Source organism: Drosophila persimilis, unplaced genomic scaffold (genome assembly GCF_003286085.1).
Source record: "Drosophila persimilis strain 14011-0111.01,24,50 unplaced genomic scaffold, DperRS2 tig00000431-arrow-pilon, whole genome shotgun sequence".
Taxonomy (NCBI): Eukaryota; Metazoa; Arthropoda; class Insecta; order Diptera; family Drosophilidae; genus Drosophila; species Drosophila persimilis.
Window position 1 is genome coordinate 1917021 of NW_020825312.1, and position 138800 is coordinate 2055820.

General features: G+C 42.4%; 20 protein-coding genes across 22 annotated transcripts; 11 read left to right on the forward strand and 9 right to left on the reverse strand.

The window, feature by feature from the left end:
* Positions 1-7315: 7315 nt before the first annotated feature.
* On the forward strand, positions 7316-12728 carry LOC6596067. Its single transcript, XM_026989743.1, is given in 6 exon segments — positions 7316-7341; positions 9599-9959; positions 10559-10684; positions 11031-11072; positions 11074-11220; positions 11756-12728. Coding segments are annotated over 5 exon segments (1527 nt in total). The 5' UTR covers positions 7316-7341; positions 9599-9662; the 3' UTR covers positions 12671-12728.
* A 1915-nt stretch (positions 12729-14643) lies between these two features.
* On the forward strand, positions 14644-15786 carry LOC6596066 (zinc finger protein 706). The gene is made up of 3 exons (XM_002021187.2): positions 14644-14727; positions 15147-15296; positions 15364-15786. The coding sequence occupies exons 2-3, from the start codon at positions 15153-15155 to the stop codon at positions 15451-15453; spliced, it is 234 nt and encodes a 77-aa protein (XP_002021223.1). The 5' UTR covers positions 14644-14727; positions 15147-15152; the 3' UTR covers positions 15454-15786.
* A 49-nt stretch (positions 15787-15835) lies between these two features.
* Positions 15836-17512, reverse strand: LOC6596065 (uncharacterized protein C15orf41 homolog). Its single transcript, XM_002021186.2, has 3 exons — positions 17239-17512; positions 16686-17174; positions 15836-16615 (listed from the first exon to the last, which is right to left on the reverse strand). Exons 1-3 carry the CDS (start codon positions 17472-17474, stop codon positions 16348-16350), a joined length of 993 nt encoding a protein of 330 aa, XP_002021222.1. The 5' UTR covers positions 17475-17512; the 3' UTR covers positions 15836-16347.
* A 1106-nt stretch (positions 17513-18618) lies between these two features.
* Positions 18619-21875, reverse strand: LOC6596064 (kelch-like protein diablo). Of its 2 annotated transcripts, XM_002021185.2 has the most exons (7): positions 21759-21875; positions 21043-21579; positions 20679-20972; positions 19926-20617; positions 19666-19855; positions 19396-19583; positions 18619-19229 (listed from the first exon to the last, which is right to left on the reverse strand). In XM_002021185.2, exons 2-7 carry the CDS (start codon positions 21520-21522, stop codon positions 19205-19207), a joined length of 1869 nt encoding a protein of 622 aa, XP_002021221.2. In that variant the 5' UTR covers positions 21523-21579; positions 21759-21875; the 3' UTR covers positions 18619-19204. The 2 variants fall into 2 exon arrangements, with proteins under 2 accessions (XP_002021221.2, XP_026845509.1); XM_026989708.1 differs by having other exon boundaries at positions 18619-19583; positions 21759-21874.
* Positions 21876-22770: 895 nt separating this feature from the next.
* LOC6596062 lies at positions 22771-30350 on the forward strand. The gene is made up of 6 exons (XM_026989400.1): positions 22771-23661; positions 24594-24866; positions 24951-25429; positions 25521-25739; positions 25795-26544; positions 26607-30350. The coding sequence occupies exons 1-6, from the start codon at positions 23526-23528 to the stop codon at positions 27201-27203; spliced, it is 2454 nt and encodes an 817-aa protein (XP_026845201.1). The 5' UTR covers positions 22771-23525; the 3' UTR covers positions 27204-30350.
* On the reverse strand, positions 29991-31921 carry LOC6596061 (zinc finger protein 354C). Its single transcript, XM_026989604.1, has 3 exons — positions 31785-31921; positions 30785-31718; positions 29991-30037 (listed from the first exon to the last, which is right to left on the reverse strand). Exons 1-3 carry the CDS (start codon positions 31908-31910, stop codon positions 29991-29993), a joined length of 1107 nt encoding a protein of 368 aa, XP_026845405.1. The 5' UTR covers positions 31911-31921.
* Positions 31922-32715: 794 nt separating this feature from the next.
* LOC6596060 (calcium channel flower) lies at positions 32716-38214 on the forward strand. 2 transcript variants are annotated; one of them, XM_026989796.1, is made up of 5 exons: positions 32716-32797; positions 33022-33145; positions 34931-35138; positions 35223-35330; positions 35582-36227. In XM_026989796.1, exons 1-5 carry the CDS (start codon positions 32795-32797, stop codon positions 35718-35720), a joined length of 582 nt encoding a protein of 193 aa, XP_026845597.1. In that variant the 5' UTR covers positions 32716-32794; the 3' UTR covers positions 35721-36227. The 2 variants fall into 2 exon arrangements, with proteins under 2 accessions (XP_026845597.1, XP_026845596.1); XM_026989795.1 differs by lacking the exon at positions 35582-36227 and adding an exon at positions 37850-38214 and having other exon boundaries at positions 32717-32797.
* Positions 38215-38867: 653 nt separating this feature from the next.
* On the reverse strand, positions 38868-39278 carry LOC6596059 (protein BFR2). Its single transcript, XM_002021180.2, has 2 exons — positions 39239-39278; positions 38868-39172 (listed from the first exon to the last, which is right to left on the reverse strand). Exons 1-2 carry the CDS (start codon positions 39270-39272, stop codon positions 38868-38870), a joined length of 339 nt encoding a protein of 112 aa, XP_002021216.1. The 5' UTR covers positions 39273-39278.
* Positions 39279-41592: 2314 nt separating this feature from the next.
* Positions 41593-42288, forward strand: LOC6596058 (ATP-binding cassette sub-family A member 3). Its single transcript, XM_026989605.1, has one exon. It carries the CDS (start codon positions 41593-41595, stop codon positions 42286-42288), a length of 696 nt encoding a protein of 231 aa, XP_026845406.1.
* Positions 42289-44484: 2196 nt separating this feature from the next.
* On the forward strand, positions 44485-45516 carry LOC113566001 (ATP-binding cassette sub-family A member 17-like). The gene is made up of 3 exons (XM_026989607.1): positions 44485-45107; positions 45186-45272; positions 45342-45516. The coding sequence occupies exons 1-3, from the start codon at positions 44524-44526 to the stop codon at positions 45514-45516; spliced, it is 846 nt and encodes a 281-aa protein (XP_026845408.1). The 5' UTR covers positions 44485-44523.
* A 1240-nt stretch (positions 45517-46756) lies between these two features.
* LOC6596057 (huntingtin-interacting protein 1) lies at positions 46757-52518 on the forward strand. Its single transcript, XM_026989922.1, has 9 exons — positions 46757-46903; positions 47697-48115; positions 48175-48905; positions 49655-49764; positions 49831-50364; positions 50432-50791; positions 50854-51289; positions 51351-51755; positions 51815-52518. The coding sequence occupies exons 1-9, from the start codon at positions 46868-46870 to the stop codon at positions 52300-52302; spliced, it is 3519 nt and encodes a 1172-aa protein (XP_026845723.1). The 5' UTR covers positions 46757-46867; the 3' UTR covers positions 52303-52518.
* Positions 52519-52593: 75 nt separating this feature from the next.
* Positions 52594-66087, reverse strand: LOC6596056 (vacuolar protein sorting-associated protein 13D). Its single transcript, XM_026989923.1, is given in 19 exon segments — positions 52594-53000; positions 53081-54193; positions 54252-54749; positions 54807-55121; positions 55191-56054; positions 56119-56322; positions 56383-59748; positions 59810-59954; positions 60024-60276; positions 60424-61219; positions 61287-61617; positions 61684-61812; positions 61881-62708; positions 62786-62863; positions 62925-63649; positions 63740-63937; positions 63999-65039; positions 65108-65898; positions 65965-66087. Coding segments are annotated over 19 exon segments (11823 nt in total). The 5' UTR covers positions 66062-66087; the 3' UTR covers positions 52594-52949.
* A 427-nt stretch (positions 66088-66514) lies between these two features.
* On the forward strand, positions 66515-68632 carry LOC6596055 (hsp70 nucleotide exchange factor fes1). Its single transcript, XM_002021176.2, has 5 exons — positions 66515-66553; positions 66614-66691; positions 67147-67693; positions 67751-67959; positions 68035-68632. The coding sequence occupies exons 1-5, from the start codon at positions 66515-66517 to the stop codon at positions 68086-68088; spliced, it is 927 nt and encodes a 308-aa protein (XP_002021212.1). The 3' UTR covers positions 68089-68632.
* Positions 68633-69547: 915 nt separating this feature from the next.
* Positions 69548-72135, reverse strand: LOC6595973 (ankyrin repeat domain-containing protein 11). The gene is made up of 4 exons (XM_002021175.2): positions 72130-72135; positions 71870-72003; positions 69819-71452; positions 69548-69747 (listed from the first exon to the last, which is right to left on the reverse strand). The coding sequence occupies exons 2-4, from the start codon at positions 72000-72002 to the stop codon at positions 69574-69576; spliced, it is 1941 nt and encodes a 646-aa protein (XP_002021211.1). The 5' UTR covers position 72003; positions 72130-72135; the 3' UTR covers positions 69548-69573.
* Positions 72136-73031: 896 nt separating this feature from the next.
* On the forward strand, positions 73032-75966 carry LOC6595972 (kinesin light chain). The gene is made up of 6 exons (XM_002021174.2): positions 73032-73037; positions 73955-74581; positions 74649-74769; positions 74842-75321; positions 75403-75708; positions 75785-75966. Exons 2-6 carry the CDS (start codon positions 73980-73982, stop codon positions 75800-75802), a joined length of 1527 nt encoding a protein of 508 aa, XP_002021210.1. The 5' UTR covers positions 73032-73037; positions 73955-73979; the 3' UTR covers positions 75803-75966.
* Positions 75967-76521: 555 nt separating this feature from the next.
* Positions 76522-77742, forward strand: LOC6595971 (probable small nuclear ribonucleoprotein Sm D1). The gene is made up of 2 exons (XM_026989554.1): positions 76522-76540; positions 77241-77742. The coding sequence occupies exons 1-2, from the start codon at positions 76527-76529 to the stop codon at positions 77602-77604; spliced, it is 378 nt and encodes a 125-aa protein (XP_026845355.1). The 5' UTR covers positions 76522-76526; the 3' UTR covers positions 77605-77742.
* Positions 77743-77950: 208 nt separating this feature from the next.
* LOC6595970 lies at positions 77951-79194 on the reverse strand. The gene is made up of 4 exons (XM_026989553.1): positions 79103-79194; positions 78652-78848; positions 78289-78583; positions 77951-78228 (listed from the first exon to the last, which is right to left on the reverse strand). Exons 1-4 carry the CDS (start codon positions 79161-79163, stop codon positions 78041-78043), a joined length of 741 nt encoding a protein of 246 aa, XP_026845354.1. The 5' UTR covers positions 79164-79194; the 3' UTR covers positions 77951-78040.
* A 982-nt stretch (positions 79195-80176) lies between these two features.
* On the reverse strand, positions 80177-86718 carry LOC6595969 (tyrosine-protein phosphatase 69D). The gene is made up of 11 exons (XM_026989608.1): positions 86533-86718; positions 85376-85478; positions 83455-85286; positions 83128-83385; positions 82816-83059; positions 81814-82702; positions 81596-81742; positions 81139-81249; positions 80898-81077; positions 80612-80821; positions 80177-80254 (listed from the first exon to the last, which is right to left on the reverse strand). The coding sequence occupies exons 1-11, from the start codon at positions 86627-86629 to the stop codon at positions 80177-80179; spliced, it is 4149 nt and encodes a 1382-aa protein (XP_026845409.1). The 5' UTR covers positions 86630-86718.
* Positions 86719-87303: 585 nt separating this feature from the next.
* Positions 87304-90569, forward strand: LOC6595968 (protein ABHD18). The gene is made up of 7 exons (XM_002021170.2): positions 87304-87415; positions 88358-88625; positions 88686-88798; positions 89305-89443; positions 89512-89601; positions 89665-90380; positions 90448-90569. The coding sequence occupies exons 1-7, from the start codon at positions 87324-87326 to the stop codon at positions 90566-90568; spliced, it is 1539 nt and encodes a 512-aa protein (XP_002021206.1). The 5' UTR covers positions 87304-87323; the 3' UTR covers position 90569.
* Positions 90570-109002: 18433 nt separating this feature from the next.
* Positions 109003-126612, reverse strand: LOC6595967 (homeobox protein caupolican). Its single transcript, XM_002021169.2, has 5 exons — positions 125905-126612; positions 122168-122662; positions 114585-114691; positions 111880-112178; positions 109003-111776 (listed from the first exon to the last, which is right to left on the reverse strand). Exons 1-5 carry the CDS (start codon positions 125944-125946, stop codon positions 110800-110802), a joined length of 1920 nt encoding a protein of 639 aa, XP_002021205.1. The 5' UTR covers positions 125947-126612; the 3' UTR covers positions 109003-110799.
* Positions 126613-138800: the final 12188 nt, after the last annotated feature.

Sequence of the window (138800 nt, forward strand, 5' to 3'; positions counted from 1 at the left end):
ATTTAAACCTTGTGATAAACAAACACAAAAAGCAAACGAAAAACTAAAAAACTAAAAACTAAACAAAAGAAAACCTTTGCATACGAAATTTTATTGAAATTAATTGAGAGCAGGTTAATGAGGGCCACCGTTACCAATTGTTTAAACAATGTTACTTATAGATAACACAACAACATGCGTATACACCAAATGCTTTTTGCAAATATATAAATTTATAACTTTAGGGATTTGTAGATTTTTTGGAAACTTTTCTTTGCATCGTTTTGCAAGTTCTGCGCAATTTTCTCTCATTTATAAAAAAAGAAAAAAAAACCAAACATAAAGAAACTAAGCTAAAATTAAAGGAAGAAGAAGAACCCAAAGACAAGGACAATCTTTTTGCAATTTATAAAAACCAAAAACGTAATCTGAACAAATGAGAACGCAACTGAAATATGGGAAAACCCGTTGATATGAAAATGCAAATGAAAAGGAAAAGGAAAAATGCTGAAGAATTCGGAGCCTTTTTTGTATGCTTAGCTGCTTATAAGAGCCACAAATAGAACAGAACAAAAATAGAAGGTATATAAATAATAAATTCCAATTCATGGCGTCCAAAAAGAGAACAATTTTTGTTGCAAAAAGTATTGAGTCAGATAGGAATGCGATAGGAATGGGTATGGGAATGGAAATGGGAAATTGCTGAATGTGTGGCCAATGTAAGAAATGTACAAATACAATACGATTGAGATAGATCCCTAAAAAAAAACAATAGGTATGTATATTCGATTCGTTTTGGACTACCAAATCCGAACACCAGTAGCCACCGCTTTGGGGGAAAGTAAAGGAAAGGAAAGGTGCCTTCTTTAAAAGAACTAGAACAATTTTTTGATTACTTATGTAGAGGGTTAGATGGTTTCCAGCGAAACACTGTTTGAGTTATTATGAATAGAGAGCGAGAGTGCCCCATAAGATCCTTCTATATGGATATGTATATGTATATGTGCGCCCCATTAAGAGATTTCAGTTCGGGATTGTCTTCTGTTCGAAACTCCTCACAAGCTAAACTGCTGATAAAAACGAACAAAAACGAAGTAGAAGCTAAACCAAAGACCAGTAAAACGATAAACGTTATACATACCATACATACCATACATACATACATCTAAATGGCGAAGATCTACCACTAACCACTAACAAGAAGCATTAATAAAACTAGCAGAAAATTCAAATAAAAAATAAAATAGTTGTGTAAGCAAATTATAATCTAGATTTCAGCAGAAGTCCAGAATAACAGAATAGCAGAATAGCAGATTCAACTCAAAACCACTTTTTAAATTCTCAATATCGAAAAGCTTTATAATTTGTAATGCTAAGAAAATACTGTAAATATAAATAACATAAACGAATACACTAGTTTAATAATTTTATCGAATAAAATAATTTTCATTATGAATAATATATTTGCTATTTATAGGCAGAATTTGTTATAAAAGAAAATATACAAAACAAAACAAACAAAAACAATGGAAGGATGAAAGGATGAAATTGTCAAAGAGTAGAGAGCATTAGAGCAGTTTAAGTTCTCAAATTTATTTCACATACAAGTAGATTTCTTAAAGATCAATTACAAAAAAACCGAAACCGAAATGAAACCATGCAATGCAACAGGCAACGGGCAACATGCAAACATAAATTAATAATAATAATAATAGCAACTTTTTTTATAATGCACAAACCTTGAGCATAGGCATAATAAGATCTACAAATTTATTAACATTGCATCGACAAAACGAACATCCTGTAAATACACCAGAAACATACATAAACCAAATGCAAAACGATATGATATGATAGTTATAAACGACAGAATATTTGAAAAGAAATAATGGAAAAAGCAACCGAAACCGAAATAAAGCAGCTTCGCATTAATAAAGATCGTCTCGTCTCAACCAGAAAAAACCAGAACAAAAACAACAACAAAATTATTCAATACACTTGAGCCAAAATTGTCTTTAATTTGAATACAATACTGAGGGATGGGAGGGGTAAGTCAGAGATCGGAAGCTCGAAACCTTTCCACTAGTAAAACTTCTTGGGAATCCTAGATATGAAATCACAAAACAGCACACCAGATCGGAAAACGATAGCAATAGTACCTGTAATTTGTCCAAGTAAGTATCCCCCAACAGTTAAACATCTGTGGGCCTTTCTATCGCTGATATACCCCTATATCGACAGCAAAGGAAACGAAAAAGGCGCGCTCTGTTTTCAGGTCAATGCACACGAGTCACAGGCGCATGCGCAGAGGCAGTGCCAGTGCCAGTTGCCGTTAAGACAGACAACCCCTAAAATGAGAAGCAACCTGCCCATTGTATGACAACTGAATGACTGGGACTGCAAATGCAACTGGGACTGCGACTGGGGCTACGAGCTCTCGCAGAGCTGGTGTTTCGAACAGCATGCTGGCCCTACGATGCACAGAAACAGGTTCCCGCCTTGGGCTCAAACTCGGAACTGGCCAACGAGGACAAGTGTTTTGACCCGCGCAACAGCTTCCTTCCGCCCCGATCCGAGTACAACTGTCTCTGTCTCCGACTGTGGTTCAGCGACTCGCTTCGTTGATTCCTGCACCTGCAGCAGGGGGAGCAGCAGCAGCAGCAGCAGCAGCCGGCAATGATGGCACGCGGTAAAATGCTGTAGCCAGGGGTCTGGCCGAGTTCTACCTGCTTTTGAGTTGGCCAACAGGCTAGGCTGGCTGAATGCAGCAGTGCCCTCTGCCTCTGTCGTTTGCCACTTGTAATTATTTACGACTAAGTGGCCCAAAAGGTAATAATCTCCCCCTTAAACAGAGAGAATTAAAACAATTCTCTCAATTTCTTGGGAGGGAACAAAATACGTTACAATTATCCGACGGGTGGAAAAGGGAAAACATATGGATTGATCTTCGGTAATATTTATGTCAGGGTCATTCAGTCCCAGAGAGCACCAAAGGAACACAGTCCGAAAACAGCTGATGGTCTATCGCCTATAACATGTGATAGATCCTTGAGCCGATGAACTACAAATGACGGAAGTAAAGGTCGAAGGGCCAATGCAAATGGCAGAAGAATAGACTTAAGATCTGTCATTTAAAGTAATAGAAATACAAATTTCATCGATTAGCTACACAAAGTGTTTTAAAGTCTTTTATGAAACAGCACCCATTTGCCACATTCAACACTCACCCTGTATGAGACAACCTGTAATCTCGGTTCAACAATCAACAATAAAACTCAATCATTGCTTGAGCACTGAACTCGACCACAACTGAACGTGGGCACGTGGGTTTTACGCCCCTGTCATTACGGAATTTCCATATACTCGTTCTATATGAGTACGCGACACATGCAACGCCCCAGTCCCCCAGCTCCCAGGCCCTTCGCGACGTGGCGCCAGGAGTTGCATGCAGGAGGGACATCGAATTATAGTGGGTGTATGGGTATATGGGAGGTGTGGAAAGACTGGACTGGGACAAGGAACTTGCCAAATTAGGGCCTTTGAAGCCTTCAGAGGCGTGGCAATTAGTCTTTCTCCATGCACACATATGTGCGAGCATTAATTGCTGCGATGGCCGAAAAGAAATCCAAATAAAAATTAATAATAACCAACAGCAATTGTTTGTCAGAGTTCCCACACTTGCAGGACGCGTCATAGTAATAATAATCCCCCCGGAGAGTGCTGGTGCTAGCGCTGGTGCCATTATAAGGATATTACGAGCATTATGTTTGTTTATTACGGGGGAGACGGCGCCGCGTACCGCGTACCGTGAAAGCGCTGAACCGCAACGAGAGACGGAGGACGCAGGACAGAGGACTTAGCCTTAGCCACCCCTAGTCGGAGCAGAAAAAAAAGTACAGCCTAACCCGCTCCGGACTCGAAATCAATCATTTACATAATCGCCATTCGCTTTTGGCCCACAACGCTTTTCCACAGAAATGGACAAGTTGCGTGTTTTTAATTGTTGATTTTTCCCCCGCATTTTGGTAGATTGGCTATAACGCGGAGAGGGGGTGGGGGGGTTTTTTGTACATCTAATATATATGTATACATATGTATATGAAACCGTTTCTAGATGCAATTCATGGAGCATTACGAATCACACCTGTAATGACTGGCAAAGAATGGGAATTTCTCATATTACACAGAGATAAGCAGGTGCCAGCCATCCAACTTGGGTGGAGGGGGAGTCACTTCTCCCCAAAGGATCGATCCATCAATGTATAGTACATGCAATCGATTACTAATGAGCCTGAACATTATTGAATTGCCCATTCTAGCAAATGCAAACACAAGTGCTACGGATATTAACAGAGAAATATATTCCTAACCATTAAATATAAACCTACCATCCAAATGTCAGAGTCCATCAATCTACGTTTGAATATTGAATCCGAAATGGGAGTGGGCCACAAAAAAGTTGCCTGAAAGGTCAAACATCTGATGGAATATGGAATCTGATACCTAGAACGTTTCCGAAAAAGAATATATGGGCATTTCCATGATGTCGAACGGGACAATCGTACACATTGCAGGTGGCAAAAAGGTCAAAATACGACGGATTTTCAAAATTTCTTTTCCATTATAAAGAACCTCTTGATAAGCCCTATATTTGATGCTAATGATGACTGCTCCCGAGCAGTCGCACGGGACAAGAATTTAAGTTGTTTTCGCGGCGATCAATTCGAACTCAGATTTAAGCGAAAATTGAGGCAATATATTGATGCGAATTTCTGATACATGGTTACAATTTTAAACATCTACATTTATACCCAATACTTAGCCAGTATGGCTCTCCTCCGGCAGACGGCGCAGACATTGAACGACACGACAAAGAGTGCGAGAGAGACACAAAATCAGTTTGAACGTGTCGTCGTGTGCTGCGTAGCGACACTTGTGGCTATAAAAATAATCCGATCTGAGATTCGGCAATCTGATAAATATGGTCATTCTCTATAATTGTGCGCTTTTAATTTTCTCGTATCTTCAATACTGTTGTTGCCACAGATTTTCATCCTTTGTGGGAGCGGAAGAGGGTGGGGCGAAATCTTGAAATAAACTTGTCAAGGTTCAATATCACAGGAGTGTGGATACAAAATTTGGTTGCTCTAGCTCTTATAGTCTTTGAGCACTAGACGCTCATAGGAACGGACAGACGGACAGGACTCAATCGACTCGGCTATTGATGCTGATCAAGAATATACTTTATGGGGTCGGAAACGATTCCGTCCGGATGTTACACACATCCATTTTCACCACAAATCTAATATATCCCTATACTCATTTTGAGTATCGGGTATAACAATTTTTCTGGGATTCTTTTTTGATAGACTTTGTTGAAAAACTTGTATCAAGAATTATCTTTCATTTAGGACAAAAAATAGTAAAAGAAAACATGACTATAAAAATTTTAAAAAAATACCAAAAATAACGTCATCTTTTACTTATTTTAATAGCTTTTCAGATACAAATGAATGAAATTAATTGATGGAATTACTAGCTTTTAATTATTTAGTCTAGGTGGACGTTTCCAAGAAAATGCCCATATGTAGATTCTGAAGATGTATACATTCTAGAATCCAATAAATTTCAAAGTGTAGTTAGTAGTTAGTATATATGTACATGGACTATCAAATAAAACCCTTTCACATTCTCATATAAGTATGCATGTAGTATAATCAAAGAATACATTCAGCTGAAAGCCATTAGCACTATTCCTTTGATTCCTTCCATGTACAGAACTATATAAACCTATGTAGGCTGTTTCTCCCACTTTCCACCTTCCACCTCCCACCTCTCTCGTCTCTCTCTCTTTCTCCTCTAACCTTAGCCAAGTGAAATTTGTGCCCACCCGAAAAAGAGAATAAAAAGTACAACCAAAAAAGCACTACAACAAAATCGAATCGAAAAGCAAATGCTAACCATTAACAATAAAATACAAAAGCCAAATGTATGGCGGCTCCTGGGGGGCGGGTGTGGGTTGTGTGTTGTGTGTGTTAGCCAGGAGCCGGAGTCCTCCAAAGGGAGGACGAAAAAACAAGGCAGAAATTCGTTTTTTATGTACCGCGAGGTTTTTATAGTTAGCTAGCTGTTGGTTGTTGTTGCTGGTGGCACCTTATCAACAATCTCGTTTTACCAAATAACGCAAAGTGCGCGTCATGGCATTGGTGTGGTGTGGTGTGGTGTGGTGTGGTGCGGTGTGGTGTGGTGCGGTGTTGGTGTAGCGTTGTTGGGTTGGTATTCGTATTGGCATTGGTATTGTGTACGTATACGTATACGTATGTATTGTCGAGCAGCACACGCTATAGTTCGCTTATGAAATAACTGAAACTGCAGCCACAATCGAGGGAGTGGTCGAGAGAAGGTCTAGCGCGGGGCTAGGGCTAGTGGAAATTGGTAGTACAGCATTTTTTATACATTTTTTTGGTGGTTGCGTTGCCTGCTGGTTGGCCAAAGACAGGCAGGCAGGCTGGCTGGCAGGCCGGCAGGCAGGAGGAGGATGATGATGATGACGACAGCAGCGGCAGCAGCAGCAAGACCAATCGGCCTGCTACCACAGGGGAGCACAGGGGCAAGGGTACCTACCCTCTAGTTCCTCGCTCGCTCTCTCTCTCTCTCTCCCTCTCTCTCCCTCTCCCTCACTCTCACTTCCTCTCTGTCTTGGCCAGGTGTGTGCTTGTGTCCATCATGTTGGTATGCGTGGTGGCTCGACGTTTCTTGGAGTTGGTTATTTCGTTTTTTTGGTTTAAAGTTTGGTGTGGTAGCAAATAAAATTTTAGTTAGTCACATGCCGTCGTCAAGGATACGCCGTTCAGTTCAGTTATTTGTTGTGCAACGTTCTTCTCCCTGGCAACCAACCGAGCAAGGACCTGCAGTACGTACCCCTGTGTGTGTGTGTGTGCGTCTCTTTTTTGTGTCTGTGTGTGTGTGTGTGGAAAATTTGAATTCGAGCAAAGCGCTTCCAGTGCTGCAGACAAGGACAGCACCATTAGCACCTGTCTAGATCTAGAACAATTTTGTTCTCTATATATGTACGAGGCAGCGCTGCTAGTCGCTGCTAGCCGCTGGCTGCTAGCTGCTAGCTGCTAACTGTTAGCGGCTTCGACGTCGACGTCGCCATCGCCAGCCTGGGCTCACCTTACATAGCCGCAAAATTCAAATTTGAACTTCAGTCAAGTGTCAAAGCTCAAAGGATTAACATGTCCTTGCGGCTGCAGCATGAGAACTGGTAGCCACAAGCCAGTAGTGCAGAGAAATTATTCATCCATCCTGTGGCCAAAAGGGAACACAGACACATCATTCGAAACGAAAGATCCTCCAGAGGTAAGCCCATAGATGATGGTCTTCGTTTAGGCTTAGGAAAAGTGTTTAGCTTAGTTTAGCTTAGTTTGAGACAACGACTACGGCGATCGTTATTGCTGGCATTGGCTCTTGGCACTGGGAGAATTCACAGTTGGTTTTCATATATTCTGTGGTTCTGCGGGTGCCAAAATCGAATGTTCGGCTCGAAACAGCAGCTGAAAAGTTTCAGCCTTAACAAATATGTATGTTCATATATACGTTTTTATTGTTTTTTTTTTGTGTTTGATCGCTGCTGGAGCAAATTGAATGGTCGCAAGGAAATTAACCTGCCATGACGATACACGACCAGATACATCAATATTTTTTTTAATGTTTTTTCTGTGTGTACAAAGTTTAAGTGTAAGTGTTAAAAATATATGTAGAATACATCGGTAAAAGAAGCAAATATGTCAAACTTTAGTCATAATTCTAAAAGACACAGATATAAATTATTTGTGTGTATAGAATATTTAGATAAATAAATGAAGGCTTGCATTCTCGTAAGATCCTCAAAAGTATTAGATCTCTATGAACTCAGTCAAACCAAATGTAAGTGCCATGAATGCCCTATTCACCAGAGATTCAACCTTCAAATAGGTGGCATGTTTTCTTTTCTTGATCAATTTCTTTGCTATCGAATCACAGCAATCTCAATATTACTCATACGCCCCATCAGCCCACCGACTAACGTCATTTTTCGCTCAGTTTCTGGTTCGAAAACCAATGCGCAATACCGAAAACCAAATTAATTTCTGCTTCACACGCAATGAATATAAGTATAAAACTTGGGTGGCTGGGGTTGGGGAATGGTATAACAATTATTTAAGGCTCGGTTGGCAGGGGGGTTCAGAATTGTGAAGCTCTTGAAAATGTAATATTCCGCAAGAGGGAAACTTGAGAGACATTGAACTTCTGGGGTCAAAGGTATTTTGAAAACTTGGCCAATAGCTTGGTCATAAATGTATAATGGGTTTGGGTTGGGGGAGTGGCACTCCTCCACAGAAACAATTAAGAGTGCACTATCCGTCCGGGAGTGGGGGGTGGGGGGGCCGGACAGACAGTAATTGGCCTCGCCAATGGGAAATTTACATACATTTGAACTTATCTTGATTGGAAATTACATTTTTAAGCGAATGTGTTGTGTGGCCAGGTGTCCCCTAGGTGTCCCACGTGTCCCAGGTGTCCGCTGTCCGGCGTAATCAAAGACAGCACAGCGCAGCACAGCACACTCACGGATCCGAATACTCGTAAAAATAGAATATCCCTTTGCAAATTGCCTTACTTATAATTCATTTGGCTAATAGCAGCCCAGAAAGGGGTACATGGTATGTGCCATGGCTCAGACACCAGAGTCCAGAGAGCAAATGAATATTTGAAGATGCGGAATGGTGAAGGATTTGTATCAGAAACTAATGATTCGATTCCATCCGATTCTACATATTTTCTAAAACATTTCCAAAGCTATTGCTGTACCACTTAATTAGAGGCCTACAATTTTCCACTCTCCGCAGACAATACATGTGTATGTGTATATAATTTGGGAGTACATAGGCTGTCTACTTGCCTGCATTTTCCGGCGGCATGGCATAAATTAGCATTCATTCATAAGTCACCGCAAATGCAATGCAAAAATGTTTTTCGGCTTCAGCTGAAATTTGCATACAAAGTGCAAGGCCCGAACAACGCCCTGGAACTATAATCGAAAGCACCAACAAATTACGGGGAGAGCCTCGTCAGGATAGGAGAAGGTGTACGGTACGGTACGGTACGGTACTGTACGGTACGACTTGGGTAGAGGGTGATGTGGCTAAATGCCGGCAGTACAGTCCTGAATAATGGCCTAGCGGCGCCAACTGGCGCTGGTAGGCAATTTTCTAGGAATCTAGATGGGTTTGGGTTTAGTGTGGGCAGGGTCTAGGTGCTGGGGGGGGATGTGCTGCAACTATAGATACACACACGCAGACAGACACATGTGGCACATATGTGGCAACAGAGTGGTAGAGGCTCGTGCATAATTTATTTAATCGCCAGCAACAAATCTAAATTGATCGTTAGACGTAGGCGAACACAGGAGCCAAACGACGACAACAACAACAGCAAAAATGTCTGACAAGGATATTGCATGTTTTCCACACTGCCACACCATACGATACAATATCATATACGTAAAATATATATATCCCCTCCATTATAGTACATACCTCTTACACTGTATCCTTGTATACTTGTATCCTTGCAGTGCCAATTAACGAGAGAGCGTTTTTTTTGAAAAGAAATACCTGGACGGCAACGAGCGAACAAACATGGCACCGCAGCAACAGAACTCGACATTCATCGATGATAATCTGGACAGCTGTCCATCGCTACTGAATCTCCCCGAAAGCCCCATACTGCCCACCAGGCGATGTCAAAATCAAGGCACCAACAACCATAAGCAGCACCATAATAAGCAGGTTGCATTCGAGGAACGTTTGGTGGACGCAGCACTGCCACTAGCACCACCAACATGCAAAAATAAACACAGCAAGGGAAGCGGAAACGGTGGCCCGGCCAGTCGACGCCATCGTTCCATTTCCCTCTATGGCGTTAATAGCACTGTGGTAAGTGCCTCCAACCACTTCTCTTCTCTCCTCGCTTCGCCTCGACTCACCTCACCTCACGCGTTTCCCCTGCATTTCGGCGGTGGCGGCAGCTTTTCCACTGAAATCAAACAAATCATCTAATTGGGTGGGCAGGCACTGGCACAGGCACTACCACTTGCACTCACTACCACTGGCACTGGCACAGGGCCAGGTGGGAGGAGTTGGTAGTAAGTGTTGGTTAGTCATATGCATGGACAGGGTGCCCATGCCCAGCACCGTCACCGGCACCGGCACCGGCACCTGGTACAGGTCTTCCGGGGAAATAGTGTTTGCCATTCAGTTAGAAAATTGCTATAATTCTTTGGTTGTGCAACCATTTTCATGTTCGAATCTTTACACTTTGGAAACAGAAGATACAAAACTTCTTCGAAGATACAGATTTCCATATCAATAAGATCAGTACTGTCTTTTTCCGAAAGTAGATTCCGATACCACTAAATAATGCCATCCATCATCTAAAATTCGACTGTAATTAAAATCAATACCGATGTTTGGGTCAACAAATGATTAACGCCTGTCTTCTTTCCCTCTCTTTCTGGGGCTTTACCAAACAACAGGAGCAAGGCCATAAGGAAATCCCCATTTGGATGGACGATGGCGAGCCGCGATACGTATCGGGTGTTACCAACAAAACCACATGCAATGACATAATCAAGGCCCTGATTGATGACGAGCTGAGCAACGTTGTTGGCACTGGGCAACACTGCAGCAGTGATGATGCCAAAGGTAAATCAATATTTATATGATATATATACATATATGTATGCAGTAGGGTATGGGATGGATCCACATTGTGACAGCTGTGAAAAAGCAAAATGTTGCAGTATAGGGACAGAGGGCAGAGAGTATCCTGATGTGACGTGACTGCAGGTTTCGTTCATTTCTATTTCACAATTTGCCTTTTTATTTATTTATGTATGTTCCTTTTTCATTTACAATTATTGTATTGTTTTTTTGTTCTTTCTCTTTTCTTACGTTTCTTTTTTTCCGTTGGGTTCCGTTTTGAAAAATACAAGATGGCGGCCAGAGGGCAACAGCTACTACAAAGGAAACGGCGGCGACGGCGGCGGCGGCGGCGGCAGCGACATCGACGGCAGCAGCATCGCGTGACTACAGCGATTACATTATAACGGAAAGTTGGGGCGGCATAGAGCGAAGCTACGACGGCAACATGGCCATTTTGCCCGTTTGGCGCGCTTGGAGCCGTGTACACAATGAGGTAATAAGAGGCAGGCAGCTCCCCACCCCTTCCCCCCTATTCTGCCTAAGCGCCCACCTGGCGTGCAAAAACTGAGCCCAAAAAAGTCTACAGTGATTGCATAATAAGCGTTTTTTCTCTCTTCGGTCGCTCGGTCGTCCTGGCGCCACACGCAAGCCAGAAAGAAATGTGAAATTCATGTCGCCCCCGACCACCCCCTCCTACTCCCCCCTTCCCCTTTGGTCACACCACCCCAGAGCATACATATGTACATGTGTACATACATATGTCTGTTTGATTGTCTTCGTATTTGACTTATGCGCTCTGAGCCTTTTCTTTCGGTATTTCCCCATGACGCACCCAACGAAATCAATTTGCTTTTGCTATTGATTTTTGTATTAAGATTCATGTTTATATTTGGGGGGTAATTATGTTGTAAATTTTTTATGATCGAGCTCCCCCATTAGCACGGTACTAAGTCCTAATGGTTTCCTAATGGAGTAAAAAGATTATACAGTACACTACAATCTCGTCCTTTTCCCACTTCCTTTTACAGCTGCGCCTGTCGCTCAAGCATCGAGACAACTTCAGGGATCCCATGACGCTGCAGTTGATGCCACATGCTCCGCCAAGTGGCAGCTTTTCGATGATCAAGTGGCTAAAGAAACTCCTGCATCTGAGCAAAAGCAAAAAGAATATGCCAAAGCCCACAAATACTCCTCCCAAAGTGCCCAACAAGACAAAGGATAGATGTCTGCTCAACAAAAAAGGCAAAAGACAAGCGGCGGCCGATGAGCTGCTTCTGGCCATCATGCCGGATCAATTGTACAGTGCCACGGGAAACTATTCGAAGGGCAAGCTATATAAACTCGCCGAAAATCGGGTCGCCAAGCAGCGCCGTCGTCGACGACCGACTCTTCCCACAGCAACAGAAACAGCAGCCGCGGCAGCGAATCCTCCAAACGAATGCAATAATAATGTGAATTATAATTATATACGCAGGCGCAAGGATCGACCGTTGCGCAACAGTGTTCGAAATAAGTTGGCATCCCTGCACGCTGACATGAACGTTCGCTACGAAAGGGAGTACGCGCTGACACGTCAACTGTCCGAGAAGTGCCGGATGTATAGGATTCAGAACGAACGCTATAGGCGGCCGGAAATGGAGGTCTCCGTGGGACAGCTGCAGCAAAACATCGAAGCCTATGCCGAGGACATAATCAAAACGGAGCACGAGCTACTCGACCTGAAGAACGAAATGAGACACGACATATCCCTGATCAATAACCTTAAGCGGATGACTCTCGAGGAGACGGCAGACGAAAATTGCTGCGGTGTGGGCGTGGCAGCATCGAAAGAAGAACAACAAAAGAAAGGAGAAACGCCTCATGTTGCTAAAAAAGCAAACGAAATGCAATTTGTTGATAATATTTATGAGTTTTGCGACAATAATGCAAGCATGTTGGTTTAATTATACATTTACGGATGTACATACATATTTAGTTGGATCTTGTTAAGTTTTCTACCAAATAAAACCATATTATTTTACAACTATCATTTTTGAATACAATATTTGCATGGGAAAATTTAAATTTAATTTCAAAGTTCCAGTTCAAAGTTCAGTTTTCTTCGAGCGATATCTACCGTGGTGTGAGATTTCCGAGTGGGTCCTTTATATACTTTTGTAAATATTTTTTAGAGACCATATAAATAAAATACTAAGAAAAATGTAAGAGAAAATAAAAAAAACCAAAACAGTATAACGAGAGCAAAAGTTTGTGGCCGAACTACTTGAAGCTCTTTAAATAATTCTTGCACTACACTTTAATTTTTGCTTACTCGCACTTTCACTCACTTTTTGAACACATCGCCTTGCACTGACTGCCGCCTTGCTCTCCTTGCCGCCTGGCACCACTTGCCATCTTGATGACCATCCTGCACCCGCCGTTACTTTTGCTTTGCTGCCATGTATTACGCTCAAAAGTCCTTATTCCTAGCCCTCCCTTGATGATCATCTGAGGTGATCAAAGATAACGCGATCTCAGGTGATTTTAATGACCGCTTAATGGTCGCTTTGAAAGAAGGACTGGGAGATATTGCAAGCTGTGATAAAGCTGCAGCGTGGGCGGCTAAAAGCTCTGCTGAGAAATCGGCTTCGGTTATGCTCATATTTTCTCTTCCTATTGCAGATAAGAACGAATAAGAACGAGAGTGAGAGTAGGTGGCCAAGCGAAGGCGTTGTGTGTTTGTATGTGTGGGGCAGATCACGCCAAGAGAGCTATGATAAGAACTGCAGCAGCGTGGGCGGCTCAAAGAAGGTGGTGAGCGGTGAGCAGCAGAGATGCGTTGGCGAGTCAAAACTGTTCTTCCTCTCCCACAAAGAACGAGAGCGAAAAAGCAAAAAAAAATTGTGTATGTAGATTAAAATGTAATTAAATGTTTACCAATCGGGCTGAAATTTTGTGGGCTGGATTATATTTTAATGTAAAAAAAAAATGTAATCCGTTTAGAGCAATATATAGTATAGCTGCCATAGGAACCATTGGCCAAATATCGTATTTTTGAACTTTGAGCTCAAGTCGCCAACTCCAAACGTTGTCGAATCAGGCTGAAACTTTATATTTTATTGTTTTAGACGATGAGACCTTTGAAAATTAAACTTTTATAAATAAACGCAAGCCCAATGTACATACATACATATGTACATATGTATATGTATATGTATACAGAAAATGTATCATATTTTTATCATATGCGGATGAGACGTTTTGTCGAAGTAAGTCTCGGATTTGACTCGTATGCGATATCATTTGTGAGCATTTGCAAGCGTCAAACACCAAAGTTACAGCTCGCTTTTCCCCTCCACTAAAATATCACTCATAAATATATTTTTTTATCGATATGTATATTTATTAACATTCCATCCCTACTAGCTGCAACGACATGTTTGTTCAAACCCTATTTTATAAACAATCCAATAGAAAGGAGCACTTAAAATTAGCCAATCTTGTTGAAAAATAATTCGTCAATCGGATAAAATTATGCATTCAGGGCTGAGGGTCCTAGCTAGCTAATAATGTAAAACCAAATATCTTACCCCAGGATATGATTTCTGATCATGGACAGAGGACGATTAACCCATTGTTGACCAGTGGGTATACAATCAAGGAACATTATGAAACTTTAAGAATTTTAGCGCACTTCAGGTGAGATTCAGTAATTTTTTTAGATAAAGGATTAATCTACAAAAAGAATTAACAAGCAGTATTAGTTTCCGCGGTTTAACTCAAGTTGCACCCCTGTTTAAATTGAGGGGTGTTAAGTGGGTTAAGTTCGTTCAATCATCATGAACAAAACGTTAGCAGTGCTGCTCCCATCTCCAAAAAATTATTACTAAAATTTTTGCAGTCAAAAATTTTTGAGAATAAACGCGAAAACGTTTCGTCAAACTAACAAAACCTTAAACCAAAGTCTGCGCAATTACATTTCTAAACTAAAAAAGAACTAAACCCAAAACACAGCAATTAGGTAAGGAAGATGTCGCCAAAGAGAACGTGGTCGGTGGCCACATTTTTTTTTTGCCAAGCATGGAAGCGTTTGTCTGCCACAGCGACGGGGTGGAACGGCGTCAGTGCGGTGGCGGTGTTCGTGTCACGGTTGAATTTTATTTACGATCATTAGATGTAGATAGAAAAACGCGTTTCCTGTGAACCCCAGTGGCTGAGTGAGTGTGTTGTGGCTGGCTCGGGGAGAAAGAGAAAGTTCAGACGTACTAGCTGTTGGGTTACCAATGCTGCGCTTCTGCAGCTGCCGTTTACCGCCTTTGTTGTAAATCCCGCCTAAGCGCAACAACAAACAAAGCATGTCATGGCATGCTTGGCGTTGTTGCCAAGTCAGCGCATTAATTGATTAATGAATATTTGTGTACTTTTATTATCATTTGGTAGAAAAAAATGGCACGCGGACACCAGAAGATCCAGTCACAGGCCAAGGCGGCCGACAAGCAGGCCAAGATGAAGAAGCAACAGGGCCACAGCGCCACCGACCAAAAGAAGGCGGCCCAAAAGGCGCTCGTCCATGTGTGCGCCGTCTGCAAGGTGAGTGTTGCCATCCATGCCGTCACTGACGGACACAATCTAATCAGTGTGCGTCCGTCCATTGCAGTCGCAAATGCCCGATCCCAAGACGTACAAGCAACACTTTGAGAACAAGCATCCCAAGAACGACATGCCCGAGGAGCTGAAGGATGTCTGAGACGACGCGAAACGACACCTATGTATATCAACGGAAACTGAATCGACGAGTTGCCTACCAGTACGAAATCTTAGCAACAATAACTTTACATCAACCAGAACCACAATCAGCCCAACCAATGGAGACCTTCTTGGGAGACGACTTATTGCCAATGCAAGAAACGCAGCTGAATTTTTTGTATACATACTGCTAAAATTTTGATTTTGGTTTAGATTTTTGAATTGGAATTGGAATTGAAATTGGAATTGCCACGAGTATGTGTATACAATTGTTTAAAGAATGGCTTACAAAATTATACAATACAATACAAGACAAAACCAACACATAGCATAATTTATGATTTTGTTTTTATTTTAGTTTAACCTATTTTTTTCCTTCTTTCTAAGAACAATAATTACTCTGCTCTGCTCTGCCACCTTTTGGGATTAAGTTCAGAAACAAGAATTACAATATTTTATAGTTTTATACAAAACAAATAATGCCAGAAAAGAGGAGAAACCAATGTTTTTGTACTATAACAATTTGAGTAAATCGTGTGTAAATGAGAATTTATGAATACAGAATAAAAAGAAAAAATTGTTAAAAACCTAAATGAGTTTCAGTGCTGTAGTACAGCATTTGTCATGCGTCGGCCTAACCAGCCAATGTTTAATTAAATGCAATGCATTCGCGTCTTGACTTGATTCCTACTAGAAGCTACAGACATATTTCCAAATGTTGGAAAATTGTGTTGTCAACTAGTTATGTAATTAATAAAGGGAAATTGTAAGAAAGAAAGTTTGCCTATAAAACAGACAATGTCGTGACGGACGCACAAATCTCAATGGATACAAAAACTAGAAGACATAAAAAACGGCATATTCCCTACTATTCTCTACCCTGCATATCCCACTACTATCCCCCACTCAAGGGGTTCGGAGCTCCTTTCGCGATTGCCGTCGTCGATTGATCCCCGGCTGCAGACAGAGAGTGGGGATCTGCTGTTGTTGGGCTCGGGGCTATTGATTTTTTGGCTGTTGATTGACACTCCGCTAGCTGCATGAAGACCAAATCCTCTTTTGCTGGAAAGTCCATAAGCACGGTGATGCCTATATTATTGTCGGGCAGAGTGGGAGTCTCCTCCTGGTAGCCGAACCAGTATATGATGATGCCAGGGCCGAAACTAAAGAGAATAAGCGGCGTGAGGGGGGAGGAACCAAGCAACCAAGCAAAAGAAAAGATAAAGCGCATACCGATTGCAATAGCTCTGCAACTGTTGATTAATGTTCCACTTGTGGCTCTTGGGATCGCCGAAATTGGCTTTGCTCTCGATCCAATTGACCACGGTGCCCTTGTAGAGGAATGGCAGTATCATTTTGATGTCGGGCGTCTTGTCGTAGCCCAGGCGACGCAGGTCGTGCTCATCGTAGAAGTGAATGCCGGCCTCCTTGGCCAGCTGTTTCAGCTTCAGTTCGTATTCCTCGCCAATTATGCGCCGACGAAGATCTGTGATGGGACCCTCTTGGTTGTCGCTGTACATACACTGCTGCACATTGGCAGCCAGCTGGGGATCGCTGATCAAATGCGGATACTTGAGCAGACGGGAGACCTGGGGCCTCTGCTTAAGGTCATATTTCTCCTGCAGCAGGACGCGGCACATGGCCACGGGATTGGCGCCCTCGGCACAGGCCATGCGTATAATCAGGGCATTGTCGTTATACAGATGAGCTTGCTCCTCATATCTGGAAAATAATTGAAAGTCATAGAGTAAGCCATATTTTAACTAAAGGCTTCTGATTCCCTTACGTCTTCAATAGCTTCTTTGCCCGATGGTCGTGCCGCCAGTGCTGGCCGCGCGACATGTTGAACAGCTCCGTTTGCACAATGCACGTCAGGGCCAGCGGGTTCACATCCGTAAAGTACCGATTCCTCAATTCGAATTCGCAGTCAATGGCTAGTCCATGGAATCCATTAACGAATTGACAGATCCTTGTGTACTCCACGCTGGTCAGGATTTTCTTTTTGTCCGCCACTGCGGACATTTTTAGGGCCTAAGACTTACAAAATATTTGTACAAGTTAGAAATAGTAAATAAAGCGCCAGAATGAACAGCTGGGTGTCTATCGATTTCAGTTCAGTCAAGAGCTTCGCTTCAAAGTCGGCAGATGGCGCCTGTTTCGAGCACTGAAAATAATCGAGTTCAAATTTGAATTTGAATAAAATTCAATTCTGAACTAATTCTCAAAGTGAAATGAAATAGCGTCTTGCTTTAGTATAGTATATTTTATTTTTATATTCCCCTACGCTTAGTAAGGTTTCATTGATGATGAACTTTCACTGAATTTGAACACTGTGCTAATTTTTGCGTTATATTTGTATTCCATTTAATGTAACTATCAATTTCTATTGTTTAATATTTGCTTGGTGTGTGTTTTGTATTGTGTGGTGTGTGGGTGTTTATCTGTTTCTTAATCCTACCATATAAATAAGGTTCGTTTTCGTTTTGTAAATGCTATTCTTATTCTTCTTCTGGAAGCAAAATTCCATACGATTTGCTCTCGGTTCAACAACAGTATAAATTAATGACAAAGGTGCACAATAATAAAATAAAGTAAATACATACATACAATGAGATGCAAAAGCGTAAAATAAATAATCAATTTTAAATAAATAAAAGTTCAAATAACAAAAAAACGTGGCCACCGAATAATTTCGAGTTGGTTCTTTCAGCGCAGGTCTTTGCAGGTCGTCAAACTTGGTTTAACAATAAAACTCGATCTGCTGCGCTGCATTTGTAAAACTGCCAGCCAAGGGTATTTCTGTCACCTTCACCGGCATTCAATCTACGATTAACAATATTACAATTTTTCGACTTACAACTAGGCGTAGACTTTAAATGGACTCGTTAATTTTACTATTGAAATGTTTCTTGGGCTATCTTTAGACTTTAGACTTTGTTCATTGCAACTTTTCGTGTATTTTTCGTGGATTCTTAAGCTCAACAGACAAGCTTATTTGATCTTATTTAAACTTTTCTGTCTACTTAAAATACCACATAATATAATGTTCAAAAAGAACTGTCCTACTGATCAAATAATAATAAATAATACAAACAGGGCCAGGGGGCAAACTTTTTTGAATAATTTGCTTAATACTATGTAAATTATTTTAATACCAATTTGTTACTTGACTTTAGAGCTCATTGATATTCAATTTATAGCTAACTGAATTCTGTTTAATGTTTAGTATTTGATTCGTGTTTTGTTTTAACTCTGTTACCGAAAGAAGGCATGGGGCGCGGGGCGTGGGGCATGGGCTAGCAATTTCCATGAAATTTCAACCAGCAACATCTTCTAGGTATTACGATTTCGAGTTGTCCATCAGTTATAGCTGCTTAGAGTACTAGTACTAGTGTAATATTAGTTACAATCATTCAATTACGTACAGGAGTGATGGGGTGGGTGATGGTGACGAGTGAGGGATTAGTTAGTTGGGCTTCTATCTCTTATACTACTATTCTGGGGGAGGGGCTTGGGCTTACGCTTAGGCTCTACGACATAAACAATTAACACATAGTACATTCAGAGACAATCTGCTAAGCAACGGATTCGGGAGTAGAGTGGAGTGGATTGGAGTGGAGAGGAGTGGAGTGGAGTGGATGGGTGGGAGTGAGGGTGGTAGGGGGGTTTAAATTTGGCTTCAATTGCTAATAGAAATGCGGCGGCGGCAACGTTTGCGAGGGCAACGTCAACGACGGCGGATGCTTCTCCCATCAGACAACAGAATCCTTGCGTATCCTGCGTTTTCCGCATTTGTTAGCATGTGTTGTTAGCGAGCATGTGAGGAAGCAGGGGAAAAGAAGACAAAATACAACAATCGATGAATGAGTAATGAAGCGAACAAGCAAGTTATGAAATTCATTAGGATGGGGGATTATTATGCTGCTTAAGACTGTTTTCGCACCACATATAGTTTTCAGTCTGAGGAGCACGCATCACGCCCACGCCACCGCCCAGGCGGCGGTAGTTCATGCAGCCACAGAGACGCCATTGATTCGTCTCCGGATCGTACACCTCGATGGTCTTCAGATAGGCGGAGCCATCAAAGCCGCCCACCGCGTACAGTTGTCCGTTCACCACGGCCAGGCCGACCTGCAAAAGCACACACGCGCGCATAGCACAAATGGAAGTTAAAAATCGTAGCTTAGGTTCGGAGACCTTTATCATCACTCACCCCGCTGCGTCGCGAGGTCATGGCCACAATGGGGCTCCAGGTGTTGGTCAGTGGATTATAGCGCTCAGCGGACGAGAGCTCCATACAATCATCTCGCCCGCCAACGGCATAGATATAGTTGTTGAACACCGCACAGCCCAAGTGCTTGCGACGCGTGGACATGGGACTGACGGCCACCCATTTGTTTTGCCTGCAAACACATAGCCATTTGACATTAGTCCAGATACAGATCCAGGGGAGGAAGGTATTAAGGCACTCACCTAGGATCATAGCGCTCTACTGTATTCAAGGGACATTGGCCATCCGAGCCACCAATCGCATAGAGGAAACCGCCCAAGACGGCCACCGCGACGCCTAGACGTCGTGTGGTCATCGGGGCCACCTTGGACCACTTGTTCTCCTTGGGATCGTAGCGCTCCACGTGATTCAGGCACTGGACCCCGTCCTGGCCACCAACAGCATACAAGAAACCGTCTAACACCGCCACGCCCACACTGGTGCGGCACGAGGTGGTGGGTGCCACATCACAGGACCATTGATTCGTCTGCGGGTCGTAGCGCTCGATGCTGTTCAGGTAACTCTGACCGTCGTGGCCACCCACAGCATAGAGTAGATCGTTGAGGACGGCCACGCCTACACCGCAGCGTCGCTTGCTCATGGGTGCAACCATTTTCCAGTCGTTGGTCTGCGGATCGAAGCGCTCCACTGAGGCAATTGCGTCGCCGGAGCACCAGCCTCCTACGGCAAACAGAACCTCGCCGCGACGTGTTGGCTTGCGGGGTCGGGTGCGTGGACCCTGCATCAGAGGGCGCTCCTGGGGCAGCAGCAGATAGTTCTTGGCCTCATCCACTAGATCCCGGCAAGCCTCGTCGCTGCGGACCAGGAGATCGGAGCCCACAGTGCCGACCAGGAACTTTGGAGAGAGTAGAGGCAGACGGACGTGTTGGAGTACCTTTAGTGGAGAGAAGCACAGAGGCATTATGATGAGCTGAAAGATATCATCGAAAACTCACCTGGGCCAAATGCTGGCGCCTCTCGGCCACATTGTACTTTAGCCACGACATGACCGCATTGAAGACCTGCTCCTCGGAGCGGACGTTAAGCTCGTCGCTGCAGATAATGTCCACCAGCTGGCCAACAGGCAGCAGCAAGAACTCCTCGCTCTCCATCACCTCCTGGAAGTTGTGCTGGGTAAATTTGTCGGCAATGCGAAGCAGCTCGCGGCAGGAGTGTGTGTCGGCAAAGGCTCGGATGCCCAGGCAGTTGGTCGGGTCCAGTTGGCGCTTGAGGAACTCGCAGCAAATGTCCTAGCAAATAAAAGATAACAACACTCCCCATGTAAACAAACACAACGCACAAAGCAGTCTTTGATCTAACCTGGATCTCCACCAGCTGAAGCAGGCAGGCGGCTGGCAGCAGAGTCTGCACGTTGGACTCCTCGACAATGATGTGGGCCGTGTAGCAAAAGTCGATGAGCAGTTCCATGGCGTTCTCGTCGATGTCGCGTATGGTGACCTCTGTTTGGCGTGACTCCTCCAGCTCTCCCGTGAACATTGCACAGAAGTAAGAGCTACAGGCGGATAGTATAACCCGATGGGCGAAGATTTTGCGCCCACCGACATTGAGCACAACGTCGCACAGCTCGCGATGGCGCCGCAGCATGTTGAGCTCGGTCAGCGTCACCTTTGGATGCTTCTCGGATGTGTGCGAGAGGCGGGCCGGAGATGGTGGACGGTCCACGCCCGTGGTGCCGGCCACACCAAGGCCTGTGTTGCCTGCAGAACTAGAATTTCCACTTGCATTTCCGGCTGCAGCTGGGCCACTTCCTCCGCCCGTGGAGCCCGGAAGGTCGCCCATTCTGTTCGCCGCTAAGCGCAGCGGGGCGGAAGCAACCCAACCCCACACGGCGTCTATCTGTGGATTTGAGGAATTGAGAAAATCTGTTTGAACTAGGAGCAATGTTAGTTTTTCCAGCGCGTTTTTCACCCAGCCTTGTGAGACACACTGACACACAATGTAACACACAAACACACACAAGCGCAGGCACAGCCACTCATGTACACACACACATGGCGATGTCGATGTCCCAATACCTTTGCTTCTCTGTTCTCCACGGATACAAAGCACGTCCAGGGCCAGCTGCAGGCGGAAAATTTCGAAAATGCAATTTTGCTGCTTGCTTAAAGCAACCACATTTATAAAATTTTCGTTGCACAAAAGCGCTTATTTTTTTTGCAAACAGAAAAATTATTTGGGCTGGAAAAATCGAAACTCCGTAGCTATGTAATCAGTGTGACCGCGGATTTATCGAGGGTCAGAAAATATACCGAAATATACCTTCACATTTTCCAAATATATGTAACGTAAATGCCGCCCCTCTATTTAAAAAAAAGTGATCATCTAGAGTTGCGGAAAACACTTTGAGTCAATTCTTTTTGTAGACCCATCCTATCTCTATACTTAAAAAAACCACCACAATGCCTTTCTCCAGTGCTGAACTAAAATTCGTCAAGGTTCATAATATTCGTGGGGTATATAGTCGACAACGTCGACAGGAAATCATTTTCCCCGATCTAGATATTCGGCTTAATATTATTAGCTAGCTATATGAGTTATATTTCTACATTTAAGGACCCCGTTGTTTTGGATTGTGTCTGAAATAAGGTTTAAACAAAAAATTCAACAGCAATTTTCACCAAATAAATTAAATTAAATTCTAAATAAATACATATTTATTTAAAAATGACAGATACACCTGTCTTAACTTAATTTACTAGTAAGGTGACATCGTCCCCTGTGGTGAGGAATCACTTTTTAAACTAGCCCGCTAGTCAAGGTATATGTATATGTTCGTTAATATATAAGCAATTTATACTATTTTCATTGTTTTCTGTTTTCGAGTTTATTCTTAAACAATAAAAAAGTAGACAATGAAAACAAATTATTAAAAATATGGAAATAATAATTTAAAAAAAACATTAAAAAATTTGTTTTACGGTATATTTTGAAAATGAGAATTGTATTTCGGTATATTTCTGAGAGGCAGAGGGGTTTATTTTATTGATAAATCCGCGGTCACACTACGCGACGCTGACGAGGAAGCGATTTTCCAGAAGTTGTAAAAAAACCTTTTTTAAAGTTACAAAATAGTTACTACATTTAAGTGCAAGGGTGTAAATAAATCAATACAGGTCGCGGATTGCATTGCATATAATAATAACTGAATTGAATAAGGAAAACTAGTGCGACACCACCAAGTAGAAAGTACGTGAAAAAACCAAAAGTGTGTCTGTGTGCGTGCGACGAGTTTTTTCATTCGCCTGAAGTGGAGCGAACGTATATTTGTGGATGGCTCTCCACAATAACACAACAAAAATAACAAATGCAGAAAATGTTGAGCAAACAGCAACACCAAACGATAGAACAATAGCGAAAGAATGTAAAAGAATCGTTAACAGGACACCAAAATTGCATTGGAAATTGAAATTCGTGCGACAAAAGCAAAAGACTGCAGAAATTTTCAAAACTTGGCAGCCATATTTACTACAAAAACAAAGCTGTTGTAAAAGTACGTGACAAAACGCTTACACAGAAAATATTCAGCCACACACACAAACACACCCAACTCATAAGCAGCGCACTTATATACACATCCACACAAAAACACACACACACACACACACATTTGCACACGTACAGCGTGTTTGAGAGAGAGACTGAGAAGGGGAGAAACGCAAATGTGAATTAACAAACAAACAAACAAATAAGAAATATTTTGCGCAAAAGACAGCCCCCCTAAAAATTCAACAAAAGTGTATTACATAAACAAACACTGCGCATCAGTTTGATATCGAAATATTATGGAAATCGCACCATTGATTAGCAACGCAGCCGTTGCCGCCGTCGCTGCCGTCTCAGCCTCTGCCTCGTCCACATATGCCTACGAGAGCGAGAGCCGAACCAGCAGAAGCAGTAGCAGCAAGGAAAACGATAATGGTAAGACTGATAAGCGAAAATGTCCCAAAATAGATTCACAACAAAGTCATAATCAAAATAAAGCAAACATTGCACAGATTATACAATTCTGCTTGTCCCTGGGTGAACTCCTCTCTCGCTACAACTCTCTATCTCCCTCTGTCCGCCAGTAGTTTTCCATGCATGTATGCAGAGTAGTACAATCTATGTACTTGTATGTGTCCATGTGCAGCGCATCGTAGCGCAGCGCAGCGCAGCGCAGTCGCCCGCGAGTTGCAACACTTTTAGAGGAGGAGGTCGCTGAACCGAGCTAGACAGCCATATTTCTTTCAATTCTTTTAGAGGCCAACGGAGTGTAGCGACAATAACAATGCAAATAGTAATAGTTTTTTGTTTTTGTTTTTAATGCTGTTGCGCAATTTACGCTGGCGCAGATCATTGCCCAGCCGATTAGTCAGCAATTTGCCAAGGTGCTCCCGTAGCCATTTGCGACATAAGTACATACATATTTACGAACGGGGTAGACAGCATGGCAACAAACAATTTAAAGGTCGTACTTATGTACATATTTAATAGCTACTTGTCCACCCCTGGCACCCCTGATCGATGACCGATGACCGATGATCGATAGGTTATCCTATCCTATCCTATCCTATCCTATCCTATCCTGGCTGTTAACAGTTGACTCTGGTTCACAGAAAGCTCCGGCTTGGGCTCTCAGACTTTGGCGGTCAAAAGTAAAATCAAACAACAAATTGACTGATCAAACACTGAAAATTCTGGGAGTTCCCCGCAGATAAAGTTTGAAGAAACTTGAATAAAATTCTATAAAGATTTTTAGAATACAAAAAATACCACCAGCACTCCTTGGGGGCTATCATATTGTCAGTATTTGTTTGCCCTTTGCTTATCTCTAGAGGTTTAATTTGGTTTTTTCCCCTTATGTTTTCAAGTCAACAATCTGGCGTTGCTCGCTTCGCTGACGCTTCAGAAAGTGCTGAATATCAACAATAATAATAACAACAACAACAACAACAACAGCAGCAGCAGCAGCAATAGTGGGGCAGCCATCAGGCTAACTGAACAACAACGACGAAACCTCGACGAAATTCAAGCTGAGGATGATGTATTAAATAGGTTGCTTAAAAATGGAGCAGTTTTTACCAAAACACAGCCCACGCCCCCCATAACCATCGAGAAGAAAAGACAGAACCAGCAGCAACAGCATCAGCAGCAGTATCAGCATGCACACCTGCAACACCAGCAGCAGCAGCAGCAACAACAACAACAACAGCGGCAGCAGCAACAACAGCAGCAACAGCAACAACAGCAGCAGCAGCAGCAACAAAACAGCGCGCAGAAGCAACGCCTCGATTCATCCATATCATCCACACACTCATCGACATCAACGAACTCCTCCTATGGCAGCTCCTCCTCCGAAGATGTACTTGTGGCCGGGACCAGCACTAGCAGCAGCAGGAGAGCCCCAGGAACAGCGACAGGAACCATAGGAAGCTTAGCATCCGTAAAGGCGTCCAGCATTAAATTGCCAGAGAAATCGAAAATTCCGTCCGATATACTTGATGATCTGGCCAGTAGATTTATAATCAATGTACCGGACATGGAGCTAAACAATCTAATAAGAATATGCTTTCAAATCGAGTTGGCCCATTGGTTCTATCTGGATTTCTTTTGTGCCCCCGAAGTGAATGAAGATGGTGTGCCCACGATTGTACAGCGGAAGCTACCAGCGGTGGGGATCAAACAGTTTGCCATGCAATTGTTCCAAGTGAGTGTTTGCTTCCCTTCTCTTCCCTGCCCTTCCCTCCAATTACATATCTATCTAATGCCAATCGAATCGTTTATGTTGCCACACACAGCACATTCCCTTCCTGAACAAACATTTTGGCACTGTGGAGCAAATACTGCAAGAGTGGAAGAACTACAAGATGTCGGTGCCCACATACGGTGCCATTTTGGTGTCTGAAGATCACAATCATTGCTTGCTAGTGCAGTCCTATTTCGCACGCAACTCGTGGGGCTTTCCCAAGGGGAAAATCAATGAGAACGAGGATCCAGCACATTGTGCAACAAGAGAGGTGAGTTTTTGTGTGGAATAAACATGGCATTTTAATTGATTTCTCTTCTTTTTAGGTTTACGAGGAAACTGGGTTCGACATCACCGACATCATCGATGCCAATGATTATATTGAGGCTTTTATCAACTATCAATATACTCGGCTGTATGTCGTGCGGAATATACCGATGGACACGCAGTTCGCTCCGCGCACACGCAACGAGATCAAATGCTGTGACTGGTTCCGTATTAATGATTTGCCGGTCAACAAGAATGATGCCATATCGAAAGCCAAACTGGGCAAGAATGCCAATTCCTTCTTTATGATTATACCCTTTGTTAAGCGCCTCAAGAAGTGGGTGAGTGAGCGTCAGGCTGGCATCGGACCCCGTCGACGCAAATGCTCTGGTCAGCAAAGTCCCAAAGCAGCATCGCCAACCAATGGGAGTGGCAGCTGCAAGAAGGATGCTGCTGCCTCGCGACGCCAGCGACACAAGTCCATGGGGGATTTGGATGGTGTCAAATTAAATAATCTCAATGGAAAACCGGGTGCCGGTTCCTCCGGGCCGGTGGCTTGTGCATCGGCCAACACCACAGGCACCATGAACATATGCAATAGCAACAAACGCAATAAACAAAATGGGGCTGCGGGCAGCAATCAAACCACGCCACTATCAACGGCAACACACACTCCGGCAGCCACAACTCCCGGAGGAGGAAGTGCTGGAGCAGCTATATCATCGAAGCGTCAACTGTTCCATAGCCACAGTCAAAATGATGCACAGCAGCAGCAGCAACAGCAGCAGGTGTCCCATGGCAATGACAAAGTAATCCACTAGCAATCTCTTTTATTCAACTGTCTAATCCATTTGCAACATCCATTTAATAGGTGGTCAGCTCCTTTGATTTGATACGAAAGGAGAAACAGCAGCTTCTGAGGGCAGCCAAGTTGCAGAAGCAACACCAGGCGCAGCAGCAACAGCAACTAATGCAGGGCTTGCGCCCTAAGGTTGTGCAAAATGAGAAGCAAGGAAATCATCATCAGCAACAGCAGCAGCAGCAGCAACAACAATCGCAGCTGCTGGTCAAGAAGAGCCTGGGACAACAACAGCAACAACCCACAACGGGCATGGACTTGATAGCCATGCTATCGGCTGCGGCGGCAGCTCAGCAAAAGACACCAACAGCGGGACAGCCACGTCCACGGCCAGCATCGGTTTCGCTGAACTTCGAGGGATCCCCAACCACAGGACCATCGCAGCAGCAGCACAATCAGCTGCAGCGCATGCCCTCGGGCACTAATTTGAGGATTCTGAAGCGAGCCCAATCTCAGCAGCCGTCGCAGCAGCTGCAGCAGCAACAGCAGCATCAAAGTCAGGTAGGCGTGGGCACGCCTGCTTTAGGGCCGATGGACTTTACGCCCAACTTTAATTCGTGGACGAATTTTACATTCACCAAAAACTGGATAGAAAATGTGTTTTGCTAAACATTTTCACACTATTTACTTCCTTCTATTCTATAAAAATTCTGATTGAATGCATTTTCAAGCAAAAGGCCAGATTACAGGGAATAAGATATATTTTTGGATGCTTTGTGACAGGAGAGAGAGTGAGAGAGAGAGACAGCTAAAGAGAAGAGACCCTGCCAGGAAGAAAGAAAGAAAGCATGCCAATTGCATTTAAGAAGTACACATTTGTTATAAAAAAACAACAACTAAATCTTAAACAACGTACCAACACTCAATAGACAACTAATCATGTCTAGTCCTAGGCTTTGGAGACTATGTATCGTGTAAGCTTCAAGAACTTTAATGATCTCCCACAGGAGAAATCACACTTTTCCACATATATATATATACCTAACATATATATATTCAACATTATATAGGGAACAGCAGGCATGAAAAATGAAATGATTTTCATACCAAAAACTCGAGTCTTCCGCTCAGCACACACGTAACGTAGCGCTTAGTTTATTCCATGGACAAGGACAAGGACACAAAAGAGACGACATTGAGATTGAAGTACAATACAATACACAATTACTAATTATTATGAATATTGTTAAGAGTCCTTGCCGTGGAAGCTAAACAGCTAAACGTTTATTGTGTGCGTGAACAAAGCCCCTACTTCGAGCCGTGTGCGGCGTTTAAACGTATTTTTAGACAAAACCAACAAACTAAACTTAACTAAAGCGTAGCTTTAATACGCCCCAAAACACTCACACACACACACACACCGAAAGTTTTGCCCCAGTTGCTGTGCAAGTATTCTTATTGAAGTCCTTTAACGACTCACCTGATGGATGAAATTGATGGGGAAAATCGTGTTTGCGGGCAAGGGAAATAATTGGAATTTCTGGGCCGCTATACTGCCCGCCCCCTTCCCCCACCCCCCACCTAAGAGAAAGATGTGTAGAAAAGAATACAAATAATAACAATGTAAATATTTAAATTGTGATATCGTATTTCTTAGCACAATTGTGATCTTAACAAAACAAAACGGCTAGCTACTACGTGCAACCAACCACAAACAACTTTTATAAGCGAACGAAGAGAGAGGACATTTTTAAACAATCAAACGAAATTGCGCCCCTTAAAACCAGCGAAAAAACAGACACGGACAGACAGACAGACAGACAGAATGGGAGGCCATTGATTGAGCGTTCGAGCGACCCACAATGCGGGGCAATTATGAGGCATATCTTCAGGCAAGGCAATAGGCACAGCACCAATAAAATAAATAAGAACAGCCCAAGCGTAATGTTGCGCCGGGGATGCAATGCTGTGAATGGATGTTGATGATTGACAAACATTTAACGAATTTAAATTAGTTTAAATTTGAATGATTAAAACATATAGAAGGACGCTTAAAAGTATTTAAACGATTTGTAAAGGATCAGAAGAGGATGATGTATATTTTTGTGAGCCACTAGTGCGTAAGTGATAGGAGGAGGAGGAGGAGGAGAAACAGCAGACACATCAGAAGCGAAACGAAACGAAAAGATACCTTCATGAAATATGTGTGTGTTAAGCCTTTTGATAATAACGTATCGTAGACTTCGTTCAAGTTTTCTACAAAGCCAAGTTTCCTATAATTCATAAGCATGTCCGAAGCCTGTCCAACGATTCGGTTCGGTTCGGTTCGTTCTCTCCACCAAGCATACATAGTCTCCAATGTGTGAAACTGTTGCCTATTAGCGTATATCTTTAGACTAAGCCACTAAACAGAGTCGTCTCCATCTCCACACGCGGTCGTCACTCTAAACAACGAGAACAAGAACAAGAAAAAGCTAGAAAAACTCCCCCTTAAGATGGCCTTTTGCTTATAATTCGCTTGATAAATTCTGTAACTTCAACCAAAAAATCCAAAAAATTTGCATTTGCTTAGAAATTTCTAAAATTTGACCTTTAAAGCTTTTTGAAAAGCCATATTAATTTGTATTTTTTATGTTTACATTTTGAGCTTCAAATTTGTTTTAAACAATTATTCTTTTAATTTGGATTTGGATAACATTGTACAAAAAACAAACAAACAAAAACGAAATATCCTATGATTTTACTTTAATTTCTGAAACGGAACTGCGTTTCCACACTACCCTTCCCCCGACAAATGTTCTATGAAATTGGCAATAATTTTTTTAGTATTGATATTTTATATTTTTTTTACTTTTTTCCTATACAAGAAACAATTAATTACGTAGGACATTTGTCTGGGACAAAAAACAAAACAAACAAAACAAAAAAAAAAAAAAAAAAACAAAAATACAAGAAAGAAACAACCAAACCATCAAAGATTCAGCAAGCAATGAATATCAAACTATAAACAAAATAAGAACTTTGTTAACAAAGCTTGGGAAATGAACTAAAAAGGAGAGAAAGCAAAGCAAATTAATTGTTGTACAATTTCGTTGTGAAAAAAATCAAATATAATGCAAACTGAAACATTTCATTCGAGTCAAACGGAAAGTTTGTTTAAGCAACAACATAATCTTTATAATTTTAAGTGTGCAAAAAGTGTGTGCTGCTCCAAAATCCCAAAACAATACTATAGTTGATGTTCGTTTTAACTTATTTTTTTGAACAAGCATACCCATACCATAGCAATATGTAACCATCATGAATGGGACCCTGGATAAAGAAAAAGTTAATTAATGCGAGTGGTGATGGACGCGCCACCATTAAGCCTACAGAAAAAATCGAGGACTCGCTCTAAACTGAAATTGTTATGCATTTTAGACCATTTTATCCGAAAAAGTGAACAAAGAACCACTATCAACACGTCCAAAACGAGAACTTAAGGTGCGTCCTAGACTCCAGACCTGAATAGATTGGCAGAGTGAACTGGAACTTAGTAAGAGAAATCCCCGTGAAGGATAACCATCCGTTTGCTACAAATCTATTCTGGTGCCAGCACTTCCTTATAAATCATACGATATCAAAAACCCAATTTGTAGACTTTAAACCAAAACCAAGAAAATGTAAAACAAAATTAAATCTCCAATCAAGAACAATTGTAACGTAAAGATTATCAAATCAAATAACTTATTTGTGGCATAATATATTTCCCAATATTTTCCCAGCCCCCCCTCCCCACCCAAAATTCCGGCAATAAATTGATGTATCAAGTTTTAATTATCACTTTTTTTATTTGTCGTCTTCTTCCTCAGACATTTGGAAAGCAAAAGTGGATAGCCGTGTCTACCTTCATTTATATTTTATCGCGGGCATTATCCGTCTACTTAGTAACTACTTAAAGTTGACGAGAACTAGTTCATTTGGTTCTTAGTGGGGACCATCTATGTTTTCGATTTTAAATCATCGCCGATATGTCGATGATTACATCACTTCTCTTTTATTTTTTCAACCGAATAAATATATATTTCACAAATATATATGTACATATGAGCGTATTTAGGATAATGATGATTTTCTTACAATTGAACATTTTTATTTTAATGTTAGCTGCTTTGGTAGGCTTATGAAGTGGCCCCTATTATTGTCATTGGGCGGAGAATATGAGTATCTACGTTTCCGCTGAAACGAATTCTCTATCGTCAGAAACTCACCCTGCTTAGAAGGATTCTTCCCATTCTGGTCTTTTGAGTGAAGCTGAGCGTGCTGAGCTTGGCTGGAAAGGCTGATAGCTTCGCCGCAACCGGGATGTGGGCACACGTACATTCCGTGAAAGGTCTTCATATGCTTGTTGTAGGGAGTCTCCAGGTAGTACGACTGGCCACAGTCGGGCAAATGGCACACATACAATGGTGAGGCATGATATACCGGCACTTCGTGTGATTTCAAATGCTTGTCCAATTCCGCCTTGTTATCGAAGGTATACGAACACTTGGAAAAGGTGCAGTAAAACCTATTGGAGATGTGCATGAAAGAGGCGTGTTGTACGACCCCATGGTAGCGATCGAAGACTTTGCCACATTCCACACAACGAAAGTCAAAGCCCTTTGAACGACTCCAGATGGTGTTGTGCTTCTGGGTCTTCTCGTGATCCTTTAACTTTTTCGGACTGTTAAATGTTTTGTCACACCTCCGACAAATGTAGCGGGGATCTACACGAGTCATTAAGCTGTGCGTTCGAATGTGGGAAATGATACTCAACTCGACGTTACAACAGGTGCAAATAATTTTGGTCGCCGTGGTATTGTTCCTGTAAAATTTGGCCAATATAAGACCATCGTACCGTACTGCAATGGCGAAGTTTTCAGTGGATGGTTTTACGGTGGCAGCTTTTGTTGAAACGATTGCCAAAAGCTCCTTCTTTTCTTCCAATACTGAGGAAACAGGAAAAGTCTGTTCGGGCATCAATTCAATGTTCTCCCAACCATCTATTTCCAGGGGGTTTTCCTCCTTAATCGTAATTTCAAAGGTTTCAGATGGGGCCGTCTTTGATTGCGCTGCGGTCCAACGCCGGAGTGTTGCGCTCATGTCGAGCACATGTCCTAAACAAGGCTCACATATGCAAGACTTTTTCCCCAAAATGCAAGGCTATGAAAGAATTCCAGGGATGATACATATGTATGTGTGTATTTATGGCAATGCGTAGGTGCTTACATCAATGTTGTACCACACGACCAGCTTTTCCAGTAGTTCCTTTGAATTTTCGATCACTTCATTTTCGAGCTTAATGCCAACCGCCAGGTTGTCCTGGCACAATAGGCACGGTCGTCCCGCATCCATGACTTGGTTTTTAAATTAATCTTTTACAGAAATTAGAGAAAATCACACTGCAGAACAATCGACGCACAAACAATCGACATAATCGATGAAATAATTATCGGACTGCATCGATGTAAACTATCACCACTATCGATCATTTTGGAACATTATTTTTGAAAATATCGATAAGGACTATGATTAATTGCCTTATTGCCTTATAATATAACTTTGCTGAGAAGAGAGCGATAGCATGAGAGGCAAAAGGCAAAATTAGTGTTCTTAGCCGTCTCCAGACACATCTTCCGGCTATCGATCCGCTATTCCGCCAACCGGCTAAATTGCACAGACAAATGTAACAGTCGATCAATTCTGTCCGGGGGCAACTGGAAAGCCAAGCTGACGAACAAATGTTTTTCGCTCTCAGTGCATTCTTTTCGCATAAATCTGTCTCTATTTTTGCTGTTAGTCAGTTAGCAAATTATAATAAGGCTGTTAGAGTCTCGTTCTCTAAACTCAATAGAGTTATCTTTGCAATTTGAACGCAATTTGTAAAGTTTCCGTTCGTCCTACGGGAAATGGAATCCATCGCACCAGAACTAGAGCGAGCTGGAACAACATCGATGACTACAAAACGATTTTTCGATTACTTTTAAAGATAGAATCGAATTTATAAAAAAATATATTCGTCGAATCTATACTTATACGCTACTCGGCTAAAAATCATCGATGGTTTGGTTGCACGAAAAATCGATGTTGCGAAAAATCGAGGCACTTGGTATATCGATGCTTTGCCAGCTCTACCCAGAACGCAAAGTACAACAAATTCTGTCTCTCTGTGACGTGAAAAGTGCATAAAATAAATACTTTTCCATCTAGTTTAAGTAAAATTTATTGCAAAACAAAACATGGTATGTAAATGATAGTGGCCACATGAGTTAATAGAATTTTCCTTTGCAATGCAAATGAATATTGAGCCTCACCTGTGTTTTCGTGAGTGTGAGTGTGTGTGTCGGTCGCGTGTGTGCGTGGTAAAGAAGCGGCCGCCGCGTCACAATACAAATTGTGCTGCTTCGATTTTTTCCAATTATCTTAATTGTATATTGTATGTTTTGTTTTTTTTTAATGTGCATAGTCATTTGCGGAAAAAATCACGGGGCTGTTGGCGCGTCCAAATCAACAGGATCCCGTGGGCGGACCGGAGCAGCCTTGGTATCTCAAATATGGCAGTCGATTGCTGGGCATTGTGGCCGCCTTTTGTAAGTTTTAACTAGCACTTAAATTTAACTGTAGAACAGCCAATTCATGTAAGATTATGTGCCCCAAAAATATTGGGCATCGATTTTTGTGTACATTTTGTTGTTGCTATTACGTTTGCTTCTCTATGTGTCCCTGTGGTTGTGGGTGTGTGTGTGTGTGTGTATCGCCTCCCACAATACGCACGCTCTGACATTGATAAAGGAAGAAAGAAAGCAACAACAGCAAGGCAGCATAACAGTGAAATGAAGAAGCAGAAGAAGCAGTAGTAGGAAACGCAACAAAAGGATACAGAAATTTGTATAGATTCATATGAGGGTATGGGGCTGTGGAAGAGTGAGAAAGAGACAAACAGGGTCAAAGGAGCTTTTTCTGTGTCAAGTTTGGCGCTTTAATTCGTTATTCTTGCGTCCTTTTCCATTTTTATTCCCGATATTGTACATTTACTATAGAGAATGCAATTTTCTCTGCTCATTCAGCAGTAATTTTGCATGCTGTTTTTATTATCAACACTACAGTGCAGTGCACTGCAGTGCGGTAGCGAGAGCGGGGGCGGAGACGGGAGCGAGAGCTTCTCTCTTCCGTATTCTCGCTCTCTGCTTTCACTTGATTACGCCTGATTGCGTTTTTTCTTTGTTACGCGCTATGCTTTAACCTCTCCCTCTCTGCAATGACATTGAACTTTTATTTTTTCTCAATGATTTCTTCTGGCTCTGCAGTGGGATTTTGTGATATGAGTTCCATTCAACGATTTGTGGGGACTTTATCGGGACACAAGAGCCAGCCACACTCAACAAATTTGTAGGAGAAATATGTACATACATACATACATGCATATGTATGCATATCCACTCCACTCGTGCGGCTTCTGCACCCATAAACCAGTTTGGCTTTTGGTTTTATTGTAAATTAAAACCAAAAGTCTATAATTAATAAATGTTTTTTATGCCGGTTCGGACAGCACATCGACTCCGTTGAGTCTGTTTTGACGAGCTATATGAACCGCAATAACCTCAGCGCTGAGATCACATTACGCTTCAAAGTAAAACGAAACTGCGAAAAGAGAGAATAAGGGAGAAAAGGCATACAAGTACATAGTACATAGATCATGAAATTCTAGCACAATTCCTTTTTTTTTAGATAAGCTCAAGAAGCCCAAGGAAATTCTGATTAAAATTATACTACACTCTGCTGTACTTAAAAGAAAACACGATCTTTCGCAATGTTTTCCTATTCATTTATCACACAGAGAGCTGTTTGTTTGGCTCTTGTTTACTTAGATTTTTATCAAAAAAAAAAACCAGCTGATAAAATATTTGAATGTAATTTTTTTTAGCTCTTATTCCGCTATCATAACTAGAACTAGAACTAGAGATTAAAGCAACAAAATGGGAACAGAACATACTATGTACAACTGCCCGTACTCTGAAGTCTGACTCTGAAGTCGCTTCTAACAATTCGACCCACTATTTTCAGCAAATTGTCACGCTTCTGTGGCTGGACTGGTTCGTTGTTGTTACTTTTGTGTATTATTATTATAAATAAAAGCGAAAAATTGGCACACGAATGAGTCAGCGATGTTGATTAGATTTCGTTTCCAAATGGGTTTCGTTTGTGAAGCGATTCGGTAAGATAATGGGGCCATATTTTTAGTGGGCGTTTGAGATTAAAATGTGGTCATATCTGCAATTCATTTAGAGCAGAATTAGGGAACGCCTTTTAATTATTTATATTTATCTGTTCATGTATTAGTTTGTTACTTTCATTAACGTTTGCTGTCGTTTTAGTTGCCATTCTTTTTGGGCTCTGGAATGTGCTCTCAATTATCACACTCAGTGTCTCCTGCCTGGTGGCGGGCATTATCCAGATGATAGCCGGCTTTATAGTCATGGTTCTGGAGGCGCCCTGCTGCTTTGTGTGCATCGAGCAGGTGAACGGCATTGCGGATAAGGTGGATGCCAAGCCCATGTACTTCCGGGCCGGGCTATACTGCGCGTGAGTATCAAATGAAATGAAATGCATGAACAATGTTCATACATATGTCTAATGGTATGGTATGGTATGTGTCTCCCCATATAGCTTGGCCGTTCCGCCAATCTTCATGTGCTTCGGTCTGGCCAGCTTATTCGGCAGTGGCCTCATCTTTGCAACCGGCGCCGTTTATGCCATGATGGCGTTAGGCAAGAAGTGAGTATAAGGATCCAGAGGGGATCGGATCTGCAGGATCTGCAGGATTCGATTGATCCGCTGGATCTGTTTAGCTTCTAAGTTAGAGCGGGAACTTAGTTAGAACTTGGCCAAGTGCATTTTTGCTAATCGAAACCAATGTTTTCTCTATATTCCTTCAATGTGCTAACCAATGTGATAATGCTTAAATTTAAAAAAAAAACAAAACAAAAAAAAACCAATACAATTACGATACACAATACGCTATGTAGAGCTTCGCGCGAGGACATGGCCGCTGCCGCCACATCGCCCACACAGATGGCCGGCGGTCAGGTGGGAGGTCAAATGCAAATGGGCGGCGATCAGCATATCACACTCATGGAAGATCCCGATGTCTGGCGTCCCACATAAATGCCTAATTGCGATATTAGTAACTGCCAAACCACACTCTACGACACTCCAAAAGACATACCAGCCACACACACACATCCACAGCCACACCCACACCCATACAGTCCAGTCCATTCCACTAGAAGCAAAGAAAAAGCTACAAGAAATTGATTGGGAAGCAGATCATAGCGGATATCATAGCGGAGCAAGAGCAGCGTTACCGAGGGCATCTGAGAATATAGAAGAATACAGAAGAACACCCCACCAAAATACAAAAGAAATGAAACGAAATTCTCATATGTAATTGTTGTTGAAACAAACGTTTGTTAATAACCAAAGTGTTTTTTGGGGCAAATGCATTTTCGTCATTTTGGCCCCATTGTCTTTGTCCCCTTTGTGCATGTAATTCGTATTCCATTTTTAAATGTCTTTCGTCGAACGGTTGGTGTTGTTAAAAACTACAGTTAAATATATTATACATATAGTACATAGAGAAAATACTGAAGGGAATACATTGATACTTACATATTATGTCGAAACTGCAGCAAGCATATATTTTTAGTGAGAAACTATATTGAAAGATAACCGAGAATGCAAACAAAAGAAATACTTATTTAAAAACAGAAACCACAAGCTTCCACACACACACACACACAGCTTAAACACAAACAAACACACACAAGAAGAAAACAAATATAAATAATACTATAAAAAGTGAGAATCAAGAAAGAACAACCTATAGAGCAATATGTACAACTCAGAAAAAGTATTAACTCGAGATATGATATGCTTTGCTTGAATGTAAAACAGGAAATACAAAATGTTAACGTTATTTGAGAATTGATTTTGCTCACATGATAGTCCGCGAATTGAAATTGAAATTGATCATAATCAAGCATTAGACATATAAAAATATACAAAATATACAATTTCTATATAATATATATAGTGTACACAAGTTGGGGATACATACATATGACGTTTGTGTTTTTTAAATGTTGTAAATTCATTCATTTTGCATTTTAGAGTTCAGGTCGTCTGTTTTTTTTTTCGAGCTTCGTATAATTTCTCATGAGCTAGAACTATATGTTTTTTGTATATTATTATTATTTTTAGATACAACCAAAATTTCAAACTTTTCAAGTCTGATAGAAAGGTATTATTTTTTTTTGGGTATAGCCCTGTGGGCACAATTCCTTTCAAAATGCATTCCAAAATTTTTACATTAAACTTTATATTTATTTATTCATAACTTTTTAGTGCTTTAAGTATGAAAAACATTTAAGAAATACTCGCCAGAACTTGTTAATAATAGAGCCTTCGCAAGCAAACAGAGAAATCTCACCTGAACTAATTATAAAAGTTGAATAAATTAAATAAATTTGTTGAAAATATGTTAAATCGATGAACGGCAACACTAAAAATGAAATATGTAATGTAAATGTTTTTTTTTTGGGCCCTAATCAAGTATCAGACTAAAGATCTAATACACGTCACATCAAAAAACTGTCCAAGAACAGCCCAAGAGCAGTTAAATCTAATAACAACGACTGGCCTACAGCAACTGCAGCACCGATAGCCAACAACATGAACAATATGAAACACGCTGAAACAGCTTGCTGTTAAACACTGTGCTGCCTCCAAGAAATCACAAAAGGCAAATAAATTTGTATAAGCTTTTATGAATGTAATCAATTATCAATATAGTACAGTGCGTTTCAATGACAGCGCGACAGTTGCAAGGCAAACCCACTATAAATGTGGTATTCTGTAAATTATATACATCTTTCAACTGTCGGGATGTCCTTAAGCGTACTATATGTATGTTTTTTTTAGTGAGTAGATAAACTTTAAAAACTTTCGAAAGTAGTTATTTTATGTACATTTTGAGTTGATTTTGGACAAATTGTAACTGTAGCACCCGATCTTTTGTTGTATTGAAAAATTATTGTATACAATTTTGAATAATTTGAAACGATACTGTTTGGTTTCCCTACGTAGGCACAAAGCACACACACACACTTCCCTAGTTGAGCACATAAATTCCGATTAATTTCCATTTGATTTCTTACATTTTTCTACTTATAGATTTAGTTTTGAAGATTTTTTAAACAATTATAAAACCCTTTTGTCTACTTACTCGTAAACAGAGCATCCGCCGAGGATATGCGGGCAGCTGCACAACAAACTGGTTATGGAGGCAATGGCACAGCCGCGTCGACCACCAACGACAGGGCGGGGATTGTGAACAATGCCCAGCCCTTCTCCTTCACCGGGGCCGTTGGAACGGACAGCAATGTGTGATTGTAAAACGGATAGAAATGCGGATTGCGGAGAGCTGGGGTGTGCCGTGAGAAAAAAAGACTCAGAACGCGCAACATTTGAGGGGCAAAACTACTACAAAGAGAACATCAACAGATCAACAGGCAATTTAAATAATGAAGTGCAATTCCCAATTATTCAATGACTTAACACACGTCCGGAAAAACGAAAATAAAAGAAACATATACACATACATATGTTAATCAGATCAATTAGCTCTGATCTCTCATTCTAGAGCAATTCAAGATATATCAGATCAGATGTAAAAACTATTTTGTATTAAATGTACGAATGTATTTTTATTTTTTTTTTCCCCCCCTTTTTTTAAGTATTTCTCGTATTTCAGTGTCCTATCTATTTATTGTGTTGCCTGTGTCCCATCATTCCAAAATTATGGTTTTCAACTTAGTAGAAATTGCAGAAATAAATTATTGGACGACATCACTAGCGAGGTGGTAGGCGTGGCAAGAGAATCGTGTAAAATTTATGTTTAGTCATAGTTTAAATATATACCTTAAAAATATATTTAAATGCATAATACTAAAATGTTTAAATTAATGCAAAATCAAACTATAAATATTGTATGTGAACCATATTAAAATTGAATTATACATACTTTAAATTATGTTAAATAAAATAAATTATACAAAACCAAAGTCTGGTTCTTATTACCGGAAAGCATGGGGAAAGAATTGGGGAAATTGAATACCCCAAAAACATATACATACATATGTAGATTTAAATGGATTTCATATTTAATTGGTTGATTCTTCATAATAACAAATTAATTAACATGTATACATAGTTATAAATTAAAAAAAAATATTGATAAAAATTTAAGTCAACTTAAGCTTCATCAGATCCATTCTCCAGATCTTCCCAGGACTCTCCGGCTGGTACGTATTCGATAATCTCCTCTTCCCACTCGCCATCTTCATCAGAATTGTTACCCTGATCATCCTCATCAGAATTGTTACCCTGATCATCCTGATCTCCCTGATCTTCATCGTCCTCGGCATCAGCTGAGTCTTCCGAGTCCTCGGAGTTGTCCTCTTCCGAAGCCCAACGATAGCGACGATCACTGATACCTTCGCTATCCTGCTCCACAGCCTCAGAGGATAGGCTGGCGGCTATGACCAGGGCCAGGACACCTATAATATAAGGTTAGATATGAGTTAACTCCTTCCTGTGGTTCGGAAATCCCTCATTCAACTCACCAAAGACAAGGAAGAGAACTTTGTTGGACTGCATGATTAGTGTTTGGTTGTTGCTTGTAGTGCTTTCGATGCTGACTGATCTGTTCGGGGCCCCTTTTGTAGTAAAATTTTTTTGGCAAATGCCGTGCCAATTATTTGGCATAACAGATGTTCTATCATGTGTCTACCCCAATATCAACTACGTCACTTGTCCTCAAATTCGGAATTAAAACAACTAATCAAATGTTTGGTTAAGCTCTCAGAAGTGGGTGGGGTGAGTAATACAAGGCCAGTAATTCTGGGGACTTACCCTTGGACCTACCAAGATGTAGACATTTGGTCTAGGCTATCGATTCAGATTAATTTAAATTACCTTCAAGCTGCAAATGTATATGGAAATTCCTGGAATGGTCTATGGAGACGGGCCGTCAGATATATTTCTACAAAAATGCATTTATTTCTGGTAAAAGATTATGCTATCTTCAGTTTACTTAGCTTCGTCCTTGGCATCTTTTATGGTTGAAGTTTGGTCTGTTATATTTCAGGACACTCCCCTCCCCATACAGATACAGAAGACTGCCTGTAGCTTAAGTTTTGAAGTTTAAATAAATACACAAGCCGAGCGTAGTATGTCATGATATAAGTACTTTAGTTTATAAAAACTTATACATTAATTTTTGCATTGATTCGTTATGGCACCGCAATTATGTGTTCTAGTTCTGAAGAACTTTCGGAGCTATACAAGATGCGAGATGGTAATGTACATGTTACTGCCGCTGCTAATGATACACTTGGTTCACTTGAGATGTACTGTAAATCAAGAGAATTCTTCGCATTGTTTCTTGCGGCGAAATGGAACTCTTGGGGATAATGTAAAGCTCAGTCCACTTTAGTAAGTTCTAAGTATTTTAGTTATCTTTCAAAATTCGGCTCCTTTGATGTTCTCTCTGATTGATTGTCCTATTTGTTTTAATCGTAAACTGAAAAATGTAGTAATTTAATGGAGATGATAGCCGAATTCACTCCCAAAAAAGTACTTTTATTGTATACAAACAAGGATTATATAGTAGAGCCACTAAAGTCAGCACTATTTAATGTCCTAAAGCTGAGATCTGTTGAGCGTATCAGCTCTGAAGGTGATATGGAAAATAAGCTTATAAACGGAAACTATTTGGGCGGTATTATTTGGAAGGTGAAGGATGTCGAGGATGATACGGACATCACCATACGATTTCCCAGTGCACTTCGAACGATGCCAACTGAATTGTGGTATACCAACCAAGTTAGACACGAAGTAAACACGCCCCGGCCGCTCTATATGAATGAAGGATTCTTACAAATAATGTATGCCATTGTGGCATTTCTATCATATCCAGCTGTAAGCAATATTACCAAAAAATTCAAGGACGATGGCATAACGATTACATCAAAGCCATTTGTTTCCGATGCGACGTATGACGATTTCCTTGATCCCCAAATTCTCGACCCATTGGGTACTAGTCTGGTGAATATATTGCCATTCTATTTGAGTTCTCTCTACATTTATCCATTCGTTCGTCTGGTAATGGTAAGTAAGAAAAGAAAAGCTTTCTCCTGAGAGTTTGGGATAGGACTATCCACCTAAGTTGATTTACTTTTCTCTTTTTTTAAATAGCTTATGCAAAAAGAAAAGACCAAGCAGCTAAATGACTTGATGAGAATTTCCAGTGCAAATCGGTTCATCCAATATCTCTCTTGGTTTTGTTCTGCCTTTATTTTGGCGACTGTGATTAACTTATTAACTGTTTTCTTGCTTACGGTATGCTATCCATCTACTGGAACACAAAGAACAGATGCTTGAGTCCATAATTCGTTTCCTTTTTTAGGCGCCGATTTGTAAAAATGGTAACATTTTGAACTGTTCGAGCTTCACAGCCGTTTGGTTTTTTTTTACCATATGGACAGTGTGCGCCATATGCTTTTGTTTTCTTATCTATAGTTTATTTCAAGATACAGCCCTAGCTGCCTTTATGATTGTGTTTTATTCGATGATTTTTTTTATATTATATATGTCTTTGCATGCCTGGAGCAAAGCTGTGCACTATCCGTTATGCGTGTCTTTCCAATTTGGATTTTTAACTGGCCTTCGGAAAATACTTTACTATGAAAAGTACGATAATACGGGGCTTCAATGGGATCATTTCTTAAGAGGGAAGTTTCTGGATAGTTTTGCTCTAATTCCCATCATAATGCTGATGGGAGCATTCATTTCTCTGGTGTTGTGCTCATTAGCAGAGCTATGCTGCCCGGGACGCTACGGAGCTTCGATGTTTCGCAGATCTTCCAGAGATCATGATTCCTTGGGCTATCATCAAAACCCTCAAAGAACTCGCAAAATGTCCCCAGCCGTTGTGCAGACGCTCATCTTGAGTCAAAGGAGTCACAAAAGAAAGCCGCCTCTGACAAATTTCGCCATGAATATGTATGATGATCAGATCACGGCTATATTGGGACTATCAGATTCGGGGAAATCCGCCATTACCAATTCCATTTCGGGCAGCATTCCCCCCCAGTCGGGATCGGTAAAAATTGACGATAGAGATATTGCGAGATCGACCAGAACTCTGGTGGGACTCTCGCCACAGCATAATCCATTATTTGCCAATTTGACCGTTAAGCAGAACATGTACATATTCTATGCTCTGCGGGGCACTAGCGCACATGGAAGAGTACGTGCCACGGCCAGGTATTTGAAAGCCCTCGAGCTCTGGCAAGTTAGGGATGTGAAAGGCCGTTGCTTATCCACGGCCGACAGGAGGAGATTATCTGTGGCCTGTGCCTTTTGTGGCAATCCGCGGATTGTGGTATTAGATGAACCCACCGAGAGCCTGGAGCCCTGTGAACGAAGATTGGTGTGGGATCTGTTACAATCGGAGAAACGATGTAGGACTTTAATTATCACAACTTACCATATCGAAGAGGCTGATGTTCTCGGCGACCGTTTGGCTATTCTATGCGATGGTAACCTGCTGTTCAATGGCACTTCCACCTTTTTAAAAAACACGCATGGTTCTGGATATCAGTTGGTATGAATCAATATGTATAGATACTATGTATTCTAGTATTTTGCATTTAATTATCAGGTCTGTTCGCAAGGGGAGGTATGTGAAGAGCCACAGATAACATCGTTAATAACATCATACATACCAGAGACTACGGCATCCTCGGATAAACCATTTGAAATATCCTACAGCATACCGCAATCCTATTGCCGTAGCATTGTGCCATTGCTTAAGGAGCTGGAGGGTGGAGCCAATTGTTTCAATATGGGCGCCATTGGCATTGGCACAACGCCCATCATAAATAAATTTGTGAAGGCCACTTCGCCGTGCGCCGACAGTAGCAGGGGAAATTGTGTAGGAGGCTCCCCCGAACCCGATGAATGTTTATTATATGGTTGTAATTTGTGCCTCAATCAATGGCGTGCGATGTTACTTAAAAAGTTCTATCAAATCAAGCATAATTTTCTGGTGTTTTTTATGCTTTTTTTTCTGATGCTATTGGGAGCTGCGGCGCTACAAAGATACTCTTATAGTTGGCCAATTCCAGACAAATACCGTTCGCACGCAGGCATGGATTTTGTATTTCAGGACCGGCTGCCGCTAAAGCTGGATATATATGGACCAAGATGCCGGGTGGCCTTTGTCAGAGACTTTAACGATGAGAATCCACTTATAGGCCTCTTAAAGCGGAAAATAACTGGCTGTAGAACACAGGATATATCAGCGAAAGACTTGGACACAAAAGCAGATATCTTAAATAATGTCTATGTCTTTGGTATAAAAATAAACAAATGCGCATATCAAATCTATTACAGCCGAAAATTTTTACATTCGGAAGCAGTGGCAGCCGCCCTAATAGGATACTTGGCAAACAGGTGAATATTTCGAAGCTAATTTTATCATATGTAAATCATAGATCAGCATATTAATAAATTGTAAATTCTTTCAGTGGATTTCTGGATCTATTTTGCACTGATGCTAATGCAAAGATGGAAACTCGTACGAAAGCCATAACCTTTAACAATCACCCCTATCCGTCAATTCAATATAGTGAAAACTCCACAATCCGGCAGATCGATTGTTTCGAGAGTGGTTCTTTATATCTGAATCTGTTGTGCATAAGTATCTTCAGCGGGTTCTTTGCCGCCTTCATTGTCAGGGAGCGTCGCATCGGATTCAAGCTATTGCAGCAAGTGGAGGGCATTAATATGACAACATTCTGGCTGGTCCACTTGCTTTTTGACTGGTTTTTGCTTTCGATATTTTCCGTATCGCTTGTAATCGTGATGACGCTTCTTCTGCAAAAGAGTTTCGACAATGAAACAGGTAATGTTTTACAGGGGGTTTTACATGTTTGATATTCCAGTATAATAACTATTTCAATTATCAACTATTTCTAGTTGCCTATGCCTTTGCCTTGATTCTCTTTAGTGTTGCACTGCTACTATTTTTATACTTGCTGATGCAATTCTTCGCACGAGTTATGTATGCATGGATTATACCTGTAGTACTATTGTTTATATTGGGTTAGTACATATCTTAATATATTGGGGTTGCTTCTTTGACAGTCCATTCCACTTACCGTTCCAGCCATACCCTTCGAGTGGCCTGTTCCGGAAAAAGAATTTGCTTTCCTTTATATAATACCCACATACGCGGCCATTGCGTTGGTCCATGCCATCTGTATTGAGGCATCGTCGCTTAAAGTCTGTGAAGGAAGAAACGACAAAAAATTTCAAGGATGCGGTGAGTGCTTGGAGTCGATGTCTGGTTTACACATGACTTATTGCATAGCTCATAGAGGTCCACTCCCACTGGTGCGTGATCGCTGGACTTCCATACATATTGGCACTGATCGGCGCATCTATGTTGTTTTATATCCTGCTCTTGCTTCTTGCGCGTGGATCCTTTTGCAACAGACGAAAAAGGTAAGAATTATAGTTGCAAAGTTTGTTTGTTTTTTCAGATAAAAATATAATGTTTTCTAAAAGACGTACAGGTGGCGAATATACTGATTATTGCGATTTGCAGAGAATGACCCAAAATGAGCTGAGAAACCATACTCTTCTTTTGGAAAATGTTGTAGTAAATTACCAGAATAGTCCAGTCAAAGACGTCACAATTGGACTCAAGCCGCAAGTACATCTACTAATTTAATCTATGGTTTTCGAATCTCTTGTTTTTCTTTATAGAATGGATGTTCTTGGATTAGTTGGCGAGAGGTCTGGAAAGACTAGTATTAACAAAGTAATTGTATCGGAAATCATGCTATCTTCGGGACGAGTTCTAGTCAAAGGAATCGACGTTCACAATAGAAAAATAAACCGATACAAGGCCTACAAATATATGGGCTACTGTCCCCAAAAGGATTATTTTGAGCCCAAATTTACGGGTCGAGAAAATTTAAAAATTTTCTGTCTTATACGTGGCATAAGATCGGATAAAGTGCGAGAAGTATCCGAAGAACTGGCCGAAAACCTTAACTTTCGGGAGCACTTACAAAAATCATCCAAGAAGTATACGGTCAGTGATAAGCGGAAGCTTAGCACAGCAATAGCAGTGATAGGAACACCGCCACTTATCATTTTGGATGAGCCAACCGCTGGAGTGGAGAAGGCCCATCGATCGGATGTTTTGGATGTGCTGAAGAGTGTCAACGAATGTGGCAGCACAATATTGTTATCTTCAAACAACATAGAAGATTTTCAATCTCTATGCAATCGAATGGCATTGCTGAAACGGGGAAAGGTGGTTGGAATCGGGTCTGTTGAAAGTTTTCGAAATAGTTTAACGCCGGGACTGATTCTAATGGTAAAAATCAGACCTCATGCGATAATTCAAAGTGTAAGGTAGGCCATTCTTTTTTTGAATAATTATATTTATTGGTGCCTATTTGGAATACGCTTCTTGCTCATATTTTCTTACAGAAATGTACGATTGCAACCAAGCGAGCAAGAAATAGTTAGTAACATAACAACATTCCTGTTGCACACTTTTAAAAGCGTTTATTTGCTGTAAGTATTGCCTATTTCGATTTCTGTGTATTTCTATAATATTTTTCCTGCTTTGTTGTTTTTCTGCAGAGAGGAATTGCAAGGAGATCTTTTGTATTACATACACAACACTACGATTCCACTCGCCGATGCCTTCAAAATAATAGAGCAAAACCGACACGGGCTTTTTATTTCGGACTTCCTTTTAAAACACGAAAACATGGAACTGACCTTTGTTGCTCAAAATTTTCGAATTCTTAAATAAATGATAATTTAATGAGAATAACTGTTAACATAAATTGTCTTCTTATCGATGCACAGTGTACAAAAATATCGGTATAACGGTAATGGTGCTATGACATAACTGCTATTTGATAACTTTAATGCGAAGCGAGATATAGCATCAGGGAGGAACATACAAAATTAGTGGCATTATCCGTCCTTAAGCAATTCTCCCATCTATCGATCGAAGCCTCCCCAATAAGTTGTAACATTTGATCTGCTGCTCCTAGCCTAACAGGACAGCAAAGTGGATGTATGTATATATATCTATGTATATATAAATATTTCGCTCTCACTGCATGCCTTTCCCATTAATTTCCATTACTGTTTTTGCAGTTATTTATTAAGCAAAGTCGAATGTAAAATGGCCACAGCATACCTTTATTGTGAAATTAGGTCCGTGAATGTACAAGGGCCAGTTTCGTCCCCCTCAATAAAATTCTCCAACGGACCAACTATGTTACACTTGGCTTGTTTCCCAGGGGGCAATGCCGGCTAGCTGTCGACCTCAGGGCTGGGTAGTTCCCCTTGGACAGTCTTCTTCTCTGCCGTCGACTTTCTCGAACTCCAGTGTTTCTCTCCAGGAAACCTTCTGGCCCAGTTTTGGTGGCTGTATTCCTTGCCGGCTGTGAGTAAAATTTCCTGCATTACAACCTATTTGCACGCCCGCCTTTCTCTGTACTCACTTCAAACTTTCTGTTTAAAGCACAAAATTTCAACTTTCGACGTTACTCTTCCGTCCACGCTCCACGATTTCCGTAATCCAATCCACGCTTCCGCTGGGCTTCCGCTAGATGGCGCGTCGCCCTCAGCCCTGGCCACCTATCGTTTAGGTGGGACTGGAACAACTATCCTGCCTTGATCTTAAAGATCAGAAATATCGATCAATCTAATGTATTGCACAAACTGTAAATTTTCTTTGTAGGGTCTGAAAATTATGTTGTTACAGACCTTCAGCACTAACCATACAGTATACTGTATGGTTAGTGCCTTCAGGCTACAATCACGACTATCATTAATAGGGAAAGGAATATCATTATCGAATTGAAAACATGACTTTTTGGTGATTCCAGATGGGGATGAAAAATATCGATACGATACCCATCCCTAATTCCAGATACGGCAACACTTGTTATGATTCACATACCAAACATACACAAATACACATCGGTTTAATATGAATTTCTGCAGAGCAACAAATGAAAGCAATGTGATAAGATAAGATAACTTTCAATGATTTAAACACACAGTTTTCCAGCTTATTCATGAGCTGACGAATAAACTCCAAGCAAGCCCACAACGCCCACACGTTCGCTAAGAAATCCATTAACACAATGTCGACGCTTGCCGAAAAGGACTTTTACCAGTTGGTACGTACTCAATGTACATTTATGCAGTTGTCCTGCGCCTGGTCTCAGGCGGTGCCAAGATATAGAGATATGTATATACTTGTTAAAACCAACCATCACCCGCGACTTCCATTTTTGCATAGGAAGTGAAATGCTAATGTGTGTACAATGTACATATGTATGGATCATCAACAACAGTCGAGTTGATTAAACAGTGTCTGTGTGCAGCTGAAAGTGCAGTGAATACTTACAACTTTGAGACTAACTAACAACAACACAAACAAGAAAAAAAAACTGTTGCCATGGAAACCCACCTTTTGACTGGCCCGGCCCGATCTTGCCCAACAATGCCAAATGGGATTACTTCATATTACTTCGCGAACATTCCTTCAATGCGCTGCAAACATCTGACCAAAATTAGAATGCTCCCCAAGGGTATCAAATCGAACAGGGCAAATATCAATGGAATGATCGATGGGCCGTCAGCAGCGGTTGCGCAAATGAAGATGGGCCTTGTGCGTTCAGGTATAGGATTCTTAGGAATCAGCTGTTAATGGAGATGTTCTCTGGGAGGCCACAAGATTAAGGGTTGGCGCCTTTATGCCCAACTAATACTTCCCTAATACTGACCTATGCTCCAACTAATGTGACTAGACAATTGAACGCACCTGATCGTAGATTTGTATTTCACTGATAATATTATGACTATTTATATTGAAGGGTCTATTTTTAAATTTAATTCACATAAAATATATCCGCGTGTGACGTTGCTTCTGGCTTTAATAACTTATTGTATTGACATTTTTTATTCCAGACTGTCAGCACAAACAAAGCTTTAAATGGTTTGGAGGCACCATTAAAAACGAAACATGCTCGATCCATTATTATTATGATACATAAAACCAAAGAAGCAAAATCATTTTGGAACACCATCTCCCGGCAGTCCTTAATGCAAAGCAGATTCACCGCCTGGAAGTTTTGCCATTTGCTGCACAAGGTGCTAAGAGAGGCTCCTCCATGTGCTATAAAACACTCTCAGAGTCACAAGAAAATGATCCTTGAAGTGGGCAAAATGTGGGGTCATCTGCAAGACGATATTGGACTCTGTATAAACGCCTACTGCAAGCTCCTGGTCACAAAACTAAATTTCCACGAAAAAAACACTTTTCCCGGATCCCTAATAATTTCGTTCAAGGAAATTTCGAAAGCTGCCGATCGGGATGTAAATTACTTGTAAGACTTGAAACAATCATAGAGATATACCGCATATTAACACCTAGCGTTCGTTTCAGCTTTCAATTGTGTGTGGAGATCTTCGATTATTTGGAGGATATAATTGCACTGCAGTTACAAATATTTTCTTCCATAAATACCTACCGAATGTCGTCCATGACTCAGCAGGGTCAATGTAGACTGGCACCCATGATTTGTCTCATTCAAGACTCGAACTCCCTCTACGATAATAGCGTAAGGATTATGTTTAAACTCCATGAAAGCCTACCGAACGACGTCCTGAGCGGCCACAGGGATAGGTTTAATGGTTTATTTTCGAAGTTGAAAGTCTTTTATGAAAATGTGCGACCGCTTCAGTATTTTAAAAGCTTAATTTCGGTTCCGGAATTGCCCGAATCCAGTCCAAATTTCAGTTCACAAGTTGATTTCAGTAGTTATATACCGCCAGTGGTCTATGTGCAACCAGAGCCCGATCCAATTGTTGAAGATCTTGTTGAGACCAGCTGTCCCTCAGAGCCAGATGATGGCCAAATGCAGCAGCAGTTGAATGCACTCGAGGGCATTATAAATGAGAAGGAAGCTACGATTGAAGATCTTAAATTAACATTGAATTCATTACAACAAAATTTCGATGAGCTTGGACAGAGCTACCAACATGAAGTGCTCGAAATGCAGAAAGCCAATGCCCTCTTATCGAATGATCTGCTAATATCAAGGCAAATGTGTGAAAACATACGGATGCAAAATGATGATCTTGAGCTTCAATTAAACAAAAATCCAATGCTAATACGTGAGTAACAAGTATCTTTTATTTTTGAACAACACAATAACTGATATCGCTGCCCCATTAGTGGACCAAAATCCTAATATTGTGTTTTGTCTGTAAATATTCTGGTCTGACATTTCCTTAGTAGAGTGGTTGGCACTTTTCACAGCTTTTTGTAATATTTAAATATTTGTATCCCATTTTCTTGAATTATGTTGAATGCAAATACAGACTCCAGCTGAACCCGACGCGACTACACTTATACCATAGAGTTCCAGTTAGAAATACAATTAGCGCGCAAAACTTTTCAACCCCCTTCCACGCGCTTACTTATTATCTCTATCTGTCTCATACACTCTTCCCCGTCCAGTGTGCACCCTCCGGCGAAAGGGAGCGAGATAGCAACACACATACTGACTGAGTATCGGTTATAAATGTAGAGCCGCAGCCCGTTTCCGTTCGTTTTTATTGTGTTTTATAAAGAAAACTCAATTCAGATCTTATATTAATATATTCAGGCGTGTAGCTAAATAGATTTAACATATAAAGAACTAAGGAAAACACACAAAATAAACACAGGATACGGAACTCGCGGGATAGTTAACAAAATATCGGGCATTATCTGGAATCGAACAGATTTAAATTGTCGCCGAGGGTTCAGCTAGTTTGAAATAAAAACATATTTATCCAAAAGGTAATTAAAATGTTTTAGAAGTAATAAACTCCGCATATTTTTAATAAATAGCTTAAAAACGAATAAATCTATTTTACAGAAAAGGTAATGGAAGAAGAGGAAAAGCAGAAACAATCTTCGGAAAAGTTTAACAAACTAAAATTGCTGTACACGCAAATTCGGGATGAGCATATTAAATTATTGCGTGAAGTAAGTGAACCTACTATCTTTTTAATGACCTGCACTAAATGTTCTCTCTACCATTTCCCATTTCAGCAAAGTGAATCCACAAAGGTTTTAAATAAAGAGAAGCAAACCAACTCTGAGCTACTATTGCAAACAAAAGTCCTCAACAATGAGATACTAAAAATAAAAGGCGATGTTGAGGAAAAGAACAAGACCAACTTTGATTTGTTGCAACAAATAGAGGACCAAAAGGAGCAGCTTTCGCAGCTGGAATCGGTTAGGAATGAGATAAAGGAGCAATTTGATAATGTAGTAAAGCAAAAGGAAATACAAGAGCTGGATTCTATTTCGACGTCTGAGAGATTGAGTGAAAATTGTTTGATAATTGAGAAACTGAATGCGTCTCTAAATGAGGCCCAGGAAAAGGTTTCAATTGCTGAAAGCCAAATAAGTTTGAAAAACGAAGAAATACTACAGCACTTAAAAGCGCATGAAACAGAAAAGGAAACGCTTCTGTCACAGAATGAGCAACTAAAGCTGGAGCATAAAGCGACCTTTGAGGATCAAAATAAACAATTGCTGGAAACTATAAATAGCCTAAAGCAAAAGGAAACTTCCCTGCAGGTAGATCCGTATAAATTCCCTTATTGTATTGCAGTTGTATTACTTATATTCGTATGCTTTCACACAGGAATTAACAGAAGCTTTTGCGCTACTAAAGCAGGAATTCGATAATGTAACCAAGCAAAAGGAAATACAAGAGCTGGATTCTATTTCAAAGTCTGAGAGATTGAACGAAAATAGTTTGGTAATTGAGAAACTGAATGCGTCTCTAAATGATGCCCAGGAAAAGGTTTCAATTGCTGAAAGCCAAATAAGTTTGAAAAACGAAGAAATACTACAGCACTTAAAAGCGCATGAAACAGAAAAGGAAACGCTTCTATCACAGAATGAGCAACTAAAGCTGGAGCATAAAGCGACCTTTGAGGATCAAAATAAACAATTGCTGGAAACTATAAATAGCCTGAAGCAGAAGGAAACTTCCCTACAAGTAGATCCGCATAAAATCTCTTTTTGTTTCACAATTACTTATATTCGTATACTTTCAAACAGGAATCTACAGTGGCTCTTACGCTCCTAAAGCAGGAACAGCTCTCGGTGACACAACAATACGAGGAATTGCAGGGCAGGCATGCGGCTCTGGAAGAGAAGTTCCATCAAACAACGAAACAAGTGGATTCTATTACTGAATCATATGAAAACTGTCATTCCAATCTTAACGATGTTAGAAAACTGGTAGTTCAAACTGTGAAGGACATTTGCAATTCCAAATTGAGTGATTCCGCCGAACAGCCCTTAGATGCTATACCAAAAATCACAACAGAAATGGATGGGCTCATAGTTACATTCATTTCCTCACCTGATTTACAAAAGGCTACGTCCATTAAGGGCTTGCAGGCAGCTATGTTCTTTGGATATGCATTTATTAAATTATATGAGCAGTGCGATGTGGTCTACAAGTCTACAACAGAGATTGAGACGGGTCAAGGTACGTTGGTAAAGCACGAGATTTTGCACTGTATAAATTATTGATATATTTGAAATTTTAGATATTTTAATGAAAGCATCATCCATATGCTCAGACATCTGCACCTTTTTCCAATATTCTCTCAACGACGAACCGAGGGAAAAGGAAACGCATAAGGCTTTAAGCGATGTACAATCGAAACTGTCGGATATACGTAAATTAGTTGATAAAATTAAACAGACATTTGAGAAAAAGATTGACTTCGATAAGCTGCTCGAAATAGAGCTTCGAGAGATGGATAGTGCGATCGATGAGGCAGCCTCAAAGATTATTAACCTGTTGGCAAAGGCCCGCGAGAAAGATGACAAAACCAACCTGGAAGTCAATGGGAAAATTGTGGATGCATGCACGACCCTAATGGAATGTGTTAAAGTCCTAATTTTAAAATCGCGTGTGCTTCAGCAGGAAATCGTCGCATCTCAAAAAGGTAGTACACACAGCTACATTTAATGTTTCATATTTCTAAACCGCTTTTCTTCATTTCAGGAAATGCGAGTGCTAATGAATTTTATAGGCGCAACAGTCAGTGGTCGGACGGGTTAATATCGGCTTCGAAAAGCGTAGCTAAGGCTGCGAATTATCTAGTTGATGCTGCCAATAATGCCATTGAAAGTGAATCTGGGAAGAACTTTGAGCTCATAGTCGCTGCCCAGGAAATTGCTGCCTGCACTGCCCAGATGGTTATTGCAAGTAAAGTCAAGGCTAATCGTAATAGCCAAAATCTGACAGACTTGACCAAAGCATCGCGGAACGTAACTCAGGCCACTGGGACGTTGGTGGCCACTGTTAAAGATTGTAATTCCCAACTGGAAGAACTAAACGAGAAGGAGCTCTCCAATCTTACACCATCCCAAATAAAGACCATGGAAATGGAAATCCACGTAAAGGTTCTCGAAACAGAGCAAGCACTGCAGACACAACGCTTAAAATTGGCGGCGTTTAGGAGGGAGCACTACAAGAACACAGATTACTAAATTCGTTAAAGTGTACCTATGTATTATGTATTTTCTTTATGTTAAAATAATAGCAGAACAAACGCATAGATATAGATGCAAGAAATGGTAAACATTACAAGGACAAGGGCTCTCTAATATTATCCTCAGAACTGGGTTTGTTTGATTGTGGCCTTAGTTTCTGACTTGCTGTAAGCTTTCAATATTTGTTAAATCCATTAAATTATTTAGTATACACGCGCAATGGTCGTATTTTACTTTGGTAGACTAGATAGACCTATCCTTATCAAAAATAGATCACACCAGATGTAAAACAGCCAAAGAGAGTTTCTTATTAAATTTAAATGAGCTTCATTCTACGCATCTATTCGCACCTTTTATGTATTATTTTTCGAAACAGTACAGTTTGGGTCAGTGGTTGAGACCCACACCACAGGATCAACTTGGATCATTTTAAAGCTCTCTGTTTTATTATTTTCTCATTTATTTCAACAAGTAATGATCTGTTTTTCTTATCTCTTCTATCACATTGTACTTTTCCAATATCAAGTAAACCGATTACAAAATTAAAATCATAACTTTAATGTACAACGATTCTTGCACCCGTAAATATATTATATACACTCTTAAGTTCTAACTTGTATTATCACGAAAAGGCTTATTGCTTTTTACAAGACGGCATGTTCATGTTCGTGAAACACACTCTTTGCGTAGTTTATCTGAAAGAAAAAATATGCATGTTGTGTGTTAATAAATTGTTTCATATTTTTGTATTAAATTATCAAAAACATTCACTTACGCATCTGGATGCAGCTTCAGCACATTCCTCCGATCGACATCGTATCCTTGGTCGCGTAATCTTTGGAAGGTTGGTTGATATTTCAATGTAATGGCTAGACGATTGCCTGCTTGTCGATGGGCTTGTGCCCATATTGGTTGTCAAGGGATGGCATGAGAGTATTTCGCTTAGATGCGACTGAAGCATAATGGTTGGATTTCCATCAGTAAATGAGAATATCCGAACAAATTCTGTAGAAACAAGCAAACGCAATCTCGCCTCTTTATCGCTCCATAGATTCGGGTCATACGCTATTATTTTTTCGTCAAAGTTCCTACGATTGATAAGGTATAGAAGCTGCTGTCCCTTACTCTGACGATTCGAGTACAATGGCAGAAGTCCGCCAGTGGCACCAGTCACGCACCTGGGTAGCCGCTTTCTGTCCGGAGAAATTCTGGCTGTACCCCGGCTGGTTTCCCGCACAGCACTTGCTGTTTCTGAGGCCAAGTCAAGCACTCCGATAATTGGCTTTGTGACTGTGCCCACTAAGCCTTTGCCAAGGCCACTGAGAAAGCCAGGAACGCCATCCGATTGGGCACCATCGTAGGTGTGTCGAACAATACTGGTTACTCCTCCAAGTAAACCAAATCCGAATCCCTTCAAACCTGCTGCCAGGTGGCCGCCAGAAGTGTTTGTCTGTGGTTCCAAGATTCGAAGTCTAGTTTCATTATCATGTTCATCGAGAACCACTTTTCCCAGACTATCAGATAATGTTTCTGTGAGCTTTGCTGTTGAATTCGATAAGCCATGGGCTACATTCTTGACTAGACTAGTGACCGAGCCTTCGAAAATGAGTCCAGAGACACCTTCGGAGAGATCGTTGGCGAATCCCAAGGGGTTTCCTAGAAAGTCCACACTACCCAATATCGAAGCTGCGTGCCACTTGACTTGGTTTATGTAGTGCCTTTTCATTCCCTTCAGATACACGTTCAATGTCTCAAAGTGAAATTTATCCGAATAGCTGTCGAGCTCTATTTGCGCGTCTTCGAACTTAATGAGCGTAAGTCCTAGTACCTTTTTGGTTTCTGATAGCTCGATGGGCAGCTTGGAAGAAGTACTCGCCGATAGTCGCACCTGTTGAGAGGCGGTTTACTTAATAATCAAATGATTTGAATCGCAAGCTAATACACACCTGAGTTGAGCCAATATTTAAGTTTTCAAAGTAGTATCTTTTCATATTTTTGAGTATGAGTTTCTCCTCAAAGTTCTCGAAATCGTAAGCAACGCTTAAGCTTTGCCTGTTGGATTTGCCGTAGCCGAGAAAGGAAGCAACCTTAAGTATAAGCTTCTCTTCCAGGTTCGCAGCAATCGACGATTTTAAGTCCAGTGTGAGGTACTTGAAGATGATAGCGTTCTTATTCGGGCAGGGCAACATTTTCAGTTTCAGAACCACAGCGTTATTTTGCTCATCCTGTTCAGTGGAACAATTAGTATGTAGGGCCACTGGGGTGGCCGCATCCAATAGCTGATTGTCGATTTGTATAGACGAAATGGTCAAGTCCAATGAGTTCTCAAAGACGCTTTGCTCTAAATCACAGTGTATGAGCTCCAGGCTTATAAACATAAGCTCTTCACAGGGTTTCCGTGATATTATTGAAATACCGATGCCCTTCAGAAGTTCAACATTTATCTGAAAAATAAAAAATTGTATTTTTTGATTGATTTTAGGTAACGTTCAATCACCTACCAGATACTCATGCAACGGTGATTCCTTCCCTTCATTAGCCATTTGTCTATTATTCAGAGAGGCATGCATCCATATCAAATCAGGAGCTAAGTATACTGTATTTTGTTTAGTTTTTATATCGCATATCTCGATGGTGCATATGGGACCATCCATCTTCATTGACAGCTCCAATTGACCCGATCCTGGTCGTAGCTTTTGTGCCACAATATGTTGACTCATTGGAATGCTTCCATTGTTTCCTTTGCCACTAGTATTTTCGATGCGCCCCAGTACCGCTTCAGAGTTGGGCTGCAGACCATTGGCACTCCAGCGTGACTGAAAATGATTAGACCAGAGAGTGAATATCAGAGCGAATCCGACATAGTGGTGAAAGATAACTCTTACCTGAACGCACATGTTGGCATGACACATCAATCGACCGCTTTCGAACCTCCATGTCTGTGTGGTGATTCTCTGCTTATTTGGTGTTCGAACCACCAAAGTGGTAAACTCTGTGGGATTGGGAGCCCTGTCCAGGTCTAGTACCAGGCGGACAGCATGCGCCTCATTGGATTGGATTGGGGGCGTGGATCCTTCGTGCTCCAATTGACCGTTGGAGTTCATGAGCCACAGCTGGGAACGATCACCGGAATTCTTCTCCATTATGATAACTTTTTTCCCTCTAACACCCAAGACTAGTTGCTGATAGTTTTGATCGGGTTTCCTCTCCTGATTGCTTAATTGGTCGAAGGTGTCGTGAAAGGCGATGTATATAAAGTTTGAGTACGTCAAGCTTCTTTTGATATTCGTCTTGTTGATTGGAAACTCAACCATATTTCCTCCAGGCGCTTCCAACAGCAACGTTTGTGTGCCTGACGGGTCATCCATTACATAGGCTAGTGAGGATTGGGCACGAACGGGCGTAATCCAAGATGGTCTGGTGCCCGTTTGTGAGAAATTAATCGCAACTTCCGAGCAATTATCAATGCGTATCGGCGGGGGTAATGTTCGAGCGTCCGTGAACAAAAGAATATACGTGGCATCTTTCGAAATGACTTCCAACCGCAGGAAAAACATTTCACTCCAATCATTTCGTACATTTATGTACAGACTTTGTACCTCATTGATGGGTATACCTTTGGACCAGCAGCAGCACTCTACATCCGGTATGCGTACACAAATATACTGCTCCTGATCCCAATTTGGCCAATGAAAGGCGAAATTGCAATCGATTGGAGCTGAAATAATATTACTTGAGCTGGGCTGATCCTAAAAAGACAGACAGAAAGTTTAGCAATAAGTTTAGAGATGATGTACTGTACGATTTACTGACAATATCGCAGCGTTGTATAAATTCCAGTATGTAGCCACTTCGGTTGTGAAGATGGAATCTGGGCGATAAAGTTAGGAAAGTCGTGCAGGCATATAGTCCTCTTCCACGTCGTACGCTTATGCCGATTGCATAGCTACCCTTGGTATTTTCAGCTCGCAATTCCCTGTGACTGAGGTCCTTGTGCATGCTAAAGCTTTTGCACCACTAAAAAAGTAAAATATTGCAATACAAATTTAGTTTAATATAAAAATCAGTTGAATATACCAAATTGCTGGCTCCGAAGGCACCACCCAATCGTACTTCAAGGGCAGGCGATGCCTCTTGATCCGAAAACGAAAACATTAGCGGTGCGACCTGTCGGGCTGTTTCGTGCTCATCGAATTGCCCGGCCGCCGTGCTGTTGCTGCCGTCCTGCCTGTAAATGAGCGGCAGCCCAGTCTTGTTAATGATCCAAACCGGAGCACTTATGTACACCTCCATGCCCTTGCCTTGGAAACATTGAATAGATATGCGTAAGTGGAGTTCCCGCTTTTTGATGTCGATCAGCTTTAATTTTGGCTCAACAATTCCGACGTGTCTGCTGGGGACTTTCACATGTCCCGACAGTTGAAAATTGTCCAAGGTAATGCTCAGGTTAAAGGGCTCGTATATATTGACGTTATAGATATACATACTCTCGGATGCACTGATTCTGCCGGTGGCACTGTCGTGTATCTTAAACATTAGATCGCAACAAAGCATATTGTTTATTTTCAAAGGAGGTAACAGAGCGATTCTGTGCCCAGGCAAACCTGGCTCTTTGCAGTGAAATATTTCTCTATTTATACTGATTAGGGTATATAATAAGCTCCTATTCTTGTCATAGCACACTAGCAGCTCCTGTATGCTATCGGTGCCGCAAATTTTCCATAAAATCTCCTTATTGCTGAAGCCTATGTCGTCAGTATAATTTCCAGACAGCTCCTCATTCTCACTCGAACAATGCGCAATATATATAGACGCATCGATAAATTTGAGCGGCAGAGACAGCTCATCGTTGGGTTTTATAATACTTATGGCGGATAGGCCATCGCCGAAGTCACTCCTCAGCGTCGTCTTCAAAAAGATACTTCGATCTAGTTTGTTTGACAGCCACAATGATGATTTCACTTTAATCAGCTTCTGTGCAGATCCAATCAATGAAATATCGAAGATTATTCGGCATTTTGTGGCCAAGTCAAGGGAATCAAAGTTTGTTGTCCGGAAGAACACACCGACTTTGTCCACTGACAGTGGTCCAATTAGTCTCCAGCCATGGATCTGTACGAATATCTGGTGCAAATTCAGCTGATGGGAGTGTATGTGTCTCAGTTTACTCTTTTGGATGAAATCGAACGTTTTCGTCTCGTTGGGCGGGACAGAATGCCAGTTCTTTATAATCTCCAATTGATGCACATCCGAACATGACATGTCCCCAAGTGGTGCGTAAATGGGCTTGAACAGCAGCGGAGTTCCGGTCAGATTTTGCAGGGCAAACGGAATAAACGGCGAGCGTTGTCGGAAGTTCTTGGCTCCGTTGTCATTGAAATCGTTTGTCCAGTTCTTCAGCACCATGTTGAATAGCTCTATAAATGTTGATGTAATATTCAGCTTGAGCAACTGCTTGCTGAAGATCCCAATCTCCAGTCGTTTCTTATTCTCCACCTGACCTTTGGTGTATTTAAACGTGGCATTGCACTCCCATGTTTCGGCCACCGGTTCCCAACCGCTGAGGCGACGATTGTAATAGTTGAGGGCGACTTCGGTCTCGACATTGGCCAGGATATAGTGTTGAATTTTGGACTGATGTTCCTTTGCCTTCAAATTCAGGTTGAAGAGCACCTTGGAGAGTGATACCTCGAGCAAAGGCACGTCCGCATCCATGCAATCGTCAATTATGAACACCGATATAACGTTCGCGTCGACCATTAACTCCTTCAGTTCCAGCGCAGGGTTTCGATTGGTGTTTTGCTTCTGTTGGGATAGCCACAGGGCGGCGTCGTTGATCTTCCAATTGTTTATTTGCATGGCATACAGGCAGTCATTGATCGCAAATCCCATCGCCACGAGGGGCGCCACTCTTTCCAGATCGCACTCGTCTGAGGATACGACCTTTTGTACTCTCGATGTTTGCGTGGGCAATAGCCTTGCCATTCTCGAGAATAGTTTAACGTCGACATAGGAAAGCCGAATATTCAAAGGTTTTTGTACGAGAATGCTCAGGCAGTTGCTTCGCAGTTCTATGTTCAATGTGAATGGGTCAATTATGGACAGAGCACTGTCATCTTCGGCATCCAATGTGCAGGAAAAGATCTCCAAGTGATTGATATTCAACGATATCGGAACGGAGAAGCTACTGGGCTTGTATGAAATTACTGTGGTACTCTTTAAAATGATTGCCTCCGAGTCCAGACGACTGCAGTCTTCAGTGAATATAATCTCAGAGTCTGTAATATTTACAATGAATTCTGTGACAGAAATCGGTTGTGGGAGCGGCTTTTGCACTATTTGATAGGACAAACTAGTATCTGACGAAGAAGAAGTGGGTGAATCTTCCATCAGATATGCTTTAAGTTGTTCCAGAATATCCATAAGAGCGAAAACTCTCATATTATTCAACATTATTGTATACTTTGATAGACTTGCATTCTTCCTGCAGTGGATTTCCACTTGGACAGCATTCCTAGGCGTCGTACAAGTAGTATCCTTCTTTGAAGGCTGCAAGATATTTCTAAACACATTATCATTGCCTACACCCGAGCCGTTTCGCTCGTCAACGATCAGTATGTTGGTCGATATTAGGTCAATATCTTGCGAACCATCGCTGAACAAATCTATTTCCAGGGTCGACTTGATAAAGTGGATGCATGCCAATGGCTCTATGGGCGTATTTTGTGTCGTATTCAGAGTCAGCAATATGGAAACGTCTTCCAATAGGATTTGTATTGAAATCAAGTTCAAAATGGTCTGCGACACTTCGCTCTTGGACACCAGACTAATCGAAGATAGCATTTCAATGGAGCTGGAGACATTGTTTGTGTATTTGGTATACACGTCGTCTATTTGCTCTCCAATATTATTATTCAGAAAGCTCCGAATCAGCTTGTACTGCTCAATGTTTATCATGCCATTTACTTTAGAGAAGGTCCCCTTCGTACTGATATCGGGGCACACTCGAATCCTCTCTGTTGAAAGATTTCTCTCCAACTGCAGATTAAGGTAGCAGGATTCTTTAAAGAATTCCTCCCCCAACCGCACAAACTTCATATTGGCGATGATAATTCGATCCCTATCACGATCGCCCTTTGGTTTCACTGAACTTCTTTCTCCCGAGAACATATTGATGTTGACCAAATCGATGCGAATCACGTCCAAGAGCTCGTTGGTTTTCACAGAGTTTAACTTCTTACTTATGATACATGCCTCGCTGGCCAAATGAAAGCTATTCGTAAGCGTAAGCTGCCCAAGATTGGCAATTATTACTTGTTTGTTGCTATACGATGCCGGTAGCACGATCACTGGCGAGTCCGCCTGAATGAAAAGTTTCATTTTTGTTGGCCGTAGACTTTGGTCGTTCTCCACATTATGTTTTTTTAGTTTTCGGATCACAGGCTAAAAGAAATCAGTGGACAGGATATTAGCAATCACATCACTAGCGAATTCTGTCTGTTACCGTTTGCAATTGCAGCAGATCCTTAACAAATAAATGTAGCTCTGTGGCGAATCTCTTTGTGTGTATATAATGTACTGCCGACATGCCGATTTTCAGGGTCGAGTCCACGCTTAACGTCTTTAGTACTTCCACATCGCATGGCTTTCTGTGAATATACACAATGGTCTATAAATAATTGAAACAATAATTGGCGGAGACGGGAACAGGCACTCACTTTCTATAAAAGAAGTTCAATGCTTCTGTTCCGCTGGTGACAAACTTTTGCTTGTAAATGTTTCCATACTGTGTAAGGTCAAACACCGACAAGGATCCCAAGTGTCCCTCAATAGATTTACCAAATTGGTCATGAATTATCTTAAATAGCGCGTTTGACACATTCACTCTGGATAAGAGCGAGTCATTTCGAATCAACGTAAAGTTGAATGATCTTATTGATACCTTCAATGTACTAAAGAAATCGTTTGTGTCTAAAAAGAATGAATAAAAGTGTTGGTTAGTAGTTTAGCTTGCTCTCTCTCTATCATGCTCGTCGGTGTGGCACCCCCTGTATGAGTAAGCGATAGGTCGTTGCTGGGAGGAATATTTTTTAGACTGAGTACCGGGTATTGTTTTACCTTTTTTAACCAGCTTCTTTTCTTGTGTAACTTTCTGATTATCGTTCTCTGCGGCTATCAGACCGAAGAAGTCAAATATGGTGTACCAACGCTCCACGCAGATGGCCAAATTCAAGCAATTAAATTGTATTGAACTGAATTGATCCATCTCGGAGGTGCCTTTGGAGGGGCGTCCTCTATGCGAATTGTAGGTGACTAAAGTCTGACCTCCTCTCTTGCTTCCTTTATCGTTTTTCTTGGAAAACTCCGATTTCTGGGCTCCATCGAAGTTTTGAAATGGATTATTCTCCTGGAAGCATGAGGGCTCCGAGGTAGATCTATATTTCCGATAATTACAATGGGTCGGTATGTCCGGGCACGATGATGAGGTTGATGCATTCTTTTTTTGGCCCTTTTCAAGATTGACGGAAGTCACCATATTTCTGAACGGTGATGTGTTATCCGATTTCAGATCTTCCATCAACACCGACTTTAATATTATTTCTATATCCTTGTCATAGCCTTTAACACGATGTTTAACATTGAAGTCCTTGAAGGTAATATTTATCAAGTCATCATGGTGCTGGTTTTGTAAGTTGATTTGGAAAACAGGCACAGAAAACTGTATAATGGTGCAGATGGTATGTTCGTCAGTTATATCCGAATCTGGTATGCTAACTCCACTGGGATCGGGGTGTGCGGATTCAATTGCTTTGCCGTTTGAAAAATTCGTAGCATATTGAATGGACTCATTAAGTAGCTCATATCGCTTCCGATTGAGGGATACCTTAAGCGTTTCAACCATGCTGCCTTCAATCTACAATGAATAAACAGGAATAATCAGCATCTATACTATATATGTTCTTTTCTCTTAATTCACTTACTGAAACCGTATCAAGTTTTCGTTCCTCACCATTGCCGTTCCCTTCGCTATAGCCGACCGAGAGCTGCAATGTAATAGCAGTATCGTGCAATATGGGAATGGCATCCTTATTCTTAGACGGATGCACATTGAAGCAGTTTTCACGTTCGTCAATGGTCATCGAGTATACGTATATGTTTTTGATCGCTATAGTATAGGATTCATCAAACTCATTAGAGTCATTTACAATCATATTGGAACAGGTCATCTTTCCCAAATTGGCAATCAAAACGTGCGTGCTTGTACTCGAAATCGGCAATAGAATAATTGGACTGTTGATAATGATGTCCAGTCTAAAATAAAACGGAAATTTAAGGGGCATTTTTAGGGAATTTAGATGTAGCGATAAATGTATTTACCGGTTGTCATGACGATTCTTCTGGGGATTAACTGGTCGTGTCTGATCATTGACATCCGTTGCACGGATTTGTTGCACAAATTCCATTGCCATATCGGTTGCCTTATTGCCTATAGAGGTAAAAAACTCTCTGAAAATACATAACATTACTCAAGCTTAGCTCCTTAAAATTGTCTTTTATTACATCTAAGTTATTACCGCAAACTTCGTTTGAAATATGTGACGCATGCGTTTACATCTTGCAAAAATCGTGGACAATGGGTGTAGGAAACCGAAGCCATTCGCATTTGAACACTGCATGTGGTTTTATCACTCCAGTGACTTTTAAAACTGAACGCATCGATTTCATCGCACTTGGAATCAGCGTCACATTCATGCACGTCCTCCAGATTTTTCGAATATATTTCATGTGACAGTCTTTTGAGGACTGTTTGTCGGTTCAAGTCCGAGGTTCTTAATATTTGATCCCGCCCAACGGATAGAATCCTTGGGAGGAAAAAAGACTCTGGGGTTATGTCGATGATCTGTATACCTCCCAGGGATCCAAATACGGATAGCTCCGACTGAAATGAAGCATTTATTTTGGCTTCAGTCAAGGTGAGAGTCCCTACTTTGCGACCCTCGTGATTTATTTTATATAACAATAAAATATTCAGTCGAAAGAAGTCGAAGAATATTTCGTTATGGTTTTGCTGACTGGCATCATCGGGATCATCCAAATCGCTTGGTTCTTCAGAGGCTTCTTCCTTGATTCCACAACTCTCGTTTTGCAGCGTACTCGTACCTTGACTTAAAATTGTTCTGTTTGCAAAGTTTAAAATCTCAAGAATGGTGTCCTGATTGGCTATTATATCCAAATTGTTGAATTTTATGTCTGTGGAGTGAAGGTGTGTTGAATTGCTAGCGGTGGGCGCAACGATTTTTACCTTCACAGAAATTAAAGCAGATTCCGCATCTTCGCAGAAAGCAGCAATCGGATCTGCCAAAACAAGATTAGAATGAAATATGTATGTACTTTAAATTCTGCTAATCTTTTTTCCTTACTCTTTTGAATATTATAAACTGCATTTTCGGTCATCGGAGCGCCTCGATAATCTGTGAACGTGAAAGGTAACGGCGATGCAGGAGTAATCGGTGAAGCAATTGGACTATGCTTTAGGCTGCCAGAAAAACTATCCATTCTAAATACGTAAAAATAAAATAAATATTTGATTTACGAAGTTTTCTTCCTTAAGTACTTACCCCACATGTCGATGACTGGCCACTAATAACTCAAAGTCAGGCCCAAAGGACTGTATGGCATCTACCAAAAGTAGCCCATGCACGGACATTGTTATATTGGTTTCATTGGACTCCTTGATGATGCCCGCACGTGCGCCGATAATCTGTAGTTCAGCTATGCTTTTTTCCTTTGCCTGCATCTCTATCACCAGCTGACCAATGGCAAACTCAACAATGACTCGACTGTTGTCTTCACTGCTGGCAATATCGTTGACCCGTTGCTCACTGGCGTACGTTTGGTTGCGGCCTTTATATACTTTGCGCACATCTTTGAGGGTATCTATAGTGGGATTCATTATGCTAAAAAAGTTATTGATGAGTACTTCATTTCCGTGTATCAGGATTGTGGGACAGGTGCCGAATAGCGTAAATGACGGATAGTCGGGATCCACAGTGAATATATTGCGCTGCTCCAGCGAAAGGGTTATATCAAATTTATCAATCAGGTGGAAGTTCGAGGATGTTTTCAAGCAAGCCTGCCACCTTTCCTCGTACTTGCACACCAGTACTTGTAGATTTGAAAAGTTGATCGAGTATTTGTCATAGATCTTATTGTGCAAGACATATTCCAGCTCTATTTTTTTATTGAGCAAATGCTGTGCATTCTCAAGGATTGTTGGTGACTCTGAGCCACTTTTTTGTGATGCAGGCGGCGTAGAGCATGGCGTCATATAAGTTTCATCCTCCTCATCATCATCATTAGCATTAGCACCAGCATTAGCATCAGCATCAGCATTAGCATTAGCATTCGCATCAGCATTCACATGAGCATTCGCATCGATTTGAGGATGATTATCTGCAGATGGATCATCTGGTGCCGTCAAAGGCAAGAATTTCTTCGCCTCATTTTTTCTCATTTCAAACTTTCCAAAGTCCAGCAGAACCATCAGCGAGTTGCCGACTTTGTAGTTTTCGAGAAATATTATGCGTGGTGCAAATATCTCAATCTCAAACATCCAGGTCTTGCGATTAACCTAAAAAGATCACCGATTACAAAATAATATTATTATTTATATTTATATTCTATGTACTTGCCTCGTTTCCAATAAATAATTGATTCCAGTTTTTCAAAAAGTTCTTCCTTCTCTTTCCAAATCGGTTCGTGACTATTGTTGAAGCATTTTCTTGATTTGAATCGGTTATAAAGTCCAGAATCCAATTAATTGCATCCTTATTATACGTAAGATCCAAGCCTTTTGATTTAATATAAAGTTGAAATCTCAACTGATTTGCATTTTCGTATCGCAGTTGAAATAGGACATCCTTTTCCAGAGTATTATTCAGCGTTGAGGGGTTCTCCGTCTGTGGCTTAATTAAGAATTTGTGTTTGGTATTGCTGTTGGTTTTATCTAATAAATAAACTTCTTCTAATGATACTCCCACCGTGTAGGAAGTCAGCAGCGGACTGAGCTGAAGAAATGCCGAGAAATTATTGAATTGCATTTCCATGGATTTTCGGCTCTTGACATTCGTCTCATCGGACTGTATGATTAGCAGGCCTTTGAGTAGCTTAATTTCAAAGTGTCCAAGGACAGCATCACACTTCAAATCGGAGGAACTTTGCAGCGAGTCTTCTAGGGCGACCAAAATATCATCTTCCAAATGTTTTATGGATTCATCCTGCTCATTATTTGCAGTACTCGTTGAGTTGCTGTACCAGCCCATCCAGTTCGGAAACCAAAGAAATAACATATTCTTTCCCTTCACATTGTGCGACTTAAACGACAGACCTTTGCTAAAGACTTTGTCAAAGCATATGCGTCTCAAAACACTTAAATCCGAGACGTTTCTGTCGGTTTCGATGTACGTTTTAAACTCTTTGTCTGCGTCGGACAGAATCTCATTTGGATTTACTATAATCAATTCATGGAGGCGTATGTAACGCAGATTCTCCCTCATAATGGCAAAGTTTTCCTCTCTCTTTTTGAATACGAAGCCATGACAAACTAGGGCATATTTCCACCACAACTTCGAATCGTCTGCAACACTACAACTCGGCCTCTTCAGTCTGTACTGTCTGATTTCCTTAATTTTACGTATTCCTGCAAGCTTGTCCAGCATTTGTAGACGCTGGTCCTAAAATATCGAAAATATTTTTAGAAGAAAATCTGCTGTAGAAACACTGATTGATTGGGAAAACTTACCTTAGATATATCTATAATTACTTCAGGAACTATTATCTCACACGAGACTCTGGGTTTGTCTTTTGTGCGAATAACCTGTAGGCACTTTTCCCGTTTCCATCGAGCAGTTGCGCAAATTGGCTTAATGATAAAGTTGTGGGGCCGCAGCTCGCAAGTTGAATGCAATTTGCTGAGAACATCCTGATTGGTGAACGATTGGCACCGTATGTCTTCATGCAGAATATCCCAGTACACGGATAGCTCCTTTAGCTCTACTAATTTGTAGTTCATTTCGTTGTTGGCAGCTTTGAAGGAGCCACTCGTCCAATTCGAATCGCAGGTCTGGGCTGTTAACGATGCGATTTTGATGCCGGTGGCGATTTTGGTTTTTCCCACATCAACACTGTCTTCGTACCGGAAGTGGACATCAAATATCTTCAGCTCAATATTATCTATAATATTGGTTGCCATATTCGTGCCATATTTGAGCCAGTTGTTGTAGGAGGAAAAGTAATAGGATTCCATTTGCATTCCCTTTTCGGAACGCCAGCCCGCCTCAGCGTTGTCCAAGACCGCTAGCTTGTATTGCAGATCCTGAAGTTTCTCTTTGGCATAGTCCCAGCTTTCAAGATTCTTTGGGCAAATTATACAGAAGAGCCCCTCCACCGATATGCACCACGGGGAGGTTCGGAATTGGCGGACGGGTACTTGGAGTTTGATTTTTCGTATACTGCCACCTGCCACCTCCACCGGTAAGTTGAGCGCTCGTAGTGCATCTTTCCGTATCGGGATGTTCTCAAGCTCAACTTCGCCTTCAAGAGAAATACAATTTCAAAAATGAACGCATGAATTACATATGCAAGCATGTAAGTCGTTACCTGACAAAAGTGCAACAGATAATTGTACCGAATTCAAGTTTTCCAAGTATTTCCCCAGATAGGTATTCAAGGCCCACGTTATAAGTTCTCTTAACATGGTTGTCGAATTACCGCAGCCGCTGTTACGGCCTTATATTTATGTTTCACTTGTTTCCAAACAAACATATGAGTAATTGGTACCATATGAGATGAACTGTTTACACTTTATAAATACGGTAAATAACATGTTGCAGTTATTTTCATAATGGGAACGTGGAACAGGGTCAGAAAATTGGCAAATCATTTCTGTTTCATATTTGTAGATATCAAAAGACTGTAATAACAATTACAATTCAAATTAAACAAAACTACTATTTTAGTTTACACTCGTAAAGTTACCCTTAAAATTTATTAATGTAATAACATACATTTTTCAGGGCTTTTGATATTTTTTCTGTTCCAAGGTACCATCTCAATCATATCGACATAACAAGGTTCGATAGTCAATAAGTTCCATACCTAATTCTTTTACAACATGTGATAGTTCGCCAAGAAATAAATAGTTTTGAAAATGTCTGATAATTCACCGAGAAGAAGTTTAAATTTACAGGTAAGTCGAAAAAATATATAAATTTAGTTGCGAATGATTTCTGATGTATTCAATTTGTAGGGTGTGCTGAAATATGCTGTCGCACACACCACAAGCCCAGAAGCCGATGCAAAGCCAAGCACCGATCTAGATGACGAGGTATGTATGTGATTCTTTCAATCCATTGTGACAAATCATATCCCAATATAACGATGAAGCTAAGAAATGCAACATATGTTCCTCGAAGAAGATACTTTAGGATCCGTGTTTCCTCGTAGCTGGTAAAATTGCATCATGTTTATCATGGAATTCGGTTTCGGGAATGATCTAGAAGGATCCATAGGCAAATTCTATGACGCCCACAGAAATTATTGTTTAGTCAATAGTTTATTTGAGAGATGTCACATTTTAGTCTATTTTTACTTAAACTTAAAAAGAGTTATCTCTGTTTATGTTGCTATTCTTCAAAATTCTTGAAGTAATGGGTGCCCGAAACTGCTCTTTTAGCTTCAGTCCGGATGTTTATAGATCTGGCGCGATTATATGTTGAATTTCTTGAGCAAATGGTGACAAAGCCTATATAACCCTAACCTATTTTTTTTGTTTTCTTTCAGAAAAGTCGATTCCTAGAGGGTGCACTAAATTCACTCACAGTCGGCGCATCAATCGATTTTAAAACCGCACTGGAAATTCTGGACAGCCCAGAGACGAGTACAGAGGAAAAAAAGGAAAGTCTAAATCATCTAAGAAGCCACATTGATGACATCGATTTGGCGAATTCCCTGGCCAAAATGGGCGGCACAAAGACCTTAATCCGATATATAACAATGCCGGAAAAGGACCTGCAGGCATTGTCCATTAATATCGTCGCTGAGATGGCACAAAATAACATATTTTGCCAGGACATTTTCACCAAGGAGAAATTTCTGCCTGCGCTTACACGAAATTTGAGTGAAGGGAATGAAAACGCGAATATAGTTCGCTGTTCCATATATGCCATATCATCGATAATACGAAGCTTTCAGCCAGGCATGAATGAATTCAAGCGAATAAATGGTATTAAGGCTCTACTACCGTGCCTGAAGTCTTCCAATTCAGATGTCTATATAAAAGCAGCATTTCTCATAGCATCCTTATCATCGCTGGACAAGTCCCTCAGAGGTCCGATCATTTCATTCTTTAGCTTATAAAACCGTTTTAAAAATCAATTTCTTGCAGATGCATTTCTAAAGGCCGACGCATTTTCTATATTATTTGAAAACCTAAGGCCGATCGATTGCTTTGATGTGAAACAGGAGACCACACTTTATGCACTTTCCACACTCTCGTTGAAGTCGAATCTGAAACTGTCGGCGGGGAAACGCAAGGATTTGGACCTTATTTTGGCCCAAATAATCTCAAAAAACAACCAAAACGAAAATTGCGAGGTACGTTTTATCGTTAAATTTACATTTGACGAACCATTCCTCTAAAACATATTTTTTATGTTTCTTTATTTTCAGGACATGGTTAATTATGCAAAAAATATTCTGGAAAACTTAAAAACACTGCCTTGAATAAGAGTCATATAAGAGTCACAGAAACGGGGAATGTATTAATTTAGATGGTGGGGATTTTATGCGTGATCATCCAAGAGCTTCGCCAAGCTTTCAAGGTGATTCTGATCAGTACAGTATTATACGAAATTTCATTGGGAAAAGACCACCCCAAACAAGGCCTACAAACTGATAAAAAAACCCGCCTTCCAATGGCAGTGGGTCTCGCGTGATCATGGCTCAATCTGAGATCCACCTGATCGGCCAACCAAATGCACAATCACTTGTACTATGCGTTTGAGATGCCGATTACGTGGATTGCATATCGATGATATTGCATACGAAACATATTCTATTCCTCTTGATCCCCGTGCCACAGCCGATAAGAGTGTTGGTTCCGTGCTGCAATTTTCCGTCCTGTGATGAAATTTCCGACAGTACTGGGATTGGCACGACTCTCCCTTGATTTGCCATTACTGTTCATTACTAAAAATACAACTTAACAGGTTTTTTATACAGCTAAAAGCTAATCAAATAATAAATAATCAAATGTTTCTGACAATAACTTTCATACAAACAGGCGGGAACGTTGCTCTCTGTCTTTTTTAGCGCTGTTTGTACCAGGAAGAATTGGTTTCTTTGTTAATGCTGCGATGGGGGGATCCCTTCTCTCCGCGTTCCCTCTGAATTTAGCTCGCACTTGTCATGAGAAATGGGAAAGATATAGAGATAAAAAGGAATCACGGTCGCTAGTTGTGTTGCAATGTTAATTTTTCCGCTACATCTGTCTCCCTCTAATTCACCTCTCGCACCAACACCAACTGTGTTGCTATCTCGCTTCACTCAATAGGGGGTGCACATTGCACGAGGATGGCCGTGTGCGGGATAAAGAGAGAGACTATAACAATACTTCTGCGCTTTCGGGTTTCTCTTAAAAACTGTTGATGTCATAAACTTCCGTCTTTTGTAAGGACATTACAGGGGTCTGGACACAACATTTGGTTGCTCTAGCTCTTATAGCCTTCGAGATCTAGGCGCTCATGGACAGACGGACCGACAGAGATAGCCACATCGAAGCGGTTATTGATGCAAGATCAAGAAGAATATCTATGGGGTTGGCAACACTTCCTTCTGGATGTTCAACACCTCCACATCCATTCCGCCACAAGACTAATGTATCTCTAAACCCTTGGAGTACCGGCTAGAAGAATAAGAATAAGTTCACATAGACTCTGTTGAGAGCGAGGACTGATCGAAAGAGCTGGAGCGCGAGAGCAGCGTAGATGCTGCTGCTGGCAGAAAGCGAACGAAAGGATAGAGAACCATAAACCCATAAAGAATGGTGGCTTTGAATTCTAGATGTCATGTCATGTGCAACTTTCTGGGCAGTATGTAATATGTTTTGAGTGCAAAGCCAACCAATTCTGACTCTGCGGAGAGATCTTCTTCTCCCACCCATCAGCCACCCGATCCACGTGAATCGATTTGTTCTATTTAGTTTTATTGTTAGTTCGGCAGTATGTCAAAATCATCTCCAACAGAAACAATGGGTATGTGTTCTAAAGTCGCTTCAAGTTGCGCGTCCGATAAGTTTCTTCGTCTCGCACAGATATTCCAGTCCATGCGTTGAACGGCATGCAGGCTTTCCGCCTCATTGTGGTGCCGTAAAACCATAGACTCCTAGAAAAAGAAAGCAAACGAACTGATTGTAGAAATTTCAGAAAAAGGGTTAATTTAAAGGACATTCACACCTTGATTTTCTCCCATTTATCGTCGACATCTTGCAGCCAGCTGAGCAACAAACGCCCATTGAAACGGCATCGGGCACTCTTTTCCTTTTCGTCTTGCTCTGGCGTGATCATATTGTAAACCTCGTCATCTTTCAGATAAGTACAAACGGAGTACGGTGCCAGTTGGCCGGATATACTTCTGGCTGCCTTTGAATGGACACGAATTATCTCCTGTTCGACATTCAAGCAGAGCTTTTCTCGTTCAACCGTATGTTGGCGATTCAAATGGCGTCTGGCCGTTTCTTGATCCTCGTAGATCTTGTGCATGCTCTGGGGCAAGGCTTTCGGTATCTGAATCACTATTTTTTCAGCTGTTTTGCTCAACAGATACGTTCTTTTTGTCAACAGATATTCATTGTAGCCTTGGGGTGGCCGTGGTTTGACGGGGTACAGGTTCTTCCATTTCTTTTCAATCTGTCGCCGAATACTCAAAAACATTTGAAATCCATTTGTGAAAGGGGAATCATGGGGATGAGATTCTTCAGCGTTAATGGCAGCATCTAGGTTTGTGTTTGAATTCTTGGAGGCATCATCGGTGCTAGTTTTGGGTCTTATTTTTCGCTTCCGCGGGTGGACGTCAACATTTGAGGAGGGATTCACATCTTTTGACGACGATGTCGACGACGTGGATGGGCTCGGAACATTGGCTAGCGTTTCCTGGTCGAACTGAGCGCTCTGTGGTATGGGACTAGAAGTCATGTTACCGTAGGATAATTTTACATCGACATTATCATTGGCATGATTCGATGATGCCGGCGATGGGGAGCTGCTCTGCATTTGCGGAGACGAGTTATTCGAACTTCTTTCAGCGCTGGCGACACCAGACCGATGAGAGCTTCGCAGAACTCTTAAGTTCTTCTCATCATTGAACAGCTTGATGTTTTTGTCATCGAGGACTGTGGAGCAAATGCTGTTACTGCCTTTTTGTGGGCTTTCGTGCGGGCTCATGCATTGGGTGGTTGTTATGACGGCATCAATCGAGTCACTGTTCGAGCTTACAACATATGGCAGGGCCGCACTTCGAGAAGCAGTCACTTTTCCAGTCCTTAGGACATTTCCCTCAGTGTCAATCGAGCAATTCTGTTGCGGAATGACAATTTTCAATGGTGGCACTTTGAGTCCCCCATTGTATATGCTGTCATTGCTTTTGTAGTCATCACTGCATTCCGTTTCATTTTCAATATCGACATTCTTACTAATCTCAACTGGCTCTTTATCGGCGGCACTCGATGCGTTGGCTTTGCTGCCGGAAGGTGAGGCCTTCGTCGTCGCTAGCTTCGAGCCCTTTTCCACCCGCGAGGATAGCTTCAGGGAGGCACTCTTGGGGTCCTTTGAATGCTCCGAGTCCTTGCGCTTCTTTTTTTTCAGCTCTTCGCCAGACTCTTCGAAATCCTCTTCTATATCTGAGAAGCAGCGTTTCGTAGCTGGCGTACTTTGATTGGCCGAATCGGCGTTCTTACCGTCCGAGCTGTTTTCATCCGCTGAAGTTTTGTCTTTTGAGTCAATAACCTCTTGCTTATCCGCTGAATTAGTCTCTTCAATTTCTATGTCTCCTTTCTTGGATTCACTCTTTTTTATAGTCGTTCGGGTTGAGTCTGTAATAATTCCATTAGGTAATATCAATTAGTATCAAATTCCATAGATATTGCAAATGCGAGTTGCACAAAAAGTTTAAGTACACTAAGCATCTGCTTTGTTTTAGATCCCAGGCTTGTTATTTTGATCCCAGCTCATGTGAAAGGAAATGCATCTTTCTGGCTGTGATGTACACATATTTATATATATATCTACATATGTATGTGCCTACATATGTATGGAAAGTGTACAAACACTCCACGAGTACGAAATTAACTGCGGGATCTTTGTGGAATTGCCTGTGCGGTCCCGTTCCCCGCGCAATACACAAAAGCGTTTATTACGCATTAGATATTCCGTTTTAGCTGAGGTCTAACTAATATTTATAATGATCACTTTTCTTTAAACCACATATATATGCAGGAAACGCTGTTTACCTGTGGAGGATGTAGCAGTCATTTGCATTAATAGAGCCATTTGCTGTCTTTCGGACATGGGCGTATTTGAGTTTGGTCTGGCTGGGGTAACTCCTGTTGTAAATCCTGTCCCCTTAGGTCTTGGGGGTGGCATACTATGTTGTTCAGTTTAATACGGTAACAATAAAATATAGAACAAAAAGAAAACACATAAATTTTATACAAAAATTTATTATAAGAGTTCAATTCAGTGTGGCCGTTTGTTAACTGTTAAAATATACCAAATTCGCAAAATCATTTTGCTAATATCTGCAAACAAATTATCGACATTAAGAAAATTGTATTAGAATATAAATATTATTTAAAAACATAACATATAGCTTAAGAAATTATATTTTATTTTAAGTCTGAAACAATGTGGAAACGAAACAAATCTACAGCAACAAGTAGCGAACATAATGAAGAGAAATATTGTCGATGGACACGTTTTGAGTTTCACCTGAAATCTTACCTTTGCTGTCCAGTTGTCCAGGATCCAACGTAAGGGTGATACTAGAGTGGGTGTCCATTTTTTTGAGCAATGTTTCTCACCACGTAACTTCTGTGTTCCACTTTTTCCCATATTGTTCCAACTGAATAGGGCTTTTCGTTGAACAATCAAATTAAATTTGTTGAATTATATTTAGTTATAGTTCAATTAGATCGGGGATATATATGTTCTTTTTGAATAGAACCTTGTTGCTCGCCATGTTGGATAAAACATTTTGATTTAAGCTACTAATATGTCCCTACTACTCATCGACAGGGACGAATGGCGCGAAATTTGTTTTACATACATATGTACCTTATGATCTTTTTATTAAAGTATTATTTAAATGCATAGTGATAGTTATTGTACATAACTAATTGTAATATTCTGTTCTATTGTCATTTTGTTTCTATCGGCAATCGCACTCGGAGGGAAGTGTACTCGATAGTCCAATTACATATGTACATATATACTTATGTGTTATCGTTTTTTTTCTTTGGAGTGTTGCAAAGTAAGTTATTGTTATTGTACTTTCCTATTGTGTTAGAAAATAAATATTTAAGCAAGAACTTGGTAACTTGCATTAGCATTGAAATAAGAAAGTGGGTAATCTATTTAATTTGTGCTATATCCACTAACCTCTCCTGTTATCCACGGTGCGTGAGTGAATTGTAGATATATGTATATGTATGTGGGGTGCTATATTTCCACAAATACAAATGCCCACATACTTATTACTTGCATATATACATAGATATGTTCATATGTATATTGTTATTAGTCAACCGCGGTCTGCACCATTACACAAAATTCAATTTTTTTACTGTGAAAGGCACTGGCACTCCACGCTAGTGACGAAAGCTGCACGAAGGCAGCAGCTAAATACATACATGCATATATATGTGTAATGAGATAAGTATGTGCGTATGTAGCTAAAATTACAAATCCATGACGATAGTCGGACGATCGAACCGTTTGATAGGTAATCGCAAATTAAAGTGTTTGGTTATTTTCGAAAGATACATCAATTATCCCGATTTGATCCTTCGCGAAAGAACGATTTCCCAAGCAATCAGCTGTTGATGCAGATTCACTCGTAACTAATAGTTTTTAGAAAGAGAAACTTTACTTTAAAAGTGAATTTATTTCGTATAATTTTTGTATACTAGGGATTTAACCAACCAACCAACCCAAACGATGTATTGAATCGAATCCGATTCCTTGTGTTCTAAGGTTGCACGTTACAAACATCTGTACGGTAGAAATGGTAACCCCAGCAAGGGCATATGATTCGGTTACTTTCGAATTCGATTTACTTCGGTGCAACCCTCTTGGAACGGTAGTCATGCGCAATAGAATTTTCATTTTTATAGTATTGATTTCCGCTGCTGGTGAATAATACGTATACATGCATATTTCGTTAAAATGATTGCCTCTAAAGCTATAAAAACATACAGGATGTAAAGATACATTTAAATTTCACGTGTCTATGATAATATCACAGAAAACCTTAACATACTTTTGACCATTTAATATTTAATTATGGCCTAATCGTTCGTGTTTGTATATTCTTCCAGACAGAAAATTGAAAAAATCGGCAAAATGACGCAAATGTCACAGGACGAAATAATAACCAATACAAAAACAGTATTGCAAGGCCTAGAGGCTTTGCGAGTGGAGCATGTTTCGATTATGAATGGCATTGCTGAGGTCCAGAAAGACAATGAAAAGTCGGATATATTGAGAAAGAACATCGAAAATATTGAACTCGGGCTGAGCGAAGCTCAAGTTATGATGGCACTCACATCCCATCTGCAGAACATCGAAGCCGAGAAGCAGAAGCTGAAGACACAGGTACGACGCCTGCATCAGGAGAACGCCTGGTTGCGCGATGAGCTCGCCAATACCCAACAGAAGTTTCAGGCGTCCGAGCAATTGGTGGCTCAGCTGGAAGAAGAGAAGAAGCACCTCGAGTTCATGGCCTCTGTGAAAAAGTATGACGAGAACCAGGACCAAGATGACACATGCGAAAAGAGTCGAACGGACCCTGTGGTCGAGCTCTTTCCCGACGAAGACAATGAGGACAGAAATAACATGTCTCCCACTCCTCCGAGCCAGTTTGCAAACCAAACTTCAGGATATGAAATTCCAGCACGCTTGCGAACCCTTCACAATCTGGTCATTCAATATGCATCACAGGGCAGGTATTGTATTTAATGCTAAATCCAGAGAAAGACCACCTCTTTGCAACAAATCTATGTCCACATCCAGGTACGAGGTGGCCGTTCCTCTCTGCAAGCAGGCTTTGGAAGATCTCGAAAAGACCAGTGGCCACGATCATCCTGATGTTGCGACCATGCTCAACATTTTGGCTCTTGTGTATAGAGATCAGGTGCGCCGATATTCCCCCACTAGAAAAAAGGAACAGAAACATTTTCTAATCATATTTATTTACAACATCCAGAATAAGTACAAGGAGGCTGCAAACTTACTGAACGACGCATTGTCCATTAGGGGAAAAACTCTTGGAGAGAATCATCCTGCCGTTGCTGCCACTTTAAATAATTTGGCAGTGCTCTATGGCAAACGTGGAAAGTACAAAGATGCCGAGCCCCTTTGTAAGCGTGCCTTGGAAATTCGCGAAAAAGTGCTAGGAAAGGACCATCCAGATGTTGCCAAGCAACTTAATAATCTCGCTTTGCTCTGCCAAAATCAAGGCAAATACGACGAAGTGGAGAAATATTATCAAAGAGCGCTAGACATCTACGAGTCAAAGCTTGGCCCAGACGATCCCAATGTGGCCAAGACAAAAAATAACTTGGCTGGCTGCTATTTGAAGCAAGGACGGTACACAGAAGCCGAAATTCTCTACAAGCAGGTGCTGACTAGGGCGCACGAACGGGAGTTTGGAGCGATTGATAGCAAAAACAAGCCTATTTGGCAGGTACGTGGGGCTTTTGCCATAAAACACAATACCATTATGTACCTTCATTAATTAATTAATTAAAACATTGATTCTTTGCAGGTGGCCGAAGAACGTGAGGAGCACAAATTTGATAATAGGGAAAATACACCATATGGAGAATATGGTGGATGGCATAAAGCTGCCAAAGTGGATTCGCCCACGGTTACAACCACTCTAAAAAATCTGGGTGCACTTTACAGGAGACAAGGCATGTTTGAAGCAGCCGAGACTCTGGAAGACTGTGCAATGCGAAGTAAAAAAGAAGCCTACGATCTAGCTAAGCAAACTAAAGTCTCACAACTTTTAACATCCAATGAAAAACGACGCTCGAAGCAAATTAAGGAAGATATGGATTTCTCAGAGGAGGTAAATACACGAGATTGTGGTCTATAAATTCTGTACAATTAATTGTGTGTTAAAAATCAATATTTTATCGTTTCAGAAAAATGGCAAACCATGAAAATATTACTCGTTTCGTCGAAACTGGAATCTTTATGTTTATGATTAAAATTTAATACAAAAAAACACACTTTATTTATTCATTCCTTAATATACCTAAGTTATTTTCCCAAGCATATTTTTAGCAAATAAACAAAGTTTTATACCTTGTTATATCGAAAAATATATGTACCGCTTTTAATAATAAACCAAAAATAATAACGGAATCGTCTAAAGCGTCTTTACGTTTGTTTTTGTTATAAATATTCCAGACATTCATATATTTCTGTATGAGTGTATGCACGCGTATGTACATACATATGTATATCGGAAGCTGATTTTTTTATCCACCATAGTTGCGCAGTTTCCTTAAAAGTCTTCGCTAATTTCTATGAACAAAAAAACAAAAGCAGTGTTACCGTTCACTTGGGGCGTAATCGATAGGTTCGCTTTTGTCTGGTCACACTTTGCGATAAAGCTCGCGTTTAGTTCTACAAGTAAATTGTCTACATTTTAAACATTCCAGATAGTTAATATTCTTGATTATCATTTTAAAGCCAAGTTTGGTTCATCCAACGAATATTTAATTCCCCAACATTTCCAGCGCGTTCCATGTTCGCGTTTCATATTTATCGATAAATGGTTTGCTGCATGGTGTTATCTTAGCATACCATGCACAAATTGTGAAGTTTTTTTTGCCGGCGTCCGTGTTTCGTACAAATAAGTCTTAAAAACAAAAGTGTAAAATGAAATTAGTAAGGTAAGATATATTTTGTTTGCCACAATGATGCCTTAACCATTTCCTGTAGCTCATTTAATTGAGCGCGTGATGAAGTTTTTTTTTTTTTTGTAAATACCAATGCCACTTTCTGGCCGCGCGTTTTTTTTGCAAGAATATGTTTATGGCTAGAATTTAACTTTGTTTAAAAGTTTAGACTGGCTTCCAGCCGTGCCTCAGTTATTTCTAGCTTGAGTTTTAGTTAGTGTGTCATATATTGTTTTTGCGAATGATAGCGTCTAAAACTTCACAAAATTTCCACATGCACACACATGCACGCACATATTTCAGCAGAGCCGATGCTTCTGCGGAACAAGAGTTCCTGTGTGTGTGTGTGTCTGTGTGCAGACAGAAGGACCCGTTTTGTTCTAATAAAGTGCAGATGCATATAGGCCGGGGTCCTGAATGAAAACGTATTTCTATTCGACTATAATGTTTATCACAGTGTTGCCCACGAGTTTCTAATCCCACGAACCACGAATACAATGGAAAAACTACCTTGCAGAGAGTGTTTTTTGTCTTGCAAATCCTTACTGCTTTTGGGGTCTTTGAAACAATAACTTTAGCAACAGGAAGGGAATGATAAATGGAAGTGTTGCGTTTTATCAAGCTTGCATTCCGTAGCCAGTAGAAAAACGTACTCCAACTGATCATTATTAATGCATTTCTGCTCTCCTTTCAGATTCCTGATGAAGCTGAGTCACGAGACTGTGACCATCGAGCTAAAGAATGGCACTCAAATACACGGTACCATAACAGGCGTGGATGTGGCCATGAATACTCACCTGAAGAGTGTCCGTATGACAATCAAGAACAGGGATCCTGTTCATTTGGAGTCTTTGAGTATACGTGGCAACAATATACGTTACTTCATACTGCCGGACAGCTTGCCATTGGAAACTTTGCTGATAGATGACACTCCGAAATCGAAGACAAAGAAAAAAGACAGCGGTCGTGTGGGAAATCGCGGCAGGGGAAGAGGCGCGCGCGGACGCGGAGGACCCAGAGGGCGCGGCCGTGGCAGAGGAGGATCGAACAGGCGTTGATTTTGAAATATCTACATTTAATAAGCAAACAACAAAAAGAAAAAAACCATTTTGAATACAAGTCTTTTATGAAGTAACCAAACTGTATTTATTAAAAAAAACACAGCTGTTCAACTTGAGAGCCGTCTGAAAAAGCAATCCAATAAAACGAATAGAATATTACTTGTAGATTTGCATATAAACGTCTAAAGGTCTTTGATACATTGGTATCTATAACGATAATATGTATATTAGTCGACATCTGTTGGACAAGTCTCCGATATTCCATTAACCTAGTCTTCCTTTATGCTGCCGCTGCACGGGAAGCGTTGTGGAATAAATGCTCATTAAATCATAAATACTCGTATCCTTAGCAAGATTTTAGCGTGTGTATAATGTGTATTGTATTTTGTTGCGAAAGAATACGATATGTTTGCTAACGATACGTTAGACAAGCTTAGTCGCTATCATTATCATTTAATATGTTGGACATTACGCCGGCCAGTTGCTCCGCTTTGTCGAGGAACTCGTCTCTCGTTAAACGGGTATCACTGCGTAAACTTTGCGCAGTAATCAGAAGGTTTTCGAAATCATTCAATTGCGTGTCCAAATCTTCGGAGCTTAATGATTTCTTCTGCAGGGAGCCTGTGAAATAAAGTAGCTGTATTGAATGATCGCACCATAAGACTTACAAAGCGTACTAACCCGATTTCGTGCTTATCTCTACATTTGACCAAACAACATTTCTCAAGCCATCCACAATTTCCTGATATTGATCCTCTGTCTGAGCAGGCGTCGATGTCGATGTCGCCGTCGATTCGGTTTCGGTTTCGCTATTGCTCTTCAGAGATATAAAGTCGAAAATGAAATTCGTGCGTTTCTTTAGGTCTGACAGGGATATGCCGTTTTCCTCGCAGGGAAACGAAGTTGTCAAGAGAAAGCCGAGTTTCAATGGACAATCACTCAAGAAAGTATCTGAGAAAGTGTGCAAGAAGTTCATCTGCAAATAGAAGTCAAGATTGGTATGATGGTTCGTTGTTAATTTGTAATTTTTTGCTTAGCACTTGCATCGTTGGCGTCAAAAAAGACTATTACAGCTTCCGTGGTTTTGGTGATTTCTGTCGGAACATTTTCCCACTTTCCATCGAAAGGAATTAAATTGACTGAAGTGTTGAAGTATTTCGTTTTAATCTTGCATTTATAGAAATGTGAAGAAACTTCGTTATTTATCGGTGTCTTTGGTTGATCCATTTCAGTCAGGATGCCTGAAACAAAACAGAAAATTAACAAATTACTGCTACGTCTCAAGGAGAGGAATGTGCCTAGATCCAGGCGTATAGTTAAGCAGTACTTATAAAACATTAATTGATTTAAAAGATAATTATGCCCAATAGACACGGACACGCACAGTAGTTTAGAAAATCAATCAGACCACTGACTGCACGATTCATTAGTGAAGTATCTTGGTATATATGTATTTATATACGCATAGGAAATATACACAGTCTGCATTTAGTACCTTCGGCAATTTCCAAGGGAGTCTTCGATCCATAAGACAGGATTAACACGGTCGGGTCCATTTCGGTTTTTTTTCTTCTAGTTTATCGCTACCACCAAATGTAAACACCAGTGTGACCAACAGCGAGAGTTGTCAAAAATCCATCAAAATAAATAAATCAATGCATGGCGCAGTTCATATTCCGTTGTTTCAAATCGACGATGCATATTATATCTTACGAGTATAATGCATCTATCTCTTATAACTATTGTCACAGTGTATGGGTCTATATAAATTGTAGTGTCATACTTGCGCATCCAATTTGAAATCATTTCTCTATTTTTCGTTTTCTGTGAATCGGGGTTTTTCGGGGTGAACGGTGGGAATTTTCGACAGATATGAAACACTGCCACCATCCGTCAAAAAGCAGCTGATGAGCACTAAATAGTAGTTTGAATTGCGAAATTTCAATAAGTTTATATAATATACTTTTTTTTAATTGAAATTGTTTTTTTTTTTGCATTTTTGAACTATCGGCTAAATATCGCATAGAAACGTGCGCACCAGGAACATCTCAGATGGACGGTGGACCAAGGATGGGTGGGGTGGTGGCCAGTGTGAATAGGGTATAAGAGTATAAGAGCTTCCACAGTTTTGGGACGCTCTTCGAAAAGCGGCGCGTTTCTTTCATGGTATAGGTTATAGCAGATTCAATTTCATTGACCTTTTTAATTTGTAGGATGTATATTGACTGGACTGGATATTGGGATGTCCTTGTAATAATTGTTGATAATAGAAAGCTCGTTAATATTTGTATGAAATTTGTAATCTTAATTTTTATTATATTTCGTCTTATAAAATATATTTCTTATTTTCCTTTGGTAGCATTATCAATATTATACGTATACACCTACATACATACATATTTGTAAATTATATTCAGGCAAACTGAATTTACTTAAAAATGTACATTTGCCATTATAAATACGTCATTAAAAGATAGTTTTATAAATATACAAATAATTTACCAAAACACACTTTGCATTCTGACATACCACCCACGTGGGGCCATGTACTCGCTTATACATAACCCACTCAATCCTCTATCGACTCCGATAAATGATGCAAGTCTGAATAATTCATTATTGCGCGATGTAGGAACTCGTATTGTGCCTGAAAATGATTAAATGCCATTATATGTCTTAATAATATTTTGACACTTGACCTACGTATGAGTTGATAAGTCCCGGTCGCTGAGATCTTAATTTCCTTGTTGTTGCACAGATGTCAACTGATTTTTCTAATCTAAGGTGCTGGACTAAAATGCACATGGCCACGAAAATAGAACTTCGATCAGTCCCGAGGCTGCAGGATACAAATTTTGAGCATTTTATGGATAATAATATGACTTGTCGCTTAGTTAAATACACACCTGCAATGAACTGTAAGGGGCGATCGACAACCGATATTTTTATGGCTTTTGTAATGGTTGTATGCTTGATCCACAAGTTCTATTATTCCTCGACATACTTCAGGAACTTCCCCCTCGACGGTTGGCCAACCGTTGTACTGAAACTGTGTCACTTTCAATGTATCGTCGATTTTGCAGTTTGTAACATAGAACTCCCGCCGCGTATAGTAGGGACAGTTCTCGCTGTGCAAATATTTCACAAGTATATGGTCATATTGGATTTCATCATCGGCCCAATAACGTGGACATTTCCTCTGACCGTCTCCAATCTGCACAAATAAATGAATGGCAAATAAGTCACGGAGTGCTCCAGTCAAATGTGTACAGATTTAATTTGTGACTTACTTCAGATATCATTACCAGCGTGGAAATACTTTGTTCGGAGATCATTCTCCAGAAATCGCCAACGGTGTTTTCGAGTGGATCCTGGGCAATAATGAAGGTTTCACTATTGTCGTAGCCCTCAATAAACGAGGCGTTAATATAAGTCGAGTTGTCTCTCATAGGAAGCGGAGTCAATATTACCTGAGTTGAAGCCAAGTTTAAGAATAGTATGACACATGAAATACCACCATTCAATACTCACTCTATTGCGATCGTATGGAATGACCTCCAGGCTTCTGTTCTTTGAATTGTTTTCTTCGTTTTCGCCCACAGAGCATGATTTGTTTACCTCATCCATGGTGATTAATAGTTTCTGAAATTGTACAATAAAATAAGAATATATTTGAAAGGCACGTCCTTGCTCCCGTCATCTGGGCACACAAGCGAATGCCTTAAAAGAGGATTCCCCAGAACAGTATCTAAACAAATAACATGTAGTGTACATGAAAATGGATTCTCGACTTGAAACACAAAAGAATGCTTCAAAAGAGAATGCCCAAGAATAGTACAGAAACAAATTACATGTCGTGTTGGCAGCGCTGCATACTTATGCTCGACTCGAGACGCACAAGCGAATGCTTCAAAAGAGAATGCCCAAGAACAGTAAGCACAAAAGGCCTCCCCACCGCTGATGTAAGCTGAAACTTCTTGTCACTTACCTCGAATTCCATTTCTAATTTGCATTTACCCTCGTTCGGCTTTCGCTTGAGTGACTCGATGGCTGATGCCATTGAATTAATACATAAATCCGTATTTCCAAAAGTTCCAGTGTCTAGCAAAGCGCGGTATAGAAAAATGTATTGTTTCTAAAAGGCAAATGTACGATTATATTATTAGTATTCTTATTCGTATTAGTATGATCATATTTTCCACCTACCAGAGACTGAACTAAAAAATTGCGCTGATGTCGTAAGTCACATACGGTGTTGTATATCGAAACCGAGTCTTCTTCCTCCAATTGTTGTATAAGAGAATCTAAAGCGACTAGCGTACCGGTTCTACCCACACCGGCACTGCAATGCACTAAAATGGGGCCTCGTTGAAGGGAGTAAACAGAGTTGATTTGTCGTATAAACTTGATAATGCCGTGCGGGTGTTCCGGTGCCATAAAATCCTTCCACGTTAAATAGTGGTATTGGGTAATCTCTCTGCGATCCTCCTCATCGCCAATAAGGTTGCTCTTCGAAACATTCAACGTTCGCACAACATAATCGCCAGTCTTTCGTTCTTGTGTGAATTTCACTAAAATATCTCCAAACTGCTTAGTATCAAATACTTTTTCAGGCCAATATTTAGCGCACTTCGCCTTATTGTATTCCTCCAAATTGGTGAGCATCACAATTATCTCCAGATGCTGTTCCCATATCATGCGCCAGAAGTCGTCAATGGTACTCTCCATCGGACCCTGTGCGCAGATAAACTTCTTCCGCTCCTTGTAGCCAATGACGAAGTTCGCATTGATATAGTCGGTTGATTGCAGTCCGTTTGCAGTCGCCAGTTTCACGCGCGTTTGGTCGTAGGCCTTAATATCGGGGTACCTATTTTTGCAGGCGTTTTCCTTAATGTCGCTATTTTTCGTTGTTCGGTCGCTAAAGCGATTCGGCAGCATTTCATATTCTCGAAGGAATCCATAGTCCGTGTCCTTGTGACGGTTTTTATAGGCATTTTCGAGTTCAAATCTTTGGATTGGCCCAGTATCGAAGCCTTTGTGGTTTCCAGACGTAATAAAGTGACTGTGATTGTGGCTTCGACGTCCGAAAAGGGCCCTAGTAATATACAAAATTAATAGATCGGTTTTATTTGTTTTTATGAGAACAAGACAGCCGGATCCGGGTCTTCATTTGATTAGCCCCAAGTCGGGAAAACCACCGGTAGTTACCTCAATGAATCTCTCAGTGTTAATGCATCTTCTCCAGGCATCGCGTTCTTGGTCTTGTTGTGATGGAAAATCCATAGTACAAAGAAGACAATGATTATGCCAAATAGCACGGCACCCGCTTTGATGCCAATATTCAAATAGTAGTCCATATCCTTTAGCGAATGATTTGGCTCCGCTTCTGTGGCTGGCGTGATTACATCAAAATAATCGCTGTATGCCAGGAGAGCTCCATTCACGTCGCGCACTGTCCGAAAATATCACAAATATCAAACTGAAACCAATGCTTTTGAAGGGTGTGCTTTCAAGGCTTACCAACTATTTCGAGAAATCCTGTATAATTGGCATTAATATCTATCTCGCCGTCCCATATCTCATGGACAGCAGCGGGAGTGGGTAGGACATCTTGGGTTGGATTGGAGCTGGAGTTGGAGTTGGAGTTTTGGTCGCTTTTCGGATTAATTGTATTGCGTCTGACTCGCTTTTTGTTTTCCAATATTTTAAAGGCGTTTTCCGTTAGATTTCCCGCCTTAATCAGTTGCTCCTTCTGCGATGAAATGCGAAATTCCAGATCTGAAAGAACCATTCAAGCAAAAACAGCAGTTAGGAAAGGTTTCAATGCGCACACAAAATATATATTACGTGAGAGGGAGCCCATGGCTGTTTTCTGTGGCAGCTCAGACTTTCTAAGGAACGCCGTGCCCTCCAAGCACTGGCGGCATATCTCGTCGTTGTCCATTAGCTCGGCGTTCTCCACAAATCGATTGCCATCGCCTAGAAAGATCTCCGGCTTGAAGTACTTGCTACTGATCATCTCCGCCACATAGGCATAGGCCTTGGTGGCGTTCTCGCTGTGCACCTGGTGATATGTGTCGATGTTTAGTTTGTCTGGCGCTGGCAGTTCCTTGTTGGCATTGGTTATTTTCACCAGATATAATCGGTAGCAGCATATGGGCCCGTTTCGTTCGCTGATTTTGGGCAGATACAGTTTGAGAAGGTATTTCGAGCCGTGTTTGATCTTCGACCACATAGTGCGGCCAACGACATCGGGCGTGGACACGGGCATCACACAGTGCCCGCCCGCGAGCTCCCCGTTCTTCTTGTGGCGCGTTATGGCCGAAACGGTCACCGAGTAGTTTGTGTTTGGGCTGACGCCGTCATAGGTGGTCTTGTGGTGGGGCTCATCCACTCGTCGGATCTTTGGTCCCCATTTCTCGTTGAATATATTGTTCTCGAGCGTGTACCTGTAGTTGCCCTCCAGGGTGATCAAATACGAAATGATCTTCCCGTTTGGCACCTTCGGATAGTTCCAGCTTATCGAAATGGAGTTGAGTCTGGAATTGTTGTGATGGTGGCAGTTGATGGTCAGATTTGTGGGCTTTGTCGACACACCGTCCATGGTGGTGCCATTCACGACATCCGACCAGGGACCACAGGTCTTCGTTAGATCGCTGCAGGCCCGCACTCTGAACTCGTACTCTGTGGCCGTCTTTAGATTGTCGAACATGTATGGCAGGTTTCTGGAGTTTTGCTGGTGAATCGTCTCCTCGATCAGTTTGGGCACCTCTCCCGACTCGGAGACAATCAGCTCGTAGTACTGTATGTACTCGATTATGTCCTGGGGCGGGGGACTCCAGCCAATGGTTATCGTCGACGCTGTGCTCCCAGTCGTTTCCACCTTGGGAATGAATATGGGATCGAAAGATAGGGTTGTTATGCCCACGGGATACTGGTTGGGTGCTCCGTCGCCGATCGAGTTTTTGCCCAGGATTCGCAGGGAATAGGTTGTGTTTGGCAGGAATGATTCCAAAATGTACGACGTGTTGTTCCCATTAATGATATCCTTGTAGTACGTGTATGTCGGCGTTCCTTGCTGGGAGAACGAAATGAAATACTTCTGGACGGGATCGTTGCCGTCGTTTACGGTCCAATTGAGGAATATCTTGCTCGCACCCACAGCCTTGGCGAACTCAATGCTCACTTGTGGCACCTCCATCACGAACAGGTTTATTTCCTTGGAAGTTCCTTCGGTGCCAGCACTGTCGTACACCACACACTTGTACGTGCCGTTCTCCTTCTTGTAGACCTCCGTGAACTCCAGGGTGAAGTTCAAATGAGTCTCATTCAGCTTGGCAGTCGAGGAGAAGGTGTCCATGAATGGAAACGCGCTGCCGTCCTTCAGCCACTTGAGATTCTTGTGGATCGTTGCGTTTTGCGGATAGACTTCGACCAAACAAAACAATACCACATCCTGCCCGATCTTTCTCCTTATTTTATCGGCCGTGCTCTCCACGATCTTCGATGGCAGGTATGTCTGCACATTAAATTCAGTGGACTCATTGGTCGCCGCATGTTTGCAAGTGTAGTTGCCGGCGTCCGAAATATTCACATCGGCTAAAAATAGTTTACTGACAAAAGCGTGGGTCCTGTTCGTTTCGCCAACATTTACGTTGGGCATCGTTTGGACTTTCAATCTGCAAGTTATCAATTTTATTAATTGGTTTTATTTCCCTTTTTCGAGAGCATTTCGGTTTTTTAATAAATCGTTCTCTGTCTTATTTACCTTGTGTTCTTTTCATCAATAGTCTTGTTACCGAACATCCAGGTGGCTTTTTCATCCTCCGTCGTGCATTCCAAGGAGAAGTTCCTTCCGATTTCGGCCCATTCTAAAATAAATACAGGAAATATTCAGTTTATTTGAATTTTTGCGAATAGCTTCGGACACACTTGGACACACACAGCAAATACAGCAGGGGCTTCGGCATTTGCCATGGGTGGTCTTCTGCAGATTTGATATACTAGCTAGAAACCTACGCGGGATCGGATAACCCGCAGTCGAGTCCGTGAAGAGGCTGCTATGGAGGGGACAGAAGCCGAGCAATCGGTTGTCGCAACTCTCTTGTGGAGCCTGTCTGCCATCTCGTCTAAAGATGCTTTCATTGAATTTAGCGAGGATTGCATATGCCAGGGGGAGGGGGGTACTTAATACGGACACATGTACGCACATACGTACATATGTATGAAAAGGCGAAAACAACTAAAAACATCACCATGAAAAGCCGGCTGGCTAACAACTTGTACTGCTAGAAAAGATAAGATAAGAAAATACGACACCGACTCTAATAACTTCTTTCGAAACTATTGGAATTCCACATCTATGGATTACTCGACTGATAGATTGTCAACCTTTGTTGCACATAGTATATGCACATACATATATGTACACATCTGTATGTATTAAGATGTGCATACTGAGGGTTTTTGGATAACAGACAGGAAAACAGGTGAGGGGTCACAAAAGGAATCATTGTTGAGCTGGTTTTTGTTCTTGAGTCAAACGGATAGAGTACTAGTGTAATAAAGAGTACTCATGTGCGAGTTTAAACAAACACCAGCCCCTAATTAAAATCTATCCACAAAAATGGCAATCTTGGGCGTTACCGATGTATGTACATGCATGTGTGTGTAAAATGTAGTTTAATGATAGAATTTATAGATGAAAATCTAGGAGCACACAGGTACGTCTATACCATGCACAAACAACACACATTATACAGCACAGTTAAATGTTTAAATAACTGAAAAAAAATTAGAAAAAAAACTAGACGTTTTTTGCAAGAGCCGCTAATTTTTTTTGCGGTAAATGTCTGCCCAAGAATGTACACATATTTCGTTGTTTTTGTTTCACTATAACATATTTATACTGTTGCTTGCTGTTACCTTGCTTTTTATATCCATGCACAAATATTGTGCAAAGAAAAATATATATAAGAATAATATTTGAAAGCATTGACATGCGTCGGAAGAGTAACGCCATGGCTCGCCAGTTCTCACTTCGAGCCGGGGATATTCATAAGTCAGATATTGTTGTCGTTGAAACAAATGATATATTTAAGTGTTTAATAAATGTCTCTGCGGCTTTTTAACACTGATTTGTTTGTCGGCGAACGCATACGAATTTAATTGCTTTGTTATTTTTTTTTTTTGTTAATACTGATTGTTTCCGATTAATGATTCAGGGAAACGATATTATTTACCGATGTTTTATCACTTCATCGACTGCATAAATCGCACTCAAAATTCCAACAGTTTGGAACAGTGGAATTTGGAATACCGATAAGTTGTTTGTTTAATTATTATTTATTTGTTCATTATGGTTCTATAAGCTATAGACTTAAGAAAATAAGTTACGTACAATTTAGGAATATCAAACATATTTAACATATAAGTCAGCTTCTTTCGTGATAGCTCCATATGTCCCGAAAGCCAAACAACAATACATAAGTTGCGTTGTTATTCTATCATTTATTTAGTAGATATTTTATGAATTATTTTTATATAAATACATTTTTAAAATAATACCGATATATTCGTCAGCATTTCTGGCAGCTCCAGCTTGATAATATTACTATCGATAGGCTATCATCGATATGAACGTACTATTTGGCATATGTTTATAAAATTTGTTTGCTTATCAAAATTTGCTGAAAGGCAAAACAAAATTTTTCGTAATGCCGCCAAGTAAACTGGACAGCCTATATCGGCGAATGCTGATAACTCGATTCTTCGAGAAGGGCTGGGGGAAGCCTGAAAACCTACGTAGGTAAGTGATACACTGAAAACTGTATCTAATTAAGTATCTTTACGTAATAGGCAAAATGCAGGCTAAGGATTTTATTTTGATAATAAAATGAACGTGTGCATAGAAGTACAAGCTTTATAGCTGTATATACATCACTACCAAATTTGACGATTGTTTGGATTATCTTCGGTTCGGTTTGTGTTTAGAGCGATGATTGTTTTGGCAGTATATCACAATTTGCATTGTTTTTGGACTATTTTCAGTAACAAATGAGTTTCTCTCACAAAGAATTGTTTTACCACCGATCTTTCCTACGGGTGCTCTTCGTTATAGGGACCGTACCCAGCCGATTTCGTTCAATGATCTTCCCAAATGGGAATAAACAAAAACCATGCACAGCGGAACCGCCACCAACAACAACCCTATCCGTGCAGCTGTTTTAGGAAAAATCGGTTGAAAAACAAGACTTTGTGAACCAACGTTCGTAATAAGCGATGAAGGGACTAGTGGCGCCATGCCAACACTCCAATGCTTCTTCGCTGCTCCCAAATCTCGTAGTTCAGGTATGGAAAACAAGCATTTGAATGTCTAAATTTTGTCTTAATGGACTTTTATATGTTTCTATATGCCTATATTATTAATTTAAGTCAGATCATGCGATATGTAAATGCATAAAACTAGAGATACTGGTGATTTTCCATTAGTATGTATATTTAGCTATTAAGATCTTCTGTGACAACTAATTACATAAAGATAATCCAACCAAAAGTTTAAAAAATGCAAAAGGTCATAATCAAAACCAAATCGAATCACTAAGCATTAAGTCATTTCAATCATATACCTCCTGCTCTCTATGCACAATTGCAATTGATTTGTAAGGATACTTTGAGATATCCCTTGGAATTCTGCTTAACACAACACTCATCATACCCATGTTATAAAAATCCTGCCGCCCATATTTAGAGTATTCCAGTTCCGCAAGATCATTTCCAACAGAGAAAGTTGCTTCAAGCTCGTACCGCGCGACTATCCAGTGGAGATTACAAAAAAGGAAATCTATGCGGAAAGCACACTAATCGAAGGACAATTTATAACCCCCCTCGAGTTACATTTACCTGGAGTTGTTCCCAAAAAATCAAGGAACGCGTACTTTCAGCTTTTGCTACCCAACACGTGGAAAAACGAGCAGCACAAGCCGGTATGCATTCACCTAGCTGGAACTGGAGATCATGTGAGTTCAAATTGATATATACTTGATTATTTTACTGATTAGCATTTTGTTGTTCTACAGTTTTTTTGGCGGCGAAGAAATTTTATTGCCAAGCCGCTACTCAAAGAGGGTAACATTGGATCGATTATATTGGAAAACCCGTTTTATGGATTAAGAAAGCCGGATGACCAAAAGTAATACTAACCATATACTAGACATTCTATATTCTGTAGATTTCCAAAACTTATATCAAGAAATGCTATAGAGCTGGTCGAGTCTTTTGACGCCACTTAGATCTGAGAGTAGTCGGTGGGAAGTCTATAGGGTTCCAGTTTTATATGTTAAAATATTATAGTTTTCACGTCCATGACCATTAAGGAGTTAATTGCCTAACAATTATTGTAGGTACTGGAACAAATTTTATTGCTATAATCGAATTATTATGTGTAATTCTGACACGACACGTTAAAGCAGTGTTATATGGCTAAATAATTGCATAGAGTCTTTATTTGGCATGCAATTTACACGAAGAATAATTATACAGTCAATAAAAGACAGGCACCCGATGCATCCAATTCAGCCGGAATCTTGGCGTCCGTCCGGCAAACTACTCTACCAGCAAAGCAGCCAGCAATTTTATGTTTTCAATTACCATTTAACCTTTAGTTATTAGTTATTGATTTATATTATTTTCGTATAGACGCTCTAATCTGCACAATGTGTCGGACATATTCGTAATGGGCGGATGTCTTATCCTTGAATGCCTTGTTCTACTGCATTGGTGTGAAAGGAATGGATTCGGGCCACTTGGAGTGACGGGATTGTCTATGGGAGGACACGTAAGATGATCCACTATTCGAATAACTAAAAAACATTTTAAAATCCTTGCTTTTTGTACACATTCCAGATGGCATCTTTGGCGGCAACAAATTGGCCGAAGCCTCTTGTGCTTGTTCCATGCTTATCCTGGTCTACCGCATCGGCTGTTTTTACAACTGTAAGTGAAATAGGACTTTTCGTGTCCTTCAGATGTTAATCGTTGCATACTCTGCTGTTGAAGGGTGTTATGAGTCAATCCATTAATTGGGATATGCTGGAAACGCAGTATTTCTCGGACGGACAGTATCGCGAGCGTCTGTCCAAAATGGTGAATGTGATCGATGATGCGTTTGAGGCCGGCCAGCGGTTCATAAAGAATTTCAATGAATCTCTGCATGAGCTCAAAGAAGACATAAATAATACTAGACAAATCCAAGAACTGAATAACGGCACCGTTTGCTGCAATTATGAATCCAAAAATATTAACTCAAAAGACGACAGCAGTTCAATATTCTTACAAAAGCCCTTACAAAGCGTAAAACTTGACTCTGAAAATCTGACAATACCTATAAAAGGAGATTCCAATTCAAAAATAGTTCCTGGCACCGTCGTTGCGCAACCGAAGGAGTCCTCTGTATCCACATTAACCAACCTCATGAGGTACATTTTGCCATTGTCTGCGCAACACAAAACAGATAAAATTGACATCACCAAAACGAATTGGTGGGAGCGCGAGGCTCTACAGTTCATGCGGGGCATGATGGACGAGTGCACGCACTTGAAGAACTTTTCCGTGCCATTCGATACCTCGCTTATAATTGCTGTGTTCGCCAAAGATGATGCATATGTACCGCGAGAGGGCTGTTCAAGCCTCGAGGACATATGGCCGGGAGCAGAGGTCCGATATTTGGACGCTGGCCATGTAAGCGCATACGTCTTACACCAGAAACTATTCAGGTAAACCTCATGAGTTCACTTTTTAGTTGTCATTTTCATACAAACATTTGCTTGTTGCTTACTACAGATCGTGCATCATCGAAGCCTTTGATAGGGCTAAAAAGATCTACGGCAATGATCTTGGTGAAGATCTAAAATGTGCAATAACATATCAGGAGCTTTTGAATAAATATGAAAAACATCTATAAATTATATTAAATTAAAAGTACAATTAAATTAAATAAATTACAGCATAAATGTAAAGAAAAATTTAAATTTAATAAAATATTTGTTACCCTGTCTAGATTCAATCTAGACGACTTTCGTAGTAAAGAAATGAAACCTTTTTGACTTCGCCTTAAGATGGACAATGTTTACAGATTTTGTTTGAATGTATTCCTATTAAGTTATTCAATATGTTTTGTTCATGTTTCCAATGCCAGTTATATGATGCGCAGAATTATTTGACTTTCAATATTTTATTCCAATAAATGTTGCAATCGTATGACTTATGATGATTCAGTGGATGGATGGATGGATGGGGTGGGTTTCACATACTACTCCTCCTAAATGGATTGTTGCAATATTCTGTGGAACAGGCACAAGAACCCCACTGAATCCACAGACTCGGCCGAAAGTTTTCGCCTACGAACGGTTGCAAAGAAACGAAACGAAACGAACCGAACCGAACCGGCTTTATTAAGGTAAACAAGGACCAACGCTCGTTGTTTGGTTTTGTGTTTGTGTTTGTCTTTGCATCACTGTCAGTGCAGTGAGTACTGACTTTGACACGTTTTCTGACTTAATTTTAGTTTATTGCTTTTTATGTGAGCGTCGCTTGGAATTGTGTACTCTGCGTATCGTATCTACCGCTGGCCCTTCTTAACTTGAACGTCAACCGTCGACCAAGTGACACGTGTTGCGGATGAAACATCCACGAAAAGGCACAGCAGCGTCCTGCAACCGCTTTGTAGTCTCCCACTGACTCGACCGTTGACTTTTCCGGGTGGCCGGTGGTACACAGAAAATATATGCCCCAGATCTTCCGAGCCAAATCCAAATCCGAGCCAGCCTCCGCGCTGGTTCAGAGTCACTCAGTATAGGGGTGTGATGGCTCTACTGGTTCTGCCGATTCCACTGTGTAGCATGTACTTGGCTTGGCCCACAGGGAGTTTTGTTTACAGTTCTCACGCATGTGACTTCCAAATGACGGATTGAAGTAGACAAATATTTGTTGAATAGCGCTGGTTACCTAACATTTCCATTCGCCCTTAATAGATAAGGATGATTAGAGCGAGTCCCGCGCACGCGTTCGATTATTGCTCCACGATACTGTTAATTATTTCTCTAATATATTCATAGATTTGTTTTTAACTTCAATAGAGACATTTCTGCCGTACACGTGCCGCGGCTTTACATTGCGATAAGGTAGATACAAACAAAATAATAATAAATATATTGCCACAAAAAGTTACATTACGGGTTGCACGGAGAACACTCTTCTGCCGGCCATATACATATCCCTATTCTGTGGGGTACCAGCAGGGAATCGCTCTGATAAAGCTTCTATTTTGGAGGAAATATATTTATATATACTCATGAAAATATTCTCTATTCTATAGACATTTCTTGCCAACTAATTGTAAGGAGGGTTGCTTTGGATAATTCGCGCTTTTTTATTGCAAAATTTGATCCGAGTGGCAGGTCTACATACATATGTACATATATCGTTCATACTTGCTTTCATTATATGTAATGGGTAGTTATGTGCATATACGAGTATATATTTTACACATATGTACATATCTATAATAAAAATGTGTGCAAATATGAAAGCAACGAAGGACCCTGCAGAGTTTTCTGGAAACATACAGATTTCATTACATTAATTAGTGTTTCTTCTGCAAATACTGGCAGCTGGCAGAAGCTCTCCCTCAACCTGTCTCCGTATTCGTATCCGTATCCGTCTCTGGCTCCGGCTCTGGTTCTGGGAGAGCACTGCATCGCGCGCAGGCACTTGATGTTATGACCGTCCTCAGACTGAAAATTATGTTGTTTTCAGTTAAAACTCAAGAATTATGTAAACACTTGTCCGAGCTCGGGTTGTATAATATTTCAATTTAATGAATATTTCTGTGTTTGTGACTGCTCACAAATACATGTACACTAGGATATTCCTAGTGCTAATTTAGAAGAGGCTTGAGACCTTACCGATTTTTTCCCCCCCTATAGTACGAGGGCGGGCCCTTAAGGCCGCAGCCTTCGCCATTTTTAGTACGACCAGGTCACAAAATCCACTTTCATTAAAAAGTTTGTAATTTTTTGGCCAACTCATTCTAAGAACTTTTTCTTCTACGGCCGCGTTTTATACCATTTAACGATCAACGAAAACTGCATTTTTTGGGGAAAAATGGAATTCGCATACGACAATTTCCGAGATTTTCGACGTGGATTTTCAAGACAAGACTGGTTCAACTTCTAGTGATTAAACACCATACATTGCCACTGCGAAGAACTGGTTAAACGAATTCAGAGGTGTGCGTCCTTCGCTGCAGGACGAATCTCGTGAAGTTCGTCGTCCAAAACGAGGCTGGAGACTGTGCGGGATTGTCATATGACATGCCTCGAGATCTTTAAACGGTTTGCCATAAAAAATAATTTTGACATTTGCCCCCAAAACAATCGTTTCAGAGGAGTGGAAAAAGTGCTTTGAAGCTTGATTTTAGCGGATGCATCATCATGGGTATTATTATTATTATCAATGATATTCTCCATTAGGCTACGGACTTAAAGGACTTATATAAGTATGTATATAATTGAAAAAAAACCCTGAAAGCTTTCCTGCGTCTGATACTTAGCTCTGTTTTGGCTACTGTCTACGAAATCCACGAAAATTCGTTGCGATCGGATGATTCTTACAGTCAGAATGAAGAAAATAATGTGCTTTGGTTCCTTTGTTGTCCGCTGGGTAGATACTTTTCTTGCAATAAATAAAGATAAACTTCGTTCGCAGCTTTCCATTTGGCATGCATCCGGTTGGTGACACTTACCCTTCGTTACCGTAATTAATTTCACTTTCAAGCGCCCGGTCCCGCTCCCGGTGCCGCTCCCGGTCCGGGTCTCTCGTTGTAAGTATCTCACCCAAACGAATTGAGACACGTGTATCAGAGTCGTCCGGATTTAAACATGTTGCGAGGCTATGGGATACGATGGGATGCGATGGGATGCGAAGCGATGTCCCACCCTGCTGCCGCCACCTTCAAAATCTGTCGGGCGGTTCCATACTGCGAGTTAATTCGTTCGATGTGGTTATGAATTAGGCACAACTCATCATTTGCAGCATCAGTGAGGGCGGGCCCCAGTCGCCAGCTCTTGGAAAATTCAAACCAGGCATACAATCATTGTGTTAACACCCAACCCATGCGTAGCCAGCCGTGGGCATCGGCATCGGTAACAATATGGCACCCCCGGCACGTGTCGCACAGTGTCCTGCCCAAACAATGCCATTCACCAAGGAATATAAAACATCCTCTCCTCCTCCTCCTCCACCGCTTCCTCCACCGCTTCCTTATCCTCAAACCCTTTTAGCGCTTCTAAAGTATAATGTATAGTGAAACATTTTGGCAAGAATAATACGAGTATGTGCTTTTATTTGTGGAACAAATTTTAGCCACTTCCACTTTTCCATCACTTCTTTAAGAGCACTATGGATGTATGTATGTATGTACACCTTTAATACGTATTGAGTTGCTATAGGTCTCTTCTCTTATGTAAATATCTGCCAGTTTCACCATCCTCCTCCACGAACCTCCTTCGAATCTTTTCAGCAAATTCTCTCAAATTTGATTGTCATAACAGGAACCAACAGACCAACAGACCAACAGTCAAAATAAACATAATAATTATTTATTGTTTGTGCAATTATAAAGAGAACTGTTTTCTTGTTGTTGTCTGCCTGAGCCGCAAAGTGGCTTGAGCGGATCGGAGCCGTGGAGCTGTGGAGCTGTGGAGTTGTGGATACCATCCCCATCCCCAACCAGTCCCAGATCCAGATCCCAGTACGAGTACGAGGAGTATCATGCAGTGCAGCCCGTGTTTGACCGGCACGGCACAGCAGGCGCTAGTTGACTCTTGGTTCTGATCTCATCCGCAACGTGGCACTACGACACAATGCTCTTTGCTCTCGCTGGTTACTTATTTGTGAACTTGTTTACTTGCGGTGGTGATCAGGCCAGCCAGCTAATCTATAGCGAATGCTTCCAAGTTGTCGTTGTCGTTGTCGTTGTCGTTGTCTTATTTCCTTGTCGTTGTGGGTATCGTATCGTGTTGGGATTGTTTCACAAGAACAACTCGAAACAATGGGATGATATGAGGGTTGCTTGAATATGGCCTGGGGCATTAGTTCGCATCCTTAACCAACCAGACCAACTCCGACCCCCTGGGCAGCGTGAGCCTCAGCATCAGCCTCAGCCTCAGTCAGTCACATCCTTCCTTTCCATTTTTCACATGCACCAATGTGCTTTCGTATAGATAAATATGTTGCAAATCAATAGCACCATTAAGCAGGAGGTTGTCCGCAAGCTTTTTACAATTTAAAAATACTTTCTTCAGTGCGTTGCACACCTCATAGCCTCTTAGCCATTAAGACATATGCACATTCGACAGCTCTTAGAACAACAACAGCAATCGCCTTCGCCTTCGCCATCGCCATTGCCATTGCCATCGCATTGGATTTCATTCTTCCGATGTCGATTTACACGTTCGAACATGTGACAAAGATTTCAAAAGACCACTTACAGTGTGTACATGCTCGGTAAGTATATTTTGGGTTCACGACCACCACGGTAGTAGATGTCATGTCTGAAAATCCCCAGCCACATGTTTCCTGAATGGGCCCAGAGCATTATTGCAAACTCATTCGAGCAGCCTGCCCTTCAAAATAATGTGAAAGATGTAACAAACACTTTTGTTCCAATCTTGCTTTCTTTTTACTGCTGGGTATTGACTCCTATATCCCATCTCCCATCTCCCATATGACGTGCAAAATTAAAAAAAAAAATAAGGAAAAAAAAAGGAAAAATGTGTTATGATACAATTTCTATGCCCAGTAGCTGCCATTCAACCTTGTGGGTCTTTCTAGATTTAAAACAAAGTGGATCCGCAGCTCTAGCTCCAGAATTCAGAATCCAGAATCCAGATCCAGATTCCTTTCATGGCATTGTAGCCTTCGAGTGTCGGCGTTGAAAGTCGCTTTGTAATCCTCACTCTCTCGAGTTTCCTTTGTCTTAGGGGCATTCCATATACATATACTCGTACATATACATAGTAGTACGAATATATACACACAGGATTGGAATAATTTTCGGTCACCTTATACTCGCACTCGCACTCGCACTCGTACTTCGTCGCGGTCTTCAAGCAAGCGCCTAAACAAATAAACAAACAAGTAAGAAATATGCAAATTTGGTTGTATTCAACAATGGACTAACCGTTTAAGTAATTGGATCTCTATTTGGTTCTGTTTACATTTTCGGCATCGCCACTTTGCCACTTCGACGCGGAGCAGCAGCAGCAGCAGCAGCAGCAGCAGCACAATGAAGCCGAATGGAAATCCCGTCCTGGGCTCACTTCGGCATGTCCTGCGACACCGCAATTGAACATTTGAACATTTGGCTGCCACATTAAGTGTACGAGCACTATAGGGTATATAGGGTGGATGGAACTGGAACCCGAGCGACCCAGGACGGGCAAGGGATATGTGCTGCCGCTGCCACAGCCGCAGCCACTGCCACTGCCACCGCCGCTCTGCCTGTCGTGACGATGGGTGGGCGTTGCCTTCCAATCCAATTTTCGGATTTGATTTCATTTATATGCACCGAAGGATTAGAATAGGCGAGAAAAGATTCTCAACGGCCGTAGTAAAATAGAGGGCCAACTAGACAATTTCATTTGTCGTTGGGTGCTTTAAGGGGATTTTCTTCTCTGGAAATTGATGATGCTTTCTCATTACATTTGCATTATATTAGTCATTCGACATTCTTCCTCCTCTGCAAGGCACTCTAAAAATACACAAATGTTCGCTTATGCTCTGCTCTCCACGCAAATCTTTCATTGAAAATTCAAACATGTGTTTGTGACAAATACACGTCCTTTCTCACTTAGGAAGAGGCATATTTACAAGGGTTTGTACTTTGCACTTTATGTGGCATAAGCCGAATGGTTATTATACCCTCCATGTTCTCCATGTTCTCTATTTGTTCATATCGCAGGACAGTTCTTATCACTCCAAGTGGTTCCGGACAGACAGACAGCCAGACAGACAGACAGACAGACAGACGTGTGCTCCCCAATGAATCGATATCCTAATGTAAACACGCACGTCAGTCCCCGTGTCCAGCTCTATCTGTAGTGCTGAAATACAATCAAAGCTACTCCCCAGATCCCTGTGAAGAGTTCAGCTAGCGCTGGGGGTTAATGGATATCTGAGTGACGGGTCTTCGGTCACCTAATAAAATCGTGCACCAAAGAATTGGAAATGCATAACTGTTTATGTGCGGCCCGATTCCGCAGATCTAATCCTGCCAGTGCCCGGTTTCGTAGGCTGTACAGCCATCTATGTACTTGGCATTAAATTTATTCTATGTTCCCAAATACACCCACAATGGCCGCTTTACGAGTACTATTCATTCCATTTAACCATTTAACTAGGATTGGATCTGACCGGCAAACATAACCTGAAATTGTAAGTAAAGCCCGTAGATTGTCGAAAGAATTAAAAATGCAAATCTGTGTGGGTGGAACAGCCAACAGCCGCAAACAGCCGCCAAGAGCCGCCAATGAGGAGTCCAAAGTGCGCGCCCACCATTTTCATTCCCTTCCACTTGATCCTTTTTCATTTGCTGCGCCATGGTCCATGGTCGCCATGGGCTGGCTAGGGGTTTGGTTTGGATACAGGCGCAAATTCGTGAGACGGGACGGTGCTCATTTCCCAATTAAATATCTCTCTGGCAGTTGTTTAGTGAAAAGCATCGCGATTTCTTGGTCGACTCCGTCTGTCTATCCCGCGGCGGTGGCGGCGGCACTGGCAGCAGCCATTCGGAGTTTCTCGAGTTAATGCGATAAATTTGCATATTTTGATTGTGTTGCGGTCAACAATGGGTTGTGCTCTGTGAATTAATGGGATTTTGGAAGCTTATGCAAAATCCGACAAATATTTTACAATTTTAATTAAATTATGCTGTGTTCTTCGCGGGGTTAATCCATCTGGACTGACTGCAAGTCTGAGCCATTACAGCGCCAGGCCAAAACGGCGCGAAAGTGACAACTGTAGCCTCATATTCCATCCGCAAGTGCAATTTAAAACATTGTTATGGCATCCCAGCTCACGGCATCCTAGCATCCTGCCAGCGTTCTGCCCCCCGCCCACGGTGCTGTGGCAGAAAACCGCATCAAGGCCAGCGAAAATTCAATTTCCATATGGAAATTGCAGTCGAGCCTGGATCCGCCTGTGCGCCAACACTTTAATGAGACTCTGCCATCGTTCGACGATTCTGTGAGCAATATATGTATATGTATATGTATATGTATATGTATATGTATATGTATATGTATATGTATATGGGGCGTATACGAGTACGAGTACGAGTACGAGTACGAGTACACCTGTAAATGTGTATACCCCTCAGGCATGCATGTGCATACACCAGTACACCAGTACAGCAGTACACAGTCCGAACATTCAACCGACTTCTACACCTGTCGCCCTGATGCCATTGCAGTGGTATCGGGAATGGCCGTGAGGATGGAGTTTTTGCGGCAACGTCAACACATGTTTCGTATTATCCCTGGGCTGTGGCGCACACCACACCCATCTTGTACGGGTAAATGCCTAGAGGGATACCCACAGACCAGACCGTAACATCATTGGGGTCTCTTTTACCTTTGCGCTACATTGCGATTGGATTTTGCGTGCGTTTCGTCAACGAAATGTGTCATAGCCCGGCCGAATTTGGATATCGTTTGGATTCTGGCTTCTCGCTGCTGGCTTCTGGATGCTGGCTTCCCAATTCTAGATTCTGTTTTCTCGATTCGAATGCTGGTCTGGTAGATGTAACTTTTGTCCAATTACAAAGTTTGCTGGTCAATCCGAAACCGTATCGTCAAAGGGATTACAATATTACCCCAATGTCACGTGTCCTGTCCTAATGGAACCGCTCAAATGTGCTAATTAGTAAGGAAAACATACAATTTACAAAAACACCAACTAGCTGAAGGGCATGAATAATAAGTAAGCAACAAATTTCAGTCTGACTAGCACGTGCCATCCGAAAATGTGCACGTTTTCGCGCTAGTATACAAATTTGTTCATTTCTTTTTCACAGCCTACATAGGCACAAGGTAATTTATGCCCAATAGATTCGTCTGAAACCATCCCTTTCTGATAAAACCTAAGTAAATAATTAAACAAATTTCATCTTTCATCGTGTTCGAAGCTTTTTATACCCTTGAGCATGGAATGTTTCATATAGCCGCTTCTTTATATAGTATTCGAATTCTTAAAACTAACCTTAAACTAATAGTTCTTGACTCTGCCTGACTTGTTGTTCTGGTAGCCCATCATCCAAAACATCAGATGGCCAGGATGTCGTCTAAACTCCGCTGTCGACTCTCCAAGGAATGGGCTGTTGTTGATCTGTTGGTGGGGCACATTTGTCTGGGAGAATTTCCCATTTCGGGTGTGCGTGTGAACCCACGTAAACATCATGTAGAATGAAGCTATTCATGTGTCAGCTTATGTGAGTGTGTATGCCCATCCACGCGGCTGCATTGAGAGGGCCTGCTTGGGTAATCAGTCAAAATATAATTTTGATTATCCCAAACAACGTCAAAAAGTCACGGAGGGCCTTTCCACCCGGCAATAAGTATGCTTTTCTCTCCAACTACAGGAGCAACGGGATGAATCCTTCGGAAACCACAAACACAATAAGTTTCAGGACCCACGATGGAGTCTCTCTCGACGATCGAATACCTTTTACTTGGGTTTTGTGTTATTTTTGTTCCTCTTAGAGTGGTGGTTTTTATTTATAGCCGAATCGATAAAGCCTGTCTTATTTTTATGTGACTAATTTCGTTACTCGAAAGGCTATCTGGTTAATCTTTTGTTCTATATCTAAAAAAAATCTATGAATCAGATGGATCGGCTGTTAAGGCTGATTGGAAATCATGTTTCTTTCCCAAGTGATGTTACTATTGGAAAAGAAAGATAGGATTTAATCAATCAATGCTTTTCCTTTCTCCATCTCCCAGCTCCCATGGCGCATGGAAGTATCGACTGCGGCTGTATCTGTGATAAAATGGGAGAGGCTATAGGTTAGAATTTTCTAAAATATCATCGAAAGATTTTCAATGGAATTATCACACAGTCTAGTCTGATATTTTGACAATTAATTAAGATTTCAGATTTGCAAACGAATGTCATAAATAATAATGAATCTTGACATTCCCTAATACAACTGTAATGGAGCTGTTTCCATAAGGGTCACTTAGATGAGTTTCGTTTGGGAAAGGAAAGGAAAGGAAAAGAAGGAGGAAACGAGGAACGAGCCAGGAAGGTTTCGAAGGAAGAAAAATGCTGACAGTAAATATTTTGACTTCAAATGTGTTGTGTTTCCCTATCCAGGAGAGTAAACATAATAAGACAAACAGACTCGCTTTCATTCAGGCATTATTTCTCGGGCGCACAATTCAATGTTTCATCCCCCAAGAGCTCGTCCATCCTAATGATACCACTTCGAATAACATCATGGCCAGATTAGGGGTTTCCGTTCCCAAAGCGAATAGACAATGCTCGAAATTAAATGAGAGCGAAAAGGTCATCCTATTCAATCGAATCTCGCTGGACAGCTTGGTATTTATTTATTATGATAGTGCGAAGCGCAGCGCAGAGCAGCGCATGTGGCGGCAGAATGGCAGAAATGGTGATGGTGATGGCCATTGCCATTGCCATGGCCATAGAGATGGAGATGGAGAGATGTGGCACTGAAGCGGGAAATGGGTTCAATACGATGCCAATCTTGGAGTTGGACAATATGCCAAAGTGATAAATGGCTTGTGTATTATTCTTGTGTATGGCTGTACTGCTCTCTGTAAGGATACAGGTCGACCCAACTGTGGGGGGATTTATCCCACAGCGGGCCCGGGCCCGGGTTCGGGCCTGGGCACAATGACAATAACAGCGCTGTGTGCTGTCTGGTGTCTTCGGTCTTCGGTATTCGGTCTTCTGTATTCTGTCTGCCATGTCGATGGACATAAAGGATATTGTGGCAATTTGGACAGGAAAACCAGAATATGGTCCAGGACCACAGCGGTAGCAGCGGACGCAGGCGCAAATACGTGGTCCGACAGCAACCGCCGCCACCAATCGACAGGATGTACTCCTTAGGCAGCCACGGGTGGTCCAGCCGGGGCGAGTCGAGTTCCTGGCGACAAATGACAAATGTATTTATTTTCTCGACCCCACGAAATCTCCTGTGAGTTTCCTCCTTCATCGAATTATAGAAAATATGAATTTAAAATCTATAGATTTCGTGACTGGATAGGATATGGGTTCACTTCTACATTCTTCATGGGCTTCGGGCGGGGTATCGGGATTCTTAAGGTGTTGATTGAACGGACCAAAGCACAAACCCTTCTATTCTTTTTTGGGGTGGTATTATTCAGGCATTTCAATATATATGTACACGTTTAGCGTCTGTTGCCAGAGAATTATGCTATAAATTTAGAACAGCCGGCGACGTTTTAAAACGAATTTCAAAGTTTTATTGCTGAAAGCGTCACGAGTGCTGCTGACGTGGGTGGCCCATTTAACCCTTAAAATATATTTCTCTGACACATTATTAAAACATAAAGAGCGTCAATAATCATTACAGTTTTTAAGCCATTTATTTTCTCCGGCCCAACACGGCTTGGCGCGTCCCGTCCCGGCCCGGGCCCCCCCCTCCCTTCCAGCTCCAGTAGCGGGCCTTCTGGCTTGTCGACAATGTTCTTCATTTTTTTCTTCTCTCCAACAACACGACAATGTTTGAAACGTTTTTGAGGGCCCCCGTGTTTTGTAGATTTCCCCGTCAACGCAGGCAAAGGCAGCAGAGGCAGGGGCAGGGGCAGTGGCAGTGGCAGCGCCAGCGCCGGTTGTCTGAACACTTTACACAATGTAGCACATTGTTCTGATTTGAACATTTGCCCAAAAGCGTGGCAACAACACAGCCATCAGCCATTCCAGCAATCCTTTACACAATTGCACAATCGTATACATACATATACGCGTATATAATGTATACACATACATATATAGTACTTATTACCGAGGTACGACTATATAGAGGCAAGTGTGTGCGCCGCGGCGGTTCGTTCTGCTCTGGAGAGAATTTTAGTTTCATAACTTTTGGGGTTAAGAAGTTAAGAAGTTACCGCCCGAACGCCCGCCTGTCCGCCTGTCCGCCTGTCCGCCTGCCCGCCCGCCCCACTACTTAATGCTAAGGTACTCAATGTAGAACATTGCTAAAATTTTACACACACAACAAAGAAAGGGAAAATTAAATTGATTGTGACAGCAGCACGTGCATCAAATGGGCTTTCTGCCCCGACATAACAAACGAATCATAAGTACACCTTTATTCTCCAGAGCGAAAGTGCAGACATGTCCTATATGGGATATGTGTGAGCACACACACACTCCATACCCATGACGAAGGATCACCACCACTCTGAAAAACCACAACAAAAACTTACATACTACACATATCTACACATATATGTATGTACAATAAAAATTCAGTGCTTGAAAGAATATTATCGAATGCGTAACTTCTGAAGGCAAGAAATCATATTACAACTGTCATCAATTTATTATTTTAGGCGCTTGTGACACATGTATTCGACCGAATTGAGCCATTCGAATAATTATAAATTCATATGGCATTGTATTTGTTTGTGGATGGGAGACCATGAGTCCGAGTCCGAGTCCAAGTCCGAGGCTCGTTTGCCAAGAATGCTTGGGAAAAATTCATTCCGAGAAAATGTACCGGAATTCGGTGTAAAGCAAGAACAGAAAGCTGAAACCCATGGTCAGCACACTCGTGTTACGGCGACAGCCAACGGGACCCAGTACCCAGTACCCAGTAACCGGGACCATGGGCCAGACTGGAAATCAGACACGTCCTAGCTGAGGAGGACAGGTAAACGTAAACGTAAACGGCTTCGACAGCGACAACAGCGGTGTTGACACTGTGATATATACTCGTACTCGTACTCGTACTCGTACTCGAACTCATGCTTGGATTTGAGAAGTCAGCGAAAACTATGGTTTTCATTTTTATTTTTTACCTAACATACAGCTACGCTATGCTGTCCATGATGTTTGCTCTTTTGCCATCCAAAGCTAATATTGTTAGCCATTTAAAGCTATTGTAAACATACACATTCGGATACAATAATTAAGATTTACTTTGAGTTAAAGTTTGCTTTCGAATAGGTATTCAACGAGTCTATATTGTGGGGGTTTTGAAACTTCCCATTAAATATTCCATTAGATAAATGGTCATATCTTTCAGGGTATTCAGCCTGACACTTGGTGATATGACTTCCGAAATCCCATTCAAAATTGTTCTTTGAATAGTTCTTTCTTTTATTCAAGTAGCAGGTATCATCTAGTCGGAATACAGGTTCTCTCTGTTTTGTGCGCAAAAAACTCCCAAAGAACATGAACAAATGGCATAAATTAATAAATCTTGAGTGAATGGAGGAGACCCAATATTGCGAAATTTGGGGCGCACAAAACTAACAAAGATTTGACTCGCGAATGGAACACAGGCAGGTAGAGTGATGTGCTGCAATTTCACGAAATGCATCAGCTAATAAACGTCGAGGAGTCGCAATGTCGGGCCCAAGGTACGACATCGTAATAATCTAGTTCTTTGACAAGGGACATGAGTACATCTACAAGGCATCATTGGGACGGGACGGGGCTGGACTGGAGTGGACTGGACTGGACTGAACACTGACTTCAGGACGTCGCAGTGGCAGTCGCATCGACGAAGATTCCACGCTCGACCAAGCGACCAATTAGTGCTCCTGACTTGACAATCATTTTAAATGTAAAGCACGTACGGCCTGTGTGTTCTGACAGTCGACGTTCATATTTTTGTGACTCCTTTGGCTGCAAGGAATATGCTCATAATAATTCGAAATCATAAAAACAACTGGTTTTTCTGGCGATCAACATTTTTGGCCTTCATAAATATAAAGTCATCAAACATATGACAGTTTTATGTTCCTTTCGTTGCGGTAAATGTTTTGGCGACAAAAGACATGATTTTGAAATTATTAATGGTTATATATTGAGTTTAACAGAGACGCAGCCAGTGGACCCGACTCACGGCTGAAGTCAAGGAATAATGAAAACAAAGATAAAGATGAGTCGTCCTCCAATTGATCGCTCCTTTGGCTCCTATGGCAGCAAGTATCTTATAATTGTACCTACTTACCCTGCATAATCGTAAACTTTCAAAGGTCGGAAGTGGTCGTTGTTTATTAGAAAACAGGAGTCCAAAGGCGGAATCTCTTGAGATTCACAATTAAAGCCAAATATCTCTAGAGACAGATAGAAAAACTCCCAAAAATAACAGCCAGGCCAAGATGGACTGCAACTCCATGTAAAGAAGTAAACTTTATGGGATTGGAATTGCTTCCTTCTGTCTTCTAAACAACAACTAAACGAATGCCACACCATAATCTCTCCTGGCGCACTACCAGAAGCGTTTATAAAAGATAGAATTTCATGCCATGGAGGAGTAGGAGTAGGAGTAGGAGTAACAGTAGGAGTAGTACGAGTGTTCGTGCATACATGTACGGAAATTATGGGCGGATTGAGTTACAAAATATTTGATTATCTGTTTGTGGAATCGTAAAGCCCCACGCTTCAAGTGAAGCACATCGGAGCTTGTATAAACATTTTAATTATATGACTAATTTATGTGGAATAAATTAGCGGTCTGCTCGTTCCCCTGTTCACAACTTCCAACTGTGCTCACTGTGCAACTGCCTCGACACACGGGTCTTTAAGTTCTTGGGGAAGTTCTTTCTTCTTTTGGTTTTTTTCTTTTTTCCTTTTTTTTTTTTTTACGGCAGAGCCATCTAATGGGCGCCCCCTTGTGCTCCAATGCGCTCAATAATTTTCCCCAATTCCAGCTGTCAGTCGAGGTGTCAAATCGCAGCTACTCATGCTGTGCTCTCCTCGCAGAGTCGACTCAGTCGACTCGCTTGTCCCGCCCCTTGAGTAATTTAAATTAAGCATCTGACGCACACCTCAACGTATCGCTCTCATGTCCATGTCCCCCCAAACTCCGGGCCCCAGCTCCGGGCCGACCGACAACGACAATGCGATGATATGGGTATGCATGCACTTAACGAGGCCCTGGCTGGCTCGCTCTACGTCCTTCGTAGACGATGCCTTTTGTGATACTGATTAAGATCATCCACATCAACAGAACCATCATGTTCATGTGGCGCGATCACGCTGACAACAATTCAGTTCCCCATAGGAAGCATGTACGCGGCATGTAGCACTTATTTAAGCGTTAAACAAATTGCCTCCTTCAGGCATCAGCAGCCAGAATAGTACTTTTATATAAACAGCCGAATCATTTGATACTGGTGATATTACCGGTGGTGATATTACCGGTGCTGACTGAACCTTCGAAGTTCGCCCCGATGAGATTCCGAAATGTGACAAACGATCATAAAGGAGAGGAGTGAGATATTGTATGCATGTATGTAGCATGTATGTTAGTCTGGGATTGAGCAAAGAGCCAAACCGGATTCCCAGCCAAGTGCCAAGTGCCAAGTGAATCAAGAAGAGGATCGCTTGGGGGATCACGGTGGAACGTCACACCGTGGATTGTATTCAAATTTAATTGGCCTGATTCGATTTTGATGGTGGTGCTTGATAATTTACAACTTTTCAATTTCAACCTACGGTCGGTCGGTCGAGCATTATATGTATATATATATATATAACAATGATTGGTTGCCGCTTAATTTTCTGCATTGGTTCTGCATTGGGTGCTGCTTGGAACACAGAAAAGCTGACACACTCACGACATGCAATAAGGAACATCCGAGTTCTGGTGCGAGTATCAGCGACAGCGATCTCGAGAGCCATTGAAATGTGGCAATCATTGAGGGAGCGTAGTGGAGACTCCTTCCTAGTACCAGGTACCAGGTACCAAATACTCGTACTTGTACCCCAGACACTCCACCCACATGGGAATGAACAAGAGCTCATGTTGTGTTCTGACGATCAGGCGCGATCGACTCGCCGACTCGACGACTCTCATCCGAACAGCAGTCAGTAAATCCCAGTTACGCTCCTCCCGTGGAGACGACAGTGGAACATTTCAGTCAATTTGAGCAAAAAAAAAAAAACACCAACAACCAAAAACTCTTCTGCTCTGCTCTGTTCTGTTCTGTTCTGTATCCAATGCAAGGCAGTTTATCTTATTCAGGTCTCACCCCTATCCCTATCCCTATACGTTCGGTTTCCGTTTAGTTCCTGGCATATACAGATGTACATACATGGATGTACGCTCATGGAAAGTACATACATATGCATATGAATATGCCAGATATCCAGATATACTCTTGCCCACATCTGTACGAGTATGTACAACTATAATTGAGGTAAATATGAGAGAATGCTTGCATATGCCAGGAAGCGCTTTGATCTCTTGATTTTCTGCAAAAATACGGTTCGAATCAAAGGGAAGCCGCGGAAGCAGTATATGGATATAGCCACGTGTCAAAATATTTGTGACACCATTAACAAAATTATTGTTGATAGACCGCGTTATAATTACCCGTCCACTCTTTTTATCAACGCACATACATACGTAATACGTATAGACTTTCATATATATATATATAAATGTGTATGTATGTATGTTCATATGTGTGTTTCTGTGATAAAAACTAGATTTGGTACTCGGCAGATCGCAAGGAAATACTTATTAAATGTAATAGAATGTAAGAAGAGTATATATCTATATATCTAAGATCTCTACAGTCAGAGGCATACCCAATGCTATGCCTCTCTTAGCCATTATATCATCTCTTTTGGTATATCGCCTATAGGAATCCATGCATTTGAATCCATGAATCATCAAAAATGAAATGAATACTGCTGCTCCACATATGCAGGCATGTATGTACATACATATGTGCATATGTAACCACCTATGATTAAGATGTTCCTAAATTTAATTTCAGAAAAAACAATGAAGTGTCTTTGGTTGAAAGGTTTGGACATGTTTTTGAGTTTCGGTTCCACTTGGCTGCATGCGGAAATGTGGGTTTTACTTCTTCGCGAAAAAGCTGCACATCACCTATTGACTGGAATACTCGTGAGTGAGTGAGTGAGTGAGTGAGTGAGTCGCCAGTTCAGCAGACTGACTGCTGCGTTCGTTCTTCTTTCAGTCTCATCATTGTTTAAGGTTTCAGTGTGATCGTTGTCTGCATAATAACATGTCATTATCATTTTATTTGTTTGCCAGTTCAGGTCTTTCAGGGATAACGCCGAGAGTCTCCATACACAGCGCTCAGCTCAGCTCAGCTCAGCTCAGTCTCCAAACTCCGAACTCCGGATAGTAGGTGAAGCTTCAGCAGCAAGCAATGTGCTAAATGGTCGAAACACATGTTCTTACTCGTACGTTGAGTGTGGCTGCTAAGATTAGCATAATTGTATATCTCGGACAATTTTCAAAACACATCTTGGCATACGAAAATATGTATTTAAATATACGCTTTATGCCGCGAATACGAGTACGAGTACGAGTACGAGTAGTATGTGTAACATTTCAATCATCATTACCTAGCGGTAATAGATGATAGGATAGATGATCTGTATCCGTATATCCCACACATACTCGTACTCGTACGGGTAGGTGAAAGAGAAATCACTTTATAAGCATACTCGAACAAAACATATCTTTTATTTGGTGATTACTAGAATTTGTTACGCGAAACGCTACCGTGACCATTGTGGGCCTGAACGAAATGAAAGCAAACAATCAGAAAACAAGCTTAAGCTGGAAAATTATAAAGGTCATAATTCTTGGGAACGTCGACAGCTTATCAATAAGACGTGGTTATACACTTAGATGTGGACACACTGTGGCACACTGTGATCGGGCCTCTAAACCGATTACTGCCTTGGAGTCGAATGGAGACATTGCCATAATATTGGAATTTCCCTAAGCTGGCCTGAGAAGAAGAAAGTTCGTTTTTGTGATGTAAATTGTATACGCCACGCCGCTCTGTAAAAATTAAATTATTCTCATGTTAAAACTATAAGAAGATACAAGATTGAATAAAGCTGACAGCCCGAATCCGTTCCAATTTCCAATGCCCATTGAGTTTTAACGGCGCTGACAATTCAGATTTCGATATTTTGAGCGCAAGGCTTTTGTGTGAGAATCGACAATGCAGCAGCACAGTACACGGCACACCAGAGGCCATAAACCAGAAACAACAAAGCGCTATACGCGTGAATCAATAATCTACTTCATAGGAACAGATGTCAGCTTAACATTTCGGGGCCCCTTTTTGGGTGCTACTGGTTTTTGTCCCCCCCTCTATGATTTCCATTAGGAGCTTGCGTTGCCTCCGCGGCAGGTAAAATGGCTCTTCAATGGTCCGCAATAGAGTAATTCCTTTCGATGAAGTATGCAATGGTGTACCTACATAGTATAATATTCTAGAAGCATAAAATGGAAAATTCCATAATTTCTGGCCTCTTCAACTTGTTAGGGAATATGCATCACATACATATATTCCTCTTGGTTCCGCTTGAAGTGAAAAATCAGCCATCATATTGATTTAATTTTCAGTCGGCATTCAGAGCACAAGGATATTTGCAATGCTTTCTGTTTTTTTGTTTAATTGACTCAATCGAAAAGCCAAAAGCGTTAATAACTTAAAAGGTTTATTAACCTCTGGCTCCCCAGAGAAGTTACCACCTTTTGCCACTAGTGCCATTCATAATTTTTCTGCTCACACCGCTCTTGTTCTGTTTATGTCTGCGAATGCGTTTCCGGCCAGAGACACAGGGAAACCCGCTTATAGAAAAGCGGACGACTATGCTTAAACAGCAAAAAAACCACACAGTATTAAAATCAGAAATAACATCCAAGTCGTTGAAATGCCATTAGCGCAACATTATCATTGGCAGGACTTCAATAGACCGCAGATTATTTCAAGAGAAAGTGCCTCCTTGTACCCAGTATACAGGATATACAGGATATACAGCATAGTTTTATATTTACCCAAAATAAAAAAAAAAAAAGTTCCGTCAGTTTTAATATGTTTTCCAATTTATTTACACATTCTTGTGTCTTATTCTTCAGTTATTTGTTATAGCTTATGTCTTGTGTATATTATAATACTATATTTTATATTTTGAGATACATTTAGCCGCTTTCGGGCATTTCTGTTGCACTCGAAGACCATCTAAGTATTTCATGATGGAAAAAAAAAATTCTTACAATACTATATTTTATGTTTTGAGATACATTTTTTCCACAAAAGGGCGCTCTATTAATTTCTGTTGCACTCGAAGCCCATCTAACTATTTAAAAAGTATTTGTTAAGGTAAAGGATGATTTCAGAAGTCTGCACAGATCGAATAAGAACAGTTATTATGTTCAATCACAAAACAGGACGATCGGTATAGTCAGGTTTTCGCAACTTGTGTCCTAAGGTCTTAAGTCTAAGGTCAAACAAGAATCATACGAGAAGAGTGTCTCTAACGTCGCTGCTTCCGGCTTCTTGTCACCGAAGAGTACTATCCAGATTTCCGGATGATCCGAATCATCCAGTTTTGAATCATCCCATACATTTCGAAATACTTGTGCTCTGATCTATTCAGCTTCAATGTGTGCTCTCGCCCAATATTATTAGACAAATAGTGGATATATTCGTGTAGGTATTTAGTGTGGAATTTTGTCCCATAGAGGTGTTGTTGTGTTTGCTTGCATCAAGACGAATAATCGGGGGTTGTGTTTGTTTCTTTTTTTTTTAATGTATCTCTTTATCATTTTTTATTGTTGGTATATACAGTTTTACTAATTTACACTATACGCTTAGGAAGCTATAATTACGCGAGCCTTACATTCTTACAACTTGTGCATAAAGTACAGCGATACTCGTACATACATACATGGATCTCTAGTTTATAAAAAAAAAAAAAATTACAGACACTGAAAATTATGGTACACATTAAGTAGAATAAATTATGTTTACAAGCGACAGGAACAATTTTCAAACTTAAGACGATAAAAACAATAACAGCTAAATCAATGATTGCTCGTGTACATTTGGCTTGGGTTTAGGCTCGGGCTGATCTGATTGAGGAGGGGAGAGGGGCTGTTTCTGACGACTGGACTGGACTGTACTGGACTGGCCTGATGATGTGATAGGTATTCTGTTCTATTGCAAACTGATCTCTTCAGTTGATATGTTTCTCGTCCTCCCCCAGGTCCTTTATAAGTTCCGCAATGAGCTAGCTACGAAAATAACCCCAAGTTCAGACCTAGCTCAAACTCAAATTCAAATTCAAATCAATAATTGGATAACTGATAGATATGGGTATATCTAGGGTAAGAAGTGGACTTGCGGCACACGGTCTGTGGACCTGCAAGCTGCCAAAGAACTGCGATTCTAGTGGGTTTTTGTGTGTGTTTTTTTTTGGGAGGATCGGGTGGCAAGTCCGACCTGCCCCACCTTTTGGTTATGTTAGTAGTCGAGTAGTACATACAATACGTTATTTCATTGATGGTCGCCCCTGCTATATTTTCAATTTACATCCTATAAGCTCTGATTGCATAAGTTGTATGTAATTTAAGATTATTAAAAAAAAAAATATTACTTTCATATGATTTTTGGATTATCTTCTCCACAAAATTGCACAACGTCAGGGGTGTAGCGGTTGGGATTGGTGTTCTCGTGCCAAAAGGAACCGCCATGTTCAGCTGGTTTTGCTTGCTTGCTTGCTATTTGGTATAAGCGGCTTTAATCAAAATACCGAATAATCACATGTAAATTATTGTCCGAAAGTGTATACCTTTCTTTGCCCGGGCTACGATCGTAAAATTCAGTAGAAGATTGACTGCTTCGTTCGCTGTTCTCGCTGTTCTCGCTCTCCAGGCCTCGACTATGGCCGCAGAAGCGTCAACTTCGGTGTTTGCTGCTGCAGGTGTTGCTCTCGAAAAGCAATTAGGGAGCGGAAGGCAGAGATTGGAGAAGCGACTGCGGCAGCGGCAGCGGCAGCAGCAGCGGCTCCTCCGTGGTTCACAATCGCCGACGGATCTGGGGACGCACATGCCGATTGGGGTCATGGCTTTGCGCACAACGATGTCACATTCACCCCCGGCGATATTTTGCCGGACTGCGAGGACGATGACGAAGCGGTTGAATTACTGGAAATTGGTCCCATCATGTTTTGAGCCGCTGACTGGCCGCTCGATGTTGGAATATGGACAACATCACAGCCCATCGATGAGGACGAGCTGGAGGCCGACGGCGATGCCACAGGCGGTGGTGCCAGCTGCTGGGGTCCACCAGCGACTCCCGTTGTCGTCAGGCTGAGTGGTGCAAAGTGCGGCCCGTTGGCCGCCCCCGAGACGGCTGCCTTCCACAGCAGCGGATTCATGCCCAGGCCATTGTGTGCGGCCAGGCTGGCGTTGAAGGAACGCTGGTGTTCCAGAAATTCTTGCGTCGGGGCACTCAAATGCGCTGCCGCCGGCCCGTAGAAGCCTCTGTACAGGTCGGGTCGCACGTACGGCGAATAGTTGGGTATGCGGGCAGCCAACGGCGACAGGATCTTGCCAGGAGACGGCTGCTGACTAGGGTGGCCGTAAAAGCCCGGATGCGACGGTGGCAGCTCCGGGCCCAAACTGTCCTTGGGCGCCGAGCTGGACTCCTTGCTGGAGTCCTTCGAGGCCATGTCGGCCAGCGACCATATGCGCGGCTTGGCCGTACCCCCGACGGCTGTCTGCAGGGAGTTCTGCTGCGCCTGCTGATGCTGTTGCAACAGTTGCTGCTGATGGTGATGGTAGGCGGCTATGTCCGGCGGAGAGCCCGCCGGTGGGCGGAAGTGATGATGCAGAGCAGCGGGATGGAACAGGGGATGTGCGCCCGGAGGCATGCTGCCTGGCCGATCATAGAGATCGGGTGACCCGTTGGGAGAGCCTGGGCGCGACTCAGACCACTCGCTGTTGTTGCTCTCGCCCGGTCGGTCGGCCATCATATCACCGAGCCGACCGGAACGGTCCTTGTCGTCCGTAGAACCCACACCAGAATCTTTTGCATCTGTAATTGAATGAAGCAAAAATACGGAAAGAATTGTTAGCATCGAGTATTTGAGTCTTTGGCGGTGTTGCGCTTAAAATCGATATCGATATCGATAGCTTACCTAATAAGTCATTCTCTTCCGTATTCTTGTCATCGTCATCATCGATATTGGCATCATCGTCATCGACGCGGTTCCTTGGCTCCCATGTCATTTTGTTCTCTTTTTTCAGTCTTCTTCTCGCATTGGCGAACCACGTGGAGACCTGCGTCAGCGTCATCTTTGTGATAATAGCCAGCATGATCTTTTCGCCCTTGGTGGGATAGGGATTCTTCTTGTGCTCGTTCAGCCAGGCCTTGAGGGTGGACGTTGTCTCGCGGGTCGCATTCTTTCGTCTAGCCCCATTCAAATCCATGCCATAACTGAAAACAGGAGAGCAAGCCAAAGCAGGGTTAAAGAGTTATTCGGACACATTAATGCGATAAGGAAGGCAGGAAGGAAGGGACAGTGGAGACAGTGGGGACAGGGAACCATTCGCCGAATAGCAAGCAGGTGATTAAAGGCAAACGGAATGCAGAACATGCCGGGCGAACCGACCAGCCTGGCCTTTACGGCTGGCCCAGCTGTTGCCTTGTCGTTTGGAGTTCCTTCCATACACCAGACCAGACCAGACCAGACCAGACCAGACAGTACGACCGTACGACCGTATGTTTTGTTGTACCCCCACAATTGTTGCAATTTGTTAAACTGGTGGCATTGTCGTAGGCCTGCCTGCTGGCTGGCCGGCCGTCCGTCCGGTCCGAGAGCTTCATTGGTGGTGGGCGGGCGGTCTCTGTTCTGCGTGAAATTTGTTCATCATAAACGCATTTGCATGGCCGGCAACATTTATGTATGTGCAGTTTGCGGTCTGACACATTGTCCCCTGCTGTCCCCTGCTGTCCCCAGTCCTCCCTCGGTCCCCACAGTCCGCACAGGCCCTGTCCCTGGCTGCGGCATGCAGCGCGAATTGGATGGATACAGTCGATGGATACAACAACTGTCCTTTATCGCTTTTTGTGGGCAGTTAACATGAACGTTTTTAGTATAAACGCACGAATATATGTACATACGCGATGTGCAGATGTGAATGCTGTGTGTGAATGTTCGAGTATATATGAACATCCATGAACATATATGTATGAATGTACGAGTAGTATTGTCCACATACTTTTCTGGGTATTCATGTGAGAATGGATGCAAAGCAGTGAAGTGGAGTGAAGTGAGCTGTGCTGAGGTGAGGTGAGGTAAGGTGAAGAGTGGGAGAGAGCCCGAAACGTACATATACATGTGTAGCTGTCTCATTTGTAGTGTTCCCGACTGGGGTTGCCTGGGTCTGGGCCTGGGCCTGGGACTCGGATGACGATGACAACGAATGTCAACCGATGCCATAGTATATGCTCTGGCTGGTTGTTGCATTAATTAATTTAAGTTCTGAGTGCGAAGAGTCGCCGAGTGCGAAACACCTGCGCAGACAGCTACTCTGCCTTTGATCACTCGACAGCTGAATATATTTTTTTAATTCTCCTATCAGCATGCCCCAGCTCATTATACCCCGGTATACGAGAGTACTGCAGCAGGGGTATATTGTGATTGTGTAAATATATGCGACAGGCGAATATAGGAAATACACACGAGTATATTCTGGCTTAGGATCAATAGCCTTCAGCATTTTCCGCCCCCGCAAATGGATAGAAAGATATCCATCAAAATGCATTGCTATTGGATAAAGAAAAGAAACTGTCTGCTGCTCAAATTGTTTCCCAATTAGCGGGTATCGTTTAGTCGAAATTTCACACTCCTCACAGTCTCAGAGATCCCGAGGCCGGCCAAGCAGTGTAACACCATGAGTGGTGTCGCCGCCACACTCCTAGTCGGAAAAGGTAGGGCCGCATTTTGCGCAAGTATACCTTTTGAATTTTGAATCAAAATTCGCCAGTACAACAGTATCCGACACGTCACGGCGAAATAACTCAAAATTGATTTATCGTGAATATATTGCTGATAGACCCATAACGACAACACCAACAACACCATCGACATACGGCATACGGCATACACCATACGGAGGACGGAGGACGGACGGGACGATGAATGAGTCAACTTTCAAAATTTGTTATGAGTGTCAATTACAGTAGAAACAATGAGTGAAGCATTGTACCTGTCCGAACGTGAGGCTGACGTGACGGGATGTTGTCGATTGTTTAACCGACAATTGTGTTTGGAAATTTATGTCAGTAGCTGTAGCAGTAGCTGTAGCAGTAGCAGTAGCAGTAGCTGTAGCAGTACCGATGGCAGTAGCTGTAGCAGTAGCCGTGGGCTTGTGGTTTCGGGCTCTGTGCGGCGGAAGCAACAGTCGACCGACGCGTCGACGCAGTCCGACGTGCATACGATCAATTACAAGCGAATAAATTGTTTGGTAGGCCCGAGTGAAGATGGAAAATCGAATGGGCATGCGTGCTAATATGCATGGCTTTTACTATTTCGACGCACTTTCCGATGGGCTCGGAGGAGAATACAAAAAAGTACATAACCCGATTCGGCTGTCATTTGAATGCACCTGCACGCACCGCCTACGGAACACGGATCGATCGGAGGGGCATCGACAATGGGTTCGCTTGCAACTCACGATCCGACGCAGATGGGGCGATCAACGCCTTTGCCGGACCACCATCCGAGTTCGCGCCGATCCCAGTTTTTTTTTCTTTTTTTTTTTTTTTTGTATGGCAGGGTATGGGGAAATATAGTATACCCAGTATACATTATGTAATATAAATATTGGTTTATCTTACCTATTAAAGGGATAGCCAGCAAATGCGGCATCATACGGATGATACATCGACGGATATGGCCACGGGGATGCGCCGGCAACAAGGTTCTCCTTCAGATCGATTCCAGCCTGAAAGATGACAGAAAAATATATGTTCTTATTATTTATTTGGACAAATTCAAAGTCGAATTTCAGATTGTGATTGAACTAAAGACCAATTTGGCTGGACCTTGAACTAAAATTATAAAAAATCATGTTAAACAAATAATTAAACATCTTCAAGTCTATTTTTTGTCCACATTTATTTTTGGATGAATGAGATGTGACATTCTTATCAAGAGACAAGCGCACAATGGCTGTCGTTGAGACAAAACGAAGCAAAGTTGTTTATTTATAAATCACAAACATTTCCAGAAATTTAAAAAGCATAAGTTGTTGCTAAAATATCTATTATATACATATGAAAGTTGCTTTCAGTTCTCCCCTAATTGAGCGTGGACTCCCTTTGAGCATATAGCGTGCATTTCAGTCCCCTCCAATATAATATGTATTCAACCCACTGTGACGAGTGTTTTTATTGATAAGCGTACAATCAGAACATGTGCCCCAGACGTGGCGTTGTCTCAGCAGCAAACTGTAGTCCCCCGAACACCCGCATCAGCATCGGCATCAGCATCGGCATCGGCATCAGTGTCTGCATTTTCTGTTTTAATCCGCAATGTCCATACTATAAAGTATGCCCTTGGAAATCTCTAGTTACATGTCCCATAAAAGCCCACAGTGGAAAGTTGCCTGCTTTGAAAAACATTCAAAAACACAAACACAATACTGTATAGTTCCTACAGTGTGCACACTGTACTCTGTATTTAGTATATAGATTAAGCTACTACACGTTTAGTACTAATACTGTCTTGACTTAATTCGATGCGACAGATGTCAGCTGTTCGCCGTATTCCAACAGATAATGAAGGAAGATGGCGCAGAACATTGTCAGGGCAGACAGCTGCCTGCATCTACGTACACACATACACACATATGTATGTACATATGTGTGCATACAATATTATAATGCTCGTCCCAACTGAAACTAGACCAGTACTTGCCCGTACGAGTGCAAGCCAGAGTATGTGCTGTGCCCAAAAACATACGAGTACTGCAAATGAAATGCAGAGTCAAAATTCAGTCAATGTCGCGTCCGTCTGGTCAGCGGGAGTACGAGAACAAGATGCGAAATCAATAAGAATGAGCGATAGACATCTACATGGCACCGCAGGACGACGGGCAGGATGCTGCTGCTTGACCTGAGACTGAGACTGAGCCGGAGTGGTGCACAGTATGCAGGTCTCTCGGCGAATGCATATACAATACAAAAATCTATTGTCTGCGAGGCAGAGACGACACCACACCACACCACACCATACCATACCACACCGTTCCTGTTGCCCTGCCATTACCCGTCGGTGTCGTCTCGACGAACGTCTGGCAAGATTACTGCCAAAGCGGAAATATTTTTATGTCGCCAACACGAAAATGTTGCTGTTCCAACCGCTATCATCGACCATCGACCATCGACGGTTCTGACTGCGACTCTGACTGTGGCTGTGGCTTTTACTCCGGCGGCTCCGGAGTCTGGACAGGGATAGGGATAGGGATAGGGATAGGGACAGGGGTTTGTCCAGGGCCTGGTTCGCGCAGCATGGGGTTGAGTACAAGTACAGCGACGATAGACTGATAAACAGGCACCACAAAGATCGGCAGGCAAGGCAAGGCCCTTTGACAGGTCCAGGCCTACTGCAGGCCCAAAACTCCAGTTCAAAATCCAAACGGAGGAGACCAGAACGGGACTCGCCAAGAGTCTCTTCGGTCTTGGTCTCGGTCTCGGTCTCGGGGTCTCTCGGATCGGAGAAGAGTCATTTAGCTGAGCATCTACATCGTACATCGTACATCGTACATCGTTCTGGCGAGGGTACACTATATTAAATTACAGAGCCCGGATGGGCTCGCTCGCTCTGCTTCAGTGTTGGGTTCCTATTTCTCAATGGAGCCCAGCCAGCCCCAAAGGCCGAAAGCGAACCGGTTTCTTACAACCTTTACAATAATCATACCCGAACTATCATACGACTGCAGCGGCAGTCTGCCTGCCTGCAGCAGGAAGGAGTCCGCTGAATTTGGCCAAAAGTGAGGCTGAAACCAGAGTTCCAGAGTGCCAGAGTGCCAGAGTTGTCTGGTGGGCTCTTGAGTTTTTGAATCTGTGTCGTGCGTGTTTTGCGGAGCGGAGTGCGTGTATAGGCCATGTCCATGCGGGTAAAGCGTACATAATAAATTGTAGCTGGCTGGCTACTACACAGCAATAGAACGCGCCGTGCGCTGCTCCTCCTGCATCGCTACTGTTGCCAGAATACACAGCCGTGCAACACGGGCCGTTGCAACTGCAACTGCACGCTCTTGTTCGACTCGCGAATGCGCTTGCGGTGGTTAATATTAACAAGATTCGACATGTTCGCATCTGCGTTTATTATTACCAATACACTGTCATGCAATGCAGCAGCCGCAGCAGCAGCAGCAGCAGCAGCAACAGCCTGCCTCCACCTCACAGATGCCACTTGTTTTCGAGTATTCAATATTGCATTACCACACTGCAGACTTCAGACTACAGACTACAGACTAAAGACTTCAGACTGAGATTGTACTATGTACAAGTTTTGTAGCGAAGATCGCACAGAATCGATACGGACAGTCCGCGTACGCGTACAAGTACGAATATACATATATGTAAGAATGTAAGTAGTACTTATCCATTATCTAAGATAATCAAAGCTCAGATTAACCCACTTTTGACCGGACTCAAGTCCGATTTGTGGCTGCGTATCTTCACGGATTGGGAAAGACTCTGCTGCCGGGCAAATTAAATAATTCAAATTAAAATGGGACTCTTTATCTTCATTACGATGAAAATTCTGAGACTGTGTACCCTTCACGCCAAACGTCAATGGACATTTCTTGGGGCCTAACCGACAACAGACAACAGACAACCGACAACCGCCAACCGACGACAATTGGCCGACCGACTCGGTGCTGGTGCTGGATGCGGCGGCTCCGCTACCGCTGCTACCGCTGCTGCCGCTCCTACCGGCTCCTGTGGTCTGTCGCCCTGATGCGCCACAATTTGAACGATGCGCGTAATGACGGGTCGAGTTAATTAATTGCTGCTTCGATTTAAAAATAAACGCACGTTTATCCGGCGCATTCCCGCCTGTACTCATCGGAACGGGGCTGCTGGCGACGGCCTCGACCGAAAGAATGAATGGAATCGGAATCGGAATCGGAGTCGAAATCAGAATTGGAATCAGAATCAGAATCGAAATTGAAATTGAAATTGACGACTACGAGGAGTTTCGACTTCCGACTGAGAGAGCACTAGCCCTAGTCCAGGGTGGTGCTCCATTCCGCTCTAAAACCAGAAAGAACTAGCAGCTCAGCGCAGCTCAGTGACATTTTCTTGGCTCGTTTATAAAGTTTATAAAGTTGTACAACTGTTATGGTTGTTGCTGTTGCTGTTGCTGTTGCCGCTGTATGTATTTGGGCGCCTGGTCCTGTTCCTGGTGCTGTTCCTGGGCCTGGTCTTGCGGCTCGTATGCGTTGCCATGACTGCTAATTTGTTTGTTGTAGGCAACCATTCAGGCTTTCAGGCTTTCAGAGCCTGAAGCCTTGGGGTTGCCTCTTGCCTTCCCTTCCTTGGGACCGCTTGGGCCTTTCTTCTTCCCGCCCCCCATTTGTGGGTGTGTTCTGTGCTCTGTGTGCTCTGTGGGCTTTGTGTGTGCGTGCGTGTGAGGGAGGACCATATAAAAGTGCAAAATTTACTGTTAACGAACATTCTCAACTTTGCCAAAAAGCCAAACAACAACGGCAGCAACACAAAAACTTTCCACAACACTTACTGCAACAACAATGAGATGGGTGAGAGCCGTAAATGTATTTAGTACTTCCCAGGCCGAGAGCCAAAGGCACACGACCACGACCGCCCCTCGTCCTCGTCCTCGTCCTCGTCGTCGTCGTCGTCCTCGTCGTCGTCCTGGCCGTCACCTAACCATTAGAGCCAGCAAGCAACCCCCAAAACAACACGACACCACTTCGACATTTTGAAAGTTGACAAATCAGTGCATGTACTCGTACTCGTACTCGTACTCCGGCGGAGACCCCAACCCCACAGCTCCAAGGAGAACGATATGACGACGAGAGTGGGGCTCAAAGTCGGAGATGGTGATGGTGATGGCGATGGCGAGAGGCTGGTTCTGGATCTGGATCTGGATTGCTGGGGTTGTTTTCCGTATAATGCAAGTGGGTTGGCCTCTGAGGCTGCCAGAGAGTGGTCCGATTTGTAGTTGCTTTCTGTTACATTTTGTAGAGAACTTGCCAAAAGGCAAAAGCAAAAGTTTTTGTAGCTCCCACAGGACATGAATGTACCACATTTGGCCCGACAGCAGCCTCTTTGTTACTGCTTGCCGCTTGCCGCTTGCCACTTGCCGCTTCAGAGCAGAACAGAACAGAGACCGGAGACCAGAGACCGAGTGGTACTATGTTGCCGAGTGTGAAATTTCATGCTTGCATTGTTGTCGTTGATGATGTAGCGGCACTTAAGCTATGGAAAAGTCAATATACCATGTACCATCCGAGCATCAAGTGCTTAGCACCCATCCCATCGCATCCTGAGAGTAGTGTGTGTGTTCATTATTTAGATAGCATCCTTACTGGGTGGAAATGGAGCGACGGGTGTCTATGTCTATGTAAGGAATGCGTAGATGAAAACTTCAACTCAATAAAGTTCCAAGGAACTCTATTAAAAGAAGACTGCAATCTGCAGATCGATTCTTTCCCCACTTAAGTGTCCAAATGAATATTCATTTGCCAAGGATGTGCAGGCTCTACCCCCGCCCATCATTAGACTTCTAAAGAAACTAATTATACGAAGTGCAGCTGAACCTGGCGTGCAGCAATATGCTGCTCTAAGGAAGACATTCAGTTCACTTCAGTTCAGTTCAGTTCAGGTCGATGTCGGTGTCAACCTTAGGGATAAATAATTTGACGGATAGACGAGACGGCTGGCTGGATGGATGGCAGGCAGGCGGGCGGGTCGCGGGGGCAAGTCGCAAAGTCGCAGGCGGACAGCCTGTCACTTGCGTGTTGACAAATTTATTAATAAGGTACGATACGAGGCGGTAGCAGCAGTCGACGCCCCCAACACCGAGGAAACACCGGGCGCGGCCTCTGGGTCGGCCTATTTGTTAGCGGGCGGCGCTCTTCAAATGTATCTTGCCATTTGAAATGACAGCGATGCCGCTCTACGCGGTTGCACCATCATCCACCATCCACCTTCGACCGTACACCATCTTCCATTTAGAGTAAGAGTCAAAGAGTCCCAGTCCCCAGTCCCCAGACCCCAGACCCAGAGCCAGAGCCAGGGCCATTCAGCATTTGGCCCGTGTGCATGTGCGGAGGACCGAGAAATATATATATTCCCGCGCTGCGGCAAACTGACAGGCGCTTGACAGCTCGTGTCAAAGTAATGAATCCACCGCATTGAGCAGACACTTTTACAACTCCGCCGGAATCATATGGTCCCGTACCCCGACGTACCCCATAGTATCCCCTAATACCCATAGATGCAAAGAGAAATCGCTCCAGTTTAGTGCAGCCTAAGCGCCGGCGGCAAAGCGGCATAGCGTCACAGCGACACCACGACACAGCGACACCACGACACCAAAGTGACTAATTACGACCTCCGGATGATTTATATTACCGAAGACGCGACCCGAACTGTTTGTCTCTTAAATGGTCCTATCAATATACTCGTTCCCGTATGAGAACCGTATGTAAATCCTCGATCCATTGAAGAAGTGCGTGTGGGGAGGAGGGCGGGGGAGGAGTACTCGGTACTCGGTAGCATGCCACGGCCACAGCACACATTACATTTCCATCAAAGTGCTGTGTCAGCGGACTTGGCACAAGCCTGGGGGACAGGTATGGGTAGTGCTTAATCATTTATCGATGGCTTTTCGAATGCGACTTTCATGATTCGAACAACACACATTTGAACAACAACACAATACCATATCTCGATCCGTACAATACAGAATGCCGCAAACAATGCCGAAAACACAACTAAATTTATACAAAATCGCGGCTACTGGAAGCCGACCGGTTTTATAATACATATAGGTTTTTTTTTTGTTTTTTCTTTTTTGTCGTAGCCAAAAACGAGTTCAAATGCGAATGAATATTGAATATTTTATTGGGGGATTGTGGATAGCCGAAACGGTCCGAGCAACACCAATCCGATCATAATGATTTACTATGTTTTTTAAACATTTACCAATAGAACATCTTCGATCTAATTTTGTTTAAATATGCAGCAATCGAGCGGGCAAAAGTAGGCACTGGGAATATTCGCGAGCTCAATTTACTGCCCAGTAGTGACAAATACGATATATGCATATATATATATATATATACATATGTATATATGTACACATACGCAACGGACGATACCATTCATTAAACCGCCAGTTTCAATTTCACAAACGTCTGCGTTTTTTCGAGCTCTGCTTCTGTTTTCTTGGTTGTCAGCTTTCGATACTCTTTTTCTTTCCTTTTTTGTTATTTTGTTATTTTGACTTGTAAGCAAATAAATTTATGTGTTCACATTTAAATGCCACATTTTATTGGATCATATTTGATTTGAGTGCAAAGAGGCCTCCTCTCGTAGACCTCCGCCGACGCGTCGCCAGAAGGACATGATGTGATATGATATGATATGATAGATTTATTAAGCAAATTTCTCCAATTTCATCTCCAATTTTGGGCTAACAAATGACCAGTACCTGAGTACCTGAAATATTGTGCGCCGCATGTGGTCCCCCCAAGTATTGTAACCAAATAGAATTGTTGGCAAACACAAAGGCAAATTACATGATGCTATTAGAAGCATAGTTAAAGGGCGAACAAAGGGCCGACGGCGGGCAAAGCGCCGGGGACATGTGGTGCGCAGGCAGGACGTGTCCCATTGTCGAGAGAATGTCTACTTTAGGCTCAGCAGCAGCGGCAGGGGCAGCAGCAGAAGTCTCCCAGGTCGACTGCAACAATATTTTGCAAACTCTGAGGTCCCGTCCCACACACAATGTGGCTTGAAATATCACCCAAAGCGCACACCAGGCCAAATGAGAGGTCAGGCATATGCATAGGCATAGGCATAGGCGGCCCTACCTAGGCTCCAACGCTCCAAGGCCTGACAAATCGTTCGCTGGGATGCCCAAAGCGAATACCAAAAGCTAAGCCCAGACGGACAACACGGGTTCGGAAGCAGTGTAGCCATAGACTGGTACACGATCAAATGACGGAGACGACAACGAACCGCCGACGCCGATGCAGACGCAGACGCGGACGCGGACGCGGACGAGGACGCCGATGGTGGTCTGCCCCTCCGACGCTGGACAAATTCACAAATTTATTGCACCATTGTTCAGTCATATGACTTATGAACAGACCGGACCGTGTTGTGTGCTGTGCAGCACGAGTCCGAATCAGAGAGGTTTCTTGGGGCCCACTTACCGGATTAGCGTAGAACGGAGGTTGATCGCCGGCAATGCCCGAAAGGTATGCAGACATTCCCTCTGGGTAGACACCGAGTGGTACGCCGCCCGCCGCAGCCAGCCGCTGGTAGTTGAGCATATCGTACTGGCAGGAGCAGATCGTCTGGCCACTGACGGGATCCGTGTAGATGGTGCGCCCCGTGTCACAGCAGCGATTGGGATTTGCGGAGCCGGGCGGTGGAACTGGACCGGAAGAATGCGGTCCCGGAGGCGGCTGTCCGAGCACGGGCAGTGCTGGCAGGCCAGCCGCTCCCCCGCATGGGGAGGTGGAGCGCGCTCCCTGTGGCACCGTAGACGTCACCATTCCACTGTGCCCGGGCCCGGACACGGGCGTACCCAATGGCTGGTTAGCGGGACAAGCTAGCGTCGGCACCGTCGACGGAGGGGTCTGCGACGGCGCGTTGGTTGGAGGTGTGTTGGGCGATGAAGTGGCAAGGTGAGTTGAAACGGCATTCTGTAATTAAATATTAAATAAAATAAACGATTAATATTTTTCGAATTTTTTAATTTTTTAAAATTGATCACCGTAAACAATTGATCTATCCGAAGAGATCTGTGCTGCAGAATTCTATACACATTCATTTATTCCTGGGATCGTAAGGATTTTAATTTGTATAGCAAAAATCATCGCTCTTTTATCTCTCTATTATCGCCCTTATTTCGCTCATGCGTATACAAGGTGTAATGTTATTAGAAGTAGCTAGTACTACAGCACTGACATTTGAGTCATACGAGATTGTTGGCACTATACCATTGAGTGGTGCGAGTGAGCCGGGGGTCGGCGCACGAGCGATGCGATTGCGCAGGGGGATTGCTCCCAAGTAAAATAAAAATGTCTTTCTGATTTTTATAATCAATATAATATACAAAAATGTATATATTATGGTTTTTCTGTTGAAACTGATGTCCTTAAGCCATGATAGCTTGTAATTTTATAATTACCCATTAGATATATACTTATATAAATAAATACAAAATAAATAAAACTTTTGATTTCATTTAGAAATACAATTTGAACGGTTTCCATCGGAAGGTGATATATAAGTATTTGTGATCTATCCTTCATATCCTTGTGATCATAAATGAATTAAGTTACTGAAATTATGTTAATTAGATTTCAATACCAAAACCAAAGGGCAAGATCGGCTTTTAAAAGGTTTTGTTTGGTATTTTTTTGAAAAAAGATCCTCAAATATTTTGTTATCCAATCCAATCCATTTTTGAGTTTATGGCGAACCATTAAAACCGATGGCAGCCGATGCTTCTTTCACTGGATACAAGTTCTGTAGTCTATAGGTCTACTGTACCGTGTTTCGCTACCAGCTGGCACTAAAACTTAATTAAAAACGTTGCCTCTTATCAATGCGATAAGCGCGTCTCTTCGTAGGTATACAGTCTATGGGGCCCAGGCCCAGGCCCTGGGCCCTGGGCCCTTCAAAACCATCTCAACTGCTGCTGTCTCAGTCAATAAAATGGAACTCTCGCTGAACCCGAGACCCCTTCGACGGACAAGACGGGATCTTCAAAGTGGGGCCGCCATTACCAACAAATCATGTTTTCGATTGACAACATTGATTTAAATTACACAGCCGATTGCTGCCAACGACGACAGCGGCAACAACAACTGCCTGCTGCCCCGACATCGACATCCACATCCACATCCACATCCACAGGCAACAACATACAACATCGATGGCAACGGCAACAGCAACAGCAACAGAAACATCAACAGCAACAGCAACGGCAACGTCCTAAGAGCAATTTGATTGTAAGTTGTCCAATGACTGGCCGGGGATCGGTCGGAGCTCTTGCACCGGACGGACTCTACGCTGCGGCGCTGCACTGTGTGCACACACTCTCGTATAAGCCTATCGCGCACTTTTGTCAACACTTTTAGTCGGCAAGAGAACACACTACACACTACACTATACTACACTACACTCGTACCAATACTCGTACCAATACGTACCACCAGCAACCAATACCCTCGTATGTACATGGAGACATGGGGACGCATCCGCGGACAAGTTTCAGGTTTGTTTATCGTTGACTGTCTCTTCGGTTTGCTTGTGTTAACTTTTTCCTGGGTTTGGGTTTGGGCTTGGGCTTGGGCTTGGGCTTGGGCTGGGGTTTGGGTGCTTCTTCTCTCTGGCTGCATTTCCCCATTTAACATTTTACAAATGATCCAAGGCGTAAGATACGATTTTTATCGCAGAACCGCCGGTCAAAGCGCTCCATGTATCGGCGGCCGAGACCAAACAATGATTGATACCCCGCCGCTCTGCCTAGATGAAACGCCCTGCAACACTCATGCCCGTACACGTACACGTACACGAGTATGTGTGAAGAGATGGGCCGGACACTGCATCGTGGATAGGGATCGTGATCGGGATAGGGGGACCGTGGCCCCCCTTCGTCTCGGGCTTTCATCGAGTGACAACTCAAGTGGCCCTATACGATTAAAAATTAATTCCCGGTGTTTGTGTTGCCCAATGGAGAATGTATCTACGTCCAGGCGGCGGGTGTTATCAGCTGCCACTTTGAATCCGCCGCCGATGATTATCTCCCTCTCGTCTTACTGTGCGCTATGTGTGTATCAATAGGTTTCCAATAAGCGTAGTACTCCACTCAGCGAACATTGAAATTGGAACCGAAAGCGATGGATAGAATAGATGATGGATAGAATAGCACAAGTGATAGGGTGGCACAGCCATATTACATTTTCAGGAATATTTACTCTACGAGTAATATAAATTAATGAGAAGAGCTAGAGTTTAATTCGAGAATTGCGGTTTCAGTGTTCAGTGTTCAGTGCTCTGCCACAAGTTGCATTCCACATTTCTATACGTGTGTCGAGTGTCAAGAATGCGTGAATTGATTACATTTGGGCTTAAAGAGGGGCAATATAAGCCTGGCGCATATTATCCAGTGGATCGGATTACCAACAGGCCAGGAAGAGTACTCAGAAGTAGGCTCGAGATCTTATTGGGGAAATGGTTAGGTTCGAAATTTGTTGAGTGTCTGACAACATTCTGTACTGTACTACGACCTTGCTTGCTCTAACAACTACATTGTTTTTGTCTTGAGAGACATTTGGCATCAGTTGGCATCTAGAATAGTGTGTAGTTGAGTGCTAAGAACAAATGTAGCACACTTGTGGTCCTGACATTTTCAAATCCGCTGTGGACTTGGCAGACAATCGATTGTAAACATCTACTTCGATTTATTTTTAAGTCGATTTCCTTTTGCCAAATCAAATTGCACGCGAAACGAGCGAGCAAGGAAGGCATTCGAAATAAGATGAAAGATACTATCTATATTTATATTCAAGTAAGCACTCTGTCTGACAGCTGATCGTTCTATGTTTCATCTGGGGGCCTATTCGCTCTTTAGGCTGCCGATAATCTAATATCTGATCAACAAGTGCTGTCTCCGGGTGCAATTTGTATCCAAATGTCAGTGTATGTATTTACTACAGTGCTACAGGAAGATAATACTTATCAAAATGTACATCCATGAGCTTCATTGTATCATCGAAAATTGTACCCTATGACGCTTGAATTCCTCTAAATCCATTCCTAGTGCTTGGCTAAGATCGATGTTTGGACTTATTCTCTCGGACAAAGATCATTATGTAACGATGAAATATGGCAACAAATTTCTTAAAAATATTGTAGAAAAATGTGATATACGCACCATTACTAAACAGATACCGGTTTCATTACTGTGCACTGTCATTTAATATTTATTTTTTGCTCTTAACTTATACTTTAAAGTAGTCTTGAAGTCCCGATCAAGATCGAACTCAAATTCACGGGCAAGCTAACACACTGCCAAAAAAAATACGATATTTGTGCTAAAGTGTACGAAGTTTTTTTTCTTCCGATTCTTCCGATTATTCCGATTATAACATCATTTATAATTATTTCGCAATTGGATTTAAATGGGTATTCATTAGCACATTGCGCGGCGGCTTGCTCGTACGGAGTCTCAGTATTTTTGTGGATATTTTTGCATCTGGATTTCACTTGCCGACGGCTAAAGCGTAGTTTCAGAAGGTAACAGTTTCAACAACAGCGCCAGCAATCTAGTATCTGAGCGATGTTTGTGCTACGGGACACGGGCTTGGGCTCGGGTACTGGCACGGGCACGGGTACGGGCACGGCTTAGTTGTAGAGATGCACAAATCCGCGACGGCTGCCACAAGCGGCGGTGGAAAACGAAGACGACGGAGCTGGAGCCGGAGCCGGAGCCGTAGCCGTAGCCGGAGATGGAGACCGAAGAGTCGAAGTTGTCGGAATACGAACCAATGCGGAGGAGCTGCAACAGCAGTCAGGCAGCACAACCTGAAGCGACGGCGCGCAGCAGACGAACCCAAGCGGCAGGCACGGCACAGTCACACAGGGCACAAGCACACGGGGCACAAGCACAGGCAGCACAGGCAGCACGGGCAGCACGAACGATACGAACAATCTGCGTAACAGTCGAAAGTAGACTAACATGAGTTTCTTGAGCAACTACAAAGTGTACGACAAATGGGAATTACACGACAACCGACAATCGAAAACAGCGAAAAACAGCAACAACAGCAACAAGAACTACATGCCGCACACCACCACCACAGCGGTGGCAGCAGCAGCAGCAGCGGCAGCAGCGGCAGAAGCAGCACAGGCACAGGCACACAGATACGCCACACAGCTGCAGTGTGCCATGGTGTTGGTGAGAGCGAGAGAGAGGGCGAGAGAGAGAGAGCGACAGTGTGATGGGCAAAACCTGTTTCTCCCCTTATTTTTACTCTTTCTGAAGAATGCCTGCACTGGTAGTGGTATCTGGTGGTGGCTCTCAGCCATAGATGTGTCTATGTGTGTGTGTGTGTGTGTGGTGTGTGTTTTCCCTGTGTATCTATGTGCGTGTGTGTGCGAGTGTTTGTATCTGAGTTGAAAAAGTAGCTAACGATGTGGATGGACTACGACGAGTGTGCGAGTGAGTGCGAGTGCGAGTGGTAGTGGTGGTACGAGTACGACTACGACTACGAGTACGAGTACGAGTACGAACGATGACGACGAACAGCCAACACGGAGCGTAACAACGGCAATAATGATTATCATTATAAGTGGGCTGGCGCTGGGGCGGCTGTGTGTGGCACACGCGAGGGCCGACACCGACACCGACACTGACACCGAGCCCGTCTGCGAGTGCGAGTGCGAGCGAGATGGTGTGGCACGAGAACCGGTTGCGTCATGGGAACAGGGGGGTGGGACGGTACTGGAGCAGCAGCTCACACAAAAAGTATCTGAACTGAACGAACTGCTGCTGTGACCATAAATAAAGTATCTGGCATTTGCGGTGGGCGAGAGCGAGATAGCAAGTGCCCGTCTGGGCCACGAATCGGCATTCGGCAGCAGCGGCAGCGACGGCGGCAGTTGTTGGCTGTTGGCTGCTCCGCTCTCTCGGGCGAGCTGCGAGTGCGAGCAGTGCGGCAGATATGGCCAGAGAGAGAACATGAAAAAATTAACTTAACAACTAGAAAAATGGCTGTTATTGCGTGTTGTTGTAAATGCCGATGTATGTATTTGTAGGCACTGTTGTTGCTGCTGCTGCTGCTGCTGCTGCTGTTGCAACGCTGCTACTTGCTGCTGCTCCGACTGTGACTGCTGCTGCTGCCGCTGCTGCCGCTGCCGTGGGTGTTGGTACCGTGTATTTGTTGCCATAAACAACACAACAACACGAAACGTCGCGACGTATGAAAGCAAAGTGTTTGCTCTTGCTCCTCCGCTCCGTGATCCACACCCCGCCCCGTCCCCCCGTCCGTGGTCTCCTCTCTCGGTGCTCGGTGCTCGATGAAATAAGAAAAGCTTGATGAACATGAACGAAACGAAAGTCGTGAAGAAGAGGTTGGGCCAACGCTGCTGCTGTTGTTGCTGCTGTTGCTGTTGCTGTTGCTGCTGTCGTTGCACGTAGTACGTAGTACACTGGCGATGGGTAATGTTTTATCATCTGCCACCGCCCGCTTCTCTCTCCCCCCTCTCCGCCCTCCTTTCTCGCTCTGCCACTGACCGCTTTGGCTGGCTGTTGCTGCTGGGATTGGTGGCATCTTTCGCGCTGCCGCAGCTGCTGCTGTCGCAGTCAACGTTGCTGTTGCCTCTGTCTCTGCTGCTGCTGCTGCTGCTGCTGCTACAACATACGCTCTTACATTTTATTATGTAGGTATTTGTTGTTGTTGCTTTTTTTTGTTCTGTTTTCTGTTTTTCTGTTTTTGCCTCTTTCCGTGGCGTTTCTTTAACTTTTTCTAATTAATTGAAACGCCACTCGAGAGGAGTGACGGCGCTGGTGCTGGTGCTGGTCCTGTGGCAGCTGAGAGAGCGAGAGCGAGAGCTGGTGTGAGAGTGAGAGTGAGAGCAGGATGGCTACAGCACTGACACGTCGTTTATAAGTCTGTATATCCATCCATTTACCCTCCCCCCCACCCCACCCCCTGACAAATGTAGTACCTATGTACTCAGATATAGCCGCCGCACTCGTACATAAATACAAATGGGATGTAGACTATATTCGAAAGCTACTTTGTCGTGGCTGGCAATCGGTGCCCCTGCCCCTTCCCGCCTCCCCTCGCCACCTTCATCCTGCGACGCGGTGTCGCACACGCAGTAAACAAAGTCTTACAACATTTGAATGAAGTCACTTTGTACGTACTCCTTCCCTAAGCCATTAACAACTAGTTTACCGATACTCATTTGTTGGTCGATCTCTTCCGATCACGAAAGATGGCTCTTGTGTGGGGTGGCACAGTGTGGCACATGCCCATGTGGCACATGCACTGGTAAAAGTAGATCACATGAATCACCACTCATCATATTTCATACAGATCATATATGGGATCCTTAAAAGATGAAATAATAAAATAAATAATATATTCACATTAATCAATCACAAATCAATCATGATAAAAGTTTTTTTTTTAGTGTCAAAGGCAAGTCAATGTATAAAATATTTATTGTGCCGTGTAGTGCCTTAAATATAAGTTTTTTTAAAACTTTTTTTTTTGTTGTTTTAATTTTATAGCAGGTATGTATTACAAATTAAAAATTAATAAAACTGTTGCATAAAATATAAGTAAAAATTTTAGCACTGGGGTAGAAGATCAAAAAAATAAACAAATTAAATGTATAATAAAATATAATAAAAATCACGACTAATGCCTTAAATATACTCTTTTTTTAGCAGTATTTTTTGTTGTTCCTCATTAAATAACAGGTATCAAAAATTAATAAATAAATCCTTTTATAAAAAAATAAATATATAAAAATGAAGCGTCTGGTGCGAAACGATATTTATACGGAAATACAGACGATATTTGGGTCAAATGTTGCCGCGAATAAATAAATGTACGCTTTGTGAGAGTATCTAAGCAATAAAGAATGTCCTGCAGATACTCTTTGGTGATCTTTTTTTTTTAAAGAATAGCTTAACCGATCATAGGTTTTTATTCTCAAAAACCGTCGGTGTAACCCACATCATCAGTAGATCTTCTCCGTTTCCAACATTCATATTATAGAATTCCTTATTACTTTTTTCAAGTAAAAGTCAGACGCAGTATCTCTTTCGGCACACGAGGATATAAATGATAATCATTTGGAGATCCTGCCAAATGAGAGAATGGGATCCCAGCAGAGTATCTTTCAACATTGTGCGGCCTTAATTGGCCCGCGAGCAAGCAACAAATTCAGATCACGTCAAGTCATTGGCGCGACTACAAAATTGCCGTCGCCTTCTCTTCTCCACGGGAGGACAACACCAGCCCAGCACAGCACAGCACAGCAGCTCCCCGGCCCGGCCCGGCCCGGCCATGACACTCGCAACCGCAGCCGCAGCTGGGGGCAGGCGGCTGGGAAGGGAAGGGAAGGGGGCGCGAGATTGGCCACCAGTCTTTTTCGGGCTCAGCCCCAAGGGGGGGCGGGCACACAGTCGCTTACTGGCGCTAAGAGGCCGTGGCAAGAGTGACAGAACAAGGGAGAGAGAGAGAGATAGACAGAGAGAGAGCGAGATGGATATGGCATGGAAAAGCATGCCCCAAAGGCCGCAAGCAAAAGCGGGAGGGCAAGATGATGCCGGAGTCGCCACCGTCGCCACTCTGCCTCTGGCTGTGGCTCTGCCGCTGCCATCCCAGACCCAGTCCCAGTCCCCAGTCCACAGTCCCACTCCCAGCCGCAGTCGTTAGTCGCAGTCGATCCAAATCCAGAAACAACGTCAGTCTTTGTTTAACGATTTTTATATTTCGAACACGAGATATATTTGTATCCTTTGTGTTTTTCGTGTTGCCACAGAGCAGCGTTGTATCTCTGTATGTTGTAGTTGTATTGATGAGGCAGCAGTGGCATCGGTGGCAGCTTTTGCCTGCCACTTCGCTTCGTATCTTTTCGCCTCGTCTCGCCCATACATACACGGACATATGTACATGTGTATGTAGCTACAATATGTACCTGTGTCCGTGTGTATCTTTCTTGTGCTTGCAACAGCAGCAGAAGTAGCAGCAGCAGCAGCAACAGCAGCAGCAGCAGCAGCGGCGACGGCAGCGACAGCAGCGCTCAGGTTGTTACTACAGAAGGATGGCATTTGTGTTTGTGCAGAGCCAATGACGATTGTGAGCTTTGAGCTCAACTTTCTCGGCACTTTTCACACAGTGTTCCCGTATCCGTATCTGCTGTATCTGTTGTATCTGTGTGTACGACTGTGTGTTGCATGAACGTGGACAAGGCAAGCGCGTGTAGCGGCAGGCAGAAGGCATCAGGCAGCGCCGTGTGTGCGTACGAGCGTGCGTCTACCATCGTCGACACGAATCTTAATCTAATAGATACAAATGAAAAGGTGCTTGGGTGCTCCGCTCTGGTGTAATCGCTTTGACTCGGCGGCGGAGCTTAGAGGAAGGGCTGAGTGGTGCCAAAGTGGTGGCTGCGGTCTGTTTCCTCCCCACCCCACCCCGCACCACCCCGCACCACCCCGCACCACCCACCACCCACCAAATCAAGTGGATTGGGTATTGATTTACTCGTATCTGCAGGCCTCCTTTCCCTCTCCTCCTCCCGCCTAAAACGATGGATTTCTCTTTGGGAAAAGTTGGCTGTGCAAAAGTTTTGATTGATTTTCTTAAAGGACTCTCCATTGCGAGTCCATTATTGAGATACAAATGATGGAGTTTGGATTGTGGATGCTGCGGATTGAATTGGAACATAGATACATGGCTGCATGGGGGGTGGGAGGAGCAACGCGGAAAATCTTGGTGTATCTTGGCGAAAACATAACTACAATCCGAGGATGTTGCAGGTTGCAAGTGGGCCAGAATGCAGCCAACCAGCTAACCGACCAACCAGCCATTAATGAAGCACCAGCAAGAAGCAACAATAACAAGCTGCAAGAAGGCAAAAACAACGTTGCAAAGGTGTGTTCTTCTTCTCTAGTATCTCTGTACGAGTATCTGTATCTGTGTCCGTGTCTGTGCCCGTTGCTAGTGTCTGTGCCTGGATCTGTGGCGTCTGTGTGTGTGTGTGTGTGTGTGTGTGCTTACACCTGGGGCAGGGTTTAATGCTGGAGTGTAACGACCAAACCAGATAGATACTGATGCTCTCTCTATGCTGGAGCACAGCCATCATCGACATGCGATGAACATGAAACAAGTTGTACACAGATAATCATAAATAAACGAGGCACCGGCGACGGGCGAGCGAGGAAAAACGAGCTACGTGAACGGGCTTAAAAGACAAGACAGGGACAGGACTATATCAGAAAGGAAAAGGAGAACGAGAGCTTTGGGAAGACACACAGAGATAGAGACAGAGAGGGACAGAGAGAGAGAGAGAGAGAGATAGAGAGAGAGAGAGAGAGAGAGAGAGAGAGAGAGAGTGAGAGAGAGAGAGAGACAAAGGGTGGCAAGTACGAAAGAGCAAGCACGAACACGAGCGCCAGAACTAGCGCCGGGTCTGTCCCGTCGCTGTGGTTCCCCCCATTGCCGAGCAGAGTTCGATTGGTAGCACAGGGGCACACGGCCGCAGAGCCACATCCACATCCACATCCACATCCCTGCTGGCTGGCAATCGTAGAAACACTGCGAGCCAGATAAAAAGATACTTTTGCACACGGCGACAGCTACACACGGTCCTGCGTCTCACTCACACGGCCACAGCGAATGGCAAAGGGGCTGTGCGGATGGAGATGGAGTTGGAGTTGGAGCTGGAGCTGGAGCTGGGGCTGTGGCAGGGGCACTTACAGAGCTCTGCCTGCCACTTGGCGGTTGAACACGAAAGTTCAATAGCTCTGAAATCCTTGGGGACCAGGGACCTGGGACCTGAGACCTGGAACCTGGGACTCCATCTCTCCGCTCGAAATCGAATCAATTTTGCTCGTAATTAGAAAAAGCGCTCATCAAAAATAATAAGGGTTAAGCTTAAAAGAATGACCAATTAGATCAAACTTTTGCACTTTTTTAGGGGCGAAAGAGCGTAATTAAATCTAAAAGAACCCAAACTTTTCTTTCCTTTCCCTTTTCCCATTTTCCCATTTTCCCTTTCTATTTCTGTTATATATTTTTTGTTTTGTTTTGTTTTGTTTTTTGGGAGGGGGCTTTCTGGTTGAGGGTTCCTGGTTCCTCGTTGCTCGTTCCTCGTTCCTGGCTGTGGTTGGGTGTACATGTAATAAATTTAATCATAAACCGAAATAAGCGCGTTTAACCACGCTATCTTTTTTATTTTATTCGTTCGTTTCGTTTTCGGAGATGGCCTCAATGGGCGCGTGCAGAGGCGGCGGCCGAAATTCGTCCGGAGTTGGGGAGTGGTACTACGTTAGTATTATCGTTGGAGTGGGGGAGTGGGGTTGGAGGAGAAAGTAGTCATGGGTTGGGCTAGCATTCGTTATGGTTAGCCTTCCGGGGCCATTCGCATAGATACACAAATACTCGTATCTGTTAGTGTGTGTGTGTGAGAGTGTCGACTCTGCATACTACTCCCATAGAGAGCCCCCAAAAAACAAAATGTAACTGATGTTTTTGTGTTTCTGCCGCATAGCGCCGTCTGTTGCCACCTCGGAAGCCTTCCTTCTCTGCCAGATTTCAATGTTGCTACTTCATTTTTATCGCGTTAAGAGAATATTGGACATGTGTGGTGCCTTCAACCCTCGTACTCCCTGACGCCCAGGCCCAGTCCCAGGCCCCGGCCCTGGCCCCGACCCACGGCTCGGCTCTCTGCGCGGCCATAAAACATTCAGCATTCTACATAGATTGTTACCGTTTGCAACTTTTCCTTTTGTACGAGTACGAGTACGGGTACGGGTACGGGTACGGGCACGGGTACGGGTATGTGCCTCTGGCTGTTTTATCGTTTTTTTGTTAGGCTCAAGTGTTTATCTTGGCTCCTTCATTTTCATTCCGACTGACTTTTCGCTCGTATCCGTAGCCCCGTTGCCCCGTATCTAGCAGTTGTTCGTGATGTTGCACTCACTCGCTGCTACATGCACAGGGCGTGGCTTATGGTCAGCGAAAATGTAAAAAAAATATCGTTCATGGGGTAAGCAGCGCAGTGCTGCGCGCAACTCTGTGTGGCAAGCTCGCTTAGGGGGTTGCAGGGTTGCAGGCAGGGCTGCCTCTGCCGCTACACTCGCTTACTGTGTAGCTGCCACAACAACCGCCGCCATGCCACACGGCAGAATTAGAAGAGGTTCGGCTCTGACGGTGCCAAAGGAACCAAAGGCACCAAAGGATTTCGTTTGTTCTCAAGGCAGCTGGGTACTATCCACACAAGTTCAATTACTTTTCTTTTATCAACATCTCTTCGAAATATTTGAGGTCTAAGGTACACATTGTAGATTTTATACAGTCTGCGAAATGTCACAGTAAAAAGAAACCCATCCACATTTCAATTAAGTATTCGGTTTGTAAAGGCAGACATGGGGAAATTAAATAGAATTTACTTTGATTTAAACATACATTTTGTAAAAAAGTCTTTAATACCCTGCATACTCGCTTCGCAAAACTATTTGATATTAAAGATAGATATTTAAATCAATTATTTCCTTTTATTATTAAAATGCAAGTGAAAAACAAACACACAAGCAATTCTTTTTACAATATCCTTTGTCCGAATGCAAATATTAAATTAAGCATTGTCCTCTAATGTAAGAAACCCAGGACAGAATGGACTTAAGAACTAGGTCTGCCGAATGGTCAACAGAATAATGTAGTTTCATCCTCACTTTCAGCTCCAAAGTACTTCACTTTCTGTGGATTAATTTGGATACTTCAGTTATCAAAACAACCGAAATTGATTGATACATTAACTTGTGAAGCGACTAGGTTTATCCAGAAGATAAGCCCGAAACCCCGATCCCCGGCCACCCCTCCACCACCCAAAGTCCTAAAGAAGTATCTCTGCTTTTAATAGACTGCCGAGAACTCTGCGCCAACGCCAATTGACAGCAGGCAGGCAGGATTTTAATTTCACATGTTGACTGCGGGACTCTGTTTATTTTATGAACTTTATTAACGCTCTTCGCACGTTAACGGCTTCACGCCGACCAGGCGGAAAACGGACGGGGGAATGGCGATGGAGAGGGGGAGGGGGAGGGGGATACCCGAGTCTAATATTAATAACAAGCTTGAACCTAATTCCTTATGATAAATGATATAAGTCAACAACCCTCCAGTCGCTCGCGATGCTCCCCCATTTGCGCTTCTGCCACTGGCACTGGCACTGCCACTGTGGCTGCCACAATCGTTGCTTGCCGCATTCGCTGCCGAAGGACGGACGGGCGGACGGAGAGACGGACGGGCGGACGGTCGGCCAGACAAGGAGAATTTCATTTACACGCGGCGGGATAATGTTCTGATGATGGCATGTTTTTTTGCATACAAAGTATGCAAACGCAAAGAAGCGGAAAATATTTATGAAATTGCCGCAGAACTGGCAACGCGAATGTCGTAAAAAGTTGGAAAATTAGATTTTTTCTGTGTTATACACAAGGCAGAGGACTTTCCACCCCCGAAATTCTCTCGGCAGATAACAATGCTTAGAGCCAGGAGCGTGGTGCGGGGGGCGAGGACAGACCAGAGACAGAGACAGAGACAGGAACAGAGATGGGGGGCCCTCGAAGAGAGAGATATATGTATACTTATGTATATACCACGTTTAATATTTGCCAACACTCAACTCCGGGCATAACAACTCAACTTGAGCGGAGGATTCACTGTCAAGCCAAAGTCCTCGAGGAGTTTATGGGGCGTTTGTTCACAAAAAAAAAGAAGAAAAAAAAAATAGCCCAACAATTTACTGCTCGACTTTTAAAGCTTCATTCGTTTCACTAGCGTTGATGCATTTCTTACAAGATAATTTCGATGGATTCGGATCTCCGATCGGGTTAACGCTGCCCTTCAGAGTACATTCGTGAATCGTTGGTTTTCCTAGCCAGGTGTATACTGTATACTGTACATACATATGTATACTCGTATTTGCAAGGCAGAATAATGTGGGATATTATCTTCGTCCAGACCACCATCGCAATCGCCATCACCATCACCATCATCAGCACCGCCGAGAGCGGACCCCAGGCAAACACTGCGTTTTATAATCCGATTAACTGCGGTGGGTAGCAGCGGCACACAATATTCATTCCGTGAATTTATGTAGACTCATAAATCGTTGTAGGGTGTTGGATTTGATTTTGAGCAGAATGGAAATATTTACCATAGACGTGAAACGCTCCCGAATATCCGTCTAATGGAGTTTTCATACAGAAAGTACATAATTTATAAACAGTCTGATAAAAGTACATAATATATGAGTACTCGCATACGTGCGACAAAACACACAAAATCTTCAACACCCATACCATCCTATATTCTTTATTCATTTTTGCTTACAATTTTTTATTACAATTTAATTAAACCTTGATTTTCAAATAGATTTTCTCCGAAAGTAGACGTGTTTTCTCTGACAATTTACCATTAATAGGAACATATTTGATTTGAATATATTTTAATAACACGATTAATGTTTTAAGATGTTTATTAAGATATAAATACTAATGATTATAAATTTATACTGAAATGTGCCTATACTTTGATTTTTTTAGGTTTATTTTGTTGCGTTTCTAATGGAAAGGATTTACTTTTAGCTCGGAATTTATTATAAACAAGTTTTGAGTCGTCGTCCGTGAAGGGGGAAGTATAACACTTATTTGAGGGGCTCTCGGCTTATCAAATTTAGTATCAATAATCATACACATGGAAATCAAATATTTTCATATTTAAATTAATGATTTTTCATATTTAGATGAAATATATTAAAAATATTTTAAAGTCTTTTATATTCAGATTAAATATGGGAAGTATTAAAAAAACTTCTTAAGAAATTTCTATGTTTAAATTAAATTTAACTGTATTTAATTTCCCTGTATTTATGAGTAAGGCTTGTTTCTTTTTCCAATGCCGTTTTTCTCCGAGTGGAGATACTCGCATCATACATATACATTTTTAATCGAAATACAGGATTCTATGGATAAGCGGTAGACAAATTTTGGGCTATTGGAAGCTGGGAATTGTGGTTGAAGCTCCAACAATCCGCAGATGTGCTTCGGAAATAAATTGGTACCTGAAAAGTTCGTGGTTTAATCAAATATGAATGAGTCCAATAACTAGCCGTCATTACACTTTCTGATTGGTGATATGTCTGTGCTGGGCTGTGCCGTGCTTGTGGAGTACAATCGAGCACTACAATCCTCTGGCCATTCTCGTGAGGCGTTACTTTTGTTTAATTTAGCAAACAGTCGTTTATCACCTCACATACTCGTATTTGCCTTCACTTATCGGTTTGGGTTTGAGTTCGGGTTTGGGTTTGGGTCTGGGTTTGGTTTGGTTTGGGCCGTGTGTTACGTTACCGAAGAGCACACTCTGTGCTGTGCCTGTGCCTGGCACTGGTTGCAGTGTTAGTTCTGGGCACACGAGGCTACGTATTGGTGGGCCTGCTTTCAAAGGTAAATAGAGTTCGAAGTGACAATGGCATCTGTCTGCCGATTGTCTTGTTGTCTCCAGTGCGCGCAAAGCCCTTCTTTTAGCAGCCCCTGTCTGTGAGCAGCAGCCTCTGTTTCAGAGGCTTTTGCCTGAAATTTCGTTTCCCCCGTAGCTCCGGCGACGCATCGCATTCCCATTCGCTCTCGCACTCGCACTCGCTCTCGCTCTCAGCTATTTAACGTGTTTTCATAATTGATTGCTAAACTGTTTTGTTTAGACCTCTGCATATATTTTTATGCAAATAATTACGAACGAGCACATAATGGGTTGCTGTTGTGGCCTTTTGCTTTTCTGTTGCTGTTGCTCTGGATCGTTGGCTCTGGTGGCTCTGGTGGCACTGGTGGCATTGGTGGCTCCGATGTTGGTGCTGGAGCGCATACCAGAGGCATTGGGATGGTTTCTCGGACTGGGGTTGGCTGGGGTCTTGAATGCATGCTCGATGCTCGCTTTGTTTGCGAACATTTGGTTTTGTCATTAAAATATTTTCGGTTTTGTTCAGATTTAGCCGCAGTCCTTTTGCACGTCCCCATAACATTGTACTTTTTACTTGTTCCTTTTTCCCCATATCACGCGAGTATGAACACATGCATATATTTTACTCTTTTTTTCGTTGTTGTTTTTCTTTCCTTTTGCCAGCGCCAACTTTTTGGCGCTCTTCTATTTTCATTTCAAACAGAGCCTGAGTTTAATTATGCCCCGGCCTGGCTCGGCTCGGGTATATTTTTGTCTCGTTTCACTTTTTGTTTAATGATTAACAATAACGCCGCAGCAGAGGAGTCTTTCAGAGACACATCGGGAGACTGTCAGGATATGCGCCATTCGCCATTCGCCGGATGCCCGATGCCCGATGCCCGTGGTACGAGTACGTATGCATATTCATATTAAAAAAGTTTCTAACAATAAGCTATTATCTATGCATATTACATATTATACTGCAGCTGCCACTGACGCTCCTTTGCTAAAGGACCCTGCAAGTAAACCCTTTTTCAGATAAAATATTAATTCAGAGCTACTTTAATGGAAGGCAGCAAAAAGAGTTGTCTATACGAACTGCCATAGACAGAAATTACCAATATAAGTACTTTGACATGTCCTATAGTATGTACCTTGCTAGTCGAAAGAATTCCCTTCTGCTGGCCACGCAAGGGAATGTCCTCTAACGGATTCCGCATTCAATCTGTACAAGTTCCCCGAGGAGCAGGAGCAGGAGAAGGAGAAGCCGCTTACAATAATTAAAAAGTTGCAAATTTAAGTATTAACTCTGCGAATGCGCAAATATGGCCAGACCCTAAGCGGATTTCGCATTAACTGCAGACAATCGGCAAAACAAACTGTCCGTCGGACAAACACTCCGCCTGGATATGTATCCCTTCTCATGCAGTGCGGACAGGGACAGGGACAGGGACAGGGACAGGGCCTGAGATAGAGAGAAAGAGAGATGGAATGCCAGAACAGATGGAAATTAGAATGGGCGAAAACTGGCAAAAGAGACATCACTAGCAACATTGCAATTATTAAACGGATGAAAACAAACAATGTCGAA

Excerpts from the sequence above, each read along its gene's own strand:
- LOC6596066 (XM_002021187.2), top strand. The coding sequence starts at position 15,153 with ATGGCACGCGGACACCAGAAGATCCAGTCACAGGCCAAGGCGGCCGAC. Across the intron at positions 15,297-15,363 it reads ATGTGTGCGCCGTCTGCAAG|TCGCAAATGCCCGATCCCAA; the intron begins GTGAGTGTTGCC and ends CGTCCATTGCAG.
- LOC6596065 (XM_002021186.2), bottom strand. The coding sequence starts at position 17,474 with ATGTCCGCAGTGGCGGACAAAAAGAAAATCCTGACCAGCGTGGAGTAC. Across the intron at positions 17,175-17,238 it reads GCAAAGAAGCTATTGAAGAC|ATATGAGGAGCAAGCTCATC; the intron begins GTAAGGGAATCA and ends ATTATTTTCCAG. Across the intron at positions 16,616-16,685 it reads TTGCAGAGCTATTGCAATCG|TTTCGGCCCTGGCATCATCA; the intron begins GTATGCGCTTTA and ends TATTCTCTTTAG.
- LOC6596064 (XM_026989708.1), bottom strand. The coding sequence starts at position 21,522 with ATGGGCGACCTTCCGGGCTCCACGGGCGGAGGAAGTGGCCCAGCTGCA. Across the intron at positions 19,856-19,925 it reads GTAGAGCGCTATGATCCTAG|GCAAAACAAATGGGTGGCCG; the intron begins GTGAGTGCCTTA and ends ATGTGTTTGCAG. Across the intron at positions 19,584-19,665 it reads TGACCTCGCGACGCAGCGGG|GTCGGCCTGGCCGTGGTGAA; the intron begins GTGAGTGATGAT and ends GTGCTTTTGCAG.
- LOC6596062 (XM_026989400.1), top strand. The coding sequence starts at position 23,526 with ATGGAAATCGCACCATTGATTAGCAACGCAGCCGTTGCCGCCGTCGCT. Across the intron at positions 23,662-24,593 it reads CAGCAAGGAAAACGATAATG|TCAACAATCTGGCGTTGCTC; the intron begins GTAAGACTGATA and ends TATGTTTTCAAG. Across the intron at positions 24,867-24,950 it reads ACAGAACCAGCAGCAACAGC|AGCAGCAACAGCAACAACAG; the intron begins ATCAGCAGCAGT and ends AGCAGCAACAAC.
- LOC6596061 (XM_026989604.1), bottom strand. The coding sequence starts at position 31,910 with ATGGATGCGGGACGACCGTGCCTATTGTGCCAGGACAACCTGGCGGTT. Across the intron at positions 31,719-31,784 it reads TCGTGTGGTACAACATTGAT|CCTTGCATTTTGGGGAAAAA; the intron begins GTAAGCACCTAC and ends ATTCTTTCATAG. Across the intron at positions 30,038-30,784 it reads GAAGAATCCTTCTAAGCAGG|GTCTGGAGTCTAGGACGCAC; the intron begins GTGAGTTTCTGA and ends CAATCTATTCAG.
- LOC6596060 (XM_026989795.1), top strand. Across the intron at positions 33,146-34,930 it reads GGGCATTGTGGCCGCCTTTT|TTGCCATTCTTTTTGGGCTC; the intron begins GTAAGTTTTAAC and ends CTGTCGTTTTAG. Across the intron at positions 35,331-37,849 it reads ATGATGGCGTTAGGCAAGAA|AGCATCCGCCGAGGATATGC; the intron begins GTGAGTATAAGG and ends ACTCGTAAACAG.
- LOC6596059 (XM_002021180.2), bottom strand. The coding sequence starts at position 39,272 with ATGCAGTCCAACAAAGTTCTCTTCCTTGTCTTTG. Across the intron at positions 39,173-39,238 it reads AGTTCTCTTCCTTGTCTTTG|GTGTCCTGGCCCTGGTCATA; the intron begins GTGAGTTGAATG and ends CTTATATTATAG.
- LOC6596058 (XM_026989605.1), top strand. The coding sequence starts at position 41,593 with ATGTCCCCAGCCGTTGTGCAGACGCTCATCTTGAGTCAAAGGAGTCAC.
- LOC113566001 (XM_026989607.1), top strand. The coding sequence starts at position 44,524 with ATGCTATCTTCGGGACGAGTTCTAGTCAAAGGAATCGACGTTCACAAT. Across the intron at positions 45,108-45,185 it reads GCGATAATTCAAAGTGTAAG|AAATGTACGATTGCAACCAA; the intron begins GTAGGCCATTCT and ends ATTTTCTTACAG. Across the intron at positions 45,273-45,341 it reads TTTAAAAGCGTTTATTTGCT|AGAGGAATTGCAAGGAGATC; the intron begins GTAAGTATTGCC and ends GTTTTTCTGCAG.
- LOC6596057 (XM_026989922.1), top strand. The coding sequence starts at position 46,868 with ATGTCGACGCTTGCCGAAAAGGACTTTTACCAGTTG. Across the intron at positions 50,365-50,431 it reads AAAAGGAAACTTCCCTGCAG|GAATTAACAGAAGCTTTTGC; the intron begins GTAGATCCGTAT and ends GCTTTCACACAG. Across the intron at positions 51,290-51,350 it reads AGAGATTGAGACGGGTCAAG|ATATTTTAATGAAAGCATCA; the intron begins GTACGTTGGTAA and ends TTGAAATTTTAG.
- LOC6596055 (XM_002021176.2), top strand. The coding sequence starts at position 66,515 with ATGTCTGATAATTCACCGAGAAGAAGTTTAAATTTACAG. Across the intron at positions 66,692-67,146 it reads GCACCGATCTAGATGACGAG|AAAAGTCGATTCCTAGAGGG; the intron begins GTATGTATGTGA and ends GTTTTCTTTCAG. Across the intron at positions 67,694-67,750 it reads GCTGGACAAGTCCCTCAGAG|ATGCATTTCTAAAGGCCGAC; the intron begins GTCCGATCATTT and ends AATTTCTTGCAG.
- LOC6595973 (XM_002021175.2), bottom strand. The coding sequence starts at position 72,002 with ATGCCACCCCCAAGACCTAAGGGGACAGGATTTACAACAGGAGTTACC. Across the intron at positions 71,453-71,869 it reads GACTGCTACATCCTCCACAG|ACTCAACCCGAACGACTATA; the intron begins GTAAACAGCGTT and ends GAATTATTACAG. Across the intron at positions 69,748-69,818 it reads ATAAATGGGAGAAAATCAAG|GAGTCTATGGTTTTACGGCA; the intron begins GTGTGAATGTCC and ends TTCTTTTTCTAG.
- LOC6595972 (XM_002021174.2), top strand. The coding sequence starts at position 73,980 with ATGACGCAAATGTCACAGGACGAAATAATAACCAATACAAAAACAGTA. Across the intron at positions 74,770-74,841 it reads CTCTTGTGTATAGAGATCAG|AATAAGTACAAGGAGGCTGC; the intron begins GTGCGCCGATAT and ends TACAACATCCAG. Across the intron at positions 75,322-75,402 it reads AAAACAAGCCTATTTGGCAG|GTGGCCGAAGAACGTGAGGA; the intron begins GTACGTGGGGCT and ends GATTCTTTGCAG.
- LOC6595970 (XM_026989553.1), bottom strand. The coding sequence starts at position 79,163 with ATGGACCCGACCGTGTTAATCCTGTCTTATGGATCGAAGACTCCCTTG. Across the intron at positions 78,849-79,102 it reads TCCCTTGGAAATTGCCGAAG|GCATCCTGACTGAAATGGAT; the intron begins GTACTAAATGCA and ends GTTTTGTTTCAG. Across the intron at positions 78,229-78,288 it reads AGAGATAAGCACGAAATCGG|GCTCCCTGCAGAAGAAATCA; the intron begins GTTAGTACGCTT and ends TTTATTTCACAG.
- LOC6595969 (XM_026989608.1), bottom strand. The coding sequence starts at position 86,629 with ATGGCGTTACTCTTCCGACGCATGTCAATGCTTTCAAATATTATTCTT. Across the intron at positions 83,386-83,454 it reads AGCCATGGGCTCCCTCTCAC|ATCTGGAATTTCGCATTTCA; the intron begins GTAATATATATT and ends TGGTTCTTTCAG. Across the intron at positions 82,703-82,815 it reads ACACTGAGAGATTCATTGAG|GGCCCTTTTCGGACGTCGAA; the intron begins GTAACTACCGGT and ends GTATATTACTAG.
- LOC6595968 (XM_002021170.2), top strand. The coding sequence starts at position 87,324 with ATGCCGCCAAGTAAACTGGACAGCCTATATCGGCGAATGCTGATAACT. Across the intron at positions 87,416-88,357 it reads AAGCCTGAAAACCTACGTAG|AGTATTCCAGTTCCGCAAGA; the intron begins GTAAGTGATACA and ends GCCCATATTTAG. Across the intron at positions 89,444-89,511 it reads GATTGTCTATGGGAGGACAC|ATGGCATCTTTGGCGGCAAC; the intron begins GTAAGATGATCC and ends TACACATTCCAG.
- LOC6595967 (XM_002021169.2), bottom strand. The coding sequence starts at position 125,946 with ATGACAGTGCACAGTAATGAAACCGGTATCTGTTTAGTAATG. Across the intron at positions 112,179-114,584 it reads GCTGGCTATCCCTTTAATAG|TTATGGCATGGATTTGAATG; the intron begins GTAAGATAAACC and ends TCCTGTTTTCAG. Across the intron at positions 111,777-111,879 it reads GGAAGAGAATGACTTATTAG|ATGCAAAAGATTCTGGTGTG; the intron begins GTAAGCTATCGA and ends ATTCAATTACAG.